General features: G+C 49.6%; 2 long non-coding RNA genes and 2 pseudogenes across 4 annotated transcripts; 2 read left to right on the forward strand and 2 right to left on the reverse strand.

Annotated features, from left to right (window-relative positions):
* Nucleotides 1-40,303: 40,303 nt before the first annotated feature.
* On the forward strand, nt 40,304-96,204 carry LOC308616667. Its single transcript, XR_014015740.1, has 4 exons — nt 40,304-40,422; nt 82,468-82,544; nt 83,082-83,199; nt 96,004-96,204. It is a non-coding gene; the product is annotated as an uncharacterized lncRNA (long non-coding RNA).
* On the reverse strand, nt 78,222-80,436 carry LOC308616453 (putative ATP-dependent RNA helicase DDX28; annotated as a pseudogene). Its single transcript has one exon. The product of its transcript is annotated as a putative ATP-dependent RNA helicase DDX28 (transcript).
* Nucleotides 96,205-96,207: 3 nt separating the features above from the next.
* LOC308616666 lies at nt 96,208-102,913 on the forward strand. The gene is made up of 2 exons (XR_014015739.1): nt 96,208-97,698; nt 102,020-102,913. It is a non-coding gene; the product is annotated as an uncharacterized lncRNA (long non-coding RNA).
* Nucleotides 102,914-106,273: 3,360 nt separating this feature from the next.
* Nucleotides 106,274-107,790, reverse strand: LOC308616454 (phosphoethanolamine/phosphocholine phosphatase-like; annotated as a pseudogene). The gene has a single exon. The product of its transcript is annotated as a phosphoethanolamine/phosphocholine phosphatase-like (transcript).
* Nucleotides 107,791-143,352: the final 35,562 nt, after the last annotated feature.

Consider the following 143,352-nt stretch of genomic DNA (forward strand, 5'->3'; position numbering starts at 1 on the left):
CTAGTGCTGGGGCGGGGGCTGGAGCTGGGGCTGGGACTGGGGCTAGGGCTGGGGCTGGGGCTTGGGCTGGATCTGTGGCTGGGGCTGGGGCTTTGGCTGGTGTTGGAGCTGGGGCTGGGACTAGGGCTAGGGCTGGGGCTAGGGCTGGGGCTGGGGCTAGGGCTAGGGCTGGGGCTGGGGCTGGGTCTGGGGCTGGGGCTGGGGCTGGACCTGTGGCTGGACCTGTGGCTGGGGTTGGGCCTGGGGCTTTGGCTGGGGCTACAGCTGGGGCTGAGGCTAAGGCTAGGGCTGGGTCTGGGGCTAGTGCTGGGGCTGGGGCTGGGGCTGGGGCTGGGGCTACTGCTGGGGCTGGGGCTGGGACTGGGGCTAGGGTTGGGGCTGGGGCTGGTGTTGGAGCTGGGGCTGGGGCTGGGACTAGGGATGGGGATGGGGCTAGGGCTGGGGCTGGGGCTAGGGCTGGGGCTGGGGCTGGGGCTGGACCTGTGGCTGGGGTTGGGGTTGGGGCTTTGGCTGGGGCTGCAGCTGGAGCTGAGGCTAAGGCTAGGGCTGGGTCTGGGGCTAGTGCTGGGGCTGGGGCTGGGGCTGGGGGCTGGGGCTACTGCTGGGGCTGGGGCTGGGGCTGGGGCTGGGGCTGGGACTGCGGCTGCGGCTAGGGCTAGGGCTGGGGCTGGGGCTTCGGCTCGGGCTGGGGCTGGGGCTAGGGCAGGGGCTGGGGCTAGGGCTGGGGCTGGGGCTACTGCTGGGGCTGGGGCTGGGGCTGAGACTGGGGTTAGGGCTGGGGCTGGGGCTGGGACTGGGGATGGGGCTAGGGCTGGAGTTGGGGCTAGGGCTGGAGCTGGGGCTGGGGCTGGACCTGTGGCTGGGGTTGGGGCTGGGGCTTTGGCTGGGGCTGCACCTGGGGCTGAGGCTAAGGCTAGGGCTGGGTCTGGGGCTAGTGCTGGGGCTGGGGCTGGGGCTGGGGCTGGGGCTACTGCTGGGGCTGGGGCTGGGACTGGGGCTAGGGCTGGGGCTGGGGCTGGTGTTGGAGCTGGGGCTGGGGCTGGGGCTGGGACTGGGGCTAGGGCTGGGGCTGGGGCTGGGGCTGGGTCTGGGGCTGGGGCTAGGGCTGGGACTGCGGCTGTGGCTAGGGCTGGGGCTGGGGCTGGGGCAGGGGCTGGGACTAGGGCTGGGGCTGGGGCTAGGGCTGGGGCTGGGGCTGGGGCTGGACCTGTGGCTGGTGTAGGGGCTGGGGCTTTGGCTGGAGCTGCAGCTGGTGCTGAGGCTAAGGCTAGGGCTGGGTCTGGGGCTAGTGGTGGGGCTGGGGCTGGGGCTGGGGCTGGGGCTACTGCTGGGGCTGGGGCTGGGGTTGGGACTGGGGCTGGGGCTGGGGTTGGGACTGGGGCTGGGGCTGGGGCTAGTGCTGGGGCTGGAGCTGGGGCTGAGGCTAAGGCTAGGGCTGGGGCTGGGGCTAGTGCTGGGGCGGGGGCTGGGGCTGGGGCTGAGACTGGGGCTAGGGCTGGGGCTAGGGCTAGGGCTGTGTCTGGGCCTGGGGCTGGACCTGTGGCTGGGGCTGGGGCTGGTGCTTTGGCTGGGGCTGGAGCTGGAGCTGGGGCTGAGGCTAAGGCTAGGGCTGGGTCTGGGGCTAGTGCTGGGGCTGGGGCTGGGACTGGGGCCAGGGCTGGGGCTGGGGCTGGGGCTGGAGCTGGGGCTGAGGTTAAGGCTAGGGCTGGGTCTGGGGCTAGTGCTGGGGCGGGGGCTGGAGCTGGGGCTGGGACTGGGGCTAGGGCTGGGGCTGGGGCTTGGGCTGGATCTGTGGCTGGGGCTGGGGCTTTGGCTGGGGCTGGAGCTGGGGCTGAGGCTAAGGCTAGGGCTGGGTCTGGGGCTAGTGCTGGGGCTGGGGCTGGAGCTGGGGCTGGGACTGGGGCTAGGGCTGGGGCTGGGGATGGGGATGGGACTGGGGCTGGGGCTAGGGCTGGGACTGCGGCTGCGGCTAGGGCTGGGGCTGGGGCTTGGGCTCGGGCTGGTGCTGGGGCTGGGGCAGGGGCTGGGGCTAGGGCTGGGGCGGGGCTGGGGCTGGGGCTACTGCTGGGGCTGGGGCTGGGACTGGGGCTAGTGCTGGGGCTGGGGCTGGTGTGGGAGCTGGGGCTGGGGCTGGGGCTGGGGATGGGGCTGGAGCTGGGGCTGAGGCTACGGCTAGGGCTGGGTCTGGGGCTAGTGCTGGGGCGGGGGCTGGGGCTGGGGCTGGGATTGCGGCTAGGGCTGGGGCTGGGGCTGGGGCTGGTACTGGGGCTGGGGCTAGGGCTGGGACTGCGGCTGCGGCTAGGGCTGGGGCTGGGGCTTGGGTCGGGCTGGGGCTGGGGCTGGGGCTGGGGCAGGGTCTGGGGCTAGGGATGGGGCTGGGGCTGGGGCTGGGGCTACTGCTGGGGCTCGGGCTGGGACTGGGGCTAGGGCTGGGGCTGGGGCTGGTGTTGGAGCTGGGGCTGGGGCTGGGGCTGGGACTAGGGCTAGGGCTGGGGCTAGGGCTGGGGCTGGGCCTGGGGCTAGGGCTGGGGCTGGGGCTGGGGTTGGGACTGGGGCTAGGGCTGGGGCTGAGGCTAAGGCTAAGTCTGGGTCTGGGGCTAGTGCTGGGGCTGGGGCTGGGGCTAGGGCTGGGGCTACTGCTGGGGCTGGGGCTGGGGTTGGGACTGGGGCTAGGGCTGGGGCTGGGGCTGGGGCTGGAGCTGGGGCTGAGGCTAAGGCTAAGTCTGGGTCTGGGGCTAGTGCTGGGGCGGGGGCTGGGGCTGGGGCTGGACCTGTGGCTGAGGCTGGGGCTGGTGCTTTGGCTGGGGCTGGAGCTGGAGCTGGGGCTGAGGCTAAGGCTAGGGCTGGGTCTGGGGCTAGTGCTGGGGCTGGGGCTGGGGCTGGGACTGGGGCTAGGGCTGGGGCTGGGGCTGGGGCTGGTGCTGGGGCTGGAGCTGGGGCTGAGGTTAAGGCTAGGGCTGGGTCTGGGGCTAGTGCTGGGGCGGGGGCTGGGGCTGGGGCTGGGGCTGGGGCTGGAGCTGGGGCTGAGGCTACGGCTAGGGCTGGGTCTGGGGCTAGTGCTGGGGCGGGGGCTGGAGCTGGGGCTGGGATTGCGGCTAGGGCTGGGGCTGGGGCTGGGGCTGGGGCTGGTACTGGGGCTGGGGCTAGGGCTGGGACTGCGGCTGCGGCTAGGGCTGGGGCTGGGGCTTGGGTTCGGGCTGGGGCTGGGGCTGGGGCTGGGGCAGTGTCTGGGGCTAGGGATGGGGCTGGGGCTGGGGCTGGGGCTACTGCTGGGGCTCGGGCTGGGACTGGGGCTAGGGCTGGGGCTAGGGCTGGGGCTGGGGCTGGGGCTAGGGCTGGGCCTGGGGCTGGGGCTGGACCTGTGGCTGGGGTTGTGGTTGGGGCTTTGGCTAGGGCTTCAGCTGGGGCTGAGGCTAAGGCTAGGGCTGGGTCTGGGGCTAGTGCTGGGGGTGGGGCTGGGGCTGGGGCTGGGGCTACTGCTGGGCCTGGGGCTGGGGTTGGGACTGGGGCTAGGGCTGGGGCTGGGGCTGGGGCTGGAGCTGGGGCTGAGGCTAAGGCTAGGGCTGGGTCTGGGGCTAGTGCTGGGGCGGGGGCTGGGGCTGGGGCTGGACCTGTGGCTGGGGCTGGGGCTGGTGCTTTGGCTGGGGCTGGAGCTGGAGCTGGGGCTGAGGCTAAGGCTAGGGCTGGGTCTGGGGCTAGTGCTGGGGCTGGGGCTGGGGCTGGGACTGGGGCTAGGGCTGGGGCTGGGGCTGGGGCTGGGTCTGGGGCTACTGCTGGGGCTGGGGCTGGGGCTGGGGCTGGGGCTGGGGCTGGAGCTGGGGCTGGGGCTGGGGCTGTTGCTTTGGCTGGGGCTGGAGCTGGGGCTGAGGCTAAGGCTAGGGCTGGGGCTGGGGCTAGTGTTGGGGCTGGGGCTGGGGCTGGGACTGGGGCTAGGGATAGGGCTGAGGCTGGGGCTGGGGCTGGGGCTGGGGCTGGGGCTAGGGCTGGGACTGCGGCTGCGGCTAGGGCTAGGGCTGGGGCTGGGGCTTCGGCTCGGCCTGGGGCTGGGGCTACGGCAGGGGCTGGGGCTAGGGCTGGGGCTGGGGCTACTGCTGGGGCTGGGGCTGGGGCTGGGACTGGGGTTAGGGCTGGGGCTGGGGCTGGGACTGGGGATGGGGCTAGTGCTGTGGCTGGGGCTAGGGCTGGGGCTGGGGCTGGGGCTGGACCTGTGGCTGGGGTTGGGGCTGGGGCTTTGGCTGGGGCTGCAGCTGGGGCTGAGGCTAAGACTAGGGCTGGGTCTGGGGCTAGTGCTGGGGCTGGGGCTGGGGCTACTGCTGGGGCTGGGGCTGGGACTGGGGCTAGGGCTGGGGCTGGGGCTGGGACTAGGGCTAGGGCTGGGGATGGGGCTAGGGCTGGGGCTGGGGCTACTGCTGGGGCGGGGGCTGGGGCTGGGGCTGGGGCTACTGCTGGGGCTGGGGCTGGGCTGGGACTGGGGCTAGGGCTGGGGATGGGGATGGGGCTGGAGCTGGGGCTGAGGCTACGACTAGGGCTGGGTCTGGGGCTAGTGCTGGGGCGGGGGCTGGAGCTGGGGCTGGTACTGGGGCTGGGGCTAGGGCTGGGACTGCGGCTGCGGCTAGGGCTGGGGCTGGGGCTTGGGTTCGGGCTGGGGCTGGGGCTGGGGCTGGGGCTGGGGCAGGGTCTGGGGCTAGGGATGGGGCTGGGGCTGGGGCTGGTACTGGGGCTGGGGCTAGGGCTGGGACTGCGGCTGCGTCTAGGGCTGGGGCTGGGGCTTGGGTTCGGGCTGGGGCTGGGGCTGGGGCTGGGGCTGGGGCAGGGTCTGGGGCTAGGGATGGGGCTGGGGCTGGGGCTGGGGCTACTGCTGGGGCTCGGGCTGGGACTGGGGCTAGGGCTGGGGCTGGGGCTGGTGTTGGAGCTGGGGCTGGGGCTGGGGCTAGGGCTGGGGCTGGGGCTGGGGCTAGGGCTGGGGCTGGGGCTGGGGCTGGACCTGTGGCTGGGGTTGTGGTTGGGGCTTTGGCTGGGGCTGCAGCTGGGGCTGAGGCTAAGGCTAGGGCTGGGTCTGGGGCTAGTGCTGGGGCTGGGGCTGGGGCTGGGGCTGGGGCTACTGCTGGGCCTGGGGCTGGGGTTGGGACTGGGGCTAGGGCTGGGGCTGGGGCTGGGGCTGGAGCTGGGGCTGAGGCTAAGGCTAGGTCTGGGTCTGGGGCTAGTGCTGGGGCGGGGGCTGGGGCTGGGGCTGGACCTGTGGCTGGGGCTGGGGCTGGTGCTTTGGCTGGGGCTGGAGCTGGGGCTGAGGCTAAGGCTAGGGCTGGGTCTGGGGCTAGTGCTGGGGCTGGGGCTGGGGCTGGGACTGGGGCTAGGGCTGGGGCTGGGACTGGGGCTAGGGCTTGGGCTGGGGCTGGGGCTGGGGCTGGGGCTGGAGCTGGGGCTGAGGTTAAGGCTAGGGCTGGGTCTGGGGCTAGTGCTGGGGCGGGGGCTGGGACTGGGGCTGGGGCTACTGCTGGGGCTGGGGCTGGGGCTGGGGCTGGGGCTGGGACTGGGGCTAGGGCTGGGGCTGGGGATGGGGCTGGAGCTGGGGCTGAGGCTACGGCTAGGGCTGGGTCTGGGGCTAGTGCTGGGGCGGGGGCTGGAGCTGGGGCTGGGATTGCGGCTAGGGCTGGGGCTGGGGCTGGGGCTGGGGCTGGTACTGGGGCTGGGGCTAGGGCTGGGACTGCGGCTGCGGCTAGGGCTGGGGCTGGGGCTTGGGTTCGGGCTGGGGCTGGGGCTGGGGCTGGGGCAGGGTCTGGGGCTAGGGATGGGGCTGGGGCTGGGGCTGAGGCTACTGCTGGGGCTCGGGCTGGGACTGGGGCTAGGGCTGGGGCTGGGGCTGGTGTTGGAGCTGGGGCTGGGGCTGGGGCTGGGACTAGGTCTAGGGCTGGGGCTAGGGCTGGGGCTGGGGCTGGCGCTAGGGCTGGGGCTGGGGCTTGGGCTCGGGCTGGTGCTGGGGCTGGGGCAGGGGCTGGGGCTAGCGCTGGGGCGGGGCTGGGGCTGGGGCTACTGCTGGGGCTCGGGCTGGGACTGGGGCTAGGGCTGGGGCTGGGGCTGGTGTGGGAGCTGGGGCTGGGGCTGGGGCTGGGACTAGGGCTAGGGCTGGGGCTGGGGCTAGGGCTAGGGCTGGGGCTGGGGCTGGGGCTGGGGCTGGGGCTGGGGCTGGGGCTGTACCTGTGGCTGGGGTTGGGGCTGGGTCTTTGGCTGGGGCTGCAGCTGGGGCTGAGGCTAAGGCTAGGGCTGGGGCTGGGGCTAGTGCTGGGGCTGGGGCTGGGGCTGGGGCTGGGGCTGGGGCTGTGGCTGGGGCTGGGACTGGGGCTGGGGCTAGGGCTGGGACTGCGGCTGCGGATAGGGCTGGGGCTGGGGCTTGGGCTCGGGCTGGGGCTGGGGCTGGGGCTTGGGCTCGGGCTGGGGCTGGGGCTGGGGCAGGGGCTGGGGCTAGGGCTGGGGCTGGGGCTGGGGCTGGGGCTACTGCTGGGGCTGGGGGTGGGACTGGGGCTAGGGCTGGGGCTGGGGCTTGTGTTGGAGCTGGGGCTGGGGCTGGGACTAGGGCTAGGGCTGGGGCTAGGGCTAAGGCTGGGGCTGGGGCTAGGGCTGGGGCTGGGGCTGGGGCTGGACCTGTGGCTGGGGTAAGGGCTGGGGCTTTGGCTGGGGCTGCAGCTGGGGCTGAGGCTAAGGCTAGGGCTGGGTCTGGGGCTAGTGCTGGGGCTGGGGCTGGGGCTGGGGCTGGGGCTGGGGCTACTGCTGGGGCTGGGGCTGGGACGGGGGCTAGGGCTGGGGCTGGGGCTGGGACTGGGGCTGGGGCTAGGGCTGGGACTGCGGCTGCGGATAGGGCTGGGGCTGGGGCTTGGGCTCGGGCTGGGGCTGGGGCTGGGGCTTGGGCTCGGGCTGGGGCTGGGGCTGGGGCAGGGGCTGGGGCTAGCGCTGGGGCGGGGCTGGGGCTGGGGCTACTGCTGGGGCTGGGGCTGGGACTGGGGCTAGGGCTGGGGCTGGGGCTGGTGTGGGAGCTGGGGCTGGGGCTGGGGCTGGGACTAGGGCTAGGGCTGGGGCTGGGGCTAGGGCTAGGGCTGGGGCTGGGGCTGGGGCTGGGGCTGGGGCTGGGGCTGTATCTGTGGCTGGGGTTGGGGCTGGGTCTTTGGCTGGGGCTGCAGCTGGGGCTGAGGCTAAGGCTAGGGCTGGGGCTGGGGCTAGTGCTGGGGCTGGGGCTGGGGCTGGGGCTGGGGCTGGGGCTGGGGCTGGGACTGGGGCTGGGGCTAGGGCTGGGACTGCGGCTGCGGATAGGGCTGGGGCTGGGGCTTGGGCTCGGGCTGGGGCTGGGGCTGGGGCTTGGGCTCGGGCTGGGGCTGGGGCTGGGGCAGGGGCTGGGGCTAGGGCTGGGGCTGGGGCTGGGGCTGGGGCTACTGCTGGGGCTGGGGGTGGGACTGGGGCTAGGGCTGGGGCTGGGGCTTGTGTTGGAGCTGGGGCTGGGGCTGGGACTAGGGCTAGGGCTGGGGCTAGGGCTAGGGCTGGGGCTGGGGCTAGGGCTGGGGCTGGGGCTGGGGCTGGACCTGTGGCTGGGGTAAGGGCTGGGGCTTTGGCTGGGGCTGCAGCTGGGGCTGAGGCTAAGGCTAGGGCTGGGTCTGGGGCTAGTGCTGGGGCTGGGGCTGGGGCTGGGGCTGGGGCTACTGCTGGGGCTGGGGCTGGGACTGGGGCTAGGGCTGGGGCTGGGGCTGGGTCTGGGGCTGGAGCTGGGGCTGAGGCTAAGGGTAGGGCTGGGTCTGGGGCTAGTGCTGGGGCGGGGGCTGGGGCTGGGGCTGAGACTGGGGCCAGGGCTGGGGCTAGGGCTAGGGCTGTGGCTGGGCCTGGGGCTGGACCTGGGGCTGGGGCTGGGGCTGGTGCTTTGGCTGAGGCTGGAGCTGGAGCTGGGGCTGAGGCTAAGGCTAGGGCTGGGTCTGGGGCTAGTGCTGGGGCTGGGGCTGGGGCTGGGACTGGGGCTAGGGTGGGGCTGGGGCTGGGGCTGGGGCTACTGCTGGGACTGGGACTGGGGCTAGGGCTGGGGCTGGGGCTGGGGCTGGAGCTGGGGCTGTGGTTAAGGCTAGGGCTGGGTCTGGGGCTAGTGCTGGGGCGGGGGCTGGGGCTGGGGCTAGGGCTGGGGCTGGGGCTGGGGCTGGGGCTGGGGCTGGGGCTGGGGCTGGGGCTGGACCTGTGGCTGGGGTTGGGGCTGGGTCTTTGGCTGGGGCTGCAGCTGGGCCTGAGGCTAAGGCTAGGGCTGGGTCTGGGGCTAGTGCTGGGGCTGGGGCTGGGGCTGGGGCTGGGGCTACTGCTGGGGCTGGGGCTGGGGCTGGGACTGGGGCTAGGGCTGAGGCTGGGGCTGCGGCTGGACCTGGGGCTGAGGCTAAGGCTAGGGCTGGGTCTGGGGCTAGTGCTGGGGCGGGGGCTGGGGCTGGGGCTGGGACTACGGCTAGGGCTGGGGCTACGGCTAGGGCTGGGGCTGGGGCTGGGGCTAGACCTGTGGCTGGGGTTGGGGCGGGGGCTTTGGCTGGGGCTGCAGCTGGGGCTGAGGCTAAGGCTAGGGCTGGGTCTGGGGCTAGTGCTGGGGCTGGGGCTGGGGCTGGGACTGGGGCTAGGGATAGGGCTGAGGCTGGGGCTGGGGCTGGGGCTAGGGCAGGGGCTGGGGCTAGGGCTGGGGCTGGGGCTACTGCTGGGGCTGGGGCTGGGGCTGGGACTGGGGTTAGGGCTGGGGCTGGGGCTGGGACTGGGGATGGGGCTAGGGCTGGAGTTGGGGCTAGGGCTGGAGCTGGGGCTGGGGCTGGAGCTGGGGCTGGGGCTGGACCTGTGGCTGGGGTTGGGGCTGGGGCTTTGGCTGGGGCTGCACCTGGGGCTGAGGCTAAGGCTAGGGCTGGGTCTGGGGCTAGTGCTGGGGCTGGCGCTGGGGCTGGGGCTGGGGCTACTGCTGGGGCTGGGGCTGGGACTGGGGCTGGGGCTGGGGCTGGGGCTGGGGCTGGGGCTGGGACTGGGGCTAGTGCTGGGGCTAGGGATGGGGCTGGAGCTGGGGCTGAGTTTAAGGCTAGGGCTGGGTCTGGGGCTAGTGCTGGGGCGGGGGCTGGGGCTGGGGCTGGGACTACGGCTAGGGCTGGGGCTACGGCTAGGGCTGGGGCTGCGGCTGGGGCTAGACCTGTGGCTGGGGTTGGGGCTGGGGCTTTGGCTGGGGCTGCAGCTGGGGCTGAGGCTAAGGCTAGGGCTGGGTCTGGGGCCAGTGCTGGGGCTGGGGCTGGGGCTGGGGCTGGGACTGGGGCTAGGGATAGGGCTGAGGCTGGGGCTGGGGCTAGGGCTGGGACTGCGGCTGCGGCTAGGGCTAGGGCTGGGGCTGGGGCTTCGGCTCGGGCTGGGGCTAGGGCTGGGGCTGGGGTTACTGCTGGGGCTGGGGCTGGGGCTGGGACTGGGGCTAGGGCTGGGGCTGGGGCTGGGACTGGGGATGGGGCTAGGGCTGGAGTTGGGGCTAGGGCTGGAGCTGGGGCTGGGGCTGGACCTGTGGCTGGGGTTGGGGCTGGGGCTTTGGCTGGGGCTGCACCTGGGGCTGAGGCTAAGGCTAGGGCTGGGTCTGGGGCTAGTGCTGGGGCTGGGGCTGGGGCTGGGGCTGGGGCTACTGCTGGGGCTGGGGCTGGGACTAGGCCTCGGCCTGGGGCTAGGGCTAGGGCTGGGGCTCGGGTTGGGGTTGGGGCTGGGGCTATGGCAGGGGCTGGGGCTTGGGCTATGGCAGGGGCTGGGGCTGGGCCTGGGGCTGGAACTGGAGCTAGGCCTGGGGCTGGGGCTGGGGCTGGGGCTAGGATTAGGGATAGGTCCTTAGTTACAAATAGTGTCAAGGCCTTAGTTAAGGACAGTGTCAGGGAAAGGCCTATGAGGAGCACAAGGGCCTGTGTAGGATCAGCATTAGGGGCCGGGGCTGGGGCTTTGGCTGGGGCTGGAGCTGGGGATAGGGCTGTGGCTCGGGCTGGGGTTAGGGCTAGGGCTATGGCCTTAGTCAGGAATAGTGTCAAGGCCTTAGTTAGGGTCACTGTCAGGGCCTTAGTTACGGTTAGCATCAGAGCCTTCGTTAGGTATAATGACAGAGCCTGAGTTACAAGTAGTGTCAGGGCCTTAGTGAGGGACAGGGTCGGGGCCTCGGTTAGGACGAGCGTCAGAGCTTTTTTTATGTATAATGGCAGGGCCAGAGTTAGGAGGACATTCAGTCCCTTAGGCAGGGACACTGTCAGGGCCTTAGTTAGGGACAGTATCACGGCCTGAGTTAGGAGTAGTGTCAAGGCCTTAGTTAGGGTCAGTGTCAGGGGCTTAGTTAGGAGTACAGTCAAGGCCTTATTTAGGATTAGTGTCAGAGACTTAGTTAGGATTAGCATCAGAGCCTTCATTAGGTATCGTGTGAGGGCCTGAGCTTGTAGTAGTGTCAGGGACTGAGTTAGGAATAGAATCATTGCCTCTCTTAGGAACAGTGTCAGGGTCTGTGTTCAGTGTAGTGTCAGGGCATAAATTAGGACAGTGTCAGGGCCTTACTTAGGACTAGCATCAGAGCCTTGGTTAGGATTAGCATCAGAGCCTTCATTAGGTATCGTATCAGGACCTGAGCTTGGAGTAGTGTCAGGGCCTTAGTTAGGGACAGTGTCAGGGCCTGAGTTAGGATTAGCATCAGAGCCTTGGTTAGGTATCGTGTCATGGCCTGAGTTAGCCATAGTCTCAGGCCCTACTTTGGGACTGTGTCAGGGCCTTGGTTAGCACTACCATCAGAGCCTTTGTTAGGGACAGTGTCAGGGTCTTGGTTAGGACTGGCGTCCAGGCCTTCTGTTAGGTACACTGTCAGGGCCTCAGTCAGGCATAGGGTTACGGACTTTGTTAGGGACAGTATCAGGCCCTGATGCTATCCCCTATAGTCTCAGCTGTCACTAAATAATGCCCTGATCCTGTCCACAACTAAGGCCCTGAATATGTCCCTAAGTGCATCTCTGACGATGTCCTTAACAGCCTGAACTCTCTTCAAGTTATCTCTGAGGCTCTGACACTGGCCCTTCCTAAGGCCTCACCCCGGGGTTGTCCCAGGCTGCTGGGCAGTTTTCTCTTGTCCGCATCTCCGGCCAGCGGCCTGCCATTGGCCACTCTAAGATTCTGCGATGCAGTGGTCCCACGTGGGATGTGCCTGTGTAGGCTCACCTGTGGGAGGAGAGTCATGGCCACTCCGCCCTCCAGGGGACTGCGGCTCAGGGTAGGAATCTCTCAGCCAGTGTCTGGAGAACGGGTTGTGTGTCCTTGTTTGTTGTAAATCCCTTGGAGTTACCTCTAACATTTTTTAAATGGATATCCCCCTCAGGATAATTTGATAATAATTTGATTATATCAATAATCAAATTACTGATAAATAATATAAATTACTTACCACATAAAAATTCAGGAATGACATTATGAGAATGAGCAGGAAAACACTGGATGCCCCCCACCCCCAATGATCTATTACTTGGAGGAGTTAAAATTCTAATGAGAAAACACTCACTCTCCTCACCCCCTTGGGTGTCAGCACAAGGCGGAAATCAGCTGCATCCTTTATTTATCCCTCTGATTTTCCAGAACCTTTCCTTCAAGGAGAAATCTCTGGGCTCTGCGGGAGCTGTGAGTGGTGACCATCAGGTAAATCTGACACTGAAAAGCAAGAGGAAAAGAGATAGAGGAGGAGATGAGAATCGGTGATGGGGAGAAGCAGGGGCATCCCCGTTCAATCGCAGGCCGAGGGTCTGGGTTAATCTCCAACGAAGCTAAGGACCACCAGGATCTGGCCCCACTGGCCTTGTCACCTGGTGTGGGGACTGGGGACAGCCAAACCACCATGGCCACTCTCAGAGAAATAAAGAAGGTGGGAGGGCACCCCGAGAGCCAGATTGAAAATGGTCATGCTGTGAGATAGAAAGATGCCCTTTTCAGAAAAGTGAAGACTGTTCTCTTGGCTCTCAAAGACTTGCAAATACTCTGTGTCCTTCTGGAGGCATGCTGAAGGCTTCAGCCTTTGAGGGCAGTAATGGGAGCGCATCGGGGCTCAACACCATCCAGCACTCACTCACTCCTTGAGGGTGCCGAGGATGACCAGTGACCACCCCTCGGGTGCCGTGGGGCCTGAAATTCCCTGATCACCGAGGACGGGAGGGGCCGCACAGACACTCCACTGGACCACCGGGGGCTTGGCCGGTGGGCTACATACAGTCCTTTATCAGATACATGGTTTGCAAACATCCTGCGCCATTTTGGATGGTGGATTATCTTATTCCTTGCTCCTTTTACACACAACTCCTTTTCATTTTGAGGAAGTCTAATTCATCTATTTTGTCCCTTGTTGCTTGTGCTCTCGGTAGATCTAAGATATCATGACCAAATCCAAGGTCGTGAAGATTTACTCTCATGTTTTCTTCTACGAGTTTTATAATTTTGGCTCTTGCACCTAGGCCTTTGGTCCATTTTGTGTTGATTTTGTATGTGGGGTGGGGGGAGGTAAGGGTCCAACTTTACTCTTCTGCATGTGGGTATCCAGTTGTTCCACTACCTGTGCTAACTGTTCGGGAGAAAATACCTGCAAATGATGCGACCAACAAGGTCTTAATTCTGAAATATACAAATGGCTCATACAGCTCAAAAAAGAAAAAAAAAATCAAAAAATAAGCAGAAGGTCTAAACAGACGTTTCTCCAAAGACATACAGATAGCCAACAGGCACATGAAAAGATGCTCCACATCGCTAATTATTAGAGAACGCAAATCAAAACTACAGCGAGTTATCACCTCATAGCGGTCAGAATGGCCATCATTAAAATGTCTAGAAAGAAATGCTGGAAGGGGTGTGGAGAAAAGGGAACCCTACTACACTACTGGTGGGAATGTAAATTGATGCAGCCACTATGGAAAACAGTCTGGAGGTTCCTCAAAAACTAAAACTAGAATTACCATATGACCCAGCAATCCCACTCCTGGGCACATATCCAGACAGAACTATAATTCGAAAAGATACACGCACCCCAGCATTCACAGCAGCACTATTCACAATAGCCAAGACGTGGAAGCAACCTGAATGTCCCTCAGCAGATGAATGGATATAGAAGATGTGGTACATATATACAACGGAACATTACTCAGCCATAAAACAGAATGAAATAATGCCATTTGCAGCTACATGGATGGACCTAGAGATTATCATACAAAGTGAAGTCAGTCAGACAGAGAACAACAAATACCATATGATATCACTTATATGTGGATTATAAAATGAGACCCAAATGAACCTATCTACAGAACAAAAACAGACTCACAAATATAGAAAACAGACTTGTGGTTGTCAAGGGGAAGACAGGGGAGAGGGATGGATTGGGAGTTTGGTATTAGTAGATGCAAATTATTAGATATAGGATGGATACGTAAGGTCTTCCTGTACAGCACAGGGAACTGTATTCAATACCCTGTAATGAACCATAATGGAAAAGAATATGAAAAATATGTATATATGTATGTACGTATATATGAATCACTTTGCTGTGCAGCAGAAATTAACACAACATTGTAGGTTAACTATACTTCAGTATCAATTAGTTTGAAGGCACTTTTATAAATTAGGTCTTCGTTCTCTTGTCCTTTCATCCTGGGACAAATGTATCACAGAAACTAACCTGGATTACTCCCGGATGAACTCATATCACACAGAACTTTAACTGTTGAACAAACCGTGAATACCAGTTACACCAGGGGATGTCCTGATCCAATATGAAGTTTGTAAACCTTGTAACAAGCCTGCAGAATCCACTAAATTTGGAAATTCAAACTGAAATGAAGCTACCTATCCCATGACTTCTCCACAACTAGTTATACAACATCAATTGGAAACCATATACAATCAAATGAATGTAGACAGAAACAACTATAGCCTTCCTTTTTTTCCCTTTTAGATGAAGACGGTATTTAAGGTGATGTCTTGGGCCGTTTCAGGGTGTTACTCCATTTCCTGGGTATCTGCCATGCACACAGGAGGTACACATGTTAGTTAACTTGTTTGTGCAACTAAATGAAGGTAGTTAATACCACAAAACTGTATACATAAAGTGAATTAAATGCTAAAGTCGTGTTTTGTATTTTTAATGACAATGAAAAAAAAAAACTGTAGCGCTGATATTTGTTACAAAAATGAACGTTAAAAACATTCTTAGTGAAAAAAGCCATACAGAAAAGGCCCCCTAGATCCCATACTCATCTTGTCTGCTTCAAATCCATCAAGGTTGTCCAAATGAGGGAGAAACTCAGTCATGGTTCCAGAAAAAGAAAACTGGATCAGGATGGAAAAAGACATTTTCATACCGTTCGGACAGTAGGTGAAGGTTGAAGTGGGGCTGAGTATTAAATTATAACGTGGACATCAGGATTTCTTCATTTAGGGGTTATGTGCTAGTGCCTTGGGCAAAACACACTGAGCATTTTGTGTCAAGTGGCAAATGTGAGTACTTTTTGACATTATTGCAACTTTTCTGTACATTTTAAATTGCTGGAAAGTAAATTACTTTTCTAGACAACCATGTCAGGATCATGCCAGAAAATCAGAGAAGACAGACATCAAATTTTTCTTACAGAGGCCAAGACTTACCCAGACCACGTTCAACCAAAGTTGTGATACTTATTTCCCTTGTAGGAGTCCGCATGGGATTAAGAGGCACCGTGGGAAGAGTATATTAGTAGCTACCATGTCGTGGGTCCTGTGGATCACCTGGGGGGCAGTAGAAACGGTGAGATTTTAGTATTGCAATTTTTCACATTACTTCAAAAAATATGTTAAAAAATAAATGCAGTAAAGTTGCAAAATATGCACTCAATATACACACATCAGTTTTGTTTCTATACACTAATAATGAACCACCAGCAAGAAACATTAAGAAAACAATCCCATTTACTATTCCATCCAAAAGGACGAACTATTTAGCAATGAACTTAACCAAGGACACGAAAGACCTATACTCAGAAAACTATAAAGCACTGGTAAAGAAACTGAAGACACAATAGGAAACAATAATCATTGCTCATGCGTCAGAAAAATTACTATTATTAAAATGTTTGGGAGAGGGGGAAGATGGCGGAAGAGTAAGACACGCAGATCACCTTCCTCTCCACAGGTACATCAGAAATACAGCTACACGGGGAACCACCCCTACAGAACACCTACTGAACGCTGGCAGAAGACCTCAGACCTCCCAAAAGGCAAGAAACTCCCCACGGGGCTTCCCTGGTGGCGCAGTGGTTGAGAGTCCGCCTGCCGATGCAGGGGACACGGGTTCGTGCCCCGGGCCGGGAAGGTCCCACATGCCGCGGAGCGGCTAGGCCCGTGAGCCATGGCCACTGAGCCTGCGCGTCCGGAGCCTGTGCTCCGCCACGGGAGAGGCCACAACAGTGAGAGGCCCGCGTACCGAAGGAAAAAAAAAAAAAAAAAAAGAAAGAAAGAAACTCCCCACGTACCTGGGTAGGGCAAAAGAAAACAGAATAAACGGAGACAAAAGGATAGGGCCGGGACCTGCACCAGTGGGAGGGAGCCGTGAAGGAGAAACGGTTTCCACACACTAGGAGCCCCTTCGCGGGCGGAGACTGCGGGTGGCGGAGGGGGAAAGCTTCGGAGCCGCGGAGGAGACCGCAGCCACAGGGGTACGGAGGGCCAAGCAGAGAGATTCCCGCACAGAGGACCGGTGCCGACCGCCACTCACCAGCCCGAGAGGCTTGTCTCCTCACCCGCCGGGGCGGGCGGGGCTGGGAGCTGAGGCTCGGGCTTCAGTCAGGGCGCGCTGGCGGCGTGAACACAGCCTGAAGGGAGTTAGTGCGCCACGGCCGGCCGGGAGGGAGTCCGGGGAAAAGTCTGGAGCTGCCGAAGAGGCAAGAGACTTTTCCTTCCCTCTTTGTTTCCTGGTGCGTGAGGAGAGGGGATTCAGGGCGCCGCTGAAAGGAGGCTCCAGAGACGGGCGCGAGGCGCGCCTGAAAGCGCGGACCCCAGAGACGGGCGTGGGACGCTGGGGCTGCTGCTGCCGCCACCAAGAAGCCCGTGTGCGACCGCAGGTCACTCTCCACACCTCCCCTCCCGGGAGCCTGTGCTGCCCGCCACCGCCACGGTCCCGGGCTCCACAGACAACATCCCCGGGAGAACGCACGGGCGCGCCTCGTGCTGACGCAACCTCACGCCAGCCTCCGCCGACGCACGCTCGCCCCGCCTCCGTGCCCCTCCCTCCCCCGCGGCCTGAGGGAGCCAGAGCGCCCGAATCAGCGGCTCCTTTAACCCCGTCCTGTCTGAGCGAAGAACAGACGTCCTCCGGCGACCTACACGCAGAGGCGGGGCCGAATCCAAAGCTGAGCCCCGGGAGCTGTGCGAACGAAGAAGGCAAAGGGGAATCTCTCCCAGCAGCCTCAGAAGCAGCGGATTAAAGCTCCGCAATCAACTTGATGTACCCTGCGTCTGTGGAATACCTGAATAGACAACGAATCATCCCAAATTGAGGAGGTGGACTTTGAGAGCAAGATTTATGATTTTTTTCCCCTTTTCCTCTTCTTGTGAGTGTGTACGTGTATGCTTCTGTGTGAGATTTTGTCTGTATACCTTTGCTTTCACCATTTGTCCTAGGGTTCTATCCGTCCGTTTTTCGGGGGTTTTTGTTTTTTTTACTTAAAAAATTTTTTTCTTAATAATTCTTTATTTTAATAACTTTATTTTATTTGACCTTACTTTATTTTATTTTATCCTCTTTCTTTCTTCCATTCTTTCTTTCTTTCTCCTTTTTCTCCCTTTTATTCTGAGCCGTGTGGATGAAAGGCTCTTGGTGCTGCAGCCAGGAGTCAGTGCTGTGCCTCTGAGGTGGGAGAGCCAACTTCAGGACACGGGTCCAAAAGAGACCTCCGAGCTCCACGCAATATCCAACGGCGAAAATCTCCCAGAGATCTCCATCTCAACACCAACACCCAGCTTATCTCAATGACCAGCAAGCTACAGTGCTGGACTCCCTATGCCAAACAACTAGCAAGACAGGAACACAACCCCACCCATCAGCAGAGAGGCTGCCTAAAATCATAATAAGTCCAAGACACCCCAAAACACACCACCAGACGTGGACCTGCCCACCAGAAAGACAAGATCCAGCCTCATCCAGCGGAACACAGGCACCCTCCACCAGGAAGCCTACACAACCCACTGAACCAACTTTAGCCACTGGGGACAGACACCAAAAACGACGGGAACTACGAACCTGCAGCCTGCAAAAAGGAGACCCCCCCCCCAAACACAGTAAGAGAAGCAAAATGAGAAGACAGAAAAACACACAGCAGATGAAGGAGCAAGATGAAAACCCACCAGACCTAACAAATGAAGAGGAAATAGGCAGTCTCCCTGAAAAAGAATTCAGAATAATGATAGTAAAGATGATCCAACATCTTGGAAATAGAATAGAGAAAATGCAAGAAACATTTAACAAGGACCTAGAAGAACTAAAGATGAAACAAGCAACGATGAACACCACAATAAATGAAATTAAAAATACTCTAGAAGGGATCAATAGCAGAATAACTGAGGCAGAAGAACGGATAAGTGACCTGGAAGATAAAATAGTGGAAATAACTACTTCAGAGCAGAATAGAGAAAAAAGAATGAAAAGAACTGAGGACAGTCTCAGAGACCTCTGGGACAACATTAAACGCACCAACATTCGAATTATAGGTGTTCCAGAAGAAGAAGAGAAAAAGAAAGGGACTGAGAAAATATTTGAAGAGATTATAGTTGAAAACTTCCCTAATATGGGAAAGGAAATAGTTAATCAAGTCCAGGAAGCACAGAGAGTACCATACAGGATAAAGCCAAGGAGAAACATGCCAAGACACATATTAATCAAACTGTCAAAAATTAAATGCAAAGAAAACATATTAAAAGCAGCAAGGGAAAAACAACAAATAACACACAAGGGGATCCCCATAAGGTTAACAGCTGATCTTTCAGCAGAAACTCTGCAAGCCAGAAGGGACTGGCAGGACATATTTAAAGTGATGAAGGAGAACAACCTACAGCCAAGATTACTCTACCCAGCAAGGATCTCATTCAGATTGGATGGAGAAATTAAAACCTTCACAGACAAGCAAAAGCTGAGAGAGTTCAGCACCACCAAACCAGCTTTACAACAAATGCTAAAGGATCTTCTCTAGGCAAGAAACACAAGAGAAGGAAAAGACCTATAATAACCAACCCACGCACATATGGTCACCTTATCTTTGATAAAGTGGCAGGAATGTACAGTGGAGAAAGGACAGCCTCTTCAATAAGTGGTGCTGGGAAAACTGGACAGGTACATGTAAAAGTAGGAGATTAGATCACTCCCTAACACCATACACAAAAATAAGCTCAAAATGGACTAAAGACCTAAATGTAAGGCCAGACACTATCAAACTCTTAGGGGAAAAACATAGGCAGAACACTCTATGACATAAATCACATCAAGATCCTTTCTGACCCACCGCCTAGAGAAATGGAAATAAAAACAAAAACAAACAAATGGGACCTAATGAAACTTCAAAGCTTTTGCACAGCAAAGGAAACCATAAACAAGATGAAAAGACAACCCTCAGAATGGGAGAAAATATTTGCAAATGAAGCAACTGTCAAAGGATTAATCTCCAAAATTTACAAGCAGCTCATGCAGTTCAATAACAAAAAAACAAACAACCCAATCCAAAAATGGGCAGAAGACCTAGACATTTCACCAAAGAAGATATACAGACCGCCAACAAACACATGAAAGAATGCTCAACATCATTAATCATTAGAGAAATGCAAATCAAAACTAGAATGAGATATCACCTCACGCCAGTCAGAATGGCCATCATCAAAAAATCTAGAAACAATAAATGTTGGAGAGGATGTGGAGAAAAATGAACACTCTCGCACTGCTGGTGGGAATGTGAATTGGTACAGCCACTATGGCGAGCAGTATGGAGGTTCCTTAAATAACTACAAATAGAACTACCATATGACCCAGCAATCCAACTACTGGGCATATACCCTGAGAAAACCATAATTCAAAAAGAGTCATGTACCAAAATGTTCACTGCAGCTCTATTTACAATAGCCCGGAGATGGAAACAACCTAAGTGTCCATCATCGGATGAATGGATAAAGAAGACGTGGCACATATATACAATGGAATATTACTCAGCCACAAAAAGAAACGAAATTGAGCTATTTGTAATGAGGTGGATGGAGCTAGAGTCTGTCATACAGAGTGAAGTCAGTCAGAAAGAGAAAGACAAATACCGTATGCTGACACATATATATGGAATTTAACGGAAAAAATGTCATGAAGAACCTAGGGTTAAGACAGGAATAAAGACACAGACCTACTAGAGAATGGACTTGAGGATGTGGGGAGGGGGAAGGGTAAGCTGTGACAAAGTGAGAGAGTGGCTTGGACATATATACACTACCAAACGTAAAATAGATAGCTAGTGGGAAGCAGCCGCGTAGCACAGGGAGATCAGCTTGGTGCTTTGTGACCACCTAGAGGGGTGGGATAGGGAAGGTGGGAGGGAGGGAAATGCAAGAGGGAAGAGATATGGGAACATATGTATATGTTTTACCGATTCACTTTGTTATAAAGCAGAAACTAACACACCATTGTAAAGCAATTATACTCCAATAAAGTTGTAAAAAAATGTTTATTCTACCTAAAGCCATCAACAACCAGTGCCTGGAAAACTAGACACCGGACTCCAAAGAACGACAGTGGTCATCATCTACACTGCATATAAAGCTAACTAAAAGCACACAGTATTCCACATTAAACTATTTCTCTCCTGAGTCCCCTGAAGATGCACCCACCCAGCCAGCACTCAGTTGCACAGGAAGATTCTCCACACTTGCTCATTTTTTCCTCTTGCGGAGTCTCCTCACCAGTGGCTCCTGAGAAAACCCAGCTCCTGTCAGTGTGGACAATGCCTCATGTTCCAGAAACCTGAGCCCTGACAGGAGACAAAGCTCCCGTCTGCTTGTCACAGAGCAGTCTGTGGGCAGGGTGCACCTGTGCCCCCAGGGTCAGACAGGTTGGTTTGGCGCCCCCTGTGGGACGTGAGAAAAGTGCCGGGAGTGCCGCACTCACAAACCCAGAGGCCTCATCCGGAAGGCAGTTCTGCTGTATATACTAAGTTTGGAAATCCAAACTGAAATGGAGCCAAGTGTCTCACTGTATCTTCTCCAAAATTGGTTAAGGAGCAATTAATTACAAACCATATGTAATGAAATGAATGTAGACACAAACTTTACAACTTAAACCAAAATTCACTCAAAATTGCCCATAGACAAATTTAAATTACCAAACTATAAAAATCCTAGACAAAAAAAAGATAATCTACATGACTTTGGGTCTGGTGACCTTATTCAGAAAACTGGAAGACAAACCACAAACTGCAAGAAACTATTTCCAAAACACATATCTGATAAAGGATTTGTACTCAAATTATGCCAACAACGTCATTAAAATTTAGTAAAGATTGAAACACACACCTAGCCCAGGAAGATAAACAGGCAGTAAATAAGCATACAAGAATATACTTAAGATGCTGGTGGAATGCATGTACAACCAACTTTGGAAGACAGTTTGGCAGTTTTTTCCAAATCTAAAAAGTCTCACCTTAGGATCCAAGAAGTGTACCTCTTGTATTTAGACAACTGCTTTGAAAAACTGTGTTCAAACCAAAACTAGCATCAAGTAATGCACAGCAGCTCTATTCATAATGGCTAAAAACTTAAGATATCAGGATGTCCTTCTGTAGATTAATTCATAAGCAAATTAGGGCACATATATGTCAAGGGGAGCAGAATACACCACCCCAAAATATGCCCATTTGACAAAAGGATTATTTTGGACTGGTTAATTTAAGAAACAGCAGACTCAGGAGAATCTTTCAAAACCAAGTAGATGGCTTCCCTGGTGGCACAGTGGTTGAGAGTCTGCCTGCCGATGCAGGGGACACGGGTTCGTGCCCTAGTGTGGGAAGATCCCACATGCCGCGGAGTGGTTGGGCCCATGAGCCACGGCCACTGAGCCTGCACATCCAGAGCCTGTGCTCCGCAACGGGAGAGACCACAACAGTGAGAGGCCCATGTACCGCAAATAAATAAATAAATAAATAAAGTAGAAAATGCCCTTTTAGGAGGTAAATTTCCATTTATTAAGGATATCTCCATTTGTAAGGGTATGTCCCTCTTTGGACCAGGAATTGAAAGATGACTAAATATCAAGAAAAGTTTGTTGGGACTTCCCTGCTGGTCCAGTGGTTAAGACTCCACACTCCCAATGCAGGGGACCAGGGTTCAATCCCTGGTCAGGGAACTAGATCCCACATGCTGCAATTAAGGGCCTGCATGCCGCCACTAAAGATTACACAGGCTGCAACTAAGACCCAGTGCAGCCAAATAAATAAATGTTTAAAAAAAAAAAACAAAGCTTGTCAATGAAATAGGCCTGGATGTAAATCTGTGTAACAACCATACCCTTGTTTACTGGGCTTTGACTAATAACATCCCTTAAATGGCTTCCTCCATTCCCTAACATCTTTCTTTTGTTCTCAGCAGAAGATAGCATTTAAGGTAATGGCTTGGGCCATTTCAGGGAGTGACTCAGTTTTCCTGGGTATCTTTCAATTATACAGGAGGTACGCATGGTATATATTAAACTTCTGATTGTTTTCTCCAGTTCGTCTCTTTTTCATTACAAGGGAGATCTCAATAAAGAACATAGAAGTGTAGAGGGAAAATTATTTTTCCTCTCATATACATGCAGTGCAATAGTATTCAGAGATATAAAGGAATGGATCATCAACCCATGCAAATATATATAGATAGATATAGATGCAACTAACACGTACATTGCTAAGTGAACGAATCCAGTCTGAAGTGCTACACACTGTATGACCTCATTTATATGACATTCTAGAAAAGGTAAAACTGACACTGGTAAACAGTTTAAGGAATATGTGGTAGAAATAGTCCATATGATACTTTAGTGGTGAATACCTGTCACTATGCATTTGTCTACACCCACAGATTTTTACAACACAACAAGTAATTTACAATCTATTCAAACTTAGCTACTTAGGATATGGGAGTGTCAAAGACTGGAATACAGAATGTAACAAAGAATCGAACTGTTTCAGAAATGTATGGAAAAAGTGACTGTTGGTAGTGGGACAAATGGGCTGACCTAAGTTAACTTTGGAAATGTACAGAATCTGTAGGCCAAAGACAAAATGTGCCATACATACACAGTGGACTCTAAGTTCTTTCCCATGAGGGGTAGTAGCTAACAGTACTGAAACTACTATATCAGTAATCGAATGGAAGAAGCACTGAATTTAATAAATGACAAATGGTGGAAGCCAGGTTTCTTACCACTGGAGTGGGATGTTACAGTCAAACAAAGGGAGAAGGTTACGATATCCATGTCATAACAGATCCGGTTGGAGACATCGGTATAAACTATCTTTAGCCTACACATAGTTCCATATGGATATCTTTATAATTATGTGTATATGCATAGGCTGGGATACATGCATGTATTTCTATGTACTGTCAGCTGAGCATATTTAGCTCCCACATGTAAGTTTTTAATACCATTCTTTAATAAAAGGAACAAGGGCTCTTTGAAGAAAGGGCTGATGCTAGGACTGAGACAGTAAATATATGAAACAGGATAATCTTAAAATATCAGAAAGTAAAGAAGTACCCAAAATTTTAAAAACCCACAAAAGAAAAATTATGTAAAATGAAAACAGGAGCAAATGGAAAAAGCTCTCAACAGCCAAAGCAAGAATGAACTAAGCAGTCTAATAATGTAGTGCTGAATTATAAACAAAAGTTTACAATAATCATTCACGTGTCCAAACTGGTAAAAATAAATTACATAGTTTTCGATGAATGGTGTTAAATAGAAATCTCCTACGCACAAAGCTTCTAAACAATTCATATAGACACTCAGCTGTCCATCAAGGATGTGAAGCTAACCCCTCTCTCCTCAAGTGTGGCTTCTGCATTATGACTTCCTCCTAAATAAGACACACAGGATGGACATGGGAAAAAAATTAACCTGTGGGAAAACTTGACAAACACTACTTCAGCTAGGTGACCAAAGTTAAGAATATAAGTGAGAAGTTTCCTTAAGAGCCTGTCCTCTTGATATATAGTGAAGAGGAAGCACTTCACCTCTGTGATCTGCTTTTTCAAAGCCAAGTCTAACCACGACAAAAACACCAAGCAAATCCCAGTGCCCGGCAGTCTATAAAATACCCGACCAGTCCTCCTCCACACTGTCAAGGTCATGGAAACAAGGAGAGTCTGAGCAACTGTCAAAGCCCAGAAGAGACTAAACAGACATGATGACCCCATGTCTTTTGAGACCCTGGAACAAGGAAAGGTATAACAAAGGGAACGTGAATAGGAACTTCAGTTAATAGTGAAGTATCAGTATTTGTTCATTATTTGTCATGATTCTGTAGAAAATTAGACAGGAAAAAGTAAACGTCAAATAAGAGAAACCTACTGTAACAAACTGGAAACCTAGAGGAAAAGGGGGATTTCTTTGTAAAAACACATTACCAAAATGGTCCCTAAATTAAGGAAAACACAAAAAGGCCAATTAATCACTGAGGAACCTCTTCCTCTACTGGTTATCCTATCACTCTTCCAGGGTTTCCCTCTCCTGGGACAGGGAAGGAGCAGGGACAGAGATGTCTGGCAGCTCCCCTAGTATATGACCCCACCCAGTGTCTTCACCTCCCCCAGCCACGCCTACCCAGTGAGGACACCTGAGGAAGGATCAGGGATTATTGACTCAGATGTATCAACCAGGACTTTTTCTTTTCCCAGCGACTGGACACACTACGGAAGTAAAATAAATTAGTATTTATTGTAAGGGTAGAAATACATTAATACTTGCAAGTGACAAGTTGAAGAATGGGTTTGGACCTGGCAGGTCCAGTGGCTCACACTGTCTCAGTGTGATCTTGCTTCTCTCCAAACCTTTGTCCCGCTCAGTGCCTTTGGGGGACCCCATTCACAGGCACAGGCTCTCTCACTGCCCTTGGGCCAACAGCAGTTCTAGGCTGACAACCACTCACCATCCATTTTCCGAGAAAGAGTTTCTCCTTTTCTTGGATTCCAAAAAGTCATGGTTTTAAATGCCTTTGATCTGGCTTGGGTTGCATTCTCATCATTGACCCAACACCAGAAGATGGAAAATGGGACTGGCTAGATGTGGGTTGTAAACCCTTCTTCGAGCAGGGTGGAACATGGGGTCATCCTTCTGCAACTGTTTGGACTGGAAGCAGGTGAGATGTAATTCCCAAAGGAAAACTGAGGCACTTGGGCCTGAGAACAGATGTTCGCTGGGAGAAAGCAACAGATTCTAAGTCAATGACAGCTCACTGCACAGCACAGAATCTGACACAAAAGGAAGAAAGGGGTTCACTTAGGGTCAGGGGCTGCAGCTATGTATCCAGTGCTCTTACTGTCCCTCCCAAGACTGCAAGAAGTTCTTTCACTTGCTGAAAAGTCAGGATCATTGGTGGTGGTAAACTCAAGTCTCTTTCCTTGGGCATCAGGTTCTCACATCTCATGGCCCAGAACAGCCCATGTGCCCTCAGAAGACCCACAGACCTCATTCCTGCCCCTGAGATGTGGGATCCCGTGAGTTATGCCATCTCCCTGGCCATATTAACTACCCATCCCTGAAAAACAATACTGCTCCTTTTCCAGTTTCTTCTCTCTCCTTTTCTAAGGGAAGAAACCAAATGCTAGGGTGGTAAGGAAACTCTTGTGCAATGAAGTAACGGGAGGCTCAAGAATTATTCCATGCCATGGAACCCATAATTGGCAGGCTTCCAGAGGCCACATGGATGCATATGGCTCTCCAAGACAATGGCAGTGTCAGTGTAAACCTCCCACTGGGAGGTCCAGGTGCTCCCATATCTTTGATTCTTAATGAATATGCATGTCAAAAGTTTCTAACAGGGCTTCCCTGGTGGCGCAGTGGTTGAGAGTCCGCCTGCCAATGCAGGGGACTTGGGTTCGTGCTCCAGTATGGGAGGATCCCACATGCCACGGAGTGGCTGGGCCCGTGAGCCATGGCCACTGAGCCTGCGCGTCTGGAGCCTGTGCTCCGCAACGGGAGAGGCCACAACAGTGAGAGGCCCGCATACCGCAAAAAAAAAAAAAAAAAGTTTCTAACAACTGAAAGGACAAAGGATTGCAGGGCCATGGTCTACTGTATGGGTGTTGTGTCAGGGACACACTCCAATGTTTAGAGGATTATTACTTCTCTTGGCAGCCTATGAGGCTGTGAGCGGGAGGCCTTTTTCTCAGCCACATGCATGTTAGTAGTTGAAACTTCTCAAAAAAATGTCTACACTGCCCAGGTAGCTCTTGAATTGCCCAGCATCATGGTCAGCTCCGTAACTGTACATGAGGGCCTGACAATGCCCAGGCTGGACTGAGCTAGAGGACCACAGATGCCTGCCTGGATAGTCAGAGGTCAAAGGCTGTCCTGCCTGAGACTTGATCATCTATTCATGCCCACTCAGATGGAACAAAGGATGCCTCCAGGGCCAGGAGGGCCCCACCAGCCCTTAAGAAGGTGGCATCTGGGGGCTGGCAGGTCACTGCCCTCAGTCCTGTATAAATCCACACGTGTCCGCTGAGTGCCCTCCTGTCTTGGCTGTGCTGGAACCTGGGGCTGCCCAGGCAGAGTAGGGCCAGCATCACCCTTCCCAGGTAGGAGGGCAGAAGGAAACCATACATGACTTCTGACACCCTCCCCAATCCTTGACAGAGGTTGACTTGGATAAGAAACAGTCCGAGACAAGAACAGACATTTCATTCTTCTCTCAGAGCCCAGGACTGGGGGAAGGGAGGCCAGAAAAACAGTTATTGACCTCAGCTCCCTGACTCCTGTTTGACCCTGGGCAAGTCCTATCCATTCTGGAGGCTTCAGAGAGAAAGAGAGGGGAGGGCAATGAGGGCCAATTGTGCTTAAACCTAACTCTAACCTTTACCCTAATAACCCTAACCTCTAACCGTAACCCCCTAACAACCCTAGCCCCAGACCCCTAGACCCTTGCCCCGACCCCTAAACTCTAACCCCTGACCCTTTAGCCACAGCCCTCTACCAGGACGCTCCAACAATGACCCCTAACCCTAAACCGTGACCCCTGAACCCTCACACTGACTCAAACCTAGGCTTAAAGCCTGGCCTAGTGGGTACCGAGGGATGACTGTATGAACTCTCAAATAAACCAAGGAATTAAATCTTCCTGACCATGAATTTAGCAATGGTTTCTTAGATTTGACAGTAAAGCATAAGAAATGAAAGAAAAAAATAGATAAATTGGATTTCCTCAAAATGACAAACCTTTGTGCATCAAAAGAGGCTATCCAGAAAGGAAGAAGACAGCCCACAGAATGGAAGACAATATTGGCACATTCTATATCTGATAAGACTCTTTACCTAGAATATACCCAGGACTTTTCCAACTCATCAACAAAAAGACAATAACATTTTTGAAACAGACAAATGGCTGCATGGACTGCTCTCCAGGCAAGACATACAAATGGTCAACAAGGACATGGAAAGATGTCAAACGTCAGTAGTCATGATGAAAATGCAAATGAAAGCCACAGTGTGATGCCCCTTCACACACAGTAGAATAAAAATAAACTTTAAAATCAATTTTAAAATATATAAATAAAAATAACAAATGTTGGCAGCAATGCAGAGAAATTGGAACCTTTAAAAGTTACTTGTGGAGATGCACAATGGTGCAGTCTATGCGTACAAACCTTTACCATTTACTTAAAAATATAAAATATAATTACCATGTGGTTCAACAACTCCACTCCTAGATATATACCAAAAAAAAATGGAAAACAGGCATTCAAACAAAAACTTGTACACCAATTATTCATAGCAGCACTGTTCACAAGAGCCCAGGGTAGAAAAGATTTAAATGTCCATCAGCAGGTAAACAGATAAGCAAAATAAGGTAGATTCATAAGCTACATTATTCTGTCATATAAAGGAATAAAGTAAAATTATACAGCCGCTGTGGAAAACTGTATGGTGGCTCCTAAAAAACATGGATGTGATCCCTTGATTCCACTCCAGGGTGTACACCCAGAATATTAGAAAGCAAGGGCTGGAACAGACATTTGTACCCCATATTCATAGCAACATTATTCACAATAGCCAAAAGGTGGAAGCAACACAACACATCCTTCAACAGATGAATGGATAAGTACAGTGTAGTATATACACAATGGAATATGATTCAACCCTTAAAACTAAGGTAATTCTCACACATGTTACAATGTGGATGAACCTTGAAGTCATTATGCTAAGTGAAACCAGCCAGACACAAAAAGGACAAACGTTCTATGATTCCACTAGTATGAGGTATCCAGATAAGTCAAACTCAAAGACAAAGTAGAATAAGGTTGCCAGGGGTTGAGATGAGTTCGTGTTTAATGGTTACGGTTTCACATGGGGAAAATAAAGCTCTGGAGATGGATGGTGAGGATATTTTTACAACAATGTGAATGTAGTTAATGCCACAGACCTGTGTACTTACAAATGGTTTAAATGGTGCTTTCCCCATGGCACAGTGGTTAAGAATCTGCCTGCCAATGCAGGGGACACGAGTTCAAGCGCTGGTCCTGGAAGATCCCACATGCCGCAGAGCAACTAAGCCCGTGAGCCACAGCTACTGAGCCCTCGTGCCACAACTACTGAAACCTGTGAGCCTAGAGCCCGTGCTCCGTAACAAGAGAAGCCACCGCAATGAGAAGCCTGCACACAGCAACGAAGAGTAGCCCCGCTCGCTGCAACTAGAGAAAGCCTGCGTGCAGCAACAAAGACCCGACACAGCCAAAAAATAGAAAATAAAATAAAATAATTTTTTAAAAAGTTTTTAAAAAATGTTTTAAATGGTAAATGTTATGTGTTTTTAATCACAATGGAAAAAAATGAATGAAATAATGATCAATGTTACAATGTGGATAAACACTGAAAACATCCTAAGTGAAAGAAGCCATACAGAAAAACCACCCAGATCATGCTCATCTTGTACACTTTAAACCCAGAAAGGTTTTTTAAGTGAGGAAAAGCCCCAGTGATGGTTCCAAGAAAAGAAAACTGGATTCGAATAGAAAAATACATTTCCACAAAGCTGGGCAGCTGGTGAAAGTTGAAGCAGGTCTGTAGATAGGATTATAATGTGGAAACCATAATTATTCCTCATTTGGGGGTTATGTGCTCGTTCCCTGGGAGAGTGGCCCTCCTACTCTCACAGGGTAAAACAAACTGGAGAATTTTGTGAATGTGGAAAACTTTATACTGCTATTTAAAGTTTTTTATACACTTGAAATTTACTAGAAAATAAAGTACTTATCAAAACAGCCATGTCATACCATGCCAGAAATACAGACAGAGCTATAGGGACTTGCCTGGGGGCGCGGTGGTTAAGAATCCATCTGCCAATGCAGAGGACATGGGTTCGAGCCCTGGTCCAGAAAGATAACACATGCTGCGGAGCAACTAAGCCCGTGCACCACAACTACTGAGCCTGTGCTCTAGAGCCCGTGAGCCACAACTACTGAAGCCCAAAGCCTAGAGCCCATGCTCTGCAAGAAGAGAAGCCACTGAAATGAGAAGCCCATGCACTTCAACGAAGAGTAGCCCCAACTTGCTGCAACTACAGAAAGCCCACGTGCAATAACAAAGACCCAACACAGGCCAAAAAAATTAATTAATTAAAAAAAATAGAGCTACAGAGCATACAGCACTTCCACTCCTGGGTGTATATCTCGGGATAACCATAAATCCATAAGGCACAGGCACTTCAACTATTAGTGCAGCCCTTTTGCAGGAGCCTCGACTTAGAAACAATATAAATGTTCTTGGAAGGAAAAAATGGATAAAGAAGATATGGTACTTATGTACAATGGAATATTACTCAGCCATGAGATCAATGAAATAAGGCCAGTTGCAGCAACTCAGGTGAACTTAGGTACAATCATTCTAAGGACATAAGTCAGACACAAAAAGACACTTAGCATAAGATATCACTTATAGGTGGAATCTAAAAATGGCTACACATGAACTAAATTACAAAAGAGAGTCACACATTTAGAAAACATACTTAAGGCTGCTAAAGGGGAAAGGTGGGGTGGGGTGAGGCATAAACCAGAGGGTTGAAATTAGCACAGATAGGGTTCCAAAGACCAAATAGGTAATTGACAAGACCTACTCTATAGCTCAAAAAACTAGACTGGGCACACTCTAGTCACCATAAAAGAATATATACGACTGGTAAGAATCTGAAAAAGAATTTATGGATGTCTCTCTGTAAGTGAATCAAGTGGATGTGCAGCAGCAAGAAAGACAGCATTGAAAATCAGCTATACCCCATTATAAAAATAAATTACAAAAAAAAAAACCAAGGAGAAACTGTTACAAAATTCGTTCAGGGGCTGTGATGAAACCTGCATTGACCCCATCTAGATCCACAGCTAAACAGGACAAGAGCAGAGGGCTCCATCTCTGTCTTTACGTTTACAGTCTAATGCGAGCTCAAGTCATTTTACCTCTGTTCATACACTGCTGATTATTTTCAACAAATCACAAAGATATTGGTGTTTTATATTTACTATTTGGTGCTTGAGCTGGAGTAGCAGGCAGCGCCTTGAGGATATTAATCCTGGCTGAGCTATGATAACCTGGAGCGCTACTTGGAGATGCCCAAATCTTTAACGTAGTCTTAACAGTCCCTGCACTTGTAATAATTTTCTTTATAGTTGTACCCATTATACTGCAGGGTTCAGAAACTGACTTGGGCCACTAATAACTGGGATACCTGAGGTAGCATTTCCCCAAATAAATCATGTAAACTTTTGACTACTTCCCCCATCATTCTTACTCCTACTCATATCACCAATAGTAGAAGCTGGTTCTGGTACAAGTGGAACTGTATATTCAGCTCTAGCCTGCAATCTGGCCCACGCAGGAGCCTCTGTCGACCTAACCATTTCCTCCTTACCTTTAGCAGGTGTCTCTTCAATTCTTCGTGCTATTTCTTGTATTACTATAGTCTTTAATCCAAAACCAGCAGTCAAATCCCAATACCAAACACCATTATTTGTTTAGTCTTCCCTAACTATAGCCATATTACTATAATTACCACTCTCAGTCCAAGCAGCCAGAGTTGCCACACTGTTAAGAGATAGAAATCTCAACACTACATTCTTTGACCCTGCAGGAGGAAACCGAATCCTATAGCAACACCTAGTTTGATTCTTTGGTCACCCTGATGTGTGTATTCATGGCCTACCAGGGTTTGTTATAATTTCACATATCATTACGTACGATTTAGGACAAAAACTGCCTTTCAGCTATTTGGGAGTATTAAGAGTCATGTCCACTGGCCTTTTAGGATTTCTCTCGTGGGCCCATCTCATATTTACCATAAGGGTAGCTGTCGACTCAGGAGCATACTTTGCATCAGCTACCATAATTACTTCTATCCCTACAGGAGTAAAAGTATCTAGCCGACTAGAAACTCTTTATTTAATTTTTTTATTTTTTTATTTTTGGCTGCGTTGGGTCTTCATTGCTGCGCACCGGCTTTCTCTCGTTGCGGTGAGCGGGAGCTACTCTTCGTCGCCATGCGCAGGCTTCTCATGGCGGTGGCTTCTCTTGTTGCAGAGCACAGGCTCTAGGCATGTGGCCTTCAGTAGTTGTGGCTCACGGGCTCTAGAGGGCAGGCTCAGTAGTTGTGGCGCACCGGCTTTTTGCTCCGCGGCATGTGGAATCTTCCTGGACCGGGGATCAAACCCGTTTCACCTATATTGGCAGGCCAATTCTTTACCACTGCATCACCAGGGAAGTCCCTGATTAGCAACTCTTCACGGAGGTAATATTATATGAGATCCCACTCTATTATGAGTTTTAGGCTTTATTTTCCTTTTTACAGTAGGTGGTTTGACAGGAATCATCTTAGCCAACTCATCCCCAGACATTGTCCTCCAGGATACATACTATGTAGTAGCACACTTCCATGACGTAGTGTCCATGGGAGCAGTCTTCACTATTATAGGAGGCTTCCTACACTGATTCCCACTATTCTCAGGTTACACAGTTAACTCAGCAGTAGCAAAACTCACTTCACAGGTATATTTGTAATAGTAAATATGACTTCCTGCAGCACTTTCTTGGCCTCTCAGGGAGGTTACTACATTCCTCTGAGGCACACACAACATGAAATATTTTGTCTTTAGGCTCATTCGTCTCAGTAGCAGCAGTAATGCTAATAATCTTCATACTGTGAAAACCATTTGTGTCCAAACGAGAAGTCTCAGCAGTGGAAACTGCTGCTCCTAACCTAGAATGGTTGCACGGATGCCCTCCACCATATCCTATATTTGAAGTCCTACCTATGTAAATGTAAAATAAGGTAGGACTCAAGTCCTTTTCAAGCAGTTTGAAGCCAACAGCATAACAATTATGTCTTTCTCAATAAATGAGATAAATGTAAAAAGTGATGTAAAATTTTCAAAGTGAAATTATAGGCTAAAATAGTGTATATCACAAAGGCATATCAATTTCATCTAAGCTCTCAAGATACAACATCACCGATTATGGAAGAACTTTTACATTTTCATCACACACATTAATAGTGATTTTTAAAAGAAGTTCTCTAGTCCTCTATATTATTTCACTAATATTGACAATTAAACTAACTCATATATGTACAATAGATGCACAGGTAGAGAAAATTTGAACATTTTACCAGCCATTATTGTAATCTTAGCTGCTCTATCATCATTGTGAATCCTTTACATGATACATGAAATCAATAACTCTTCCCAAAGCATAAAAACTATGGGTCAGTAATGATACTGATGCTACAAATACACAGATTAAGAAGATTTAAATGTTGACTGCTCTGTAATCCCCACATCAGAGCTAAAACCAGGAGAATAGTGATTAATAGAAGTCAACAACCTAGCACTATAGAGACAGTCATTGAAGATTAGTTTCACCTGAAATTGTTGTATACTCCTGAGCTGTTCCTTCTCAGGCCTAAAAAGAGCTGCTATCCCAGGACGCCTAAATTAAAGACTCCTAATACCGACAGGACCAGGCCTATGTTGTGGACAATGATCAGTAGAGGTCGTTTTCCTGAGGTCAAAGACAGGACAGAGGGATATGGCTGAGATATGGGGTGAATCTGGAGCCCATGGGGATGCACCCTCCAAGCTCCAGGATAGGAATGGGGCCTCTGGGGTCCCAGGCCACCCACCACGCCCTCCCGAGCAGGATCTTGGCAACATTCCCTGTCAGTGATGAGGCAGCCCTAGCACTTGTCACGCCCCAATGCTGTGTCCTATGTGGGTCCCATGCTCTTGGGACCACACCCACACTCTGCAGGTCCACGCTGCAGGGTCCTTCCTGCCTCAGGAGTACAGACCCCACAGCAAGCAGTTTCCTCCCCAACCAGCAGGAGGAGGGGAGGAGAGCAGGGGCACGAGGGGAATCTCACTCAGACAACACCCCAGGGGTGCCAGCGGGAACAGTGATGATGCAGATGAGGCACAGACCAAGAGATGGATCCAGAGGGCCCAACAGGCAGCTGGTCAGGTCCTGGCTCATCTGTACCCCAGACACCTTTGTCCCTCATACAGCCCCTTCCTCATACACCCTCTCCTTAAATGCAGATTCTTCAGATGCAAACAGGCAGAGTTTCAGGCTGAAAGTCAGCTCTTCCAAAGTGACCCCTCAGCAAACACTGCAGGATTCCGCTCCAGTGGGTGCCCTGGAGTCCACAACTCAGGGACTGAAGTGGATATCGGTGCCAGGGGCAGTGGGAGAGAATGGGGAGTGAGACGCTCGTGGTTGTGGAATTTTGGTTTTGCAAGATGAAAAGTTCTAGGAATGGTGGTGATGGCTCCACGAGAAAGTAAATAGATCTGATGCCTCAGAAACGTGCACTTAAAATGATGAAGATGGTAAAGGGTATGTGACGTGTGTTTTATTTCACTTAAAATAAATTCTTAAAATAATGTCTTGTTCACTGTGATTCCATTTCGACTCCCCTTCATCACAGATGTCAGAGGCCCAGACACAGTCCACTACCTTAGGGGCCATCACGGTACCCTCACATGGCACATGGGAGACCATTCTTAGGGGGGGCTAGTCTGTGCTCACCTGACCTCTGCCCAGGGGGACCCAGGCAGTGGTGACCCCCATAGATTAGACATATGATATGATATGTTATTAATATGATACCACCAAGCATTGTCACTCACCAGAACACAGAGCAGCAACCCACTCAAACATGCCTGACCTCACATGAATGTGAGAAGACTAAGAGAAGAAAAGGTACCACAGGTTAATCAGGTCAACACCCTTAACGCAGAGGTTGGAAATCTCAAAGGGGAAAAGACACACTGCAGGCAAAGAGCACATATGGGCTCTCCCCGTACATGTGATCCTGACCCATGCAGATGTGGTGAGAGCCACACAGTCCCCACACCCTTTACCTGGGGTCGCATGTCCACACTCACCACGGTGACCCCACCTCCCTAGACCCTGCACCTAAAGTCACACGTGCTCTCTCAACAGGTGACCCCTCCTACCCAGACCTCTCCACCTGTCCACAGTCCCAGGGTGAGCTGCCCTCCCCAGACTCCCCCAACTGGGGTCACATGTGCACAGTCTCCAGGGTGACCTCACCTCCCCAGACCCTGCACCTGGGGTGACATGTCCCCTTGGTCAGGACACCATGGCTCTGCTGGTGGATCCCCTCATGTGGAAACAAGCTGTGTTCCTGGGGCCTCCTGGGATGGGAAAATGTGGCAAGTGGGTCTCCTCTCCCCACACTTGTACCAGAGAAGTCCTCCTCTTTTCAGTTTGATTCTGTTGATTTTACTTGTTTTTAAAGCTTTCATGCTGAAGTTGAGCACACTACTTGGTTCTGGCAGGCTCAGTCCTTTCTTGTCTCACATGCTTGTTGAGATAACTCACAGGACAGCAGGGCTGAAAGCAGGGGGGCAGATCTGGACGCTTCTGAGAATGGAAGGAGAGCTCAGCAGCAGCCTCAGCTGTTACCCATCGGGCTTTTGCCCGATCTGCGTGCCCTGCAATCAATTCACCAGCTAAACCTGCCTCCCTACGCACCATGCACGTGCTGGTGAATTGGAATTATTGCCAGGTAGCCCTCCTGTGGATTCTCCACGAGCCCCAGGGAAGGTGAACCTTACAGGGATTAAGACTAAGGCCCCGACCACAGCACTGACCCTTGGGAGGACCAAGTAACCACACTCAGAAGAGAGGCTGTTACTTAGAGAAGCCCACCTCAGTTCCAGACCCCAGACATTTAAGCACTCACCTTCAGATGCAGGCACAGAGCTTCCCAGTCCTGAGGCCAGGCTGGGTTTCTACCCAGGTTCCCATAGTCCTAGCGTACACAGAACATGGTCAGGCCTAATCTTCTTCTTATAGACAACACATGGTCAGCTCTGAACATAATCAGTAGAAAGGACATGCAGAGGTCTAAATCTACCATGTAGACAGAACTTGACCATGTTTAAACTAGCTTAGGGCTGATCTCATAGGAGGTACAGACCACACACATGGGTCTCTCATCTTTGGACACCCACATCAGGAAACTGAACAAAATCTTTGTCATTAAACATTTCAACAGGCAAAACCAAATGTTACCAATATCTCTGGCCACCTCATGGTCAGGATCCATGAGTGAGCCACGAACTTCTGAGAGTGCAGCCCCGTCTGCTGCCAGGACAGACAAGAAGTGGCCTGATTCCAGCCTCCCAGGCTTCCAGAAGGAGGCGGCCGCACTGGAAGCCCAGGCAGGACAGTCCTGCATGGTCTGGACCAGGAGATCCTGTCTGTCCGCTCCACTGGCCGATTCCGGGCGGGGCGCTCAGGGCCGCTGAGAGCCCTGCACTCAGGTCCTGCTTCCCTGCAGCGTGTGCATGTGCATGTGTGTGTGCGTGTATGTGTGCGTGTGCGTGTGGGTGTGTGTAGAGGGGGCGGTGGCTGACGGCTCCCATGGCTCCCGTCCCGGGCACCGCACTGTCTTCGAGGGGAGTCACGGGGAGAGGTAGGGGCACAGAAGCTGTTGGAGAGGAGAACCCACCGTGGAGCTCCTTGCACACTGGCTCACCCCACCTGGTGACCCGCCTGCCCATCGTGGGCCGCATGTCACCCCCCAGCCCACACCCCCGAGGGCAGGGTGCCTGCTCTTTCAAAAGGACAAGGTCTCACATGAAGGAGACCCAGTGGGGACTGTCACGCCCCCACTCCTGATGCTGACTTTGGGAGAATGAACCCCCTTGACTGGGCGATGGGACACTGTGAGGAAAGAGGTGGCGGCCCCATCCAAGTCGGGGCCTGGCTGAGAGATGGGAACACAGGAGCCAAGTGCAGGGCCTGGAGGCCAGGCCAACAGGAGGGGCATCCCCAGCCTTGACCGGACTCTCCAACTGTGACATTGTAGCTTTAGGGGACCTGGGGCAGGTGACTGAATGTAATGCGTGTCTAAACTGGACCCTGAATGGGGCTTAAGGAAGGTGTGAAGGATGTTACTGAGACCGTGACAGTCATTGGAAGACAGACTCTGTGTCAGGACATCCTGCTCCATCCATTTAAATCCCTGAGATCTGTGACCTTTACGTGGCTACGCAGGATTGTTAGAGCAGCTGCGTGTGGATATATCTGCAAGTGGTTCCAGCAAACACACAGTTGTGCACACAGGCGGGCACAGCACACACACAAACATATGTAGGTGCACAGCACAAATATATTCACACACTAGCATATGAACACACATGCACGCATATGCCCATGCACACACTAACGTGAGCAAGTGCACACTAACGAACGAGTGCAAGTGCACATACCTATGCACATGCACAGCATAGGTATGCAAACAGGCACAGGCACACGCATGTACATAGCACACACACAGGGAATAAAGTGAATCCATAAAGTGAGTCCGTAAAGCATTAAGTCCTGAACACAAGTGAAGCTGACATGTATTTTTCCCTTTTCTTAGCTTTGATGTTTTTCACAATAAAAAGTTTAAGGAAAAAGTTAATGGCAAATGACTTTTGATTCATAGGACTTTCTGACGTTATTCCACAAATATTATGACAGGAGAAATGAATGTAGATAGTACATGTGTCCACTAATGGATGAATGGAGAAGAAAAACATGGTCCATCAATACAAGGGAATGTTATTCAGCCTAAAAGGGAAGGCAATTCTGACACAGGCTGCAGCAGGGATGATCCTTGAGGGCATTAATGCTCAGTGATGTAAGCTAGACACAAACAAACAAACAGTGCTTGATCCATTCATACAAGGCCCCTAGAGCAGTCGGAAACACAGAGACAGAAAGTAGGATGGTGAGTGCCAGGGGCTGAGGGAGGGACAATGGCGACTGAGTGTTTAATGGGGACTGTTTCAATTTTGCAGGATGAAAAAATTCTGGAGGACGATGGCGGTCAGGTTTGCACAACAGTGCGAATTACTTCTGGACCCTGAAATGTGCACTTAAAAACGGTTAAGATAGTAAAGTTTATGTTTTGTGTATTGGACCACAATTTTTAAAACTTTAAAAAAAAACAACAGGAAGTAGTCCGTGAATAACACAAGATGCACAACTTCACTGACAACCGAGGGATTAAAACCGTAAGAAAACTATTGTGCACACACCTACCAGAATGGCAGACATGAAGACACAGTATCAAATATCAGCAGGATGTGGAGCAATGGAAAGCCCGGTGCGCAGCGGGGGGTGCAACCACTTCTGAAACAATCGGGCCTCAGAGAGCGAAGTCCGTGCACACAGACCCACAGTGTTCCTCCCAGCTGAACACAACCCCCCCAGCCCTGCACCAGGACACACGGACATGGACTCTGCAGCCACAGGAGCCAAACTTGAAAGAACCTGAAGACCATCACAAGCAGATGCAGAAATGAACCATGCACGCTTCTATGAAGGAATATTCCACAGCGATGGAGTACATTTTGTTTAAAGGCAGTAAAACTATAAAAAATTATTTTTTTAAAAAACTATATTCACAAGATGAAAGAATCTATAATTCTGGCACCTAAGGATTGTCGAATGCTCCTAAAAATAGATTGTTGTGGAAACGTTTATTATAAGGAAATTAACATATTCTCTAGGAAGGATGGGGTGAATGGGCCTGCTACATTTTCTACATTGAAGACATATACAGGTTTTGATTCTACTTCTGTTAACTCAAGTGGGGCTTCATTGGATTTCTGCTACCGCGGAGATAATCAAATTCTGGGTAGGGGTCAGGAGAAAACTAGTCATAGGCATTCTCGTGTAATAATTACTGTTGAAAGTGTAAATGATCCATTTATCAGTACGACTGAGAATAGAATAACTGCTACATTACTTCATATGAGATTGTGTCTGCTACTGTCCCTAGGGCTCCAGTGAGTGAGTATTTTGAATGTGAAGCTCATCCAGATCTGAGAATGGAATAAATGGCTAGGTGTGATATGGCTAATATAAATAATATGCCTACATTTATATTAATTAGTGGGTAAGATATGGGAAGAGGAATTCATGTTTTGAGAGCCAGGGTTAAGGTTAGCATTGGGGCAATAATATATAAATTGATGATGTTGATGGACATAGTGGTTCTTTAATAAGTAATTTGTATGCCTCAGCAATGGTTTGTAATCATCCATGGGGGCTGAGGATTGTTGGCCCTTTCTGGATTTGTATATAGCCTAGGATTTTCCATTTAATTAATATGAGGAATGCTATGGTGAATTAAATTGGGTCATTTGTGAAAGAATGTTGATTATAAACATATTCTTAGGAAGAGGACTTGAACCAGTGCAGATAAAGGTTTCAGTTTTACATAATTACCGGGCTCTGCCACCTTAACAAACATGGTTCTACAGTAGGGTATGTATAAATTAATTGAATGTAGATTATATCATCATTTAGTTTCCAGACATTTTGTAAAGTAAGCCGTAATGCCCTTGTCCTTTCCTACTGGCAGAAATCTGCAATAGACAGAAAGCAACCAGGATGACTCCAGTCTGAACTCAGACCACGTGAGACTTTAATCGTTGAACAGACAATTAATAACAGTTATACCATTGAAATGTCGTGATCCAGCATCAAGGTCATAAACCATATTGCCGCTATGAACTCCAGAATACAATTACACTGTTATCCCTAGTAAAACTTGTTCTGTTGATCAGTGTTTTAGAACAGGTGATAAAGCATTTTGACTAGTTGGTCTAAATTTTGATCACTCAGAGGTGGTTGCTTCTCCAAAAAATAAATGGCACACGGGCCCAAGGCGCACCAGCTTCAGTAGTTGTGGCACACAGGCTCAGTAGTTGTAGCCCACTGGCTTAGTTGCTCTGTGGCACGTGGGATCTTCCCAGACCAGGGATCGAACCCGTGTCCCCTGCATTGGCAGGCGAATTCTTAACCACTTCATCACCAGGGAAGTCCCAGGATCACAGTCTCCCTTTTAGTATACCTTAAGCCCAAAGAATCCATGGAGAATTGTTACAGAAAATAAGACAATAAAATATTGTAAGGACTGTAACAGAAGCATATAGTACATTGTTCATATAGACACAACCCAAGCAGTTACAAAGTATATTAAAAGGGAGGCTGAAATTTTATTTTATTTATTATTTTTTTAACATCTTTATTGGAGTATAATTGCTTTACAATGATGTGTTATTTTCTGCTTTATAACAAAGTGAATCAGTTATACATATGCATAAGTTCCCATATTTCTTCCCTCTTGCATCTCCCTCCCTCCCACCCTACCTATATCACCCCTCTAGGGGGTCACAAAGCACCGAGCTGCTCTCCCTGTGCTATGTGGCTGAGGGAGGCTGCAATTTTAAAGAATAAGATAAATTATACCCACAAACTCCCAATCTTTCCTGAAACGTTGCAATCTGGAACCCTATTGTAGGAAGCAGAAGATTCCAGGAGACATTCTACAAATGAAGGACTCTAAACCCTGTGGTTGGATAAGGAATTCTGGAAGGAAGGTATCCTCACCAGAGGAGAGCAGGTTCCTATACTTGTCTAACACCACATACCTGGACAGTTCCCACTGATCTTGGTCCAGGCATTGCCTGTCCTCTTGAGAGAAAACTATGGCCATATCCTGGAATGTCAGCAGTCCCTGAAATTAAAAGTACACATACCGTGTGGCCACGGGAAGAGTTCATAATGTGACCCAAGAAGAAAAGAGCAAGTTAAGAGAACTGGTTTTAATTTAGAAGAGTGTCTTCAATTACCCACTAATATATATATATATATATATATATATATATATATATATATATATATATATATATATATATATATATATATATATTTTTTTTTTTTTTACAAAGTAAGTTTCTCTATCTTATTTCTAACTACAAGAAAAGAGTGTGGCATGTGATCCACAAAACCAGTATAGAGACTATACTTATCTGGAAAAGAAATGATAAAATGATGGTTTCAACACAGGCATATGCATTTTTGAGTGTTTTATTTATATCAAATTGGATAAAATGTGTGTATTTCTCAGACAGAAAAGACGTGTCGAGGTAGAAATGTACCTTTCAACTATTCATGGGTACACAAGTACACTGGGGAGACTGTACAAGTTCAGATTGTGATTCAGTAGGTCCGGTGGGCCTGAGTTCTATTTTTTTAACAAGCTCATTTTTAACTAGTGATGCCACAGTCTCTGATTCATTAACGACAATTGTGAATAGCAGAGACATAATTAGAAAGGTAAAAATTCATATTTAATTTTGAACTTAAAGTGTTTTATGGATTTTACACCTTTAATAGGATAGTAAGCACAGCAGCAACAATCATTTGTGAATATTTACTATAGACCGTGTATCTTTCTAACTTTGTAGTGTAGGACTCCAGGAAAAATGCCTGGGCTGCGGTCACAGTGGGCGGGGCCCTCAGGCCGGGCCGCCCCTCCAGGACCCCCGACGGGGCCCTGCGCTCCTGGCGGCTCCCTCCCCCGGCGCCTCCGTCCCTCCCAGAAGGCCTCGGGGCAGAGCGGTCCCACCCCCTGCGCGCAGAGCGGAGCCCGCGTTTCCGCAGAGCTGGAGCTCCCGGCTCGGCGTCTCTTCCCTCCGCCTTCACGGAACTGCCCCGGAGCCCGCGGCGAGGGCGGCCTCACTGACGCTGCCGGCTCTGGAGGGGCCCCGGAGGCCGAAGCCGTGACAGTCGTGCGGACGGCGGGCCGGGTAAGTGGGCGCCGACCCTCCGCCTGGTACGGTGCCCTGGCGGCAGGGCAAGACCAGCTTCTGAGGGGCAGGGGTTCGCTGCCACCCGCCGCTGCTGTGCAGAAAGGGCGGCCCCCAGCGTCTGGTCCCGGGAACTTCGGTCCCTCCTCTCGCCCCTGCCCTCGGCCTGGCTCGCGGGGCCTGGGGGGCGTGGGGAGGGGGTCGGCCTGAGTGTCCTGAGGGGAAACGGGGCAAGGGAGGCGCAGGGCCCGGCTGCAGCGTCAGCGCGCCTCCCCCCGACTGCGGGGAAAGCGGCTAAAAACTCCTCCCGAGGCTCGCAGGCCCCTTATTCAGCGGAGTCCCTCTGCCCTCCTTCCTCCCTGAGCTAAAGGACCGGGGGGAGGGGACAGGGCAGGGCACTGGCGCAGGTAATGGGGACCATCAGCAGGTGATTGTTAACTAAGGAAAACCGGCTCTCCCAACGTGAGGAATGCAGCGCTTTTCTTTGTTTGCGGAGATGCCAGAGGCTGGGCTCCCTGAATTCCTTCCTTTCATATGCACCTCAGCGCTCTGGGGCCTGCATTCTGTATTTGCATATCCTGAGATCCTCAGGGCTCGCGGCTCACACTGGAGGGCTGCAAAGGCTGATGACTGTGATATCCTTTGTTTACTGAGATGGCAAGAAATATTCCATTTCTCACAGGCTTGAAGGGCACAGAGTGAAAAGGGTAGGAGAATCTCACTCGGCATGTACTTTGGTTTACACATAGATAATATTTACACTTAACTGTGCTACTAGAGGTTCTCAAGTGCGATCAACTTGTACCACTGCCCTCTATGTATTAACTTCATGAATATCATAAGATAAGTGCCTATAGAATTGACTTAATCCATTTAAATAGGATAATGGTTTTTAAAGGAAACATAATAGAAATATGACAACAAATCCCTTACCACTAAAGGCTGGGTCTGGAGCAACCTAAATAAATGTTCCATTGTTAAAATATTGAAAGATGTATTCAATAGAAATATCAACAAAAATGACAAATAATGAGGGCAGCAGAATGTTGAAATGTTCTATCTTTATCCTTAAAGTGCCAGAACATCATGTATTAGTAGGCACTGGGGGCAGAAGATGCCTGATTTTATACCTTTGTCATATTCGTACAGTTGTTTCAACAAGTAACTTAAAGACCAAATGGGAAAAAAGGAGGTTTGTGCCTGAGATCATGTTTATGTGAAACCAGGGATGGCTACCTTGTCCCAGGTGAGTTAAGTTTACCTGGCAGGTAGACCACAGAGCTCCTGAGAAGCAAGGGTTGGAATTTTTCTGCTGGGTGCCCCTTAGGTTCTGTGACTTGACTGATTGTGAGTCATGTTTCGGGAAAGACCTGATCACAGGAAAAGGGTGGGGAAGAGTGATTTGGGGAGCAGCTAACAACATGCATCACGGCTCATGGCTTGAATGAATTTTAAAGAAACAGGAAAACAAATGCTTCTTATGGAATCAGAGAATGTCCAGCCGGACAATCCCAGAAAATGAGGAACACCCATCCCATTTTCCAGATGAGAAAACAGAGGCCCAGCAAGGTGAAATCCCTCACCCAAGTTGCACCCGTCTCTCCTCCCCACTACATGGTTCATGAAAGCACGACTTTTCCTGTCGTGATCACTGCTGAACCCCAAAAAGGACCAGGCATCTAGCCGCTGCTCCAAAAATTTTGGTTGACTGTAGGAACAATGCTATTTCTTTTTTCTCACTCTTATTCAGGATTGTGCCAAGAACTCCCCAGGCTGCAATGTAATTCGATAAATGTAAATATTAATTGAGTTTTGTTGTGATGAGGACTTAGGCTTTGAAGGTAACAGACTTGATTCAGATCTTGGTTCTGCCACTCAATAGCTGTTTGGCTTTGGGAAAATTACTAAACCTCTCTGAGCTTATTTCTTCCTTTGTAAAGTGGGGATAAATGTATCTGAGCCAGCAGAGCACCTGCATGAGAGATGTGCACTAAATATTGGTCTTTCTCACTCTCCCACGCCATCTCTGTTCTTCCCAGAGAAGTTGTACAGAAGGATATAGTACTTTTTTAAATTAATTAATTAATTAATTAATTTTTGGCTGTGTTGGGTCTTCGTTGCTGTGCGCGGGCTTTCTCCAGTTGCGGCGAGCGGGGGCTACTCTTTGTTGTGGTGCGCGGGCTTCTCATTGCAGTGGCTTCTCTTGCTGCGCTTGTTGTGGAACACCGGCTCTAGGCACACGGGCTTCAGTAGTTGTGGCCTGCAGGTTCACTAGTTGTGGCGCATGGGCATAGCTGCTCCGCAGCATGTGAGATTTTCCCTGACCAGGGCTCGAACCCATGTCCCCTGCGTTGGCAGGCATATTCTTAACCACTGCGCCACCAGGGAAGTCTAATATAGTACTTTATAAAGAGGGGTTTTAATTGATTTCAGATAGTGTACATGTTTCTTGTAGAAAAGATTTTTCCACTATAGAAACATTAACATGCAATACCACTACAAATGCAGTATTCTATGGGTTAGATATTGTCAGTAAATTTTATAAGTAATTGGGCAAAGGCCAAGGCAGTAGGTACTGGGGAGTAAGAAGTCTCAAGTCTGGGGTGCCCCCCCACCCCAATTTCAAGAGCAGGGTGTGTTTTTCAAATCCATATTTCATCTGGTCTTTGTTTCTCATCCATCCTCTGTGTCTGCCTTTCACAAAAGGCTCAGATCCTCCACTTTCACACCCTCCCGGCTGGCTGTGCCCCAGCTCCCGTCCTGGAACCTCTGCACGCATGGGTGTGCCTGCTCTCCCTGGGCTTCACCAGCTTTGCCAGGGAGCTGCTGTATCGTGCACTGCTAGCTGTACCCCAGAGTGCCTAGACCCTTCTGGTACATGAAGTACACCCTCATCACCATGAGTGCACACCCATCCCCTTACCTTATATCCTGCCTCTAAGCCAGGCTTGGGGGTGACTAGTGTGCATTCAGCTATGTGAGGTGCTGGGATCAAAGTGAAGTTCCCAACTTTTGAAGTTGCAGGCTTGAGGAGCACACAGTGATTTAAAGTCGGGTCACCTGACTTAAAGGGGGAGCTGATTGCTTTAAAGCCAGGGCAGCTGGCTTAAACCCTGCGTCCCTCCGCTGCAGGACGAGACCAACTTTGGCGGTTCTCGGGTTTGCTCCAAGCCAGCACTGCTGTGCAGGAAGAGCTTCCAGTAGTGCCTTAGTGCGGGGGAACTTGGTCCGTTGTCTTGCCGCTGCCCTCAGAGCGGGACCACCTGCTCTTCTGGAGGAGAATCAGGGAGGGGGAAGTGCAGAGTCCCGGCTGGAGTTGCGGCACCCTTTGTCTGATGGCAGGGAAGGGGGGACGGGGCTGTGTGGTGTCCTGGGGCTGGACTCACCAGGTCAACTCAGCCTCTCAGCCTCCTAACCTCACCCCACACACCCCACAAGAGTCTCCAATGATATGTAATTGTGCCTTAGGTTCTCGGTCTTCAAACTCATACCCAGGCTCCCAGGTCCCTTGATTCATCCAATTCCTCTGTGCTCTTTCTTCTATTAGATACAGTCCCAGAGGGAGGGGCTGGGGGATGGGACTGGAGGGACCCCGGCAGCACTGGCCTAGGCTGACTAAAGAGATCCAGGGCCTGCACTCTCACACACGTGTGAGGACCCTTAAGGCGCAATAGAGGGGGCCAGTTAGAGGCAGTCCTTGTTGCCTCAAGTGAGTATGGATCACCGTCGGGTGGGGAGCATGCTGACCCCTGAGAAGTACTGTTAGAAGGATGTGTTCCTCCCTCGGCTTCAAGGACGTGGGTGGGCTTCAGGGCTCCATTTCCCCTCCAGACCTCCAGGGCTGACTGCACCCCAGCGGCCTTGCAGACCTGGCTTCCTGTCCCAGAACTTGCCAGGCTCCAGGAAGAATCCAGACTGCAGAGATGGTGCTTGAGCGCTCCAGCTTAAGAAGTGCTGTCCCTGGGGACCCAACAGTGGAGGGAGGAAGGGTGAAGGGAGTAGGGGGGTGGGGTTGGGAGGGGTGGCTGCCCTGGGAGACGTTGAGAGAGAAATATCGTCCCCCACACCCCCTGCCCCCTGCAACTGACTGACCCACTGATGCCATAGGATCTCAGGCCCTTTTAGTCAGAGATGCCTCGGTTTCTTTACTCCTGAGTTCAAAACTATGCAAAACCAACTCTTCATCCTCTTGCTGCCTGGCCAGGACTTGTAAAGCACTGTTCTTTTGGAGCACTCGTTCCCTAAACTGCAGTTTGGAGCTGTCCCAGCTATTTAAAGGTGTTCTCCTTAAACTGAGACTAAATCCTACTCTTTTGGAAAAACGCCTTGCACTTCCGAGGAGATCATGTTTTCTGCCCATTCCTTCCTTCTACTTCCCTCTTAAGAAGCCCTGTGCTCAAAGGGCTTGGTGACTTATTTTTTGCTTGATGTCAAAAAGAAACCTTCCCCATGCACCACAAAAATCTTTCCTGGAGCATAGGTGTTTCAAAACCATGACCGTGTTTTGCAGTCAGTATACACTGGGTAGACTGCCTAGCAGTCCCTCCAAGAGCCAGAGGTGAGCGTAATCAACTTATCTGATTGGATGCCCTTCAAGTTTAGGAAGGTCCCATTCTTATGCCCCAGCAGATAAGACAGGGCCCTGGATGGCTGTGGCTGTGATTAGATAACTTCTGATGATTTTATTTCCCTTACTGAGCTGCTGCTTCTAGGTTAAATTCATTTTATTACCTGTCCTTTTTTTTTTTTTTTTTTTTTTTGCTGTACGCGGGCTGCTCACTGTTGTGGCTTCTCTCGTCGTGGAGCACAGGCTCCGGACGCACAGGCTCAGCGGCCATGGCTCACAGGCCTAGCCACTCCGCGGCATGTGGGATCCTCCGTACTGGGGCATGAACCTGTGTCCCCCGCATTGCAGGCGGACTCTCAACCACTGCGCCACCAGAGAAGCCCTACCTGTCCATTTTTAAAGAAAGACTGAAAAAGTCACTGTAATAGGTCAGGAGTCTGAGCTCAGGGTTAGTCAAAGGTACTCACAGGGAGGAAGGTGGATAAACATAGGTGCGTAAAATAGGAGGGTTGGCAAGTACAGCCAGGACGACCGGGTTCACCGTGCGCACTAATAAAGGCCAGAATCTCCTCATTTATCTCTGGTGGGAAGTTCTGATGGTTTCTCAGGATCAAACTCAAATCATATTCAAACTAGGGGGCTTCCCAGAAGGCGCTGAAGCACCGGCAGAGCCCACCTGCGCTCCCACCTTGGCACTCCAGGATCAGAGTTGGGTTTGGAGATGGGGTTGCTGTAACCCCAAGGAGGTGAGCAGAGAGGAGGAGTTGATTACCGGTCTCCTCTGACTCTCTGGCCCAAATTGCCTGGCTTCACGGGGGGTCAGAGTTTTGCTTTGAGCAACTTATGGGGCACTTCCAGACTGGTGGGGTTGCCCAGTGGCCCGACAGTCTGACAGGCTGGCTGCGGTGTGACCGCCCTTTGTTTCTTCAGAATCTGTTCATCAGGAGGTGCATGGTTGCGGAAGCCCATTCACCGCCCTCCACCGAGGGTGATGGCACCTTCCCTGGCTGTACCCTATGACCACCAGGTACTTGAAATGAATGCAAGGTTTTTGACTTCAAAGAAGAGCTCACATAACCCCTTCTGCCTCATAATGTGTGGGATTTACTATAATGGAAGGACATTATAAAGAACAGGTAGAAAACCCACCTGTTGGTCTCCATGTAGGAGTTTATTTTGCGTGAATCTCTCCTACACGAGCAGATAGCAGAGGTTTATTTTTGTTCCCGTGTGTGTAGTTGTGGCAGAGGACGTAGGTATGGTGGTTTGAAGCCCTCAAAGAAATATTCTCAGAATTCTCAAGACTTCTCTTGATTGGAACCGAAAGAGACCTGGAAAAGGAGGAAAAGCAAAGGAGGAGGGAGAACGAATGGCTGTTTCTCAGTAAATTCACCTTCCTGGTTGATTTTTCTGTCTTCTCATTTCTTTTAACTTCTATGTATGTCTAATGGAATGATGTAGAAAGGCTGATTTTTATGCTTTAAAAGATTTTACATCACAAAGAAACTAGAAGTGGCTAACAGAACTTATTCACATCAATGTTACATAGAGACTTTGATATTAAATTTGTATACTAAAATGGGTTAATCCAAATTTTCTCTTTCTTTTTGAGTGAATATTTCTAACATATTTTTGTAGATAATAATTTATCCTAGATATACAAAATTGTGAGAATGGGTACCATTTTTCACCACTTAAATGATTTCTTTTAAATGAATAGATCGTACACTTTAAAGGCCAATGTTGTCTTACATGTTGTTTTTTAATTCCTTGATTTCCAAAACTTGTGTTTATTTAATTGATTTCTATCTAATAATCTGTCTCTCCTTTATTGTTTCTTACTTTATATTTTATTGATCTATAGTTAATTTACATTATTATATTAGTTTCAGAGGTACAACGTAGTGATTCATAAATGTTTAGGTTCTTCTCCATTTATACTTATTATAAAAGAGTGGCTCTATTCCCCATGCTATACAGAACGTCACTGTAGATTATTGATTTTATACATAGTGGATTCTTCCTCAGAATCTCCTACCACTATTTTGCTCCTCCACCCTGTCTCTCCCTGCTGGTAACCACTAGTCTGTTCTTTAATCTGTGAGTCTGTTTCATTGTTGTTGTTGTTGTATTCAATGTTTTAGATGCCACGTGTAAGTGATAACCTACCAGGCTTGTTTTCTCTGCAGCTTATTTTACTAAGCATAATACCCTCCAAGTCCATCCATGTTCTTGCAAATAGCAACATTTCATTTTTTGCTGAAGTCATCATAAATATCATTTTTTTATCCCCTAACCTATTGATGAACACTTAGTTTGACTCTATATCTTGGCTATGGCAAATAACACTGTTATGAACATTGGTGTGCAGTTATTTTTTTTTTTAAATAGTGTTTTTGTTTTCTTCTGATATACCCAAGAGGGAAATTGTTGGATATTATGGTAGTTCTATTTTTAGTTTTTTGTGGAACCTCCATTCTTCTTTCCACAGTAGCTGCACTACTTCACATTCACATCAAGAGTTTACAAGAGTTTCCCTTTCTCCACATCCTCACTAACCTTTGTTATTTGTGACCTTTTTGATGACAGCCATTCTGACAAGATTGAGGTGATATATCTCATAGTTTTGATTTGCATTTTATTGCCGATTAGCTATGTTTAGCATCTTTGTGCATTCTGGCTGTCTATCTGCATTTTTTCCTTGGAAAAATGTCTATTTAAGTCTTCTCATTTTTTAAAAAATTATTTTGGGTGCAGTTCTGATATTGAGTTGTATGTGCTGTTTCTGTAGTTTAGATATGAACCCTTGCTTGGTCATCTTTTTGGTGTTAACCTCTTATCATGTGCAAATATTGTCTCTCCTTCAGCAGGTTGTCTTTTCATTTTGTCTTTGGTTTCCTTTGCTGTGCAAAATCTTTTAAGTTTAGTGAAGTCCCATTTGTTTATTTTTGCTTTTGTTTCATTTGCCTTAGTAGACTGAACGCAAAACTGTTGCTATCATTTATGTTGAAGAATGTTCTGTATTTTCCTCTCGGGGTTTTATGGTCCTACATTTAGGTCTTTATTCAGTTTTGCGTTAATTTTATATACGGTGTGCTAAAATACTCTAATTTTATTCTTTTCCATGTAGCTGACCAGTTTTCCTAGTACCACTTATTGAAGAGACAGTTCTTTCTCCATATTGCCTGCTTTGTCATAAATCAATTAAATATACGTGTGTGGGCTTATTTCTGGGATCTCTATTCTATTCCAGTGATCTTTGTGTCTGTTTTTGCTCCGGTCCGATGCTCTTTGATTACTGTCGCTTTGCAGTATAATCTGAAGTAAAGGTGCCTGATGCCTCCAGCTCTGTTCTTTCTCAAGATTGTTTGGCTATTTGGGGTCTTTGTGTTTCTATACACATTTTAAAATTACTTTTTCAAGTTCTGTGAAAATGCTTTGGTATTCTGATAGGGATTGCATTAAATCTGTAGATTGTCTTTGGCAGTATGGTTATTTTAACAGTATTAATTCTTCCAGTCCATGCACCTGCTATATTTTCTCATCTTTTTCTGTTGCCTTCAACTTCTTTCACCAATGGCTGATACATTTCTGAGTACATGTCTTTTACCTGCTTAGGTGTGTTTGTTCTTAGGTATCTTATTATTTTTAGTGTGATTGCATATGGTATTGTTTTCTTAATTTTTTTCTTTCTGACAGCTTTGAGTTTTGTTTTTTTCTTCTTTTTCTAATTCCTTCAGGTGTAATGTTAGGTTGTTTATTTGATATTTTTCTTGTTTCCTAAGAATAAGCTTGTATCACTATAACTTCCCCCTGTGAACTGCGTTGGCTGTGTCCCATAGATTTTGGATCACTGTGTGTTCATTTTCATTTCTCTTGGGTATTTTTAGAATCCCTCTTTAATTTCTTCACTGTTCCTTTTTTCCCCTTTTATTCATCTGTGATGTGAGGACTATCTTTAATATGATGTTTGGATTTCTTTCAGTTGTGTGTGTGTGTGTGATTATTTAAGTTGCTGAGCTCTTAGTTTCACGTGGACACTAACAACCCTGCATTGTTACTCTGCTCCCCCACAGTTACTGAATTTGACCTTATATTTTACATCTACTTGTTTTGTGTGTCCCTTAACTTCTTATTGTGAATATAGATGATTTTATTACTGTTTTCTTTCATCCTTCCTATTAGCTGTGTACGTGGTTGATTTACTGCCTTTGTTGAATATTTGCCTTATCCAAGGAGGTTTTTCCGTTAGTAAGTTTCCTTTTCTAATTTTTATGTTTCAGTCATGGCCTTTTCTTTTTCACTGAGAAAAGCCCCTTTAAGATTTCTCATAAAGCTGGTTTGGCGATGCTGTGCTCTTTTAGTTTTGCTTCTCTGTAAAACTTTAGATCTCACCATCAAATCTGAAGGAGAGCCTTGCTGGGTAGAGTATTTTTGGTTATAGGCTTTTCCCTTTCATGACTTTAAATATACCATGCCACTCCCTTCTGGCATGCAGAGGTTATCCTGAAAAGTCAGCTGATAACTTAATGCAAGTTGCATGTTTGTAACTTGTTGCTTTTCCTTTGCTCCTTTTAATAGTGTCTTTTTATCTTTATTTTTTTGCCATTTTAATTACAATGAGTCTTGGTGTGGTCCTCTTTGGGTTGATCCTGTTTTGGCCTTACTGTTTTTACTGGACTTGGATGTCTGTTTTCTTTCCCAGGTTATGGAAGTTTTCAGCTCTTATGTCTTCAGGTATGCTCTACACTGCTTTCTCTTTCCTTTTTGCTTCTGGGACCAGTATAATGCAAATATTAGTACACTTGATGTTTCACATGTCTGTTCAACTTTCTTCATTTCATTTTAATCTATTGTTTTACAGTTCATCTTCAGTGATTGCCAGTACTCTGTCCTTCAGTTTTCTGATTCATTCCTCTGTCATTTAGTCTACAGTAGTTTCCTTTTAGTGTATTTTTCATTTCAGTTATTGTATTCCTCATCTCTGTTTTGTTGTTCTTTAATGCTCTAACTCTTTTTAAAAAAATTCTTCCTTCTTGCTCTGGTCGTCCATTCTTCTCCTGAGTTCTTTGATCATCTTTATAGTCATTACCTTGAAGTATTTTTTGAGGAGATTGGCTACCTCCACTTCACTTAGATCTTCTGAGTTCTTATCTTGTTCCTTCATTTGGATCGTGTTTCAGTGTCACCTCATTTTTCTTAACTTGCTGTTTTTATTGCTATGTATGTAGTATGTTCGTTACATTTCCTGACCTTCTAGAAGTGGCCTTTTGTAGGAGAGGTCCTATGTGTCCCAGAAGCCCACTGTCCCCTGGTCACTAGAACTATAGTTCTAGGTGTACCCCCTATGTTGGCTACTTGGGCTCTTCTATTGTGGTGGGCTGACTACTGTGGGTGGTCTGGTAGGCTTGGCTGCCCCCAGACTGCTTGTTTGACAGACTCTGCCTTGTATGGAGGCTGTCTGTGCTGCTTGGTGAGGCTAAATCATAAGGCAGTTGGCTGCACGACTCTGTGGGACACCAAATCTAGTGCTGGTTCACTTATGGGTAGAATTGCAGTCCAGGTGATATCAGGGCTAGTGCCCAGTCACTGGGGTGATGCTGGCTACTGGGAGGAAGACACAGGTCCTGAGTTCTGGCTGCAGGGCCCAGGAGTCTCAGAGTTGGTGTTGGATCACTGTTCCTGACACAGCTATCTGCAGGGTCTGGGGTATCCCTAATCTTGTGCTGTCATTCTGATGGGCAGGGTCAAGACCCAAGTGAGTGCATGGCTGCTTGTGGCCTGCAAGTGAGTGTTCTGGTCACACAGGCTGCTGGGCTGTGGTATTCCTGGAGCTGGTGTGTGCCTGTTGGTGTATGAGGCTGATCCCACTGCTAGAGCAGATTTGCTGTTGGGTAGGTCCAAGCTCCATCCAGTCCCTGTGCAGTAATCACCTGCCGACGGTGAGACTGATTCCAAGGCCAGAGCAGGCTCACTTGTCAGAGGGGCCAAGGACTCTGGGGCTGGTGCCTCTCCACTTAGGTGTGGAGGCTGGTCCTGGGGCTTTTGGTTGCTGGGCCCATGTCCAGCGGCAGCTGTGCATTGAGAGGGTCTGAAAGCAGCCTGTTTGCTGGTGGATGGGGCTATGCCCCTGCTCAGTTAGTTGCTTGGCCTGCAGCATCCTAGTACTTGTGTCTATAGTCTGGTGGAAATGGGTAGGGCTAGACCCTGAGGCTAAAAAGATAGAGGGAGGACTCTGAAATAATGCTTGCTGGTACCAGTGGCCACGAGGTAGAAGGAGCTCCCCCAAGTGGCTGCTGCCAGTGTCTATGTCCCTGAGGCTGTGCTGTAGTTGCCTCTGGACTCTCTGGGAGACTCTCCAAGATCAGGAGGTAGGTGTGACCCAGGATCCGTTCAAATGAGTCATACCTGAGGTTTCTAAGAAGTTATATACACAGTTGCTATTTGGATTGCTTGTTGATGAAGATAAGTGGAAAAACTAGAGTCGTTTCCAAGTGTAGGTAAGATATAATGAGAGGATGGAGGTGGGAAGTAGGGAGGCCCAGAGAAAAGTGGGAAGGTCATACTGGGCCAAGATGGTGGTAATATCCAGCAGAATGGATGGTAGGGCAGACTGTGGTTTCATCTTTATTATTTCGGCTCCCCACCTCATCCTTAATAATTCTTTGGGAATATTTCATTGCTCTGTGATGCAGGTACAGAATTCGAGTGAGGAGACTACACCCTCAGCGTCCAGCTGTCTGAGTCCTCAGTGTGCTTCAAATGATGGAGAACTATTGCTTCTTTATGAGAAGAGTTAGTACCTCGTAGCTAAGCTTTAGCTGGAGCTTATGCAGGATTGATTCCAATTTATATATACTGTTGGCATGGAGGTTCCTCCTCCTCTTTTCTTGACCATTATGAAATGAATCTATATTTCTCAATATTTGTGTATATCAGATAAATACATTAAGTAAAGGAATCTTATATATTGCTCCCTGCATAGTTTGCTCTTTCTTGTTTCTCTTTTACCTTTACTAAATTAGCACAGTGAGAGACCGTGCAATGTTCTGATCAGGAGAGATTAGAACATCATATTTCTAGAGAGGTTGGTGGGACAGAGCAGGGGTCCCAGTGAGAATCAAAGCTTCTGTTTCTACTTGGAAGTGTACCTGTATAGAGTAGAGGGCTCCAGGAAATATCCTAGAATATTGCAATGTCCCTGCGGGAGATCATTAAGAGAGGCAGGATCTGGTCCCAGATCACTGTACTATGACATGTTTGTCAGTCATCTGGTGTGAGATTCTCAGAGCCAATCCCATATGGTAAGGCTGAGTGCAGAGTATGAAGCACCTGTGAAAGCCTTTGATTGAATGTTAAAGATGAAGCTCTGATTTTGGGGAGAATTTTCTTACCTGACTGAATGTCACCCTTCTGTGGGGATGAGATTCTGTGCTTTTCTTCTCTTGATGACCACTGACTGAAAGTCATTAGAGGATCATGTCTAGACAGCATTCTTTATTTAATTTCTTAAAGAAGAAAACATAGAAAACATTTTTATCCACTTTCAAATTGAGGGTCAAGGGGAATGACATCAGTGAAAATGTCAGAGTAGGGAGCTCTAGCTTGTGTCCATCACCAGAAACACTGACATACGTGGTAAAACCTGTCAGAATGATCTTATCAACACATGTAAGTTTTCTTTTCTTTTCACCCTGTAGATTTATCTTTCACTGAAACTTAACTTACTACAAGATGTGGAGAATAAACAGGGAAGTAGAAACTGCATTTCCTGATGAGAGAATCACTAAGTCACATTAGTTGTTCTGAGCTATGTCTTACTTACCGTGACTGTAATTAAAACAAACAAACAAACAAAACACTTTTTTTTGGTAAGTCAGTTCTGACATTTCCTCGTTAAAGACAAGGTAACAGATACAGATTTAGATCTACCAGAATTGAGCAAAATGTTGATTGTACCTGTGCTGCATATATGAGCATGACCTGCTACAAATCTTCATTATACTGATTTCCACAACTGACAAATTCACTTTGGCCACTCCTGATATGTTGCATGTAAGGAATGCATAGGACACTAACCCCAGCTGGTCACAGGTAAACTCTGCCACGTGGATTACCGCATGTTTTCCTGCTGGAAGACCACACATTCTCGAGTATCATGACTGCAGAGTATGTGGGCTCTTCTTTTTTCTGGATAAAGGTTAGATAATCACCTAATTTTATGAGAAATATATAAATTGTATTTGCATATTCTTCAGGTTTTTATTTATCCATTCTCTTTCAAGTCCTAAGTGCAAATATTAAAGTGATTTCCAAGAGGGTGGTAAATAAGACAGCTACGTTTATGCTCCAAAATTAGCAATAAAGCATAATACAATTGTAAATGCATTAATGTGTGATTAATATGTAGATACTATGTAAATGCAATTTTAGTAATGCTTTGTGGAGAGCTTCAGAATCTAGGTATTTAAAAAAAAAAGAAGAAGGAGTTTTTGAAACTCTCAGGGAATTATATAGAAGTTTTTGTGTCTATAATTATCAATCTGGAATAATGCATTTTCTCAGAAATAAACTAGGCATAAAATTGTAGGAAAAAACTTCATGAAATGAAAGAGCATGTGAGATGGGCATACAAGAAAAAGAATATTCTCAGAGAATAATGAACAGTGTGAAGTTCAGCAGAAGTGTAATACAGATTAAAAGAGTAAAACTTTGGAGAGCCTACTTATGAGTTCCCCATATTGCATCTTTGGAGAGACGGTAGTCATTTGAAATATGATGTTATAAGATGACGTTAACATACTTAAATACTTTCGTTTAGAAATGACCACTTAGAACCAGAATAAATGAAAGAGAGCACAAAATTATGTTTTTGTTGATTTTTGAAGATCTCAGGTGAGTGCTAATAATTTAAATATATATGATGTCAGGCTTCCCTGGTGGTGCAGTTGTTGAGAGTCCGCCTGCCGATGCAAGGGACACGGGTTCGTGCCCCGGTCCGGGAAGATCCCACATGCCACAAAGCGGCTAGGCCCGTGAGCCATGGCCGCTGAGCCTGCACGTCCGGAGCCTATGCTCCACAATGGGAGAGCCCACAACACTGATAGGCCTGCGTACTGCAAAAAAAAAAAACAAAAAAAACATGGTGTCTTTCACTGCAAAATAAAGGAGCTTTGGAGGATTCCTGGAATGAATGTCAATATTATGACAATAGTATGAGTGTGTTTCATGTTTGGTAATTACAATCATTGTTGCTTTTGCTGTGGTCATCCATTTACAATGTTTGGTGTCAGTTGATTTTTCTCTTGTAAAAATAAAATGCAGTCTGTGTGTGTGGGAAAAAAACATATGTGATGTCGTGATAAAGTTGTATGTAATTTGAGATCTGGCAAAAAGCATTTCTTTTCTGTAATGCTAGGATGCTAATTGGACATTTTTGCAAGAAAGAGATTTCAGGATGCAAATCTCGTGTCTCTAAGGTAGGAAGCCAGTTCATGATGGAACATTCTATTAAACTTGTGTGAGTGCAGAAATATTTCTTTGGAAGAAAGAGGTCATGAATCCCTTTTTAACAGTTAGTGGTTTATAGTATACCGAATGAGCAAAATGGGTATTTCTGAACTTTAGAAAAAAATAATATAGTTTTTCTGCATTTATATTATGCAGCTGATGTAGAATATCAAAAATTCTTTATTTTGAAAAACAATGTAATCAATTTGACATAATTCATATATATTGAACCTGTGGTACACACACACAATAAAACATACATTCAAAAAATCTTTTTCACTTAAGAAATATTTTCTAGTGTAGTTGATTTACAACGTTGTGGTATTTTAAAATACATGTTTATTAGAGTATAATTGCTTTATAACACTGTATTAGTTTCTGCTTTACAACAAAGTGAATCACCTATATGTATACATATATCCCCATATCCCCCCGTCTTGAGGCTCCCTCCCAGACTCCCTATCCCACCCCTGTGGGGGACATAAAGCACCGAGCTGATCTCCCTGTGCTATGCGGCAGCTTACCACTAGCTCTTTTACATTCGGTAGTGTATATATGTCAGTGCTACTCTCTCACTACGTCCCTGTGTCCCCTTCAGCCCTGTGTCCTGAAGTCCGTTCTCTACATCTGTGTCTTTATTCCTGCCCTGTCACTAGGTTCGTCAGTACCATTTTTCTGAATTCCATATATATGTGTTCACATACAGTATTTGTTTTTCTCTTTCTGACGTACTTCACTCTGAATGACAGACTCTAGGTCCAACCACCTCACTACAAATAACTCAATTTTATTCCTTTTTATGGCTGAGTAATACTCCATTATATATATAGGCCATATCTTCTTTCTATATTCCTCTGTCGATGGACATTTAGGTTGGTTCTATGTCCTGGCTATTGTAAATAGTGCTACAGTGAATATTGTGATACATGTCTCTTTTTGAATTATGGTTTTCTCCGGGTATATGCTCAGTAGTGGGATTGCTGGGTCATATGGTAGTCCTATTTTTAGCTTTTAAGGAACCTCCATATTGTTCTCCATAGTGGCTGTATCAGTTTACATTCCCACCAACAGTGCAGGAGGGTTCCCTTTTCTCCACACCTTCTGCAGCCTTTATACATTATTGTATTAATTTCTGCTGTGCAGCAAAGTGATTCAGTTATATATATATATATATATATATATATTCTTTTCCATTATGGTTTATCAGAGGATACTGAATATAGTTTCCTCTGCTGTACAGTAGGTCTTTGTGGCTTGTCCATCCTATGTAGAATAGTTTGCTTCTGCTATTCCAAAACTCCCAATCTCCATCACTCTCTCCTTGGCAACCACAACTCTGTTTTCTATATCTGTGTGTTTGTTTCTGTTTTGCTGACATGTTCATTTGTGTCCTGTTTTCGATTCCACATGTAAGTGATATTATATGGTATTTGTCTTTCTCTTTATGACTTACCTCAGTATCATTATCTCTATGTCCATCCATGTTGCTGCAAATGGCATTATTTCATTCCTTTTTATGTCTGAGTAATATCTATTGTATACGTATACCACACTTTCTTTATACATTCATTTTTTAATGAACATTTAGGTTGTTTCCATGTCTTGGCTATTATAAATAGTGCTTCTATGAACATAGGGTTTTATATATTTTTTGGAATTATAATTTTGTCTAGATATATGTCCAGAAGTGGGATTGCTAGATCAGATGGCAACTCTCTTTATAGTTTTTTTGCGGAACCTCCATACTGTTTTCCATAGTGGCTGCACCAACTTACATGGCCACCAACAGTGCTGAGGGGTTCCCTTTTCTCCATACCCCATCCAGCATTTGTTAATTGTAGATTTTTTTTAATGATGGCCATTCTGATCAGTGTGAAGTGATACCTCATTGTAATTTGGATTTGCATTTCTCTAATAATTAGTGATGATTAGCATCTTTTCATGTGCCTATTGGCTATCTGTATGTCTTCTTTAGAGAAATGTTTATTTAGGTCTTCTACCCATTTTTCCATTGAGTTATTTGTTATATTGTTATTGAGTTGTAGGAGCTGTTTGTATAGTTTGTAAATTAAGCCATTGTCAGTCTCATCATTTGCTAATATTTTCTCCCAGCCCATAGGTTGTATTTTCATTTTGATTATGGTTTCCTTTGCTGTGCAAAAGCTTATAAGTTTGATTAGTTCCTGTTTCTTTTTTGCTTTTACTGTAAGTCCGCTACGTATGAACAAGTTCTGTTCCAAGAGTGCGTTTGTAAGTCCAATTTGTTTGTAAGTCCAACAAAGTTAGCCGAGGTACCCAGGTTACACAGTCGGCTATATGGTATTGTACCATAATGGGTTTATAATACTTTTCACACAAACAGTATATAAGAAACAAACACAAAAACAAAGAAGACATTTTTAGTCTTACAGTACAGTGACTTGAAAAGTACAGTAATACAGTACAACAGCTGGGATACTGGGGCTGGCATCGAGGGAACAGGCGAGAAGAGTTACTGATTGGAGGAGGGGGAGGAGGTGGGAGATGGTAGAGGTGAAGGGTTATCAGCAGTGGGAGACAGGGGGCAAGCTCCAATTTCACTCATACCTGACATTGATGACACAGGTTCTGGTTCCTTGCTGGATTTAATTCTATCTACCCTCTTGAAAAACTGATCCATTGATGTCTAGGTCGTAGCTCGTTTCTTCTCATCATAGATGATGACACGGTAGCACTGGTTTGCCTTCTGAATGGCTGCTACCACCTTTGGGTACCATTGTAGGTTCGAGCCCTGTGCCTCAGAAACTAACAGTGCCTCCTCAAATTTAGAAGATGCCCTTGGCATTTTCTGTGTCGTGAATCTCTTCAGTTCTTCAGTTACTTCTTCTTCCTCCTGTCCCTCTTCATCCTTTCTCTGCGCCTCCAATTCCATCAGTAAGCTCCTCATGTTGCACAGCAAGGAGTTCAATGAAACCGTCCTCTTGCAGATCTAGCTCCAGCTTCTCGCTGAGGGTCACTACGTTGCTGAAGACCTTTTCAGACTTCTGATCTGCCTTCTCAAGTCCACAAACATCATGAACAAACTGTGGGCAAAGGTTCTTCCAAACCCCATTCATGGTGACCAACATACACTCACACCATGCAAAGTCAATGTTTTTTATGGCCTTGTAGATGTTATAGTCCTTCCAAAATTGTCCCTAGGTTCTTCCTGATTTCTCACTTACCTTTACTGCCTGACAAAAAGTGTGACATAAATAATATTTCTTGAAAGTCGCTATAACTTCCTGGTCCATAGGATGGATGAGCAATGCAGTATTCGGTGACAGATGCACTACTCTGACGTTGGGAAAAGTCATCCATGAAAGGGGGGTGGCCCAGAGCATTGTCAAGCAGCAAAAGAATGTTTTTCTGGGACGTGCTTCTCCGAGCAATATTTCTCTACATCTGGGATAAAGTGTTGGCAAAACCAGTCCTGGAACGTGGCCTGTGTAATCCAGGATTTGGGGTTACACTTCCACACAATAGCAAGAGAGTCATTGGCTATGTTTTTAAGTGTTCTTGGGTTCTCTGAATGATGAACTAAGAGAGCCTTCAGCTTCATATCACTGGAAGAATTGCCACCAAACAACAGTTAGCCTATCTGTTTCTGCTTTACAGCCCGGCATCAACTTTTCCTTCTTACTGATGTAACTTCGGTCTGGCATCCTCTTCCAGTACAGTTGTGTCTCATCCACATTAAACACCTGGTCGGGTAAATGCACACCATTATCAATAATTTCTCAAAGTGTTTCAGGAAGTTCCTGGACAGCTACCCTATCTGCACCTGCTGCCTCTCCACTTACTTTTACCTTGTTGAGGTTGGCTCTACCCTTGAACCGATGAAAACAGCCATGGCTGGCATTAAAAAATATGCCCTCTGATTCTTTCCCGTGTTTCTTCTTCAAGTCTTCATAAAGGCTTTTAGCTTTCTCTTGAATCACCATAAGCTGAGCAGGATTTAGCGCTGATATTGATCCTGCACCTGCACACTGAGAAGTTTCTCCATCTCCTCCATCACTTTTCCGTGCTTCTTTGATATTTTGTCATGAGCATTGAATATTATATTGGCTGTGGGTTTGTCATAAATAGCTTTTATTATGTTGAGATGTTTCCTTTATACCCATTTTAGTAAGCGTTTTTATCATGAATGGATGTTGAAGTTTCTCAAATGCTTTTTCGGCATCTATTGAGATGATCATTTGTTTTGTGTTTTTCCTTTGTTGATGGAGTGTATCATGTTGATTGATTGGCATATGTTGAAACAACTTTGTGACACGGGGGTGAATCAAATTCGATCATGGTGTATGATCCTCTTATGTGCTGTCAGATTGGGTTTTCTAATATTCAGTTGAGAATTTTTGCATCCATATTTATCAGAGATATTGGCCTGCAATTTTCTTTTTTGCTAGTGTCTTTCTCTGTGTTGTTTTTTTTTTTAAGTCTTTATTGAATTTGTTACAGTATTGCTTCTGTTTTATGTTTTGGTTTCTTAATTGTGAGGCATGTGGGATCTTAGCTCCACCACTAGGCATTGAACCCACACCCCCTGCACTGGAAGGAAAAATCTTAACTGCAGGACCACCAGAAAAGTCCCCATCTGTGTTTTTTTATTTTTCAGTAAATTTCTTTATTTACTTATTTTTGGATGCATTGGGTGTTTGTTGCTGTGAACGGGCTCTCTCTAGTTGTGGCGAGTATGGGTTACTCTTTGTTGTGGTGTGCGGGCTGTTCACTGCACTGGCTTCTTTTTTGCAGAGCATGGGCTCTAGGTGCGTGGGCTTCAGTAGTTGTGGCTATCAGGCTCAGTAGTTATGGCTCGTGGGCTGTAGAGCACAGGCTCAGTAGTTGTGGCACATAGGCTTAGTTGCTCCACGGCATGTGAGATCTTCCCGGACCAGGGCTTGAAACTATGTCCCCTGCATTGGCAGATGGATTCTTAACCACTGTGCCACCAGAGAAGTCCCCCCCCCCATCTGGTTTTGATATCAGGGTGATGGTGGCTTCATAGAATGTCATTGGATGTATTCCTTAATCTTCAGTCTTTTCGAAGAGGTTGAGAAGAATCAGTGTAAGTTTTGCTTTGTATATTTGGTAGAATTTGCCTGTGAAACCATCTGATCCTGGATTTTTGTTGGTAGGGAGTTTTTGTAAATTACAGTTTCTATTTTGCTTGTAGTGATCAGTCTGTTCAAGTTATCTATTTCTTCTTGATTCAGTTTTGTTTGGCTGTAAAAAACAAATATTTTAAAGTTATGTTAGCAGCTAAATACTTACCATGTATTAGACCACAAAAGAGCAAAGAAAAAAATATTAAAGTATTTTTTCAAATAGAAAAAGTATTGAAATATTTTTAAGAAATTGGGATAATAGTACTAGTTACAATATTGACAAATTGTTCTGAAATTAAACACTACTTTATCTAAGATGCATATCATATGCTTATCGTTTTACTGTTTTTAAATACATGGAATGTTTTCACCTTTCTAAAGTAATTATTTTATTTTACCTGTATATTGGGAAAAAATTTTAGTTGCACATAATATAAAAAATTACACTTTAATAGGAGACATTAATCCATTTACCTTTGCTGTAGTATTGAAAATACTTAGGTTTAGAGTTACCATGTTATTGAGTACCCTTATTTATTTATTTATTTATTTGTTTGTTTGTTTGTTTGTTTTTTGCGGTACGCGGGTTTCTCAATGTTGTGGCCTCTCCCGTTGCGGAGCACAGGCTCCAGACGTGCAGGCTCAGCAGCCATGGCTCACGGGCCTAGCCGCTCCGTGGCATGTGGGATCTTCCCAGGCCAGGGCACGAACCCGCGTCCCCTGCATCGGCAGGCGGACTCTCAACCACTGCGCCACCAGGGAAGCCCTATTTATTTATTTTTAAAAAAACTTAATTTGGGGGAGGTATAAATTATTTATTTATTTATTTATTTTTAGCATCTTTATTGGACTATAATTGCTTTACAATGGTGAGTTAGTTTCTGCTGTATAACAAAGTGAATCAGCTATACATATAAATATATCCCGATTTCTCCTCCCTCTTGCATCTCCCTCCCACCCTCCGTTTCCCACCCCTCTAAGTGGTCACAAAGCACTGAGCTGATCTCCCCATGCTATGCAGCTGTTTCCTACTAGCTATCTATTTTACATTTGGTAGTATATATAAGTTAATGCCACTCTCTTACTTCGTCCCGGCTTACCCTTCCCCCTCCCCATGTCCTCAAGTCCATTCTCTATGTCTGCGTCTGTATTCCTATCCTGCCCGTAGTTTCTTCCCAACCATTTTTTTTCTTTTTTAAAATTCCATATATATGTGTTAGCATACAGTATTCGTTTTTGTCTTTCTGACTTACTTCACTCTGTATGACAGACTCTAGGTCCATCCGCCTCACTATAAATAACTCAATTTCATTTATTTTTATGGCTGATAATATTCCATTTTATATTGAAGATGTGCAAAATCTTTTTTATCCATTCATCAGTTGATGGACACTTAGGTTGCTTCCATGTCCTGGCTATTGCAAATAGAGTTGCAATGAACATTGTGGAACATGATTCTTTTTGAATTATGGTTTTCTCCAGGTATATGCCCAGTAGTGGGATTGCTGTGTCATATGGTAGCTCTATTTTTAGTTTTTTAAGGAACCTCCATACTGTTCTCCATAGTGTCTGTGTATCAATTTACATTCCCACCAACGGTGCAAGAGGGTTCCCTTTTCTCCACACCTCTGCAGCATTTATTGTTTGTAGATTTTTTGAATGATGGCCCTTCTTACCTGTGTGGGATGATACCTCATTGTAATTTTGATTTGCAATTCTCTAATGATCAGTGATGTTGAGCATTCTTTCATGTGTTTCCTGGCAATGTGTATATCTTCTTTGGAGAAATGTCTAATAGGTCTTCTGCCCATTTTGGATTGGCTTGTTTGTTTCTTTGATATTGAGCTGCAGGGGGTGCTTGTAAAGTTTGGAGATTAATCCTTTGTCAGTTGCTTCATTGGTAAATATTTTCTCCCATTCTGGGGGTTGTCTTTTCATCTTGTTTACATTTTCCTTTGCTGTGCAAAAGCTTTTAAGTCTCATTAGGTCCCATGTTTTTATTTTTATTTTTATTTCCATTTCTCTAGGAGGTGGGTCAAAAAGGATCTTGCTGTGATTGATGTCATAGAGTGTTCTGCCTATGTTTTCCTCTAAGAATTTTATAGTGTCTGGCTTTACATTAAGTCTTTTATCCATTTTGAGTTTATTTTTGTGTATGGTGTAAGGGAGTCTTTTAATTTAATTCTTTTACCTGTAGCTGTCCAGTTTTCCCAGCACCACTTATTGAAGAGGCCGTGATTTCTCCATTCTATATTCTTGCATCCTTTATCAAAAATAAGGTGATCATATGTGTCTGGGTTTATCTCTGGGCTTTCTCTCCTGTTCCATTGATATATATTTCTGTTTTTGTGCCAGTACCATACTGTGTTGATTACTGTAGCTTTGTAGTATAGTCTGAAGTCAGGGATTCTGATTACTCCAGCTCTGTTTTTCTTCTCAAGATTGCTTTGGCTGTTCGGGGTCTTTTGTGTTTCCATACAAATTGGGAAATATTTTGTTGTAGTTTTCTGAAAAATGCCATTGGTATTTTGATAGGGATTGCATTGAATCTGTAGATTGCTTTGTGTAGTATAGTCATTTCACAGTGTTGATTCTTCCAATCCAAGAACATGGTATATCTCTCCACCTGTTTGTGTCATCTTTGATTTATTTCATCAGTGTCTTATAGTTTTCTGAGTAAAAGTCTTTTGTCTCCTTAGGTAGGTTTATTCCTAGGTATTTTATTCCTTTTGTTGCATGGGTAAATGGGAGTGTTTCCTTAATTTCTCTTTCAGACTTTTCATCTTTAGTGTATGGGAATGAAAGGGATATCTGTACATTAATTTTGTATCCTGCAGCCTTACAAACTTCATTGATTAACTCTAGTAGGTTTCTGGTAGCACCTTTAGGATTCTCTATATATAGTATCATGTCATCTAGTGGCAAACAGTGACAGCTTAACTTCTTCTTTTCCGAGTTGGATTCCTTTTATTTCTTTTTCTTATCTGATTGTTGTAGGTAAAAATTCCAAAAGTGTGTTGAATAATAGTGGTGAGAGTGGGCAACGTTGTCTTGTTCCTGATCTTAGTGGAAATGGTTTCACTTTTTCACCATTGAGAACAATGATGACTGTGGGTTTGTCATATATGGCCTTTACTATGTTGAGGAAAGTTCCTTCTGTGCCTACTTTCTAGAGGTTTATCATAAATGGCTGTTTAATATTGTCGAAAGCATTTTCTGCATGTATTGAGATGATCATATGGTTTTTATCCTTCAGGTTTTTTAATATGGTGTATCACATTGATTTGCATGTATTGAAGAATCCTTGCATCACTGGGATAAACCCAGCTTGATTATGGTGTATGATCCTTTTAATGTGCTGTTGGATTCTTTTTGCTAGTATTTTGCTGAGAATTTTTGCATGTATGTTCATCAGTAATATTGGCCTGTAGTTTTCATTATTTGTGACATCTTTGTCTGGTTTTGGTATCAGGGAGATGGTGGTCTCATAGAATAAGTTTGGGAGTGTTCCTCCCTCTGCTATATTTTGGAAGAGTTTGAGAAGGTTAGGTGTTAACTCGTCTCTAAATATTTGATAGACTTTTCCTTTGAAGCCATCTGGTCCTGGGCTTTTGTTTGTTGGAAGATTTTAATGACAGTCTCAATTTCAGTGCTTCGGATTGGTTTGTTTATAGTTTCTATTTCTTCCTGGTTCAGTCTTGGAAGTTTGTGCTTTTCTAAGAATTTGTCCATTTCTTCCAGGTTGTCCATTTTACTGGCATATAGTTGCTTGCAGTAACCTCTCATAATTCTTTGTATTTCTGCAGTGTCAGTTGTTACTTCTCCTTTTTCATTTGTAATTTTATTGATTTGAGTCTTCTCCCTTTTTTTCTTGATGACTCTGGCTAATGGTTTTATCACTTTTGTTTATCTTCTCAAAGAATCAGCTTTTAGTTTTTTTGATCTTTGCTGTTTCCTTCATTTCTTTTTCATTTATTTCTGGTCTGACCGTTATGATTTCTTTCCTCTGCTGACTTTGGGGTTTTTTTTTCTTTCTTTCTCTAATTGCTTTAGGTGTAAGTTTAGTTTGTTTATTTGAGATGTTTCTTGATTCGTGAGGCAGGATTGTATTGCTATAAACTTCCCTCTTAGAACTGCTTTTGCTGCATCCCATAGGTTTGGGGTCGTCATGTTTTCATTGCCATTTGTTTCTAGGTATTTTTTAATTTCCTCTTTGATTTCTTCAGTGATCTCTTGGTAATAAAGTAGTGTACTGTTTAGCGTCCATGTGGTTGTATTGTTTTACAGATTTTTTTCCTGTAATTGATATCTATTCTGATAGCGTTCTCGGAAAAAATACATGATACAATTTCAATTTTCTTAAATTTACCAATGCTTGATTTGTGACCCAAGATATGATCTATCCTGGAGAATGTTCCTCAAACACTTGAGAGTGTATCCTGTTGTTTTTGGATGGAATGTCCTATAAATATCAATTAAGTCCATCTTGTTTAATGTATCATTTAAAGCTTGTGTTTCCTTATTTATTTTCATTTTGGATGATCTGTTCATTGGTGAAAGGGGGGTGTTAAAGTCCCCTACTACGATTGTGTTACCTTCGATTTCCCCTTTTATGGCTGTTAGCCTTTTCCTTATGTATGGAGGTGCTCCTATATTGGGTGCATAAATATGTACAATTGTTAAGTCTTCTTCTTAGGTTGATCCCTTGATGATTATGTAGTGTCTTTCTTTGTCTCCTGTAATAGTCTTTATTTTAAAGTTTCTTTTTTCTGATATGAAAATTGCTACTCTAGCTTTCTTCTGATTTCCATTTGCATGGAATATTTTATTCCATCCCCTCACTTTCAGTCTCTATGTGTCCCTAGGTCTGAAGTGGGTCTCTTGTAGACCACATATATACCGGTCGTATTTTCAGATCCATTCAGCCAGTCTATGTCTTTTGGTTGGAGCATTTAATCCATTTACATTTAAGGTAATTATTGATATGTATGTTCTTATTACCATTTTCTTAATTGTTTTGGGTTTGTTATTGTATGTCTTTTCCTTCTCTTGTGTTTCCTGCCTAGAGAAGTTCCTTTAGCATTTGTTGTAAAGCTGGTTTGGTGGTGCTGCATTCTCTTAGATTTTGCTTGTCTGTAAAGGTTTTAATTTCTCTGTCGAATCTGAATGAGGTCCTTGCTGGGTAGAGTAATCTTGGTTGTAGCTTTTCCCCTTTCTTCACTTTAAATATGTCCTGCCTGTCCCTTCTGGCTTGCAGAGTTTCTGCTGAAAGATCAGCTGTTAACCTTATGGGGATTCCCTTGTATGTTATTTGTTGTTTTTCCCTTGCTGCTTTTAATATTATTTCTTTGCATTTAATTTTTGATAGTTTGATTAATATGTGTTTTGGCATGTTTCTCCTTGGGTGTATCTTGTATGGGACTCTCTGCACTTCCTGGACTTGATTAACGATTTCCTTTCACATATTAGCGAAGTTTTCAACTATAATCTCTTCAAATATTTTCTCTGTCTCTTTCTTTTTCTCTTCTACTTCTGTGACCCCTATATTCTAATGTTGGTGTGTTTAACATTGTCCCAGAAGTGTCTCAGATTGTCCTCAATTCTTATCATTCTTTTTTCTTTATTCTGCTCTGGTAGTTATTTCCACTATTTTATCTTCCAGGTCATTTATCCATTCTTCTGCCTCAGTTATTCTGCTATTGTTTCCTTCTAGAAAATTTTCAATTCCATTTACTGTGTTGTTCATCATTGTTTGTTTGCTCTTTAGTTCTTCTAGGTCCTTGTTAAACATGTCTTGTATATTCTCCATTCCAGTTCCAAGATTTGGGATCATATTTAGTATCATTACTCTGAATTCTTTTTCAGGTAGACTGCCTATTTCCTCTACATTTGTTTGGTCTGGTGGGTTTTTACCTTGTTCCTTCATCTGCTCTGTGTTTCTCTGTCTTCTCATTTGGCTTTGTGGACGGTGTTTGGGGTCTCCTTTACGCAGCCTGAAGATTCGTAGTTCCCGTTGTTTTTGGTGTCTGCCCCCAGTGGCTAAGGTTGGTTCAGTGGGTTGTGTATGCTTTCTGGTGGAGAGGACTGGTGCCTGTGTTCTGGTGGGTTTGTCTGGATCTTGTCTTTCTGTTGGGCAGGTCCGCATCCGGTGTTGTGTTTTGGGGTGTCTGTGACCTATTATGATTTTAGGCAGCCTCTCTGATAATTGGTGGGCCTGCATTCCTGTCTTGCTAGTTGTTTGGCATTGGATGTCCAGCACGGGATCTTACTGGTCTTTGAGTGGAGCTGGGTCTTAGCATTGAGACGGATATCTCTGGGATGCTTTCGCCGTTTTGATATTACAAGGTGCCCAAGGTCTCTGGTAGACCAATATTCTGAACTCTGCTCTCCCAACTCAGAGGCACAGGCCTGACACCCGGCTGGAGCACCAAGACCCTCTCAGCCACACAGCTGGGGGTGAGAGCAAGAGCTAGCTTTGGTACATCTCAAAGAACACTAATGAGATTCACTCACCATTTTCTCTCCATCAGTGAAGAAAACAAAATTCAGTGTTCGGTGAGTCAGCCACCTTGGTAGCCAGCCTCCAAGAAGGCCCTAATCATACCCTAATTATCTCCCAGTCATCATGCACCTGTGTGCCTCCTCACAGTTGAAAAGGGCTGATGTTTTAACTAATAAGACATTGCAGAAATGACAAAGTGCAGCTTCCAAAGGTATAAAAGATATTGGAGCTTCTGCTTTGGTTTCTGCTAGATCACTCATCCTGGGGTAAGCCAGCTGCCATGTCATGAGGACACTCAAGCAGCCCTAAGGAGAGATTCATGTGGCAAGGAGCTGAGGCCTCTTACTTACAGCCACATGAGTGAGTCATCTCACAAGTCACAATACTTAATTTTATTTATTTATGGTTGTGTTGGGTCTTCGATGCTGCACAGGGTTTCTCTAGTTGTGTCGAGCAGGGTCTACTCATCATTGTGGTGCATGGGTTTCTCCTTGCTGTGGTTTCTCTTCTTGTGGAGTATGGGCTCTAGGTGCATGGACTTCAGTAGTTGTGTCACGCAGGCTCAGTAGTTGTTGCTTGCAGGCTCTAGAACGCAGGCCAAGTAGTCGTGGCACATGGGCTTAGTTGCTCTACAGCCTGTGGGATCTTCCCAGACCAGGGATTGAACCCCTGTCCCCTGCATTGGCAGGCAAATTCTTACCTACTGAGCTACCAGGGAAGTCCAGTGTGCTCTTTTTTAAACCTAGTCTGTTTTCATTATTTTCTATTTTAACTGTTCTATATTAAATAAAAAATAATAATACTCTTTTCTACCCCTCCTCTTTGAGGATGATATATGAAGAAGTATGTCTTATTTATTAATCTGAAATTTTCACCTTACTTTTAAGAAGTAATCACAATGTCAAGTATTTAATACCTTTCACTTCCACCTTGAAAAGCATGGATATTAAAGTGCTAATATAATTACCTTCCCTAGTCTATCATTTTTACTTTTTGTTATGTATAAAAAACAACTAAAAATATGCATGGTTTGTAAGGAAATGACAAATTTCAGAAAATTCAGAATCTGCATACACTCTATACATAGCTTCTAGATACAGACACAGAAAATTGCCAGATACTCAGAGCCCCCCTTGTCCAATTCTAGTGACTCCCCTTAAGGTTTAATATTGTTCTGGTATCTAACAAAAAGATCACTTTACCTGTATTTTGTATTTTATATAAATGTAATGGCACAGTAAAATCACTTTTGGATTGGGCTTTTTAATTTTATGTTGTTTATGAATATGCCTATATGGTTGCCTGTTGTTGTTGTCATGCACTGACACTGTTGCATAGGATTCCATAGTGTAAATATTTAACTATTAATTAATTTTTTCCAAAATGTATCACAATATGAGTGATTTTCAGTTTGGGTCTATTGAGAATTGCACTGGTATATACATACTAGAACTTGAGCTTTGGTGGTATGTGTATAAATTATTGTTCAATATACATGTAGTAGTAAAATTTTTGACTCATAGCTTTCATCTGTTTATCTTTTTAGATATTTCTAAATATTTTCAAAACATTTGTATGATTTTTCATCCTCAGCAGCAGTGAATGAGATTCAAGGATTACACACATTCTTGTCAAACTTGATAATACCTGTCATTTTCATTTGAACTTTCTTGTTGGGGAGTGATAATTCCAGGTATGACTTTTTTGCATTTAATTGACTACTAAGAAGCCAAGCATCTTTTGATATGTTTACTTAACGTTCTGTACTCTCTTTCTTGAAATATCTTTTGGTATATTTTTCCCATCTTTGCTATTACATTATCTTCTTATTGAAGACTTTTTTTTTTTTAACATCTGAAGACTTCTTATTTAGGAGTTTTAAATATATACTTGATATAAGTTCTTCTGTCTTTCTGTCTCTCCTCTTTCTTTAGATGAGTGTCAGTTTTTAATGTTAATAACATCTAATTTGTTATTTTCCTCTAGTCTTATTTCTATTTATTTATGTAATCTTCTTATCTGTTGCAGAACACATTATATATTCTAAACCACAAATATGTTTTCGTTTCTTCAATAAATCTAATTGTTAAGCTTTAAATTTAAGTTAACTTTCTGAACTAAATATGTTGTATCATAGTGAGCATTAATTTGTCTATGACAGCTGAAAGGTTACATTTATTCAGAAAATGTTGTATTCAGCTTTCTTTTCATTTGCTCCTATTTCTCATTGATTCACAGAGGTAAACATCACTTCATCCATGGATCTGACTTTTCTTGATTTCTCATGGTCATTCTCATTAATTCTTCTTGCCTCATGAAATCTTTAGGCATTGCATTATTCCACAAAAGCAAAAAGCTTCCTTGGGCCTTTTTCCTCAGAAGATTGATTATTCCCACGTTTTAAATGGGAGATTGCAATAAGTTAGGAGAAAATGCCACAGGGGTCTCTCTCTCTTTTTTTTTTCTTTCACATCTTGTATCAGCCTCTGCTTGCACTCTGTGTTCAAAGATTTTTGTATAACACATTGATAGAAGTGCCTGGTGTTTCTATCCTTGGGGCAAAAGACAGATTAATTACCTGACAAATAAAATGAAGACAGTGTCCTTCTCTGTTCACATGTTGGAAAGGATTGCTTGCATCCTAATTTAAAAGTTTCAGGTGAGTGAAGCTTAAGATTCCAAAGCTTTAATCCATATTTGCACCATGCACAGCATCCAACAGGACTGCTTTACAAAACCCCATGAGACTTTTGTGTGTAAGTGAAATAGATAAAAATATAAAACTATTGCTGTCTTTTTGGGTCATAAAAAAGATTTTTTGTCTCATTTAAAATATATTTTTTTCTAAAATCCAAAAACGTGTCAGGCTAAAATATTGGAATTTCAAACATGGTAAAACCCCTTTTGAACGATGCGAAGTGAGACTTCTTTGTAGTGCTGATTTACATTGCCCACTTGCTTGGTTGGCCAAAAAGGGCCTACGCGTTTTTTCCTTAATATATTCAGGGAAAAAAAACGTACGCCCATTTTGGCCAACTGCATCATTGTCGAAGTTCTGCCGCTTTTCATGTGCTTTAAAGGCAACTCCGATCTACCTCTTGAAAACGGTTTCCTGCAATTCTGCCTTGTTTTCAAATCCTCTTCGTTGCCTTACCTCAATAAGGTACGAAAGTTATCATTTATTATCCTGCAGGTTTGTGAATTTTAGTGCCTCTGAGATCCATTTTTCAACTCGCCTTTTTGGGAGCTGGCCTCCAAACCGCAGGATTGCTTCAGGCCCTATTCTGGTTCCGGGGGGGGGCAGGCAGAGCCTTCGGTTAATTCTTCTTCCTGATTGGAAATTAGAGTGACATGTGTCTGTCCAAACACCTAGAGGTGATCTCTCATTGGTTCCCCCTCTACCCGTTCAACCTCTGGACAAATTGCAAACTGTACGAAACTGGAGGTTAAAGGTGCTGATTCTCCAAGTGGGGAGATTGTTGGTAAAGCAGCTGGAATGGCGAACCCGAGCACCACGAGATGAAAAATGAGGTGCATTTTAGAAACGTTTCCCGATCATATGGTGTACCATCCTCTGGGTTTCCCATGCATTTTTTAGCTGTAGGAAGATTCCCTTGAACCTGGAGATTTCTGACCCATGGAATGGGTAGCACGCAGTATTACTTTAAAGGGTCTGCATTTGCTCACGCAACCTCACCAATCCGGTCGCCCCCAAGAGTGTCCAGCCTTATGTCTCTTCCAGCTGTGGGTCTAGATGTGGTCAATCCAGGTTGCATCACAGCCACTGAACGAATTTTGTAAGAATTTCTCTCTCTTTCACTGTCTTTGCTTTTTTTTGTAATTTGTATTTATAATGGGATTTAGCTGATTTTCAGTGCTGTGTTTGTGCCTCTTTACACCCACTATATTCACTTACCGAGAAATATCAATAAATACTTTTTAAGATTCTTACTACGCAGATATATTCTTCTGTGGTGAATAAGGTGTGTTGAGTCCAGTTCACTGAGCAATGAGTATGTCTTCTCTATTACATATTTGGTTGATGGAATGGTATCTGTGCTGATTTCAAACTGTTGTTTTATGCATCACCCCACCTCACCTTTCCCCTTAAGCAGCCATAAGTGTGTTTTCTAAATGTGTGACTCTGTTCTGTTTTGTAATTTAGTTCATATAGCGATTTTTACATTCCGTCTATAACTGATATCTTATGATAAGTTTCTTTATCTGTGTGACGTATTTCTCTTAGAATCATCGTACCTAAATCCACTCATTATGCTGCTACTAGCCTTAGGACATTGATTTCATGGCTGAGTGATATTCCGTTGTACATAAGTACTACAACTTGTTTATCCATTTTTCTCTTTCATGAGATACTTAAGGTGTACCCGAGTCGAGGATTTTGTGAACACAGCAGCCCTAAAATTTGGGGTGCCTGTGTCCTGTCGATTTTTGGTTTTCTCAAGATATAAGCCCATGAGTGGAAGTGCCCTGTGCTCTGTAGCTCTGTTTTTTAGATGTTTTAGGAAACACCATACAATTTTCGAGAGTGGCCGTTGGCAATTTATATCACGCCCATCAGCGTAAAAAAGCTCCCTTTTCTCCTTGACTTGCCCTGCATTTGTGGTTTTTACACTTTTTCAGCATGGCCCTTTTGACCAATGCCTAGTGAGACTTCTTTGCAGTGTTGATTTGCATTGCCCGCTTGTTTGGTTGGCCAAAAAGGGCGAATGCGTTTTTTCCTGAATATATTCAGGTGCTCACCAGGGCATGTAGCAGGTGTGGGTGAGTGTCACGTAGCGCACACCCAGCGCATAGAAGGTACGCAAGATGGAGAGGCTACTGTCCAGTGAGTGGCCGCCCTCCACACCAGTAAGGCAAGCCAACTTCCGGGTATTGTTGAGAGCTGGGGGCACATAGGTCACATGATCATTTTCAGAGGCAGGGGTAGCTTACTGAAGTCCCTAACACCCACTACCACCAGTCTGTTTACCTTTTTTTTTTGGCCATGCCACGCAGCATAAAGGCTCTTAGTTCCCCCACCGGGAATCAAACCCGCCCCTCCTGCAGTTGAAGCGTGGAGTCTTAACCTCTAGACTACCAGGGAAGTCCCCCGTCTACCTTTAACTGAGGTCACAAGCTCCAGCTCAGAATAGGAGGCACACATGAGGCGGATGAGGTCAATTTGTTCCAGGATGAGGCGCACAGCATCCCGTTCGTGGGTCTGGCATGGGACGTAGGCTGACCAGAACTGAGGGAAGGCCAGGGCTTAGTTTGGGCTTTGGAACTCCTTGGGCTTCTCATAGCCTCCTCAGCTGGCACAGCACTTACTGTGCCCAGAAGTCACATGTAATGCGTTGCTTTTTCTGTGGTACTTGGAAGCCCATCAGGTGGGCTCACTGTGACCCCTGTAGCCCCCAGCGTCCATAGCATGGCACTTTCTAGGTCACTATGGTAACTTCGTTCCAATGTGACTAACCTGTGGTCTCTGTGGCCCCCAAACTGCCCCACATTCCCCAGCAGCCATGGTGGTACCTTGTGTGTCCCTTTGGTACATGGCCACCCACGAGACCATCTTTCAGCCTGTCCAAGCTGGTCTAGCCATGGCTGAAATTGCGCAGATTACCATGCTATATAGCCCATTGTGGACCAGGGGCATGTTGTTGTGGCTGGAGGGAGGTCAAGGCAAATGGGTGGGCTCCTTAGGTCTTGGGATCGGGCAGGACACATTGCCTGGCCTGGGCCAGCCTGGGGGTCCCCCACCTCACACTGTCACACAGACTATACTAGGAGCAGCTGAGGCCTGGGCTGAGGGTTTCCCACCAGGGAGGGGATGACAGAGAAGGGGAAGGGCATCCATAGACGATGGAGAGGACATCCAGGGGTGGTGTGAGGGAGCCTCCCCACTAGCGCTACATGCTCCGGACCTCCTCCCCTGCCCAGGGCCAGGCTAGGCCCCCAGCAGCCCGCACACACTGCAGCCACCCTTCCACAAGCGGGAAGTCCCGCATCAGGGCCCGCGTGCGCTCCCGCGGACTTGGGGTGCTGGAGGTGCCCAGCGTGGTCTGCACGAGGGTTACCGATCACAGCAGCAGACCCAGCAGGAGCAGCAGGCACAGCAGAGGCCGCTGGCTGCGTGCACGGGGACCTTCGAGGCCCCCGGGCCGCAAGCTGCGCAGGGCAAGGCAGGCGGGCAGAGGCGGGTCTGAGAGGGGCGGGCTATGGGGTTCTGCCCGTCGACACAGGCCACCCAGCGGCGTGGCCTCGCGAGGGGGGCGGGGTGAGGGAAGGGATACAGAGTCACAGGACCCTGCGAGCCGTGTGCGGAGAGCCGCGATCCGGATCCGGGAAGCCCGGGAGTCACAGGGGGGCACTGCCCTCCCGCCCCCTGCTCAGAGGCAGCTCCCGCGGGCTAAGCTGGCCTCTGCTGAGAGCCCACTCGCCTCCCATCGCGGGTTCCCTCCGCCCCCGCCCCTCTTCCCACACCCACTGCACCGAGGGGGCGCCCTAGGTTGCTCTCCCCCGCCCCTAACCTTCCTGTCCAAGCTGGGGTGCTTCTCTCAGAGGGCCACCTGCAGCCCGTGGCCTCCCGGGAGCACACCTCGTCCCCATCTGCCTGCAGCCGGCCCCGCCCACCCCGAGGGCTGCGTGCGAGGGTCTCTGTGGCCACAAGTGCTCTGGGCTCCCGGTTTCCCGGTACTGGGCCATGGGGGCTGGTGTGGGGGAAGAGATAGTTTCTGGAAATGGGGGGGGCGGGTAACCAAGTGAGCTCTGGATTCAGGAAGGGGCCCTCTGCCCCCAACCTTCTCTCTCCTCCTACTTGACTCCCCAACCTGCATGACCATTCTCTGGGGACTTGAACCAGCACCTGGGAACTATCAGGAACCTCCCCCACTTCTGTCAGCCAGCCTCAGGAGAGCGCCCTCAGGAGCTGCTACACCTCCCCAGGGCCTGAATAGAGGGACTTTTGGGATGTGAACTGAACAACCTTCTGGGGAGAGTCAACACCCTTTTACTCAACAGAGCAGGAACTCAGTCAGTAGGCTATTCGTGTGGAAGGAAATGAAGTCGCTTCCATGGCAGAAGAGCCCCCGCCGCAGCAACCTTCGTCCCAGAGCTGCTGGCTGACCTTCTGGCCAGGATCCCTCCTACCTCAGCGTGGAAGGCCCGGCCTCGTGGAGAAGTGTAGGTTCTGAAGAAAGACCTGGCACCTGGGCTCTGCTGCTACACTTGCCTTATCTCGTGGCCCTTGTGGCTCTAGCTTTCCCAGAAACCTCAAGGGCTAAGTACCTGTGCTTGCTCAGAGGCCGCACGCCATTCCCCATTTCCAGCCTCAGGCCCTCCCTCTAGCTGCCTCCTCTAGGGACCCCCTCCCCCCAACACACACACACACACACACACACACACGCACACTGGGGATGTGCCTTCTCACAGCAGCTCAACCACTGAGATGATTTAGGGACTGTGCCCAAACTCCTGCATCCCCAGCCTCTCAAGTTTTTGCTCTGATCCCTGGCACCCCCTGGAGCTGTTCCACCTTTGGAATCTTTCCCATGTGGCAGGAGTGCCTAGCACAGGGGTAGTGACCTAAGTCTGAGCACTGGCGACCCTACAAATCTGTTGTTACAGAAAAACATTTTATTGAGCAGTAAGGGACCCCACTGGGGACAGAAAGGGCTGGCAATAAAGGAGCATGTGAACCTCGGGGCGGGGTGCGTGCTGCTTGACTCTCCATCCTGTTCTTGCTTCAGGGAGCAGGGCTTCCTGGGCCTCTCTGTCCTGCCTCCTGAGACCCCAAGCAGGAGGCTCTTTGCGAAGCCACAGATTGCTGCTTTCAGTTTCAAAAAGCCCAGCTCCCCCCTGGTTTGTGGTGGTGGCCGCTGACAATGGCTCAGGGCAGGAGCCCATGTGGTAGACTGCTAAGGCTTCTCTGCACCCTGTCTCTGCTCCTGCATCCTCCTCTGCTCGCAGAGTGCAGACTTCACTTTCTCCAGCTCACAAAGGGGCCCGTGAGGATTGAGCAGAGGAATGCCAGGTTTTCTTCCAGGCCAGCTTCTGCCCTGGGATGTTCAGGGCAGACTCTCATTTCAAACCTCACTTTCTGAGGCTCCTGGCTTATGGCCATTTAGTGTGCAGGGAGACTCCTGGCTGAGGAAGGCTCAGACAGAACGACGCAGGTTCTAATCTGTGGTAGTGGGCAGTGGTGGGGGGGGGCGGGAGGGGTCACTGCAGGAAGAGGCATTCGCTGTCTTAGGCAGTTAAACCATTGCCCTGTCTTCAGAATGGTTCAGCCAGCAAGATTCTGTGGAGTCCGCCTCCTGGCACCATGCTACAATCGCCGGATTTTGGGTCTGGAGCAACCGAGATCTTCGTCCGACTCTTCCGGAGTGTGCTTTCTCTCGGGAGCACATCTGGGGACTGGCTTCTCGGCTTCCTCCTTTGCTGGCATGGCCAAAGGAGCATCCCCGTCGGCCCGGTAGCCACCAACCAGGCAGTATGTCTCCCCATGCCGGCCCAACTGCGTTTCTCCACACCCTCGGTTAAGGACATGGTAGTGACCAGGTTTAGGAGGAGAAATGGGAGCCACAGCTGCTGCAAAGAAAATCAGAACTGATCAGTTACTTCTGCTGTACACAGTCTCCTGCCAGAATTTCCCTCTCTCATGTCTCTCCCAGTTTCTGGCTGAAGACCTTTAATCTACTTGACATCCAAAACACAGACTTGGCCCATCACCTCTATGAGTCCCTAGAGAAGGGACACTGGCTGCAAAAGCAATTCCTAGAGCCTACGGCTGCATCAGGTGAGGCAGTCTCTTCACCGTTGCCAGGGAAAACAGTAGAACCCGAAAGAAATTGCAATCATGATCCTCTCCATCTCTCCCTTCCACAACAGAGAAAACATTTCTTGCAGTGTGTCACTTCTGAGGCTTTAATGGAAACGTCTTTCAAGTTTTGGAAAAAGATAATCTAATATAAATTGGTTAAGGACCCCTCCCACCTTGGCAACCCCTCTTGGGCCCCATTTATAATGCCTGTTACAACCACACTGAACTCTAGCCCTCTGATACTTTTATCTAGATTAGAACAAGGCCAAATACTGAGGCACAGTGATCAGGAGACTCAGAACCGGGTTCTGGGTACCAAGTGTAGGCTCACATCCACCCAGCCTCCTGGGACACCATCTGCTCAGCCCTCCAGTCTCAGTAGCACTTCATCACCCCCCTTGGTCCTTCCGGTCTTCCCATGAATAGGGCACCACCCTCTCCCCTAGTACTCAGCAGCTCAGTATGGGATGTGTCTGAGGGGACCGATATAGATGTGTACATGGCAGCACAGAGGCGCCTGGGTTTGAAGGTGCGGTTCAGGAGTGGCCGTCTTCCTCAAACTGCTCCGTTTACCATCTGCCAACAAAAACGCGCTTGTCTTTTGCTAAGAGGCCAATCAGGAAAGGGTCTGAATGGAAGCATCCTGTAGCCCAAAGCGGAAGGCAACATTTATAAAGATCAGAAGCTTCCTGAACACTAGTTCAGGGATGACCTTTCACTTGTCCTCAGCAGTGAGCACTGTGGGACCCTGAAGGTGTCCCAGGTCACTGGTATTACTTACAGCTGGGAAAGCGCTGAGGTTTACATAGTGGGCAAGCCCCACAGGAACATGTGGCAGCCAGGTGAGGTTGTGTGTACACCATGCCTCTTCTACAGATGCCCGGTCTCGGTGTACCTGCTGCACTGCCCAGCCAGGGAACAGAGCACAGGTTTGAGTAAATATAGACGATCCGGTCAGACATTCTCTCTCAGACAACCAAAGAGATTGGTATCTGGTGGAGAACTGGTAGGGAAGTTTCTCTGAGGGCAGCACGTTTCCATAGTTATGCTGCCATGGAAACTGTGAGAAGGCCTGTGAGGTCATCACTACCCAGTGAGGTCATAATAAGGAACCTGTGACTTGCGGTCAGGCTTCAGGAGGAGGGGCAGTTTTGTGGAGGAGAGCAGGGTGGAGGCAAAGGTACTCTGCCTGGCCCCTCACACCTGGGCCTCCCCACCCATGCCCTAGTCTAGTAGACACCCCACGTGGGGCATGCAGTTGGGCTGGTACAGCCCCAGGGGCCCCAGGAGGGCAAGAGAGACCCACATTCTAAAACTGGCTTGAGAGGCAAGATTAACGTTAAGAGACAGCTAGGTTGTATGGCACTGACCCTGAGAGGCAGAGAATTGTGTGGACTGGAATCAGGGAAGGCTCCTTGGCAGTGGGCCTGAAGGACAAGTGAGATTTGGACCCATGGGGAAGAGAGGGAAGACATTCCAGTTTGGGAGAATACAAGCAAAGACACACTCTTCTCGACCTTGTCCTGCCCCAAATATAAATTCATAGAACCCTCACATTTTTACACCTGAGGGCTTAGAAAAACCAAGATGTTAAGGAGCCTACCCAGTGTTACACAGCTAGTGAAGAGGGGTTCTGCTCAATGGTTACGTTCATGTCGGGGCTCCGGATTTACAGCTGATAGGAATGTGAGGACGAGCTCATGCCGTTTCAAACATTTCCAAGTGATACTGAGAGAGATGTTAAAGGTGCAAAATGAGGGTGCTGAATGACCTCACAAAGTGGGAATGGTGGGCCCATTTTAATATGAAATTCAAAACAAATTCATGACAAAAGGACATAATACAAAATGACAATCATTACACTCCCCTCTCCCCTAGAAGTAAAAATCATTATAATCCTCTCTCTCTCCACCATGAAAGGATGAGATAAAGGCTCAGCAGCAGCCCCCGTGAAAATCATGGTCAAAACTGTGAAGAGGGTTTAGTAAGACAACTTGGTCTGACTCAGAGAAGGAAAGAGACAACTCTGCCCTTAGCCTGATCAGGCCCACAGGAAGGAACCACATTTGGGCAGCTTTTGATAGTGTGGCAATGAGAGAGAACCTTCTTTAGGAGGGGACTCCCTGTTGCCGACCTTGAAAAAGCAAAGATGGGACCTTCGTTTACTGGGGCTGTTGCAGAGGGGATGTGCCCAGGAGGTAGAGACTGCTTGGACTACCCTTTTAGAGGTTGGGCCACCCTGGTTGAGAACCACAGCACCTTCTATCCCTAAACTGCTTGAATCAGTGGGTGCCCGTTAGGACAGACGAAGTCAGGCCTCATTGGAGCAGACTGCCTTTGGGAGTGGTAGAAGGTAAAATGTGAAGGGGAATGCTTGCTCTGGCGGAGGTTTGTCACGGCAGGTGGGCCAGCATGAGACCATTCAGAATCTCCGAGGCTCCGGAGATTACTTGGCTGGGAGCATCCCTCTGATGTGGTGTGGGGACTCCTACCTTAACAGGACCTGGCTGGGCATCTGGGGGAGGCAGAATAAACGGTTTATTAACTTAAGAGCGAGAGAATCACCTGGGGGGTTCCACCAAACCACTTAAAAAGCCTTGTACCTGGATTCTTGAGCCAACCCTCAGAAAACTTATCTAGATCTGGAGTAGGGCTCAGGAAGCTGCACTTTTAATAAGCTTCCTGGGCAGTCCCACCACAGTGGTCCATGGATAGACAGACCAAATTATTGTGTATTCTCGGTTGCTTTTGGGAGTCAAAGTGGGCAATATTAAAAACTGCAGCAGGCATATGTATAAACAGGGAATATTCAAGGCAAGCAGAGGTGTGTAGTTATTCTATGCATGAATCAGATTTGAGAAAAGCTAGCCTGGTGGTTAAAGAACACAACCCTGAGGACAGACAAACCAGATTCTTTCCTACTGACTTGTGTGATTTTGACCAAGTTCTTTTATCCTTCTGACTGTTTCTTCATATGGAAAAGAGCTATGACTGTACATTTAGCACAATATTCTCTTTCGGCAAAGGTTGCTCTGGGTCCATTTGTGTTCTCTGCAACTTAACCCTTTCCAGTGCGCAAGCATTTTTAAGTTGTTTGGTGAAGTATTACATTTGACTTTCAACAGTTCATTACTTTGGGCAAAGCTTATATAATGCTGCAGAGACTAGAACCTATGCAGAAATAGTGAGAGGATGTTATAAGCTTATTCTGCTGGTTTATAAAAAAGTTTAACCTTTTCTTCTCTTCCTCCACCTGCCACCAAGAGACGAGAAAGAAGGCAGAGCCTGGAAATGCACACCAAGCAATATTTCTGTGTCAGTTTGCCTTTTATTCCTCTGCCAGTACTTCCCAGAGAGATTTCACCAAAAGTGCCTAAGCTTGCCATGGCCATTGTTGTGAAGAAAATTTCTCTTTATTGCTAGTCACATCCCCTTTTCCTTCTCCTGGAGGCTTAATGGATGTTTGGGGGCAGGAAACAAAATTTAAACTAAAACATCAATTGAAAGAGCCTTCGTCCTAAGTGTGGTAGTTTGGAGTGTGAATCTTCTCAGGGTCTACTGAATTCTGCCCCAGTGGAAACTGTTATTAAGGGGCACCCATAGAAACATCGCTTATTGTTAGAAACCATGACATAATACAGAGCCAAGATCGACATTATTCTTCACGTGAAAGACTACAGAGAGCCAAGCTCAGTAGTTCACCCTCAAGTGTTGGCCAGCAACTTACCTTTTGAAGCCAGACAGCAGCCCGGGTCTTCGGAAGGTGATTAGGCAGCCCAGAGCACCCTACTGACAAGTGTGCTCACCCATCCAGCACAGAGGGAAAGGTCCCTGTTATGGCATCATATATAAGCCTGCTGCAATAAGGTTTGCCGGTGCAAAGGCTCTCTCACTGAGGACCCCAGTCCTGGAAGGCTTCTCCTCTGGCGAGCTGCCAGTTCAATCTTCTGAGCCAGGCTCACGTCCCAGGGATGGGTCACAAAGCTGATGACAGTGACTGGCACCTCGCCCCCCACCCGGCCCACCCTCCCTGCTCTGTGGATGTAGTCTTGCAGGGTGAGAGGGAAATCATAATTGATGACTAGCTCCACCTGGGTGCTGTCCAGGCCCTGAGAGGCGATGTCTGTGCAGAGAAGAATGTCTCGGGAGCCCTTCTGGAAGGACTGGAAGATGCCTGCTCTCATTGAGGCTGGCATTTGTCCCTGCAGTCTTAAGTGCTGGATTTTGTGGTCATCCAGAATATATACCCCAGCCAGTTCACAGCGCTGTAGCAATTACAGAACAGAAGAATAGTTCCTGCGGGGCCAGTCCTATATGCTCTGTCATGCTGCCTGAGGATCTGCACCAACCCAGTCACCTTCTCTGTTCCCTTCAGCCTCATGAATGTCTGTCTGACATGAGGCATGATGCAGTGGAGCTTGTCACTGGTAACGGGGGTTAGAGAGTCTAAGCTGGCAACTTTACTCAGCAGCTGGCCTATACCTTCGGGAAATGTGGCACCCACCAGCACTAACTGAGCTTTGGGACTGAAGGGGTCTTTTATGTCAGCTGAGCCTTCTGCTATATGGCTCCCCTCCAAGATGTAATCCACCAGTTCCAGGAAGCTTTCATCCAACAGCGTGTCTGCATCATCCAACACCAAGAAGGAGAGCTGCTCCAGGCTGATCAGTTGAGTTTTCAGGGCCTTCCACAGAGCCCCCGGAGTGGCTACCAGAATATCTGCTGGAGGTTGTTTGGACAGTTGCAGCCGGATCCTCCTCATGCCATGGCCTCCCCCTAACTCCCGCACCTGGAGGTCCAAGGAGCTGCCCAAGGCCTGGGCCACGGCACGCACCAGTTTGGCTAATTCTCGAGAAAGCACAAGAACCAGGCCTCGAGGAGCAGGGATACGACAGGGGTCCAGGCTTGGCTGGCCCAACAGCCGTTGAAGGAGAGGTAGCATGTAGCTGAGAGTTTTGCCACTGCCGGTTTCTGCGGCGCAGAGAATGTGGCGGCCGCGAAGAAGTGGGGGAATGGTACTCGACTGCACGTTTGTGGGCCGAACAACTTCGGGAGCAGCCTCCTGTAGCGCGCTCAGAACGGGGAGCTCCAGACACAATTCAGTGCAGCTGCCCTTGGGCGAAAGGTTCCGCAGCGCTGGAGCCTCATGTTGCGCGCACTCGATGGAGAAATGGTCCGCGTGGGTGCACCGATTCCTCCAGCCCCACGAAGAGAGTGGCACGGGTTCCAAGAGCCTAGCGTGAGGTGAGCCGGCTAGTTCAAGTCGGGTCGCCGCACAGACATCAGCGTCAGCCCAGGACGCGGCAGCATCAGCCGCGGGGGGGCTACGCTGGCCGCTATGCCGCTCTTCCTGCTGCCGCTGTAGAGCCCGCGGGATGCGCACCACGGGCAGGGGCTCGTTGGGACCGCGGACCATCAGGTCCCGGCGAGGCGCCAGAAGCAACCGAGCCGCGAGCGACAACAGCCGCAGCCGCCGTGCCAGAGCCATACACCCCTTGTTGCGGGAGAGGCGCACGACAGTGACGTCACCGGCGCGCCAAGGCCTCGCGGACGGTGGCCGGCGCGGCTCAGTAAGGCCCGCGGACTCGGCGAACTGTGTGGAAGGAGCGGGATCTGTAGAGCTCAGCAGCGGCGAGGTGTGTAGGTCCGAACCGGGGATGGTGACTCCAGACCCCCGCCAACCTTGGGGAAGGGTGCGCGACGGAGGCAGGACCGGGGTCCGGCGATACGCGGCGATGGGGCCCTGGCATTACGAACCAGGAGGGCGGAGGGCTTCTGGCGATCCGATGTCCGATCCCTGCCGTGCTCTTTTGTCGCCCTCACAGCTCCTGTCATGGCTTGGCCAGTTCGGGTCTCCCCCTGTGACTTATGATGAGGGTGCGGCGATGTTTTCCCAGATGTGGTCCCCGTGTAAGGTCTTTGAATACAAGTATTTATTGAGAGTCTGAGTGAATGGGTCAGGCCTGGGGGCCGAGACCAGGAGTCCGGAGTCGTAGGTCCAGGCTCACCCTTCCCTTAGAGCTCCCCAGAGAGCTGAGGGCCCCGAGGGCAAGCTGATGGCTTTCAGCGTATCTTCTCTTCAGTCAAGAGAACTCATCTCTTGGTACTTTTCCCCTTTCTTTTCAGCTGAGGTTCATTCTCCCCTCCCTTGTCACCCTTTCCAAATTCTCATCCTGAACTCACTGCTTTCTTGGGTAGTTCACCTCCAACGGTTTTCCAGTCAGATACCTCAATTCCGTAAACAGCAGAGAGGAGGGTCCTGCTACAGGTTTGTGTCTTGTCTCACAAAGCCGCGGTCAGGCAGAATATTTTACTTTAATTCAGTTGTTCAGGTTGCCAAAAAGCCTTAGACAACAGGTACTTCCTGAACGGATACCGAAAATGGGTGTCCGATCATTTCTGTAATTTCCAGTGTCTTGGGTAGGAGATAAGGTAAACGTGGATTAATCACCTGGGAGGTTCTTAACATCTGGCGAAAGAGTTTTACTTTCATCAGATACCGTTACAGAGATAAATACTATCAAATTTCAAATAGCATTTTGATACACGATAGACGTTCTGGAGAGTTGGATGCTAAGCCAGCAGAGGAGAGGGTTTTGAGTCCTCATGGGTGAACAGAGTCATTGGAAAGAGCAGTGGCTCTTGAGTGAGGGTGATTTTGCCATCACCCGTCCTCCAGAACGTTTGACAATGGCTGGAGACATTTTTCTTTGTCACATCCGGGGTGTGGGGGCGGGTGGGGCGGTGCTGCAGACATCGAGTGGGTAGTGGCCAGGATGCTACTACATATCGTACAAGGCATAGGACAGCCCTCCCCACCACCCCAAAAGAATTATCTGGCCCAAAATGTCAATAGCGTGCTATGGAGAAACCTTGGATAGAGGCTGAGGACTGAAGAGAGGCTGAGGTTCTCACATGTACTCTCCCTTCAGGTTGTCAGTCACATTTGCCAGACCCTTGTGTGGCCCTGCCCCTTTCCCAGAATCTGTAGCAGGCACACTGATGCCATTGCTTGTCATGGCCTTGGGATGAGAAAACCTTGGGGGCTCCTCAAAGTCATAAACACAGGAAGGAAGGAGTGATTTAGGAGGGTGACGTGGGAGAAGAGAGCTTTAGGCAGAACAAAATTGTCCTCATGTGTTTGGGAAATGTGCCAGATGGAAAAGAGATGAGGTGTGCCATGGGGTGTACCATTGCAGAAGGCAGACTGGGACTGATGCGTGACAGGGAGTCCGATTCTGAATTTGATATAGACTGCTGTAGCAACTAGAAGTGCCTAGACCTGTCTAGACAGTGCTGGGTTTTCTGTCACTGCAAAGTTCATGTATAGGCTGATGACCAGTGACTGGTGATATGCAAGAGGGGATTTCATATAAAGGATGCTCTAAGATATTGTGATTCTACACTACTTTTACGATTCTTTCCCAGAACTCGGAGCTCCTCGTTCGTTAGCTGAAGAGCTCCTTGGATGTCTGCTCTGACAAGTTTCATCCATTTACATGTGCCACTCATTTTTCAGGTACAAAACGAAGAATCGCTTTGCACAAAGCCAGAAGGGATACGCTGAAAGAACGATCAGAAAAGAATAATACATAGGTAAGCATTTACATTGACTTTCTCCACATAGTTGAGACAGGGTAGCTGGTTAGTGGCTGCTTTCTCGTGCTCGAGCCCTTACAAAGTGAATCTCCTCAGCATGTCATAGAGGTTGGAGCCTGTCTGAGCCTGTGTGTCTCTGCCCGTGGCCCCTAGTTTCTTCGTGTCATTGCTTTAGATACTGTGTAAGGCCCTTCTCTTTTCCTCCGATCACAGCAGACATTGAGTAACCTCTAGTTCTGACTGAGATGCATATTTCACATTATAGTACTTTGAAATGAGAAAGGTTTACCTATTGTGGAAACAAATGTAGGCTCCTGGGAATGTTAGTGTCACATGGTAATGTTTTTCCCAGGGCTGCCATGGTAACTGACGTTGCCTGGTTACTCCCTACGTTTTCCATTCGACGCAGCAGGCCCACCGCTAGGCCTCTCACCTGAGAAGTCCAGAATTGGGAACACACAGGCTGTATCAGTTGCACTGCGGCCTTATTCACAATAGCCAAGATGGTGAAGCAACCAAAATGTCCATCAACAGGTGAATGGATAAAGAAGAAGAGGTCCATGTACACAGTGGAATATTCACCATGGAGAACAATGAAACACTGCTCTTTGAGGCACCACAGATGAGCATAGAGATAATCATGGAACATGAGGTAAGTTGGAAATCAAAAGACCTATATCCTATGATATTACTTATAGGCGTTATCTGATAACTGACACACAGGAAAATATTTCCACAGAGAAAGACACTCACAGATGTAGGAAAAAACTATACTTATCTAAAAGGAAAGGTGGGAGGAATGGATAAATTAAGATCAGTGTTACATATACCAATACATATTATATACATGTGTCACAAAGACCGACCATATAGCAAGGGAGGTCTACGGAACACTGTGTAATATTTTGCATGGGCAGAGGATCTGTATATGAATAGATATATATAATGTACAAATGAGCCAGATTGTGTACAGCTAGGGCAAACAATATTCTAATAATTACCCCGATTACAAAAATTAAGACAACCAACAAGAAGTAATGAGACATAAACGTATGGGGGTTTCTCCTGGCACATTCCATTCTAATTTACAACCTAGGAACACGACTTCCAGAAAGGCTCTGCTGCCCTATTACCCAGATTGGGGAATGGAGAAATGCTGCCTCCTTGTGACCGTTTCAACCAACAGCAGCTTTAAACCCACTGCTAATGGTCACTAACTATTCACCAATCTTGCCAGTTCTGTAATGACACCTGTCCACCAAAATAATCCTGGGGTCGAAAATTGAATAAGAAATTGAAAAGAGGGCAACCTTCCAAGAGGACAATTTGAAAAGGTTTATCGTATGCATACTTTTTTCTCCTTTTTTTAAAAACACAAACAAAAAAAGCTTGGAAAAATGATGAGTTTTAGGAATTTATAAAGACATGCAAACCCAAATTACAAAAACCTATCAGCTCACAGCAGTCAGAATGGCCATTAACAAAATGCTGCAAGCAATAAATGCTGAAGCGATTGTGGAGAAGTGTGTACCCTCCGTTCTAAGGGGGACGTGGTAAGAGCCACTAATGAAAACACAATGGAGGTGCTTTGAAAAGGGAAACATTGCACTACCAGGCAATCAATCATACCCACTGCTGGACCTGTCACCTGAACAAATGAGAATCAAAACCTCACAGACAGGCAATTCTGCACTCCAGCAATACTTACCATAGCCAACACTTGGAAGCAACGAAAATGTCCATCAACAGAGGAGTGCACCAAGAAGCAGTGGTCCATGTACACAATGGAATATTACTCCAATAAAAAGTGTAAATTAAATTTAAAATGAAATATAAGTAAGGAGACAGAAGCAATTGGGAGTTTATGCGGGCACATTTCTCTCTAATTTATAACCGAGGAACACCACTGGCAGGAAGGTCTGTTTCCCTAGTACCAGCATGGGGAACGTAGAAAGGCTGCCACACTCTGGCCGTTACCTGCAAAAGCAGCTTAAAACCTGTGCTAATGGTCACTTCATGTGAACAACTACTGCATGGCTGTAAATGAGACCTGCCCACAAAATGCCTTGAGGGAGGTAATGGCCAAAAAATTGCAAAATGTGACTCATACTTTAAGAAAAGACTTTGAAGAGCTAAGCTGTAATCACAGTTTGAAAAATAAAATGGACATGCCTTAAAGCTTAATTTCAACGGATTATGAGACACACGCAAATTCAGCTACAAAGAGGTTTCAGCTGGTACACCTCAGAATAACCATCAGCAAGAAACCTATAAACAATAAATGCTGAAGTGTTTGTGGAGAAATGCATAACCTCAACTTTCAGTTGGACGTACCCTTGAAAGATCCACTAATGAGAACAGAATGGAGATGCCTTTAAAAGGTACACATTGAGCTACAATATCATTCAGCAGGCCCATTCCTGGACCTGTAACCAAAGAAGACAGAATTGGAAAGGCACAGGAAGGCAAATGTGCACTGCACAGTATTACAATAGCCAAGATATGGAAGTAACCAAAAAGTCCAGCAACAGATGAGTGGACAAAGAAGAACTGGTACAAGTACAGACAAAATATTAGCCAAGGAACAAAAAAGGACACATTGCCCTGTGCAGCACCACAGATGATTCTAGATGTAATCACACAACCTGGAGTAAGAAAGAGAAAGACACATATCCTATGATATCACTTATAGGTGTTACCTAAAAATTGATACCAGTGAAGATATTCCCACAGAGAAGGGCTATCAGAGATTCATTAAACAAATTTATGGTTCACCAATGGAAAGGTGTGAGGATTGGATACATTAGGATATTGGGGTTAACAGACGTATACAAACACAGGTGAAATATATAATCACCAAAGACCTACGGAATACCAAGAGAAGACTACTCAACATTCTGTTATAACGTACATGGGATAAGGATCCCAGGAAGAATAGACATATGTTTATGTGTAAAAGAACCATATCTTGCACACCTACAACAAGCCAAACGTTGTAATCAAACTTGCTGTAATAAAAAATAAAAAATTAAATTAAAAACACGAACAAGAAGTAGTGAGACAAACTTGAGGGGCTTTCTCCTGGCACATTCCGTTCTAAATTCCAATCTAGAACACGACTTCCATTGAGGCTCTGTTGCCCTAGTAACCAGATTTGGTAAGGGAGAACTGCTGCCACCTTGTGGCCGTTTCACACAACTGCAGCTTTAATCCCAGCGCTAATGGTCAGTGGATATTCAAAATCATTGCAGGCCTGTAAATGACACCTGCCCTGAAAACAAATCCTGGGGTCATATATCGACCAAAAAATTCAAAAGACGTCCATATTTCAAAACGACAGTTTCAAGAGGCATAATTTATGCACATTTGGCTTCTGTTTCTTTTCCTGTCTTTTTTTGTTAAAAAAATGGGAATGGAAAAAGGCTGAACATCAGGAATTAATAAAGCCATGCAAGTCCAGTGTACGAAAACGTTCACCTCACAGCCGTCAGAATGATTATCAGCAAAAAAGTCTAAAAGAATAAATGCTGAAGGGGTTTTAGAGAACTGTGTACCCTTTAGCTGCTGGTGGGATGAAACCTGGTAACAGCCAGTAGTGAGACCAGATTGGAGGTGCGTTTAGGGGTAAAAATGGAGTTACCATGTGATCCTGTAGGCCCACTCATGGGGTTATCACCTGATTAGACCAGAATCAAAAAGACACAGGCTGGCAATCCTGCACTGCAGCAACATGTACCATCCCAAGACCTGGAAGAAACCAAAATATCCATCAACAGAAAAATGCACCAAGAAGAAGTCGTCCATGTACACAATGGAATATTAGCCATGAAAAAGCATGGAACAGTGCCGTTGGCACCACTATAGAAGGATCTACAGATAATCACCCAACATGAAGTAAGAAAGAAACCGAAAGACAGACATCCTATGACATCACTTATAGGTGTTACCTAAAAATTGATACCCATGAAATAATTTCCAAGAGAAGGACACACATAGATTCAGAAAACCAAATTATGTTTAACCAAATGGAAAGGTGTAAGGAATGTATGAATTAGGATATGGGGGTTAACAGACATGTACTAATACATATGAAATATATAATCACACAATACCTATGGAATACGAAGAGAGGTCTACTCAACACTCTATAATAACATACACGGGAAAGGATCCAAAGAGGAATAGACAGATACATTGATAGGATGAACCGGAGACTGTACACCTAGGAGAATCTACATTTTTATCAAATTTGCTCTGATAATAAAAATTAAATTTAAAAAACAAACAATAATTTAGGAGATATAAACTCTTGGGGCTTTTCGCTGGCACATTCCACTCTAATTTGCAGCTTACTAACACGATTTCCAGGAAAGCTCTGTTGCCCAAAAACCCAGAGTTGGAAATGTAGAAATGCTGCTGCCTTGTGGCCGTTTCCCACAAGAGCAACTTTAAACCCACAGCTAATGGTCACTTAACATTCACAAGGACTCAGGGCTGTAAAGGACACCTGCCCTAAACAATTGTGCGGAGGTAGGGAGTGGCCAAAAAAATTCAAAACTGGCATATTTTCAAGGAGATAGTATGGAGGGGTAAGTTTTACTCATTTTCAAAAAAGAGGAAAATGGATAAAAGCTCAACATCAGGAATTATTAAGACTCATGCAAGTCTAACCTCCAAAAATTTTCAACTCACACATGTCAACTACCATCAGCAAAAAGTCTACAAGCAATAAATGCTGAAGGGGTTTTAGAGAACACTGTACCCTGTAGCTTCTGGTGAGATGTAAAGTGGTAACAGCAAATAATGAGAAGAGAAAGGAGCTGCGTTTAAACGTAAAAATTGAGCCACCATTCCATTCAGCAGGCCCACTGCTGAGCCTCTCACCTGAGAAGTCCAGAGTCGAGAAGGCACAGGCTTCAACAACCGCACTACAGGAATTTTCACAATAACCAAGACATGGAGGTAACCAAAATGTCCGTCACCAGATGAGTGGAAAAAGAAGGAGTGGTCCATGTACAAAATGGAATATTTGCCATGGAAAACAATGAAACACTGCTCTTTGAGGCACCATAGTTGATCCTGTAGATAATCACAGAACATGAGGTAAGTCGGAAAGCAAAAGACATATCCTATGATACCACTTATAGGCGTTATCTAACAACTGACACAAATGAATATATTTCCACAGAGGAAGACACTCACAGACTTAGAAAATAAACTATGCTTATCTAAAAGGAATGGTGGGGTGAATGGAAAAATTAAGATTAGGGTTACCATACGTGTACCGACCATATAGCAAGGGAGGTCTATGGAACACTCTGCAATAATTTACATGGGAATTGGCTCTGTACGGGAATATATATATATATATATATACATATATACATATATATATATATATATATATATATATATATAAAATGCACAAATGAACCAGATTGTGTACACCTAGGACAAACAATATTCTAATCATTATCCTGATTAAAAAACTAAAACAACGAACAAGAATTAATGTAAGATAAACTTATGGGGGTTTCTCCTGGCACATTCCATTTTAATTTACAACCTAGGCACAGGACTTCCAGAAAGGCTCTGCTGCCCTAGTAACCAGATTTGGGAATGGAAAAATGCTGCCGCCTTGTGGCCGTTTCCCACAACAGCAGCTTTAAACCCAGTGCTAATAATGGTCACTAAATATTCACACTCATTACAGGCCTGTGAATGACACCTGCCCTAAAAAACAATCCTGGGGTCGAAAATTCACCAAAAAATTCAATTTTGACGGCAACCTTACAAGAAGACAATTTCAGGTGGTTAATTGTACTCTCCGGTTTTTTTTTTTCACTTTTTAACAGAAATTTTAAAAGGTGTGGACATATGGTAGTATATATAAGTCCATGCAACTCTCTCACTTTGTCCCAGCTTACCCTTCCCCCTACCCGTGTCCTTAACCATATGTAAAACAGATAGCTAGTGGGAAGCATCCACGTAGCACAGGGAGATCAGCTCGGTGCTTTGTGACCACCTAGAGTGTTGGGATAGGGAGGGTGGGAGGGAGGGAGATGCAAGAGGGAGGAGATATGGGGATATATGTATATGTACAGCTGATTCACTTTGTTATAAAGCAGAAACTAACACACCATTGTAAAGCAATTATACTGCAATAAAGATGTTAAAAAAAAGGTGTGGACAAATGCTGAACATTAGGAATAATTAAAGACATGTAAATCCAAATTACAAAAATCCTATCAGCTCACACCAGTCAGAATGGCCATCAGCAAAAATTCTGCAAACAATAAATGCTGAAGGGGTTGTCGAGAAATGCCTACCCTTGGTTCAACGTGGGACATGGTAAGAGCCAGTAAGGAAAACACAAAGGAGGTGCCTTGAAAAGGTAAATACTGAGCTACCATTCAATCAGGCAAACCCACTGCTGGGCCTATCACCTGAGAGGATGAGAATCAAAAAGACACAGGCTGGGCTTCACTGGAGGCACACTGGTTGACAGTCCACCGGCGATGCAAGGGACACGGGTTCATGCCCTGTTTCAGGAAAATCCCACATGCCGTGGAGTGGCTGGTCCCGTGAGCTATGGCTGCTGGGCCTGTGTGTCCGGAGCCTGTGCTCTGCAATGGGAGGGGCCACGGCAGAGAGATGCCCACGTACCGCAAAAAAAAAAAAAAATAGACACAGGCTGGCAATCTTGCACTCCAACAATATTTACCATAGCCAACACTTGCAAGCTACGAAAATGTCCATCAACAGAGGAATGCAGAAAGAAGAAGTGGTCCATGTACACAATGGAATATGACTCCAATAAAAAAAAATATAAATTCAATTTAGAAAACAAACATAGGTAAGGAGACATCAGCTTTTGGGGGTTTATCCAGGCACATTCCACTCTAATTTATAACCGAGGAACACCACTGCCAGGAAGATCTTTTTCCCTAGTTACCAGATTGGCAAAAGCAGAAATGCTGCCGCCCTCTGGCCTTGACCTGCAACAGCATCTTTAAAACCTGTGCTCAGGGTCACTTCATATGCACCAGTACTGGAGGGCTGTAAATGAAACCTGCCCTCAAAATGTCTTGAGGGAGGTAATGGCCAAAATATTTCTAAATATCACACATACGTCACGAAAACAATTTGAAGAGGTAAGCTGTACTCACAGTTTGAAGAATAAAAGGACATGCCAGAAAGCTCAATTTCAAGGGATTATGAGACACATGCAAATCCAACCACAAACAGGTATCAGAACACACTAGTCAGAATAAACATCAGCAAAAATCTACAAACAATAAATGCTGAAGGTGTTGTGGAGAAGTGCATACCCTCAACTTTAAGTGGGACGTAACCTGGTAAGAGCCACTAATGAGAACAGAATGGAGGTGCCTTTACAAGGTAAACATTTTGCTACCGTATGATTCAGCAGGCCCACCCCTGGGCCTATAACCTAAGAAGACATAATTGGAAAGACACAGGCAGGCATATGTGCATTGCCGCAGCATTACAATAGCCAAGGCATGGAAGCAACCAAAAAGTCCATCAACAGATGAGTGGAAAAAGACTAACTGGTACATGTACAGACGGAATATTAGCCAAGGAAAAAAAGGACACAATGCCATTTGCAGCACCGTAGATGAGTCTAGAGGTAATCACACAACATGTAGTAAATCAGAAAGGGAAATACACATATCGTATGATATCACTTATAGGTGTTACCTATAAATTGATACCAGTGAAGATATCTCCACAGAGAAGGGCAATCACAGATTCATTCAACAAACTTATGTTTCACCAATGGAAATTTGTGTGGATTGGATACATTAGGATATTGGGGTTAACAGACGTATACAAACACAGGTGAAATATATAATCACCAAAGACCTACAGAATACCAAGAGAAGACTACTCAACATTCTGTCGTAACGTACATGGGCAACGATCCCAGGAAGAATACACGTATGTTTATGTGTACAAGAACGACATCTTGCACACCTAGAACAAGCCAAATATTGAAATCAAACTTGCTGTGATAAAAAATAAAAATTATATTAAAAAAACGAACAAGAAGTTGTGAGACAAACTTAAGGAGCTTTCTCCCGGGATATTCCATTCTAAATTACAACCTAGAACACGACTTCCATTGAGGCTCTGTTGCCCTAGTAACCAGATTTGGTATGGGAGAAATGCTGCCACCTTGTGGCCGTTTCACACAACAGCAGCTTTAATCCCAGCGCTAATGGTCAGTTGATATTCAAAATCATTGCAGGCCTGTAAATGACACCTGCCCTGAAAACAAATCCTGGGGTCATATATCGACCAAAAAATTCAAAAGACGTCCATATTTCAAAACGACAGTTTCAAGAGGCATAATTTATGCACATTTGGCTTCTGTTTCTTTTCCTGTCTTTTTTTGTTAAAAAAATGGGAATGGAAAAAGGCTGAACATCAGGAATTAATAAAGCCATGCAAGTCCAGTGTACGAAAACGTTCACCTCACAGCCGTCAGAATGATTATCAGCAAAAAAGTCTAAAAGAATAAATGCTGAAGGGGTTTTAGAGAACTGTGTACCCTTTAGCTGCTGGTGGGATGAAACCTGGTAACAGCCAGTAGTGAGACCAGATTGGAGGTGCGTTTAGGGGTAAAAATGGAGTTACCATGTGATCCTGTAGGCCCACTCATGGGGTTATCACCTGATTAGACCAGAATCAAAAAGACACAGGCTGGCAATCCTGCACTGCAGCAACATGTACCATCCCAAGACCTGGAAGAAACCAAAATATCCATCAACAGAAAAATGCACCAAGAAGAAGTCGTCCATGTACACAATGGAATATTAGCCATGAAAAAGCATGGAACAGTGCCGTTGGCACCACTATAGAAGGATCTACAGATAATCACCCAACATGAAGTAAGAAAGAAACCGAAAGACAGACATCCTATGACATCACTTATAGGTGTTACCTAAAAATTGATACCCATGAAATAATTTCCAAGAGAAGGACACACATAGATTCAGAAAACCAAATTATGTTTAACCAAATGGAAAGGTGTAAGGAATGTATGAATTAGGATATGGGGGTTAACAGACATGTACTAATACATATGAAATATATAATCACACAATACCTATGGAATACGAAGAGAGGTCTACTCAACACTCTATAATAACATACACGGGAAAGGATCCAAAGAGGAATAGACAGATACATTGATAGGATGAACCGGAGACTGTACACCTAGGAGAATCTACATTTTTATCAAATTTGCTCTGATAATAAAAATTAAATTTAAAAAACAAACAATAATTTAGGAGATATAAACTCTTGGGGCTTTTCGCTGGCACATTCCACTCTAATTTGCAGCTTACTAACACGATTTCCAGGAAAGCTCTGTTGCCCAAAAACCCAGAGTTGGAAATGTAGAAATGCTGCTGCCTTGTGGCCGTTTCCCACAAGAGCAACTTTAAACCCACAGCTAATGGTCACTTAACATTCACAAGGACTCAGGGCTGTAAAGGACACCTGCCCTAAACAATTGTGCGGAGGTAGGGAGTGGCCAAAAAAATTCAAAACTGGCATATTTTCAAGGAGATAGTATGGAGGGGTAAGTTTTACTCATTTTCAAAAAAGAGGAAAATGGATAAAAGCTCAACATCAGGAATTATTAAGACTCATGCAAGTCTAACCTCCAAAAATTTTCAACTCACACATGTCAACTACCATCAGCAAAAAGTCTACAAGCAATAAATGCTGAAGGGGTTTTAGAGAACACTGTACCCTGTAGCTTCTGGTGAGATGTAAAGTGGTAACAGCAAATAATGAGAAGAGAAAGGAGCTGCGTTTAAACGTAAAAATTGAGCCACCATTCCATTCAGCAGGCCCACTGCTGAGCCTCTCACCTGAGAAGTCCAGAGTCGAGAAGGCACAGGCTTCAACAACCGCACTACAGGAATTTTCACAATAACCAAGACATGGAGGTAACCAAAATGTCCGTCACCAGATGAGTGGAAAAAGAAGGAGTGGTCCATGTACAAAATGGAATATTTGCCATGGAAAACAATGAAACACTGCTCTTTGAGGCACCATAGTTGATCCTGTAGATAATCACAGAACATGAGGTAAGTCGGAAAGCAAAAGACATATCCTATGATACCACTTATAGGCGTTATCTAACAACTGACACAAATGAATATATTTCCACAGAGGAAGACACTCACAGACTTAGAAAATAAACTATGCTTATCTAAAAGGAATGGTGGGGTGAATGGAAAAATTAAGATTAGGGTTACCATACGTGTACCGACCATATAGCAAGGGAGGTCTATGGAACACTCTGCAATAATTTACATGGGAATTGGCTCTGTACGGGAATATATATATATATATATATACATATATACATATATATATATATATATATATATATATATATAAAATGCACAAATGAACCAGATTGTGTACACCTAGGACAAACAATATTCTAATCATTATCCTGATTAAAAAACTAAAACAACGAACAAGAATTAATGTAAGATAAACTTATGGGGGTTTCTCCTGGCACATTCCATTTTAATTTACAACCTAGGCACAGGACTTCCAGAAAGGCTCTGCTGCCCTAGTAACCAGATTTGGGAATGGAAAAATGCTGCCGCCTTGTGGCCGTTTCCCACAACAGCAGCTTTAAACCCAGTGCTAATAATGGTCACTAAATATTCACACTCATTACAGGCCTGTGAATGACACCTGCCCTAAAAAACAATCCTGGGGTCGAAAATTCACCAAAAAATTCAATTTTGACGGCAACCTTACAAGAAGACAATTTCAGGTGGTTAATTGTACTCTCCGGTTTTTTTTTTCACTTTTTAACAGAAATTTTAAAAGGTGTGGACATATGGTAGTATATATAAGTCCATGCAACTCTCTCACTTTGTCCCAGCTTACCCTTCCCCCTACCCGTGTCCTTAACCATATGTAAAACAGATAGCTAGTGGGAAGCATCCACGTAGCACAGGGAGATCAGCTCGGTGCTTTGTGACCACCTAGAGTGTTGGGATAGGGAGGGTGGGAGGGAGGGAGATGCAAGAGGGAGGAGATATGGGGATATATGTATATGTACAGCTGATTCACTTTGTTATAAAGCAGAAACTAACACACCATTGTAAAGCAATTATACTGCAATAAAGATGTTAAAAAAAAGGTGTGGACAAATGCTGAACATTAGGAATAATTAAAGACATGTAAATCCAAATTACAAAAATCCTATCAGCTCACACCAGTCAGAATGGCCATCAGCAAAAATTCTGCAAACAATAAATGCTGAAGGGGTTGTCGAGAAATGCCTACCCTTGGTTCAACGTGGGACATGGTAAGAGCCAGTAAGGAAAACACAAAGGAGGTGCCTTGAAAAGGTAAATACTGAGCTACCATTCAATCAGGCAAACCCACTGCTGGGCCTATCACCTGAGAGGATGAGAATCAAAAAGACACAGGCTGGGCTTCACTGGAGGCACACTGGTTGACAGTCCACCGGCGATGCAAGGGACACGGGTTCATGCCCTGTTTCAGGAAAATCCCACATGCCGTGGAGTGGCTGGTCCCGTGAGCTATGGCTGCTGGGCCTGTGTGTCCGGAGCCTGTGCTCTGCAATGGGAGGGGCCACGGCAGAGAGATGCCCACGTACCGCAAAAAAAAAAAAAAAATAGACACAGGCTGGCAATCTTGCACTCCAACAATATTTACCATAGCCAACACTTGCAAGCTACGAAAATGTCCATCAACAGAGGAATGCAGAAAGAAGAAGTGGTCCATGTACACAATGGAATATGACTCCAATAAAAAAAAATATAAATTCAATTTAGAAAACAAACATAGGTAAGGAGACATCAGCTTTTGGGGGTTTATCCAGGCACATTCCACTCTAATTTATAACCGAGGAACACCACTGCCAGGAAGATCTTTTTCCCTAGTTACCAGATTGGCAAAAGCAGAAATGCTGCCGCCCTCTGGCCTTGACCTGCAACAGCATCTTTAAAACCTGTGCTCAGGGTCACTTCATATGCACCAGTACTGGAGGGCTGTAAATGAAACCTGCCCTCAAAATGTCTTGAGGGAGGTAATGGCCAAAATATTTCTAAATATCACACATACGTCACGAAAACAATTTGAAGAGGTAAGCTGTACTCACAGTTTGAAGAATAAAAGGACATGCCAGAAAGCTCAATTTCAAGGGATTATGAGACACATGCAAATCCAACCACAAACAGGTATCAGAACACACTAGTCAGAATAAACATCAGCAAAAATCTACAAACAATAAATGCTGAAGGTGTTGTGGAGAAGTGCATACCCTCAACTTTAAGTGGGACGTAACCTGGTAAGAGCCACTAATGAGAACAGAATGGAGGTGCCTTTACAAGGTAAACATTTTGCTACCGTATGATTCAGCAGGCCCACCCCTGGGCCTATAACCTAAGAAGACATAATTGGAAAGACACAGGCAGGCATATGTGCATTGCCGCAGCATTACAATAGCCAAGGCATGGAAGCAACCAAAAAGTCCATCAACAGATGAGTGGAAAAAGACTAACTGGTACATGTACAGACGGAATATTAGCCAAGGAAAAAAAGGACACAATGCCATTTGCAGCACCGTAGATGAGTCTAGAGGTAATCACACAACATGTAGTAAATCAGAAAGGGAAATACACATATCGTATGATATCACTTATAGGTGTTACCTATAAATTGATACCAGTGAAGATATCTCCACAGAGAAGGGCAATCACAGATTCATTCAACAAACTTATGTTTCACCAATGGAAATTTGTGTGGATTGGATACATTAGGATATTGGGGTTAACAGACGTATACAAACACAGGTGAAATATATAATCACCAAAGACCTACAGAATACCAAGAGAAGACTACTCAACATTCTGTCGTAACGTACATGGGCAACGATCCCAGGAAGAATACACGTATGTTTATGTGTACAAGAACGACATCTTGCACACCTAGAACAAGCCAAATATTGAAATCAAACTTGCTGTGATAAAAAATAAAAATTATATTAAAAAAACGAACAAGAAGTTGTGAGACAAACTTAAGGAGCTTTCTCCCGGGATATTCCATTCTAAATTACAACCTAGAACACGACTTCCATTGAGGCTCTGTTGCCCTAGTAACCAGATTTGGTATGGGAGAAATGCTGCCACCTTGTGGCCGTTTCACACAACAGCAGCTTTAATCCCAGCGCTAATGGTCAGTTGATATTCAAAATCATTGCAGGCCTGTAAATGACACCTGCCCTGAAAACAAATCCTGGGGTCATATATAGACCAAAAAATTCAAAAGACGTCCATATTTCAAACCGACAGTTTCAAGAGGCATATTTTACGCACATTTGTGTTCTGTTTCTTTTTCTTTCTTTCTTTTTTTGTTAAAAAAACAGGAATGGAAAAAAGCTGAACATCAGGAATTAATAAAGCCATGCAAATCCAGTGTACGAAAACGTTCACCTCACAGCCGTCAGAATGATTATCAGCAAAAAAAGTCTAAAAGAATAAATGCTGAAGGGGTTTTAGAGAACTCTGTACCCTTTAGCTGCTGGTGGGATGTAACCTGGTAACAGCCAGTAGTGAGAACAGAGTGGAGGTGCGTTTAAGGGTAAAAATGGAGTTACCATGTGATCTGGTAGGCCCACTCATGGGCCTATCACCTGAGTAGACCAGAATCAAAAAGACACAGGCTGGCAATCCTGCACTGCAGCAACATGTACCATCCCAAGACCTGGAAGAAACCAAAATGTCCATCAACAGAAAAATGCACCAAGAAGAAGTCGTCCATGTACACAATGGAATATTAGCCATGAAAAAGCATGGAACAGTGCTGTTGGCACCACTATAGAAGGATCTACAGATAATCACCCAACTTGAAGTAAGAAAGAAACCGAAAGACAGACATCCTATGACATCACTTATAGGTGTTACCTAAAAATTGATACCCATGAAATAATTTCCAAGAGAAGACACACATAGATTCAGAAAACCAAATTATGTTTAACCAAATGGAAAGGTGTAAGGAATGTATGAATTAGGATATGGGGGTTAACAGACATGTACTAATACATATGAAATATATAATCACACAATACCTATGGAATACGAAGAGAGGTCTACTCAACACTCTATAATAACATACACGGGAAAGGATCCAAAGAGGAATAGACAGATACATTGATAGGATGAACCGGAGACTGTACACCTAGGAGAATCTACATTTTTATCAAATTTGCTCTGATAATTAATAAAAATTAAATATAAAAAACAAACAATAATTTAGGAGATATAAACTCTTGGGGCTTTTCGCTGGCACATTCCACTCTAATTTGCAGCTTACTAACACGATTTCCAGGAAAGCTCTGTTGCCCAAAAACCCAGAGTTGGAAATGTAGAAATGCTGCCGCCTTGTGGCCGTTTCCCACAAGAGCAACTTTAAACCCACAGCTAATGGTCACTTAACATTCACAAGGACTCAGGGCTGTAAAGGACACCTGCCCTAAACAACTGTGCGGAGGTAGGGAATGGCCAAAAAAATTCAAAACTGCAAATTTTTCAAGAAAATAATATGAAGAGGTTAATTTGGCTCACTCTTTTAAAAAAAGGAAAATGGATAAAAGCCCAACCTCAGTAATTATTAGACTCGTGCAAATCTAATCTACAAAAAGGTTTCAACTCACACCACTCAACTGGCCATCAGCAAAAAGACTACAAACAATAAATATTGAAGGGGTTTTAGAGAACACTGTACCCTCTAGCTTCTGGTGAAATGTAAAGTGGTAACAGCCAATAATGAGAACAGAAGGGAGCTGCAATTAAAATAAAAATTGAGGTACCATTCAATCCAGCAGTCACACCACTGGGCCTCTCACCTGAGACCTGAATCGAGAAGACCCGGGCTGCAAAATCTGCACTGCAGCCTTATTCACAATAGCCAAGACAGTGAAGCAACCAAAATGTCCATCAACAGATGAACAGATAAAGAAGAAGTGGTCTATTTATACAACAGAATATTAGCCATGGAAAACAATGAAACACTGCTATTTGAAGCACCATAGATGAGCTTGGAGATAATCACAGAACATGAGGTAAGTCAGAAAGCAAAAACCTATATCCTATGATATCACTTATAGGTGTTAACTAATAACTAACACAAATGAACATATTTTCACAGAGAAAGACACTCACAGACTTAGAAGTATGCTTATCTAAAAGGATAGGTGGGGTGAATGGAAAAATTAAGATTAGGGTTACCATACATGTACAAATACCTATTAAATACATATATCAAAAGACCGACCATATAGCAAGTGAGGTCTATGGAACTGTGGAGACGTCCCAATCACCTGACTGCTCTCCGACCTGCCGTGAATTGGAGACTGAGACCAGGCACGCCTCTCTCCTCCTCCATTCACTCAGGGACAGACTGGGGGTCATGGGAACCTCAGAATCGAAACCAGATTCTAAGACACCCCTGGGGTGTCTCCTAGCCAATTTTACAGCCCTCGGTTTCTCCCAAGTTCTCCGTTGCCGACGGCTTATTTTCTATTCCACTGTGGCCAGGCCACAATATTCTCTAGACAGTCAATCCAAATGGCCTCCTGAAGGGACTTTCAATTTTAACATCCTCCGTGATCTAGATAATTACTGCCGCAGGATGGGCAAATGATCCGAGGTCCCCTATGTTCAGGCCTTCTGGTATTTATGCTCCCGCCCCTCCCTCTACGTCGATTGTTCCACTTCCCAGATCTCTCCTGCCAAACAGGCATCTCCTACATCCAAGCCCCTAATTTCCTTTGATGATGACTCCTCTCCACTAGGCGACCCACCCGAATCTCTCACCTCTCCCTCCTCCAGAGCTCCTCTCCAGCCTCCACCCAACCCTGAAGCGGTCCCTCCTCATCCCACAGCCGCTCCGGCCCATCCAACCGCTCCCCCGCCTCCCTCAACGGTTTCTCCTCCCTTGCCTCTTGCTTCGCCAATTAGTGCACATACACGCTCTCCCGACTCCCAAGATCCAAATCTCCTCTGCCCTCTGAGGGAGGTAGAAGGAGCGGAAGGATTAGTTACAGTTCATGTTCCCTTTTCCCTCCAAGTTCTCTCTCAAATAGAAACGCGATTAGGCTCCTTTTCGGCGGACTCTTCCCGCTACATCAAATAATATTGCTACCTCTCTCAAGCTTACGATCTAACCTGTTACGATATCTCTGTGATCCTATCTTCTACTCTGACCCCTGATGAGAGGGAAAGAGAATTCAAACTGCTGCCCGAAATCATGCAGATCAGGTTCACCTTACTGACAACTCCATGCCTGTCGGAGTGACTGCTGTACCTGGTACCAATCCAGGCTGGACTTATCAGGATGGCCAAGATGGCCGTCATAAACACGACCTCATGATCCAGTGCCTCCTGGCTGGCATGCAGGCTGCTGCTCATAAGGTAGTCAATTTTGAAAAACTAAAGAGATAATCCAAGAACCTAACGAAAATCCAGCTATCTTTCTCTATCTTTCTCTATCTCCTTACAGCGGCCTTAACTTTCTACACCCAGCTGGATCCCGACACCCCGGCAGGGGCAGCGGTCCTAGCCACCCATTTTATCACCCAATCAGCCCCAGACATCCGAAAGAAATTAAAACGGGCAGAAGATGGCCCTCAAACCCCTATTCGAGATCTGGTAAAGATGGCCTTTAAAGTCTACACTACCGTGAGGATTTGGCAGGATCCAGCTGACAGGCTCGGATGCACCAGAAGGTGGCCCTCCAAACCCAACCTCTTGTAGCCGCCCTAAGGCCGGCCATCTCCCATGTATCACAGCATCCATGGGGTCTGCAAAAGGCAACCCCGCCGGGGGCCTGCTTCAAATGCGGAAAAGGCCACTGGGCTCGCCAATGTCCCCATCCCCGACCTCCTTCTAAGCCCTGTCCCAGCTGCGGGTTAACGGGCCACTGGAAGAGTGACTGCCTTACGACTGGCCCTCCCTCAGCGTCTCCACGTGGGGGGGCAGGCCGACCCAATGGCATTACCACTCGAACTGCTGGGATTGGCTGACGACTGACAGCACCCGGACTCGAAGACCCCCATCACCCTCACCGAGCCCAGGGTAACGCTACAGGTAGCGGGTAAGCCCATCTCATTTCTGGGGGACACGGGGGCTACCTATTCGGTCCTGCCTACTTATTCCGAGCCAGTTTCTCCTTCCCAGATCTCGGTCATGGGTATTGATGGCAAACCATCCTTCCCACTCCAGACCGGTCCACTCCCATGTCATATCGAAGGACTCCCTTTTACTCATTCCTTCTTAGTCATACCATCCTGCCCAGTTCCCTTGCTAGGCCGAGATGTCCTTTTCCACTTAGGGGCCTCCCTCCAGCTGGATAGATTTGACCCTAAGGTCCCCTCCTCCCAACTCCTGCTTCCTCTTCTCGGCCTGTCTCTAGAACCCTCCCCCTCCTATCCCCCTCTTCCAATCACACGGAACCCAATCAATCCCCATGTCTAGGATGCTTCTAAGCCCATAATAGCAACACACCATTCCCCCGTCCTCATCCGCCTAAAGGACCTCTCCAAATTTCCATCAAGGCCCCAATTTCCCATCTCTGAGACTCACCTTAGGGGCCTACAACCTATTATCACCAGACTCCTAAACCAGGGACTCCTTATCCCCACTGACTCCCTGAAACACCCCCATCCTGCCTGTCCGCAAGGCCTCTGGGGATTATCGCCTAGTCCAGGACCACCTCCTAATCAATGAAGCCATAATCCCTCTCCACCCAGTAGTACCAAACCCATACATCTTGCTCTCCCATATCCCCCCATCCACAACCCACTTTACGGTTCTAGATCTCAAAGATGCCTTTTTCACTATCCCCCTACATCCTGACTCGTATTTCCTCTTCACCTTTACCTGGACGGATCCGGATACTCATACTTCCAGTCAGCTCACCTGGACAGTTCTTCCCCAGGGCTTCCACGAGAGTCCTCACCTCTTCGGTCAGGCGCTGGCACAGGACCTCACTTCCTGCTCCGGTACCCCCAGCACACTCCTTCAATATGTAGATGACCTCCTCCTTTGTAGCCCATCTCAGCCTCTCAAGACAACAAACTGCAGATCTCCTCAATTACCTTGGCTCTCGTGGTTATCGGGTCTCCAGCCAAGGCTCAGTTATCTGTATCTTCTGTAACCTACCTGGGGCTCCACCTTACCCCCACCACCAAAGGTCTAACAGCCGATCGCACCCGGATTATCCGTGAACTCCAGCCTCCGGAAACAGCGGAACAAATTCTTTTTTGGGCCTTATAGGATTTTTCCGACACTGGATCCCTAACTTTGCTCTCCTCGCTAAACCCTTATATCTAGCCGCTAAAGAAACTCCTCAAGGACCCCTCACCTCTCCTTCCGCCGTTCGACAGGCCTTTCTCACCCTCTGTAATGCTCTGATATCTTCTCCCCTTTCTCTGCCCAACCAAAACCAACCTTTTCACCTTTTTGTAGATGAACGGGCTGGAATAGCCACTGGACTCCTTGCCCAGCCTGTTGAGCCTTCCTACCGCCCCGTGGCTTACCTATCCAAACAGCTACACCCAACCATTCGGGGATGGCAACCATGCCTTCGGGCCCTAGCAGCAGCAGCCGAACTGACCAAACAAACACTGCAGATACTCAACCACACAGGAATAGGTAACATCTCCGACTGCTTTCTATGTGCCTCGCTTGGCCGGCCACCCTTGGCTGCTGTCCCACTCGACCAACCCTTCAATTCTACTTCCTACACATCCCCAAACCCACCTTTTTCCCCGTTAAAAGTCCCCATATTCCTTGATTCAAAAAAATCTCACCAGTGGAACTTGTGAAGAAAGGAGGAGGGGGAAATGGATAGGGGGAATAAGGAAGAACTAAAACTCTCAGAAGTCAAGAAACAAAGTTTTATCATTAGAAAGATTATAAAGTCTTCTATTAATAAATTGACTAGTTAGAAATGAAAAAAAAAAAATCTCACCATCTGTTACGGCAGCCACCCAAATCTAGCTGATACCGGGTTTCTTTGCAACACATCCCTCACGGTAAACACATCAATTGAAGCACCACCAGGCATGTTTTTGTGGTGCAATGGTTCCCTCACAAAAGAGATCAATTCTTCCTCCCCCTTCCCATGTATCCCCGTTACTCTCGTCCCACAACTCACACTGTATAGCCAAGCCGAATTTTCCTCGCTAATCACGCCGCCCCTTACCCGACAAAAAAGAGCTATCTTCCTCTGGTCGCAGGCATCTCTCTCGCCTCCTCCCTGGTCGCTGCAGGCCTCGGGGGGCGGGGGGGAGCTCTAACACAGTGTTTCAACATCCCGCGACTTAGAACATAAGCTCCAGCTAGCCATTGAAGGCTCCGCCGCCTCCATCTCCTCTCCAGTGCCAAATCACCTCCATAGCCCGAGTCGCTCTCCAGAATCGATGAGCCCTGGATCTCCTGACGGCCGACAAAGGAGGTACCTGCTTCTTCCTACAGGAGGAATGCTGCTGTAAACGCCCTCCATCGCTTAAGAGAAGAACTCCAACGCAAACACCAACAGTCCGCCTCCCCAATTCCCGATTGGTGGCGATCCACCCTCTATACCTGGCTAACACCAATCTGAGGCCCCTTAATTCTCATCTGTATCTTGCTCATGTTTGCCCCCCGTTTTCTTAGGTTCCTTCGCCGGCGCATGGAGGAAGTCTCTCGGGTGGCCACAAACCAAATGTTCCTCGGTCCTTACACCTTACTTCCTACAGAAACCCCCACTGGTCTCCCCTAAGCCTCGGACCTCTGGTCGCCCGACTCCCCTTTCGACGCCCCCATTCAGCATGAAGTAGCCAGAGATCGGAACGCCGCCCCATTACACCAAAGATGTCGGGATGTAAGGCCAACTGGCCAGAGGCAGGGGGACGCAATCAGATTCACAGGTTGCATCAGACCGAAACTCTCCGGACCACCCAGTTCCAGAAACTGACCTGGAGACATTCCGGACCACCCAGTTCCAGGAACTGACCTGGGGGATTTCCACCCGGCCCAGCCTTCCCGCCTTTCGAGGGACGGGACTAGCGGTCCCAAGACTGATGTAACCGGCACCAGATAGTGCCACGACACCCGAAGAGACCACCAGATAAGGAATTCCCTGCGCCCTCCCAGATTCACCACACCCCTTTCCCTTCTTCCCCTACAAAATCTTGCCCAGCCCTCGCCCGGGGGCGACTTCTCTGGTCCCTTTCTCTCGGACCAGTGAACCTCGCCCGGGAGCGCCCCCTAATAAAGCTCACTTGAAGCTTTCCTCTGTTTCGCGATGCCGTTTGTTAAGATCCGACCTTACACTTACACATCAAGGATGGCTCTGAGCTGAATTTCTGCAAAACAAGACTATCCCGTGCAAAGAACAACCCAGTAGAGCTTTGTATCCCATCAGCTACAGGAAGAGAATGGCTGCCGGCTACTGAAAGCCAGCAGCATTTACAACTTAACTCCCATGGCCTCTGCAGGGGTACGTCTGAGTTTTCTGTTTCTGCCCCTGTACCAAACAGCTCTGGTGTAATTCCTCGTTCCTTCCTCCACCCACCCCCACCAACCCCCGTCCCCTTACCTGCGGTCCGCAGCCCTCCGCTCCGCGCTCGGATGCCGCTGGGGTGCCAGGGACCCACGGGACGGGTCGTTCCCAGCCGCCGAGCGCTGGCTTCCTAGACCCCCGCCAGCTCGCGTGGTGCTGACGGCGAGGAGCCCCGAGGACGCCCCGCGCCAGGTGCGCTCTGGCCGGGACGCCCACTTCCAAGACACTCTCTTCCGGCAGAGGCGCGCAGACCACCGCCGCGCTCAGGTGACCCACAGCCAATGCCGAGCAAGACCCGCCCCGGCGGCGCCGCGTCCGCGCGGCGCAGCACAATCACGGCGCTCCAGGCACAGGCGCCGGAACGCCCACTTGCAGGACATTCTCCTCCGGGAGAGGGGCGCAAACCGCCGCCGCGCTCAGGTGACCCGCACCCAATGCCTAGCAAGACCCGCCCCGCCGGCGCCGCGTCCGCGCGGCGCAGCACGATCTCGGCGCTCCAGGCACGGGCGCCGGGGGGCGGGCGTCTCCTCTCCTGAGAGGCAGCTAGCGATGCCCCCGGGCGCGGGCCCCTGCAGCGCGGAGACGGCTCCAGGCTGGACTCACCGACACCAACGCCGCCAGGAGGAGCGCCTGGCAGGACTCGGCAAACAACCCAATGTTTTAAATGGAAAAAGGGCTTCAAAAGACCCTTCTCCAGATAAGACATACAAATGGTCAGCAAGCACATGAAGAGATGTTAATCGTCATTAGTCGTGATGAAATGCAAGTTAACACCACAACGCCGACCCCTCCACACACTAGAAAGCCTACAATCAAGAAAGCTAAAAATAACAAATGTTGGCAAAAATTTAGAGAAACTGATACAGAATTTTCCATAGGGAAAATAACTTCCGGAGGTGGATGCTGAGAATATTTGTACAACGTGAATGTAATTAATGCCATAGAACTGTATGCTCAAAATGATTTAAATGGCAAATGTTATGTGGGGGGTTTTAACATAATTTAGCCCCTGCTTTATACCAGACCCCAGAGTCGAAGCTTCTCATCCATTTTCTCACTTTTACTTAACCTCCTAGGATCTTCACACTCCAATTTAACAGACGAAGCTGAGCCTGAGAGGTTAAACTAAGTGACTTGCTGAAGGCTCACTCGGCCAAGTCTACACTGTTCAATGTTGCTGTATTTACTGAGCACCTACTAGAGCACCTACTGAGCAATACCTCCAGCACCTGCCAGAGACATTGTGGAAAGACCAGGATGAACGGGGGCTGAAAGCAGATTACAAAACATGGGTACATCCTGGGGCCCTGCTCTCAAACACTGAAGTTTCTTGGAGTGGAGGGGATGGCTTGTGTCACACTTGTGGAGCCTTTTATTCCACGCCACCGCACCCCCACAGAGGAGGGAAGCAGCTGGCCTGATACTGAGTATTAGCTCAGCTGGGGAGGAGTCCTGGGGCTTTGAAGAAGGCATCTCCTGCCCCACTCCCCACATTGCCCCCTGGAGTCCAGTATGTGGGCACAAGCATCCCTGTGGCGGGGCAGGAGGCACGTCTCATGGCACCCCTCGCCTCCCGCCCTGCAGTAATGACACTGTACCCATACACCCGCCAGAAGGACAATGAACTCTCCTTCTCTGAGGGCACCATTATCTGCATCACCCGCCACTACTCCGATGGCTTCTGTGAGGGCATCGGCTCAGAGGGGTCTGGATTCTTCCCCAGGAACTATGCGCAGCCCAGCTGCTGACAACCTGGGATCTCTGGGATGCTGACCCAAGCACCGCCTTGAGTGAGCCTCTTGAGTCCCACACCAAAGCCTGCTCCAGTCAAGACTGGACCAGACCGGCACGCCTCCTGGGCTGTGAGCTGTGTCTCTTCCTTTCCCCCATTGCAGTGGGAAGGCGTCCGGGTAAAGAAGAGGAGGCACCCAGAGGCCTGCTGGAGACAGGAAAGAACTGGAAGCCAAGGAGCTTGGTGACCTTATCCACAGGGGACCCTTACGCCATGCAAGACAGGGTGTCCAGCTGCAAGTGCCAACTTTGAATAAAATTCTGATGACCTCCTGATGATTGCCCTGCAGGGCTAGCGGGCCGAGGGACTGAAAGGCAACCCACCTGTAAGGCTCCTGCTAACTGAGCCTCCTCTGCCTGCCCTAAGCAGCAGTATCTCCCATCTCCTCGGTGCTCACTGAGCCCTCCACACTAGACCCCTGTGCCCCTCTGCGAAGGTGGGCCGCACCCTGCTCTTTTGCCTGTTGCCTACTTTGTTGTGTATTCAGTCTTGGTGCCCCAGGCTGGGCACTCCTCCAAGAGTGGGGACCAGCTCTCTCACTTAAGTGGGGCTCTCTGAGAGCAGAGCTCACCTCGCCCTCATCCCCCAGACGGCAGCGTGAGACACCTCGCTCACCTCTGCCCCTTCACCTCCTTCACAGCTCTGAAACCCCAGAAGAGGGAGGTGGGCCTTGGGTTTCCACTGGCTCTGCTTTAAAGCATCATGGCTTTCTCTTCCATACGGGAGGAGGGGGGCTCAAAAGGGCCCAGTCAGTGGGGCGACCTTGGTTAAGTCCCTGCTTTCTTGCTGCATAGACGAGGCTGTGCTGCAAGGAGACATCTTCGGGCTCTGTGAGGTCCCTGGCTGGCCAGACCCGAGCCCCGGGACAGTGTGCTACCTCTTTCCACCAACAGGAGGTGACTGTTCCCTCTAGCTTTTTATCCTGTGGGGATGCTAACAGGGTGGGGTTGGGGGAGGCAAGGAGTGTTGTATAGAGCCACAGTAGGTAAAGCAAGATCTACGCCTGGGACCGTTGGCAGGGAGCACCACCTCTCTCTGTGGGGAGTCCAGTGCGGGGGAGGTGGGGGGAAACATTTCGGGGCCTGGGTCCTCTGGACAGAAGACTGGAGGAGGGAGGCCACGCAGCCCAAGGCAACAGTTAACCACAATGCGGCGGGACATGTTCCTTCTCTACCCTGACAGGGAACCGCGTCCTCCCAGCTGAGAGGACAAGGTTTGTGGAAACACTGCTGCCTGCTCAGATATGCGCGCCACGCTGCTGCGGCCGGACTCCGGAATTCGCTTGCAGTGGAACTGGGGGAGGCAGCCGAGCTGGGTTAACTGCACAGATGGGGACAGCTCCCAACTCCCTCCTCCAGTCCCCAAATGGACCAACCTGGGATTCCGGGAAATCCTGGAGGGATATACCGAAACGAAAGGGAAAGGGAGTAATAAAACTAGCTTTCTCTTTCCCGACCCCCACCGCCCCACGCCCTCCCCGCCCGGGTGGCCCCTGCAGGCCACGTCCTCAGCACCTGATGCAGGTGTAGGCGCACTTCGGTGGAGGTTTCCCAGGGCACCACCCTGGCGCGGAAGGAGCTGGGCTCGGCCTTCTGCGCCTCCTGCATAAGGCGGTGCATGGGGTAGTGGCGGCGCGGGAAGGCCACGTCGCCGCCTGCCAGCAGCCCCATGGGGCAGAAGTCGTTGGCGCCGTTGCTCACGTAGAAAAGGTGCTTGAAGGGCAGGCCGTCGTCGGCCTGCTCGCGCAGATAGTCGCTGAGCACCTTGTGCTGGCACATGTTGGCGGGGCAGCGAGCGCAGCTGTGCGCATGGAAGGGCTGCAGCGCCAGCAGCCCCCAAGGGTCGGGCCCCGACGGGTTGCTGAAGATGCGGCAGAACAGGCCGTGGTGGCCGGCGGCGCGCAGCGCACTCTCCACGCCAAAGGTGTTGGCGTCTGAGATGAGAATAACCTCAAAGCAGGCACCCTGCTTGGCCACAAACTGCAGCAGCCCGCCCGTGCCGGGCGACAGGGGGATGGCCTCGTAGATGGCGCGCAGGTCCCGCGGCCGCACGCCCTGCTCGCCCAGGTACTGGAAGACGCGCTGCATGTACTCGTTGTAGAAGCCCTCGCGCTAGGTGGCACGCAGGCTCTCAGGCAGCCGCTGGCCCGCCGCGGCACGTGCACGACGGAGTCGTCGCTGTTTTCGTCCACGATACTCTCGTCCAAGTCGAAGGTCAGGAGGAAGCGTGGCGCGCCGGGCACAGCCATCCCACTGTCCTCTACCAGCTTTGTCCTGAGCGACCAAATCCTTTTGTGGTCACCAAAAAGAGTCCCTCAGAGGAAAGGGGGACAGGACCTCTGAGCTTCTCCTGCAGGGTGGGGAGTGGCGGCTGCAGAGGTCTGTCCCGGCTGAGTCTGGAGTGTCAAGAGTGGGGAGAGGGCCTAGCTGAGGTATTTGGGTGCAGGATGGAGCAAGGGGCGCTTACGGGAATTGGAGGGGACGCTGCATCTTATCCATCCCCGGATTTCTGGGCTCCGGCTCTCACGAGTCCTTCCAGTCCAGAGGGTCCGTGAATGGTGTGCATCTGGGCCGTTCCCTCCACTTGCCCCCCATCCCCATGTTATGTATTTTTTTTTTTTTTTTTTGCGGTATGCGGGCCTCTCACTGTTGTGGCCTCTCCCGTTGCGGAGCACAGGCTCCGGACGCGCAGGCCCAGCGGCCATGGCTCACGGGCCCAGCCGCTCCGCGGCATGTGGGATCCTCCCAGACCGGGGCACGAACCCGCGTCCCCTGCATCGGCAGGCGGACTCCCAACCACTGCGCCACCAGGGAAGCCCCATGTTATGTATTTTTAACCACAATAAAAAAATGAATGAAACACTGATAATACATGTTACAACATGGATAAACATTGAAAACATTCTAAGTCAAAGAAGTCATACTGAAAAGGCCACTCATATCACAACCATCTTGTGTGCTTTAAATCAATAGCAGTTTTGAAAATGAGGGGATGGGACTTCCCTGGTGGTCCAGTGGTTAACATTCTGAGCTCCCAATGTAGGGGGCACAGGTTCCATCCTTGGTCAGGGAACTAAAATCCCGCGTGCACAGTATGGCCAAAAAATAAAATAAAATTAACGTCACTGGCCTGGTTTGGATCATAGCATCGTCCTTGAACCCATCAGAGCACCCACAGGATGGAACATGGGATTGGCTAGATGTGGATCATATGCCCATCTTCAAGGTGGGTGGAACGTAGCATCAGCCCTCTGGAACTGTTTGGACTGGAAACAAGTAAGAAGTTCCCAAAGGAAAGCTGAGGTTCTGGACTTTGGCATGAGAACAGATGCTGGATTGGGGAAAGCGGCAGATTCCACACCACTGACGGCCCACTGCACAGCTGTGGGATCTGAAGGCCAAGGAAGGAAGGGGCTGATTTAGGGTCAGGGGCTGCAGCCACCCATCCAGTGCTCTTGCTGTCCGTCCACAACAGCAAGAACCTCTTCCTCTTGCAAAAGGCACAGCCCTCCTTGATGTCTCTGGTGGCGGGAGCCCAGGAGTCACACCTGCCCCCTGGCCACATGACTCACCCATCCCCCAAGAACAATACTGCTCATTTATCCAGTCTCCTCCCTCCTTTACAAACAGCAGAGACTAAATGCTATGGTGGTTAGGAAATTCTTGCTCAATGAAGCAGTGGGAGGCTCAAGGATTATGCCGTATCATGGAATCCATCATTGGCAGCTTTCAGAGACCACATGGGTGCATGTGGATCTCCAAGACCATGCGGCCTCAGTGTGAAACTATCCACTGGGTGACCCAGTTGCTCCCGTATCTTTGACTCTTAATGAGTATGAATATCAAAAGTTTGTTACAGCTGGAATCCCAAAGGATTGCAAGGCCATGGTCTGCTGTATGGTTGTTGTGTCAGGGACACTCGAATGTTTAGACGGTTATTACCTCACTTGGCAGGCTATGGGCCTGTGAGGGGGAGGCCCTTTTCTCAACCACATGCATGTTAGTAACTGAAACATCCTAAAGGGCTGTCTGTGCTGCCCAGGTAGCTGTTCAATTGCCAGCAGCAAGGTCAGCTCAGTAATTGGCCACAGGGGCTTGACAGGGACCAGACTGGCCTGAGCTGGAGGATCATAGGTGACTGCCTGGATGGTCAGAGGTCAAGGGCTGTCCTGAGACTTGATGTCTACTGATGCCCACTCAGATGGGACAAAGGATGCCTGCAGTCCCAGGAGGGCCCCACCAGCCCTCAGGAGGCAGCACCTGGGGGCTGGTAGGTCGCTGCACCAAGTTCTATATAAATTCATAACATGACCATGGAGTGAGCTCAGTCAGGCCTGTGCTGGACCCGGGCTGCCCAGGCCAAGTGGGGCCAGCACTCCTCTTTCCAGTTCAGATGGTAGGAGGGAGCCCTGTGGGCTTCTGAGGCCCTAACAGCCATTGACTGAGGTTGAGTTGGATTTGAAAGTCAGTGACCCGAGCAGACGTTTCGTTCTTCTGCTCTCAGGTTCCAGGACGGGGGTAGATAACCAGCGGCCCAGGTGAACCCCCACTCGTGAGTGACCCCAGGCAAGTCCTGTCCACCCTACAGGACTCAGACGTGTGGGGTTAGGGGGGCCGTGGGTCAGCTGTGCTTAACACTAACCCACTAACCCTAACGCCCAAATCCCTACTGTTCACTCCCTAACCCTAACCTCCTAATCTCTAATCCTAAACCCTAAGGCTCCTAACCCCTAGCCCCTAGATACTCGACCTTGACCTGTAAACTCCCAACCCTTACCCTGACCCTGACTCAGACCGTCTAACCTGATCCTCTAACCCTGACCCTCTAGCCTGCATCCTTTAACTCATCCCTCAAAACCTGGGCTCACCTGAGTGGCTCCATCCAGAGGTGAAGCAAGACCTGTCTTTGGGCCCCCACTGCCTCTGCCCTCTCCTCCCCCCAGGAACCAGAAAGCCCTGGGTTGTTGGACTCTCCTGACCAGATGGGCAGCTGCTCCTGGTCTACCTGTGCCCACACCCCCCTCCTCTGGGGCCCTTGGCCTCTGGACTGTCTGACCTTCAGTCCACCTTCAACAGCCCGGAGACTAATCCAGGTGAGACGCCTGCTTCATTGGCACAGGTGGGACCTGGTCCCCATCCTCACAGCCCGGCCAGAAAACTTTGTGTGCACTGTCTCATGAGGCTGCCTGTCCCCAGCCAGCTGGAGGGGTCGGGAGTCAGATGCAGAACCAAAGTGTCCTTGAGGTTGGAGTGCGGGCAGGAGACGGCAGGAGAGGTGAGAGGTGAGGTGTCATCATTCCCAAACCAGGCAGGGAGTGTGTGCTGTGTTTGCATTTCGGGCAGGGAAGAGTATGTCAGATGGAAGCTCTGAAGTAGCACACCTTGCAGGCCAACCTACTAGGAGAGTTCTTCCCTAAGCCAACAGGTGGCGCAAGACAACGCAAGAAACTGTACATATATACTTACAATGAATCTGGAAACTGGAAAGGAAACGTTACAGGTCATGGCAACCGAGGCACGAGGAGCCTGTCCCGCCCGCCCAGGCTTGCGCAGTCTGGAGGTGGAGCCAGGGTAGGCTGGACAGGCAGCTCCCGGCTAGGGCCTGGGCCGGAGAGCCCCCAGAAGGTGTGGCAACCCGCAGACAATTTCCAGAGCCCACTGCAGCCAGGAGACGTTCCCTACAGAAGAGCCTCTGGCCCTGTGTGTCCACCCTGCACACAGCACGACCGTTGGTCCGTCGACCCCTGGGCCTAGTTCACGGCTGTCTGGCCGCCCCTCCCCTCACTTCCTGAGTCTCTGAGCCCCCAGGGCCCCCTTGGCCGAGCCTTCTCTGCACACCTGGCTCTCCTGACTATCCCTGCCTCTCTGAGCACACCGTGTCCTTCCCCGGGGTCTGCGGGTCTGGCTAAGGGTCCCCCTTGTCCCCGGGTGGGCACCCCAGCCAACGCTGACGCTTGCCTTTCCTGAAAGATGGCCCCCTCAGTCTCACCAACTCCAAACTGTGTTGCGTTTACTTCTGGGAAAGAGGGAATGAAGAGGAAGCCCCATTCTGGCCTCACGCAAGGTGTGTGCTAACCTTGTGGACCCAAGGGACCACCACAAAGAGGCTGGAAGCCTGGCGGAGGCACAGCCCCCACCGTCACCCCTGTTCCTCGGCCCATCTCCTCTCTTCTGCCATCAAACCCCTCAGCCGCCACCAGAGGAAAAATGTGGGCCTAATCCTGTCACTCTGGTTCCAAAACTGTTCTGTCTATAAAACGAAGTCAAAGCTAGCTGTCTGGCCACCCTTGCAGCCCCTCTGCGATGCGTCCTCCCCGCGAGCCAGGCACCCAGCCCCTTCCCCTGCCCCCTGCCCCCACCCTCCTCTAGAGCGAGCTCCGTCCATCCCACTCCTTCAGTTCAGCTCAGCTGCCACCTCCGCTGACCCACCAGCCAGAGGTAACCTCTCCCTCCGCAGACACACCTGGCCTGCAGCTTCTCTGCCCCGCGCCCGGCTGGGCTGAGCACAGCTGAGAGCATGCGCCTGCTTCACTGTGGACCCCAGGCCCCAGCACGTGGCACAGGCTCAGGGGTGTTTACTGGACAGATGGATGACCGTGAGGATGAGCAGGCAGATCACTGACGGTAGCGGGTAGTGGTCCTCCTTCTGAGTCTCTACACTTCACCACAAAGTGCTGAGGCCACAGCAAAAGGGAGGGTGGGGGAAGGCGGCACCAGAAAGCAACAACCCTGTGCCTTCCTCATCCCCCCACAGCACGCATGTGTACACACATATGTGCACGAACATGCCCAAGCATACCGGCATTCACACACATGTACACACACATGAAAAGATGGACTGCAGTCACACACAGGCACACAATCACACGTGCTGCGCATGCAAAAACACGTGCATACACACGTGCCTGCCTGCACATAAACACATTCACATGCACTCGGGTGTACACAGACCTGTGCACAGACAGCACACACATGCACATGCTTGCGCACACTCACGTAATACACACACATACACACAAAAGCTCAGGAAATTTCACAAAGTTTGTTTTTGTTTCACCCTCCCCAAGAACGAGGAGACACCAGATGGTCCCTGGGAAATAAAGATGGTCACAGCCCTGCACCTGTCACTGAGGCTAGCTGAAGGCTCAAGCACGCTCTGCCCTGCCCAGTCGTGGGGTACAGACCCAGCCTGCTCAGCTGCCTCAGCCGAGCCTTCCGCTGCCCCAGCCGCTCGCGGGAGAAGCAAGTCTGAGTGTCACTTGCAGGTCATGTCTGTGCTACTTCCGGACTGGGGGTCTTGTGTTACCTTGCATGGTATCTTGCTGTGGGCTGAGGCTTACATTTTGCTAACTACTCTTCCATAAGCACTTCACCATATTCCTGAATGCCTATGCCCTCCAGAGGCCCCAGTTCTAGAACCCTGGAGTTGGGAAACAGTCAGCCGTCTCTGTGCACAATCACAAAGCTGCAGTCTGACCCAAGTCCACTTCTTCTATGTCTTAATGCTGCTCCACCTGGGGCTGATTGTGGAGGTGCTGGGTCTACAGTCCATGAAGATCTGGGAGACATGATCCCCCTCTCGCAGGCCTGCACGGACTTGCCTTTGCCTCTTAGTCCAAGTCATGCTCTATACAACATCTCTGTTTTTCTCCTCTAGAAAAAAATATTCCCAGAAGCAGCAGCATCTCTTTAGACCACAGTCAGGATGACCCTCCTGGAATGAGCCTCAATCCTACCTCAACTGGACTATCTCCTGCCCTCTGTCTGACAAGGACCAGGCCTTGGGTGTAGTCAGTCTCCCCTCCAGTCTGACTGGGCCTTCCTGACCAGAGAACCCAGGAATACCCCCTGAGCCTGTGGACTCAAGCACATGCTGTGGGAAAATGTGCTGATGCATAAAAAAAATGATAGGACTCTCCAAGACCATGAAAAATCACACACAACACGAACCATAAATAACAGCCAGGCTTGTTCTACACTGTGTGAAAACTGTCAATTTTTCGCTACACTGGAAAACACTCAGAGATGCTCTGGGCCTGGAAGAGCCCCAGGGCCCTGGTGCTGCCCAGACTGGAAAGGGCCTCACATAGCACCTTCTGGATCCTCACTGTGGTGGGATGGGGGAGCCAGGGAGACTGCATAAGAAGTGGGTACAGGAGCCCAGCCAAGCTCCCAGGCTTTTGGGGCCTGGAGGGTCAGAAAGTTCCAGAGTATTCCCCTTGCTGAACTTGGATTCAGAGTCCCAGATGCTCTGTGGGCAGCAGGATCCTCCCATGAGGACACTGACCATCTCCTGCAGGCCTCTACCACACAAAGGGTGACCAAACACAGAGCTGTGCCACAGGGACGCGGGCAGGCCAGGGAGCCTGAGGGAGAGGAGGTGGAAAGCGGCAGCACCCAGTTGCATGGTCTTCTCGTCCCACAAGTCCTAACCAAGGCAATGACACTGTCCCTAAGTAAGGCCTGAGATTACTAATAACTCAGGCCATGACACGATACCTAAAAAAGGCTCTGATGCTATTCCTAACTAAGGCACTGACACTGTCCCTAACTAAGGCCCTGACACTACTCCTAACTCAGGCCCTCAAACGATTCCTAACAAAGGCTCTGATGCTAGTCCTAACTAAGGCCCTGACACTGTTCCTAATAAAGGCACTGATGCCACTCCTAACTCAGGCCCTAACACTGTCCACAATGAAAGGCCTTGTGCGACTCCTAATTCAGGCCCTAACACGATACCTAACAAAGGCTCTGATGCTAATCGTACCTAAGGCTCTGACACTGTCCTTAACTAAGGCCTGGACACTACCACTAACTCAGGCCCTGATACTGTCTCTACCTAAGGCCCTGACACTACACCTACCTCAGGCCATGACAGTGTCCCTAACTAAGGCCCTGACATTATAACTAACAAAGGCTCTGACGCTAGTTCTAACCAAGGCCCTGACACTGTCCGAAACAAAGGCACTGACACTACTCCTAACTCAGGCCCTGACACAGTACCTAACGAAGGCTCTGATGCTAATCCTAACTAAGGCCCTGACACTAACCCTAACTAAGCCCTTGACACTACTCCTAACTAAGGCCCTGATGCTACACATAACTCAGGCCCTGACACTGTCCTTAATGAAGGCCTTGACACTACTCCTAACTCAGGCCCTGACACAGTACCTAACGAAGGCTCTGATGCTAATCCTAACTAAGGCCCTGACACTAACCCTAACTAAGCCCTTGACACTACTCCTAACTAAGGCCCTGATGCTACACATAACTCAGGCCCTGACACTGTCCTTAACGAAGGCCTTGACACTACTAATGACTCAGGCCCTGACACTGTCCCTGAGGCCCTGACACAACTACTAACTCAGGCCCTGACATGATACCTAACGAAGGCACTGATGGTAACCCTAACTAAGGCCTTGACACTATTCCTAACTAAGGCCCTGATGCCACACTTAACTCAGGCCCTGACACTGTCCCTAATAAAGGCCCTGCTGCTGTCAATATTGAAAGTCCTGACACTATCCTAAGCTTATATCCTGTCCCATCTCTTACTAAGTTCCTGAAACTGTCCCTAAGTGAGGCCTTGATGCTGTCCCTAACAGAGGCCCTGAGGCTGTCCCTAACAGAGGTCCTGATAATGTCTTTAACAAAGACCCTGATGCTGATCTTACAGAAGTACTGGTGCTACTCCTAAGCCTTGCGTGGACACTGTCCCTAGATAAGGCCCTGATGCAGGTCCTAAATAAGGTCCTGATGATCTGAATAACTAAGGCCTTCAAACTATCCCTCGCTCATTTCCTGACGTTATGCCTAGCCTGTAACCTGACTCAGTCCGTAGCTAATGTCCTGCCTCTTATCCTACCTGAAGTCCTAATGCTGTCCCTAACTAAGGCCCTGACTACTGCTAAATCAGGCCCTGACACTGGCCCTAACTAAAGCCTTCACACTACTCCTATCTCAGGTCCTGACACTGTCCCTAACTAAGGCCCTGACACTACTCATAACTCAGGCCCTGACACAATACCTAACAAAGGCTCTGATGCTAGTCTTAACTAAGGCCCTGACACTCTCCCTACCTAAGGCCCTGAATGTACTCCTAACTCAGGCCCTGATCATGTCTTTAACTAAGACCCTACTGCTCATCCTACAAAGGCCCCGATGTTGCTCCTAAGTCATGCCCTGAGAGTGTCCGTAGCTAAGGGCCTGATGCTAGGCCTCACTCAGGCCCTGTCGCTCTCCCTATAACAGGCTCCCAGGCGATCCCTACCTGAACCCCTGACACTGGTTCTAAACAAGGACCTGATACTCCCAGTAACTGTGGTATTCACACTATCCCCAGGTCATTTCCTGACACTATACCTATACCTTAACGTAACCCTGTCTTTAGCTAAAGTCGAGCCTCTCATGCCAACTAAAGGCCTGGATGCTGTGCGTAACTCAGGCCCTGACTTAGTCCCAAGGCCTTGACACTGTCCCTAACTAAGGCCTAGATGCTGGTCCAACGTCAGGGCCTGATACTGTCCCTAACAAAGGCCCTAACACTAATCCTAACTCAGGCCCTGACAGTGTACCTAACTTAAGGTCCTGACGTTAGTCCTAACTAAGACCCTGACACTGTCCCTAACAAAGGCTCAGATGCTAGTCCTAATCAAGGCCCTCACACTGTCCCTAACTAAGACCCTGACAGTACTCCTAACTTAGGCCCTGACCCGATACCTAACAAGGCTTACTTATTAAGTAATAATTAGCCTACCTGAAGCCCTAACTCTGTCCCTCACTAAGGACCTGAATAGTCCTAACTAAGGCCCTGACACTGTCCTCACCAAGGACTTCACCGTACTCCTAACTCAGCCCCTGACACTGTACCTAACTAAGGCCCTGACAGTACTCCTAACGTAGGCCCTGACACGATACCTAACTAAGGTTCTGATGCTATTCCTAACTAAGGCGCTGAAACAGGACCTAACTAAAGCCCTTGACTTAGGAGTAGTGTCAAGGCTTTAGTTAGGGACAGTGTTGGGCCTTAGTTCGGACTAGCATCACAGCCTTTGTTAGGTATCATGTCAAGGCCTGAGTTAGGAGTAGTGTCAGGGCCTTAGTTGGGGACGGTGTCAGGACCTTAGTCAGGACTAGCAACAGAGCCTTTGTTAGTAATCGTGTGAGGGCCTGAGTTAGGAGCAATGTCAAGGCCTTAGATAGGGACAGGGTGTGTCAGGGCCTTGGTTAGGACTAGCATCAGAGTCTTTGTTAGGTATCATATCAGGGCCTGAGTTAAGAGTAGTATCAGAGCCTTAGTTAGGAACAATGTCATGGCCTGAGTTAGGAGTAGTATCAGGGCGTTATTTAGGGACACTGTCAGGGCCTGAGTTAGCAGTAGAGTCAAGGACTTTGTTAGGGATTGTGTCAGGGCCTCAGTTAGGAATAGTGTCAGGACCCTAGGTAGGGACAGTATGAGGCCCTGACTTAGGATGAGCATCTAGGCCTTAGTTAGTGACAGTGTCATGGCCTTGGGACTAAAGTCAGGGCCTCAGTTAGGCACAGCATCAGGGCTTTAGTTGGCATAAGAAGTTCAACTTTAGCTAAAGAAACGGTTAGGTTAAGGTCTAGGTATAGTATCAGGAAATAACCTAGGGATAGTGTCAAACTTTAGTTACTGAGAGGATCAGGGCCCTGTTCAGAACGAATATCAGGGCTTCAGGTAGGGACAGCGTCAGAGCCTGACAGAGAGACGGTCAGAGCATGACTGAGGCCTAGCGTCAGGCCCTTAGCTAGGGACACTGTCAGGACATGACTCAGGAGCAGCATCAGGGCCTCTGTAGAATCAGCATTACGGTCTTAAGACATGATCAGAGCCTGAGTTAGGGAGAGCGTCAGGGCCTCAGTTACAGGTAGCTTCAGGGCCTATGTTAGCGGCAACCTCACGGCTTTATTTGGGGACAGCGTCAGGGCTGACTTAGGAATAGTGTCAGGACCTTGGTTAGACATGGGTCTCAGGGCCTCACGTAGGGACAGCGTCAAGGCTCACGTAGGGACAGTTTCAGGACCTTAGTAAGAGATGTGACAGGATATATGCTCAGGAGAGTGTCACAACTTCAGATATTGACGGCAGCAGGGCCTTTGTTAGGGACAGTGTCAGGGCCTGAGTTAGGGACAGTGTCAGGGACTGAGCTAGGGTCAGTGTCAGGGCCTTAGTTAGGATTAGCATCAGAGCCTTCGTTAGGTATCGTGTCTGGGCCTGAGTTAGGAGTAGTGTCAGGGCCTTAGTTCGGACAGTGTCAGGACCTTAGTTAGGACAGTGTCAGGGCCTTAGTTAGGACTAGCATCAGAGCCTTTGTTAGGTATCGTGGCAGGGCCTACATTAGGAGTACAACAAGGGCCTTAGTTGGGGACACATTCATGGGTTGAGCTAGGAGTAATGTCAGGGCGTTATTTAGGGAGAGTGTCAGGGCGTGAGTTAGGAGTAGTCTCAGGGCCTTAGTTAGGAGTAGCACCAGAGCCTTTCTTAGGAATAGTGTGAGGGCCTGAGCTAGGAACAGCATCAGAACCTCTGTTCGGTATCGTGTCACGGCCTGAGTTAGCCATAGTCTCAGGCTCTACTTAGGGACAGCATTGGTTAGAAGCAACAGAGCCTTTGTTACGGACACTGTCAGGGCCTTGGTTGGGACTAGTGTCAGAGCCTTCTGTTAGGTACACTGTCAGGGCTTGAGTTAGGAATAGTATTACAGCCTTAGTTAAGGACAGTATCAGGAGCTGACTTAGAGCATCAAGGCCTTAGTTAGGGACAGTGTCACAGCCTTCGGGATGAATTCAGGGCCTGAGTTAAGAACAGCATCAGGGCTTTAGTTGCCATAAGAGGCCTGACTTTACCTAAAGACAGGGTTAAATTATGATCTAGGTATAGTGTCAGGAAATGACCCAGGTATAGTGTCAACACCTTAGTTACTGAGAATATCAGGGCCTTGTTTAGAACCAGTGTCAGGGCTTCAGATAGGGAAAGCGTCAGAGCCTGACGTAGGGAGAGCAACAGGGCCTGAGTGAGGCCTAGCATCAGGTCCTTAGCTGGGGACACTGTCAGGGCATGACTCAGGAGAAGCATCAGGGCCTCTGTAGGATCAGCATTACGGTCTTAGTTAAAGACATGGGGGCTTCCCTGGTGGTGCAGTGGTTGAGAGTCCGCCTGCCGATGCAGGGGACACAGGTTCGTGCCCCAGTCCGGGAAGATCCCACATGCCGTAGAGCGGCTGGGCCCATGAGCCAAGGCCGCTGAGCCTGCACGTCCGGAGCCTGTGCTCCGCCACGGGAGAGGCCACAACAGTGAGAGGCCGGTGTACCGCAAAAAAAAAAAAAAAAAAAAAGACATGGTCAGGGCCTGAGTTAGGCGGAGCGTCAAGACCTCAGTTAGGGATAGCTTCAGGGCCTGTCTTAGGGACAGCCTCAGGGATTTAGGGCCAGCATCAGGGCTGACTTAGGAATAGTGTCAGGACCTCGGTTAGAGATGGTTCAGTATATTAGCTCAGGATAGTGTCAGGCCTTTAGTTATTGCCAGCAGCAGGGCCTGCATTAGAGACAGCTTCCGGGCCTTACTTACAAACAGTGTCAGGGCCTTACTGATGACTAGTCAGGAACTTAGTTAGGGACAGCATTAGGGCTTCAGGTAGGGTAAGAGGCATGACATTAACTACGGACTGAGTCACGTTACGGGCTAGGGATAAAGTCAGGAACGTAGCGAGGGACAGTTTGAAGGCCTTAGTTACTGAGAGCACCTGGGCCTTCTTTAGGACCAGCGTCACAGCCTTCGGTAGGGACAGTGTCAGGGCAAGGCCTAGGAGGAGTATGAGGACCTCTGTAGGATCAGCATCAGGGTCTTGGTTAAAGACATTCTCAGGGCCTCACTTAAGGACAGGCTCAGGGTCTCACTTAGGGACAGCGTCAAGGCTCACTTACGGACAGTTTCAGGAACTTAGTAAGAGATGGGACAGGATATATGCTAAGGATACTGTCAAAACATTAGATATTGACGGCAGCAGGGCTTTTGTTACGGACACTCTCAGGACCTGAGTTAGGACTAGCATCAGTGCCTCTGTTAGGAACAGTGTCAGGACCTGTTCTAGGTGTAGTATCAGGGACTTATTTAGGGACAGTGTCAGGGCCTGAGTTAAGTGTAGCTGCAGGGCCTAGTTAGGAATACTGTCAAGGTCTTAGGGTCACTGTCACGGCCTTAGTTAGGGTCACTGTCACGGCCTTAGTTAGGGTTAGCATCAGAGCCTTCGTTAGGTATAATGTGGCCCTGAGTTAGAAGGAGTGTCAGGGCCTTAGTGAGGGACAGTGTCGGGGCCTCGATTAGGACGAGCGTCAGAGCCTTTTTTATGTATAATGGCAGGGCCACAGTTAGGAGGAGAGTCAGGCCCTTAGTTAGGGACACTATCAGGGCCGTAGTTACGGACAGTATCACACCCTGAGTTAGTAGTTCTGTCAAGGCCTGAGTTAAGGACAGTGTCAGGGCAAGGCCTAGGAGTAGCATAAGGGACTTTGTAGGATAAGCATCAGAGGCTGGGGCTGGGGTAGGGGCTGGGGCTGGGGCTGGGGCTGGGGCTGGGACTGGAGCTAGGGTTGGGGCTGGGCCTGGGGCTGGGGCTGTGCTTGGGCTGGCGCTGGGGCTGGCGCTGGGGCTGGGGCCTTAGTTAGAAATAGTGTCAAGGCCTTAGATAAGGAAAGGCCTAGGAGGAGCATAAGGGCCTCTGTAGGATCAGCATCAGGGACTGGGGTTGGGCCTGGGGCTGGGGCTAGGACTGGGGCTGTGGCTGTGGCTAGGGCTAGGGCTGGGCCTGGGGCTAGGGCTGGGGCTGGGGCTAGGGCTAGGGCTCGGGCCTCAGTTAGGAATACTGTCAAGGCCTTAGTTAGGCTCACTGTCAGGGCCATAGTTAGGGTTAGCATCAGAGCCTTCGTTAGGTATAATGTGGCCCTGACTTACAAGTAGTGTCATGGCCTTAGTGAGGGACAGTGTCAGGCCCTCGATTAGGACGAGCGTCAGAGCCTTTTTTATGTATAATGGCAGGGCCACAGTTAGGAGCAGAGTCAGGCCCTTAGTTAGGGACACTGTCAGGGCCATAGTTAGGGACAGTATCACGGCCTGAGTTAGTAGTAGTGTCAAAGCCTGAGTTAAGGACAGTGTCAGGGCAACGCCTAGGAGTAGCATAAGGACCTTTGTAGGATAAGCATCAGACGCCGGGGCTGGGGCTAGGGCTGAAGCTGGTACTGGAGCTAGGGCTGGGGCTATGGCTGGGGCTGGGCCTGGGGCTGGGGCTGCGCTGGAGCTGGTGCTGGGGTTGGGGCCTTAGTTAGAAATAGTGTCAAGGACTTAGTTAAGGACAGTGTCAGGGCAAGGCCTAGGAGGAGCATAAGGGCCTCTGTAGGATAAGCATCAGGGGCTGGGGCTCGGGCTGGGGTTGGGGCTGGAACTGGGGCTGGGGCTGGGGCTGGGGCTAGGGCTAGGGATAGGCCCTTAGTTAGGAATAGTGTCAAGGCCTTAGTTAGTGTCACTGTCAGGGCCTTAGTTAGGTTTAGCATCAGAGCTTTCCTTAGGTATAATGACAGGGCCTGAGTTAGTAGTAGTGTCAAGGCCTGAGATAAGGACAGTGTCAGGACAAGGTCTAGGAGGAGCATAAGGGCCTCTGTAGGATCAGCATCAGGGGCTGGGGTTGGGCCTGGGGCTGGGGCTAGGACTGGGGCTGTGGCTGGGGCTAGGGCTAGGGCTTGGCCTGGGGCTAGGGCTGGGGCTGGGGCTAGGGCTAGGGATCGGCCCTCAGTTAGGAATAGTGTCAAGGCCTTAGTTAGGGTAACTGTCAGGGCCATAGTTAGGGTTAGCATCAGAGCCTTCGTTAGGTATAATGTGGCCCTGACTTACAAGTAGTGTCATGGCCTTAGTGAGGGACAGTGTCAGGCCCTCTATTAGGACGAGCGTCAGAGCCTTTTTTATGTATAATGGCAGGGCCACAGTTAGGAGGAGAGTCAGGCCCTTAGTTAGGGACACTATCAGGGCCGTAGTTAGGGACAGTATCACAGCCTGAGTTAGTAGTTCTGTCAAGGCCTGAGTTAAGGACAGTGTCAGGGCAAGGCCTAGGAGTAGCATAAGGGCCTTTGTAGGATAAGCATCAGAGGCTGGGGCTGGGGTTGGGGCTGGGGCTGGGGCTGGGGCTAGGGCTGGTGCTGGGACTGGAGCTAGGGCTGGGGCTGGGACTGGGGCTGGGGCTGGGGCTGCGCTGGGGCTGGCGCTGGGGCTGGGGCCTTAGTTAGAAATAGTGTCAAGGCCTTAGTTAAGGACAGTGTCAAGGAAAGGCCTAGGAGGAGCATAAGGGCCTCTGTAGGATCAGGGGTGGGGGCCGGGGCTGGGGATGCGGCTGCGGCTAGGGCTAGGGCTAGGGCTATGCCCTTAGTTAGAAATAGTGTGGAGGCCTTAGTTAGGGTCATTGTCAGGGCCTTACGTAGGTTTAGCATCAGAGCCTACGTTAGGTATAATGTCAGGGCATGAGTTAGAAATAGTGTCAGGGCCTTAGTGAGGGACAGTGTCGGAGCCTCGGTTAGCAGAGCGTCAGAGCTTTTTTTATGTATAATGGCAAAACCAGAGTTAGGAGAAGATTCAGGCTCTTAGACAGGGACACTGTCAGGGCCTTAGTTAGGGACAGTATCACGGCCTGAGTTAGTATTAGTGTCAAGGTCTGAGTTAAGGACAGTGTCAGGGTAAGGCCTAGGAGGAACATAAGGGCCTCTGTACGATTGGCATCAGGTGCTGGGTTTGGTCCTGGGGCTGGGGCTAGGACTGGGGCTGTGGCTGGGGCAAGGGCTAGGGCTGGGCCTGGGGCTAGGGCTTGGGCTGGGGCTGGGGCTAGGGCTGGGGCTGGGGCTAGGGCTAGGGCTAGGGCTAGGCCCTTAGTTGGGAATAGTGTCAAGGACTTAGGGTCACTGTCAGGGCCTTAGTTACGGTTAGCATCAGAGCATTCGTTAGGTATACGGACAGGGCCTGAGTTAGAAGTAGTGTCAGGGCCTTAGTGAGGGACAGTCTCAGGGCTTCGGTTAGGACGAGCGTCAAGCTTTTTTTATGTATAATGGCAGGGCAAGAGTTAGGAGGACATTCAGTCCCTTAGACAGGGACACTGTCAGGGCCTTAGTGAGGGACAGTATCACGGCCTGAGTTAGTTGTAGTGTCAAGGCCTGAGTTAAGGACAGTGTCAGGGCAAGGCCTAGGAGGAGCATAAGGGCCTCTGTAAGATCAGCATCAGGGGCTGTGGTTGCGCCTGGGGCTGGGTATAGGGCTGTGGCTGTGGCAGGGGCTAGGGCTAGGGCTGGGGCTGGGGCTGTGGCTGGGGTTGGAGCTGGGGCTGAGGCTTAGGCTAGGGCTGGGTCTGGGGCTAGGGCTATGGCTGGGGCTGGGGCTGGGGCTACGGCTGGGGATACGGCTGGGGCTGGGGCTGGGGTTGGGGCTCCGGGTGGGACTGCGACTGCAGCTGGGGCTAGGGCTGGGGCTGGGGCTTGGGCTAGGGCTGGAGCTGGGGCTAGGGGTCGGGCTAGGGCTGGGGCCTTAGTTAGGAATAGGGGCAAGGCCTTAGTTAGTCTCCATGTCAGGGCCTTAGTTAGGTTTAGCATCAGAGCTTTTGTAAGGTATAATGACAGGGCCTGAGTTAATAGTAGTGTCAAGGCCTGAGATAAGGACAGTGTCAGGGCAAGGACTAGGAGGAGCATAAGGGCCTCTGTAGGATAAGCATCAGGGGCTGGGGTTGGGCCTGGGGCTGGGGCTAGGACTGGGGCTGTGGCTGAGGCTAGGTCTACTGCTGGGGCTGGGGATGGGGCTAGGGCTAGGGCTCGGCCTGGGGCTAGGGCTGGGACTGGGGCTAGGGCTAGGGCTCGGCCCTTAGTTAGGAATAGTGTCAAGTCCTTAGTTAGGGTCACTATCAGGGCCATAGTTAGGGTTAGCATCTGAGCCTTCATTAGGTATAATGTCAGGGCATGAGTTAGAAGGAGTGTCAGGGCCTTAGTGAGGGACAGTGTCAGGCCCTCGATTAGGACGAGTGTCAGAGCCTTTTTTATGTATAATGGCAGGGGCACAGTTAGGAGGAGAGTCAGGCCCTTAGTTAGGGACACTATCAGGGCCGTAGTTAGGGACAGTATCACAGCCTGAGTTAGTGGCTCTGTCAAGGCCTGAGTTAAGGACAGGGTCAGGGCAAGGCCTAGGAGTAGCATAAGGGCCTTTGTAGGATAAGCATCAGAGGCTGTGGCTGGGGTTGGGGCTGGGGATAGGGCTGGGGCTGGGAATGGAGCTAGGGCTGGGGCTGGGCCTGGGGATGGGGCTGTGCTGGGGCTGGCGCTGTGGCTGGGGCCTTAGTTAGAAATAGTGTCAAGGCCTGAGTTAAGGACAGTGTCAGGGCAAGGCCTAGGAGGAGCATAATGGCCTCTGTAGGATCAGCATCAGGGGCTGGCGTTGGACCTGGGGCTGGGTCTAGGGCTGTGGCTGTGGCTGTGGCTGTGGCTAGGGCTGTGGCTGTGGCTGTGGCTAGGGCTGGGGCTAGGGCTGTGGCTGGGGTTGGAGCTGGGGCTGAGGCTACGGCTAGGGCTGGGACGGCGGCTGTGGCTGGGGCTAGGGCTGGGGCTGGGGCTTGGGCCAGGGCTGGAGCTGGGGCTAGGGGTCGGGCTAGGGCTGGGGCCTTAGTTAGGAATAGTGTCAAGGACTTAGTTAGTCTCAATGTCAGGGCCTTAGTTAGGTTTAGCATCAGAGCTTTCGTTAGGTATAATGACAGGGACTGAGTTAGTAGTAGTGTCAAGGCCTGAGTTAAGCACAGTGTCAGGGCAACGCCTAGGAGGAGCATAAAGGCCTCTGTAGGATCAGCATCAGTGGCTGGGGTTGGGCCTGGGGCTGGGGCTAGGGCTAGGGCTCGGGGTTTGGCTTCGGCTAGGGCTAGGTCTGTGGCTGGGGCTGGGGATAGGGTTGGGGCTGGGGATGGAGCTACGGCTGGGGTAAGGCTAGGGCTGGGTGTGGGTCTCGGGTTAGGGCTGGGACTGGGGCTAGGGCTGGGGCTCGGGCTGAGGCTAGGTTTAGGGCTAGGCCCTTAGTTAGGAATAGGGTCAAGGCCTTACTTAAGGACAGTGTCAGGGCAAGGCCTAGGAGGAGCACAAAGGTCTCTATACGATCAGCATCAGGGGATGGGGCTGCGGCTGGGGCTGGACCTGGGGCCTTAGTTAGAAATAGTGTCAAGGCCTTAGTTACCACATTGTCAGGGGAAGGCCTAGGAGGAGCAGAAAGGCCTCTATAGGATCAGCATCAGGGGCTGGGGCTGCGGCAGGGGCTAGGGCTGGGGCTGCGGCTGGGGCTAGGGCTGGGGCTGGGGCTTGGGCTGGGCCTGGGGCTAGGACTAGGGCTAGGCCCTTAGTTAGGAATAGTGTCAATGCCTTAGTTAGTGACACTGTCAGGGCCTTAGTTAGGGTTAGCATCAGAGCCTTCGTTAGGTATAATGTGGCCCTGAGTTAGAAGTAGTATCAGGGCCTTAGTGAGGGACAGTGTCAGGCCCTCGATTAGGACGAGCGTCAGAGTCTTCTTTATGTATAATGGCAGGGAGAGAGTTAGGAGGAGAGTCAGACCCTTAGTTAGGGACACTGTCAGGGCCTTAGTTAGGGACAGTACCACGGCCTCAGTTAGTAGTATTGTCAATGCCTTACTTAAGCACACAGTCAGGGCAAGGCCTAGGAGTAGCATAGGGGCCTTTGTAGGATAAGCATCAGAGGCTGGGGCTCGGGCTGGGACTGGGAATGGGGCTGGGGCTGGGGCTGGGGCTAGGCCTGGGGCTAGGGCCTTAGTTAGAAATAGTGTCAAGGCCTTAGTTAAGGACAGTGTCAGGGAAAGGCCTAGGAGGACCATAAGGGCCTCTTTAGGATCAGTGGTGGGGGCTGGGGCTGGGGCTGCGGCTAGGGCTAGGGCTAGGGCTACGCCCTTAGTTAGGAATAGTGTGAAGGCCTTAGTTAGGGTCACCGTCAGGGCCTTAGTTAGGGTTAGCACCAGAGCCTTCGTTAGGTATAATGTGGCCCTGAGTTAGAAGTAGTGTCAGGGCCTTAGTGAGGGACAGTGTCGGGGCCTCGGTTAGGACGAGCGTCAGAGCTTTTTTTATGTATAATGGCAGGGCCAGAGTTAGGAGGACATTCAGTCCCTTAGACAGGGACACTAACAGGGCCTTAGTTAGGGACAGTATCACGGCTTGAGTTACTAGTAGTGTCAAGGCCTGAGTTAAGGACAGTGTCAGGGCAAGGTCTAGGAGTAGCATAAAGGCCTTTGTAGGATAAGCATCAGAGGCTGGGGCTCGGGCTGGGGTTGGGGCTGGGGCTCTGGCTGGGGCTCTGGCTGGGGCTAGGGCTAGGGTTCTTGCTGGGGCTGGGGCTAGGGCTGGGACTGGGGCTGGAGCTAGGGTTGAGGGTAAGCCTAGGGCTGGGTCTGGGTCTGGGGCTGGGGCTGGGATGGGACTGGCAATGGGTCTCGGACTGGGGCTGGGGCTGGGGCTAGGGCTGAGGGTAAGGCTAGGGCTAGGTGTGGGTCTGGGGCTAGGGCTGGGGCTAGGGCTGGGGCTCGGGCTGGGGCTAGGGTTAGGGCTAGGCCCTTAGTTAGGAATAGTGTGAAGGCCTTAGTTAGGGTCACCGTCAGGGCCTTAGTTAGGGTTAGCATCAGAGCCTACGTTAGGTATAATGACAGGGCCTGAGTTAGAAGTAGTGTCAGGGTCTTAGTGAGGGACAGTGTCAAGCCCTCGATTAGGACGAGTGTCAGAGCCTTGTTTATGTATAATGCCAGGGCCAGAGTTAGGAGGAGAGTCAGACCCTTAGTTAGGGACACTGTCTGGGCCTTAGTTAGGGACAGTACCACGGCCTGAGTTAGTAGTATTGTCAAGGCCTTATTTAAGGACAGTGTCAGGGCAAGGCCTTGGAGTAGCATAAGGGCCTTTGTAGGATAAGCATCAGAGGCTGGGGCTCGGGCTGGGGTTGGGGCTGGGACTGGGGCTGGGGCTGGGGCTAGGGCTAGGGCTGTTGCTGGGGCTGGGGCTAGGGCTGGATCTGGGGCTGGAGCTAGGGCTGAGGGTAAGCCTAGGGCTGGGGCTGGGTCTGGGGCTGGGGCTGGGTCTGGGATGGGACTGGGAATGGGTCTAGGGCTGGTGCTGGGCCTGGGGCTAGGTTTAGGGCCAGGCCCTTAGTTAGGAATAGGGTCAAGGCCTTAGTTAGGGTCACTGTCAGGGCCTTAGTTAGGGTTAGCATCAGAGCTTCCGTTAGGTATAATGACAGGGCCTGAGTTAGAAGTAGTGTCAGGGCCTTAGTGAGGGACAGGGTCGGGGCCTCGGTTAGGACGAGCGTCAGAGCTTTTTTTATGTATAATGACAGGGCCAGAGTTAGGAGGACATTCAGTCCCTTAGACAGGGACACTGTCAGGGACTTAGTTAGGGACAGTATCACGGCCTGAGTTACTAGTAGTGTCAAGGCCTGAGTTAAGGACAGTGTCAGGGCAAGGCCTAGGAGTAGCATAAAGGCATTTGTAGGATAAGCATCAGAGGCTGGGCCTCGGGCTGGGCTTGGGGCTGAGGCTCTGGCCGGGGCTAGGGCTAGGGCTGTTGCTGGGGCTGGGGCTAGGGCTGGATCTGGGGCTGGAGCTAGGGCTGAGGGTAAGCGTAGGGCTGCGGCTGGGGCTGGGTCTGGGTCTGGGTCTGGGTCTGGGATGGGACTGGGAATGTGTCTAGGGCTGGTGCTGGGGCTGGGGCTAGTTTTAGGGCCAGGCCCTTAGTTAGGAATAGGGTCAAGTCCTTACTTAAGGACAGTGTCAGGGCAAGGCCTAGGAGTAGCATAAGGGCCTTTCTAGGATAAGCATCAGAGGCTGGGGCTCAGGCTGGTGTTGTGGCTGGGACTGGGACTGGGGCTGGGGCTTGGGCTGGGGCTGGGGCTGGGGCTAGGGCTGGGGCTGGGCCTGGGCCTGGGGCTGTGCTGGGGCTAGGGCCTTAGTTAGAAATAGTGTCAAGGCCTTAGTTAAGGACAGTGTCAGGGAAAGGCCTAGGAGGACCATAAGGGCCTCTGTAGGATCAGGGGTGGGGGCTGGGGCTGGGGCTGCGGCTAGGGCTAGGGATAGGGCTACGCCCTTAGTTAGGAATAGTGTGAAGGCCTTAGTTAGGGTCACCGTCAGGGCCTTAGTTAGGGTTAGCATCAGAGCCTACGTTAGGTATAATGACAGGGCCTGAGTTAGAAGTAGTGTCAGGGTCTTAGTGAGGGACAGTGTCAAGCCCTCGATTAGGACGAGTGTCAGAGCCTTGTTTATGTATAATGGCAGGGCCAGAGTTAGGAGGAGTCAGACCCTTAGTTACGGACAGTTTCAGGGCCTTAGTTAGGGACAGTCCCACGGCCTGAGTTAGTAGTATTGTCAAGGCCTTATTTAAGGACAGTGTCAGGGCAAGGCCTTGGAGTAGCATAAGGGCCTTTGTAGGATACGCATCACAGGCTGGGGCTCGGGCTGGGGTTGGGGCTGGGACTGGGACTGGGACTGGGGCTGGAGCTGGGGCTAGGCCTGGGCTAGGCCCTTAGTTAGGAATAGTGTCAAGGCCTTAGTTAGTGTCACTGTCAGGGCCTTAGTTAGGGTTAGCATCAGAGCCTTCTTTAGGTATAATGTGGCCCTGAGTTAGAAGTAGTGTCAGGGCCTTAGTGAGGGACAGTGTCAGGCCCTCGATTAGGACGAGCGTCAGAGTCTTCTTTATGTATAATGGCAGGGCCAGAGTTAGGAGGAGAGTCAGACCCTTAGTTAGGGACACTGTCAGGGCCTTAGTTAGGGACAGTACCACGGCCTCAGTTAGTAGTATTGTCAATGCCTTACTTAAGCACACAGTCAGGGCAAGGCTTAGGAGTAGCATAAGGGCCTTTGTAGGATAAGCATCAGAGGCTGGGGCTCGGGCTGGGACTGGGACTGGGGCTGGGGCTGGGGCTGGGGCTAGGCCTGGGGCTAGGGCCTTAGTTAGAAATAGTGTCAAGGCCTTAGTTAAGGACAGTGTCAGGGAAAGGCCTAGGAGGACCATAAGGGCCTCTTTAGGATCAGTGGTGGGGGCTGGGGCTGGGGCTGCGGCTAGGGCTAGGGCTAGGGCTACGCCCTTAGTTAGGAATAGTGTCAAGGCCTTAGTTAGGGTCACTGTCAGGGCCTTAGTTAGGGTTAGCATCAGAGATTTCGTTAGGTATAACGACAGGGCCTGAGTTAGAAGTAGTGTCAGGGCCTTAGTGAGGGACAGGGTCGGGGCCTCGGTTAGGACGAGCGTCAAGCTTTTTTTGTGTATAATGGCAGGGCCAGAGTTAAGAGGACATTCAGTCCCTTAGGCAGGGACACTGTCAGGGCCTTAGTTAGGGACAGTATCACGGCCTGAGTTACTAGTAGTGCCAAGGCCTGAGTTAAGGACAGTGTCAGGGCAAGGCCTAGGAGCAGCATAAGGGCCTCTGTAGGATCAGCATCAGTGGCTGGGGTTGGGCCTGGGGCTAGGGCTAGGGCTGGGGCTCTGGCAGGGGCTAGGGCTAGGGCTGGGGCTGGGGCTGTGGATAGGGCTGAGGCTGGGGCTGGAGCTAGGGCTGAGTGTAAGGCTAGGGCTGGGTGTGGGTCTGGGGCTAGGGCTGGGGCTCGGGCTTGGGATAGGTTTAGGGCTAGGCCCTTAGTTAGGAATAGGGTCAAGGCCTTACTTAAGGACAGTGTCAGGGCAAGGCCTAGGAGGAGCATAAAGGCCTCTATAGGATCAGCATCAGGGGCTGGGGCTGCGGCTGGGGTTGAACCTGGGGCCTTAGTTAGAAATAGTGTCAAGGCCTTAGTTACCACATTGTCAGGGGAAGGCCTAGGAGGATCATAAGGGCCTCTATAGAATCAGCATCAGGGGCGAGGGCTGGGACTGGGGCTGGGGCTGGGGTTGGGGCTAGGGCTGGGACTACGGCTACAGTGCGTCTAGGGCTAGGGCTGCGGCTGGGGCTGGGGCTTGGGCTTGGGCTAGGGCTGGGGCTGGGGCCTGGGCTTGGGCTGGTGTTGGGGCTAGGGCTTGGGCTAGGGCTAGGGCTCGGCCCTTACTTAGGAATAGTGTCAAGGCCTTAGTTAAGGTCACTGTCAGGGCCATAGTTAGGGTTAGCATCAGAGCCTTCTTTAGGTATAATGTGGCCCTGAGTTAGAAGTAGTGTCAGGGCCTTAGTGAGGGACAGTGTCAGGCCCTCGATTAGGACGAGCGTCAGAGTCTTCTTTATGTATAATGGCAGGGCCAGAGTTAGGAGGAGAGTCAGACCGTTAGTTATGCACACGGTCAGGGCCTTAGTTAGGGACAGTACCACGGCCTGAGTTAGTAGTATTGTCAAGGCCTTACTTAAGGACAGTGTCAGGGCAAGGTCTAGGAGTAGCATAAGGGCCTTTCTAGGATAAGCATCAGAGGCTGGGGCTCGGGCTGGGGTTGGGGCTGGGACTGAGGCTGTGGCTGGGGCTGGGGCTGGGGCTGGGGCTAGGCCTGGGGCCAGGGCTGGGGCTGGGCCTGGGCCTGGGGCTGCGCTGGGGCTGGGGCCTTAGTTAGAAATAGTGTCAAGGCCTTAGTTAAGGACAGTGTCAGGGAAAGGCCTAGGAGGACCATAAGGGCCTTTGTAGGATCAGGGGTGGGGGCTGGGGCTGGGGCTGGGGCTGCGGCTAGGGCTAGGGCTAGGGTTAGGGCTATGCCCTTAGTTAGGAACAGTGTGAAGACCTTAGTTAGGGTCACCGTCAGGGCCTTAGTTAGGGTTAGCATCAGAGCCTACGTTAGGTATAATGACAGGGCCAGAGTTAGAAATAGTGTCAGGGTCTTAGTGAGGGACAGTGTCAAGCCCTCGATTAGGACGAGTGGCAGAGCCTTGTTTATGTATAATGGCAGGGCCAGAGTTAGGAGGAGAGTCAGACCCTTAGTTAGGGACACTGTCAGGGCCTTAGTTAGAGACAGTACCACGGCCTGAGTTAGTAGTATTGTCAAGGCCTTATTTAAGGACAGTGTCAAGGCAAGGCCTTGGAGTAGCATAAGGGCCTTTGTAGGATAAGCATCAGAGGCTGGGCCTCGGGCTGGGCTTGGGGCTGGGGCTCTGGCTGAGGCTAGTGCTAGGGCTGTTGCTGGGGCTGGGGCTAGGGCTGGACCTAGGGCTGAAGCTAGGGCTGAGGGTAAGCCTAGGGCTGGGTCTGGGTCTGGGTCTGGGGCTGGGGCTGGGATGGGACTGGGAATGGGTCTAGGGCTGGTGCTGGGGCTGGGGCTAGGTTTAGGGCCAGGCCCTTAGTTAGGAATAGGGTCAAGGCCTTACTTAAGGACAGTGTCAGGGCAAGGCCTTGGAGTAGCATAAGGGCCTTTGTAGGATAAGCATCAGAGGCTGGGGCTCGGGCTGGGGTTGGGGCTGGGACTGGGGCTGGGGCTAGGCCCTTAGTTAGGAATAGTGTCAAGGCCTTAGTTAGGGTCACCGTCAGGGCCTTAGTTAGGGTTAGCATCAGAGCTTTCGTTAGGTATAATGACAGAGCCTGAGTTAGAAGTAGTGTCAGGGCCTTAGTGAGGGACAGGGTCGGGGCCTCGGTTAGGACGAGCGTCAGAGCTTTTTTTATGTATAATGACAGGGCCAGAGTTAGGAGGACATTCAGTCCCTTAGACAGGGACACTGTCAGGGCCTTAGTTAGGGACAGAATCACGGCCTGAGTTACTAGTAGTGTCAAGGCCTGAGTTAAGGACAGTGTCAGGGCAAGGCCTAGGAGGAGCATAAGGGCCTCTGTAGGATCAGGGGTGGGGGCTGGGGCTGGGGCTGCGGCTAGGGCTAGGGCTAGGGCTACGCCCTTAGTTAGGAATAGTGTGAAGGCCTTAGTTAGGGTCACCGTCAGGGCCTTAGTTAGGGTTAGCACCAGAGCCTTCGTTCGGTATAATGTGGCCCTGAGTTAGAAGTAGTGTCAGGGCCTTAGTGAGGGACAGTGTCGGGGCCTCGGTTAGGACGAGCATTAGAGCTTTTTTTATGTATAATGACAGGGCCAGAGTTAGGAGGACATTCAGTCCCTTAGACAGGGACACTGTCAGGGCCTTAGTTAGGGACAGAATCACGGCCTGAGTTACTAGTAGTGTCAAGGCCTGAGTTAAGGACAGTGTCAGGGCAAGGCCTAGGAGGACCATAAGGGCCTCTGTAGGATCAGGGGTGGGGGCTGGGGCTGGGGCTGGGACTGGGACTGGGGCTGGGGCTGGGGCTAGAGCTAGGCCCTTAGTTAGGAATAGTGTCAAGGCCTTAGTTAGGGTCACTGTCAGGGCCTTACTTAGGGTTAGCATCAGAGCTTCGTTAGGTATAATGACAGCGCCTGAGTTAGAAGTAGTGTCAGGGCCTTAGTGAGGGACAGTGTCGGGGCCTCGGTTAGGACGAGCATCAGAGCTTTTTTTATGTATAATGGCAGGGCCAGAGTTAGGAGGACATTCAGTCCCTTAGACAGGGACACTGTCAGGGCCTTAGTTAGGGACAGTATCACGGCCTGAGTTACTAGTAGTGTCAAGGCCTGAGTTAAGGACAGTGTCAGGGCAAGGCCTAGGAGTAGCATAAAGGCCTTTGTAGGGTAAGCATCAGAGGCTGGGGCTCGGGCTGGGGTTGGGGCTGGGGCTCTGGCTGGGGCTGGGGCTCTGGCTGGGGCTAGGGCTAGGGCTGTTGCTGGGGCTGGGGCTAGGGCTGGGACTGGGGCTGGAGCTAGGGCTGAGGGTAAGCCTAGGGCTGGGGCTGGGGCTGGGGCTGGGGCTGGGATGGGACTGGGAATGGGTCTAGGCCTGGGGCTGGGGCTGGGGCTAGATTTAGGGCTAGGCCGTTAGTTAGGAATAGGGTCAAGGCCTTACTTAAGGACAGTGTCAGGGCAACGCCTAGGAGGAGTAGAAAGGCCTCTATAGGTTCAGCATCAGGGGCTGGGGCTGCAGCTGGGGCTGGACCTGGTGCCTTAGTTAGAAATAGTGTCAACGCCTTAGTTACCATATTGTCCAGGGAAGGCCTAGGAGGATCATAAGGGCCTCTATAAGATCAGCATCAGGGGCTAGGGCTGGGACTGAGGCTGGGGCTGGGGTTAGGGCTAGGGCTAGGACTGCGGCTGCTGCTGGGGCTAGGGCTGGGGCTGCGGCTGGGGCTAGGGCTGGGGCTTGGGCTTGGGCTGGGCCTGGGGCTAGGACTAGGGCTCGGCCCTTAGTTAGGAATAGTGTCAAGGCCTTAGTTAGGGTCACCGTCAGGGCCTTAGTTAGGATTAGCATCAGAGCTTTCGTTAGGTATAATGACAGGGCCTGAGTTAGAAGTAGTGTCAGGGCCTTAGTGAGGGACAGGGTCGGGGCCTCGGTTAGGACGAGCGTCAAGCTTTTTTTATGTATAATGGCAGGGCCAGAGTTAGGAGGACATTCAGTCCCTTAGGCAGGGACACTGTCAGGGCCTTAGTTAGGGACAGTATCACGGCCTGAGTTACTAGTAGTGTCAAGGCCTGAGTTAAGGACAGTGTCAGGGCAAGGCCTAGGAGCAGCATAAGGGCCTCTGTAGGATCAGCATCAGTGGCTGGGGTTGGGCCTGGGGCTGGGGCAAGGGCTGGGGCTCTGGCTGGGGCTAGGGCTAGGGCTGGGGCTGGGGCTGGAGCTAGGGCTGAGGGTAAGGCTAGGGCTGGGTGTGGGTCTGGGGCTAGGGCTGGGGCTCGGGCTGCGGCTAGGTTTAGGGCTAGGCCCTTAGTTAGGAATAGGGTCAAGGCCTTACTTAAGGACAGTGTCAGGGCAAGGCCTAGGAGGAGCATAAAGGCCTCTATAGGATCAGCATCAGGGGCTGGGGCTGCGGCTGGGGCTGGACCTGGGGCCTTAGTTAGAAATAGTGTCAAGGCCTTAGTTACCACAGTGTCAGCGGAAGGCCTTGGAGGATCATAAGGGCCTCTATAGGATCAGCATCAGGGGCGAGGGCTGGGACTGGGGCTGGGGCTGGGGTTGGGGCTAGGGTTGGGACTGCGGCTACGGTGCGACTAGGGCTGGGGCTGCGGCTGGGGCTGGGGCTTGGGCTTGCGCTAGGGCTGGGGCTGGGGCCTGGGCTTGAGCTGGGGCCTGGGCTTTGGCTGGGGCTGGGGCTGGGGCTTGGGCTAGGGCTAAGGCTCGGCCCTTTGTTAGGAATAGTGTCAAGGCCTTAGTTAAGGTCACTGTCAGGGCCATAGTTAGGGTTAGCATCAGAGCCTTCGTTAGGTATAATGTGGCCCTGAGTTAGAAGTAGTGTCAGGGCCTTAGTGAGGGACAGTGTCAGGCCCTCGATTAGGACGAGTGTCAGAGTCTTCTTTATGTATAATGGCAGGGCCAGAGTTAGGAGGAGAGTCAGACCCTTAGTTAGGCACACTGTCAGGGCCTTAGTTAGGGACAGTACCACGGCCTGAGTTAGTAGTATTGTCAAGGCCTTACTTAAGGACAGTGTCAGGGCAAGGCCTAGGAGTAGCATAAGGGCCTTTGTAGGATAAGCATCAGAGGCTGGGGCTCGGGCTGGGGCTGGGGTCGGGGCTGGGGCTGGGGCTGGGGCTAGGCCTGGGGCTAGGTTTAGGTCTAGGCCCTTAGTTAGGAATAGGGTCATGGCCTTACTTAAGGACAGTTTCAGGGCAAGGCCTAGGAGGAGCATAAAGGCCTCTATAGGATCAGCATCAGGGGCTGGGGCTGCGTCTGGGGCTGGACCTGGGGCCTTAGTTAGAAATAGTGTCAAGGCCTTAGTTACCACATTGTCAGGGGAAGGCCTAGGAAGATCATAAGGGCCTCTATAGGATCAGCATCAGGGGCGAGGGCTGGGACTGGGGCTGGGGCTGGGTTTGGGGCTAGGGCTGGGACTGCGGCTACGGTGCGGCTAGGACTGGAGCTGCGGCTGGGGCTGGGGCTTGGGCTTGCGCTAGGGCTGGGGCTGGGGCCTGAGCTTGGGCTGGGGCTGGGGCTGGGGCTTGGGCTAGGGCTAGGGCTCGGCCCTTACTTAGGAATAGTGTCAAGGCCTTAGTTAACGTCACTGTCAGGGCCATAGTTAGGGTTAGCATCAGAGCCTTCGTTAGGTTTAATGTGGCCCTGAGTTAGAAGTAGTGTCAGGGCCTTAGTGAGGGACAGTGTCAGGCCCTCGATTAGGACGAGCGTCAGAGTCTTCTTTATGTATAATGGCAGGGCCAGAGTTAGGAGGAGAGTCAGACCCTTAGTTAGGCACACTGTCAGGGCCTTAGTTAGGGACAGTATCACGGCCTGAGTTAGTAGTATTGTCAAGGCCTGAGTTAAGGACAGTGTCAGGGCAAGGCCTAGGAGTAGCATAAGGGCACTGTAGGATAAGCATCAGAGGCTGGGCCTGGGGCTGGGGCTGGGGCTGGGGCTGGGGCTGGGGCTGGGGCTAGGCCTGGGGCTAGGGCTGGGGCCGGGGCTGGGCCTGGGCCTGGGGCTGTGCTGGGGCTGGGGCCTTAGTTAGAAATAGTGTCAAGGCCTTAGTTAAGGACAGTGTTAGGAAAAGGCCTAGGAGGACCATAAGAGCCTCTGTAGGATCAGGGGTGGGGGCTGGGGCTGGGGCTGGGGCTGCGGCTAGGGCTAGGGCTAGGGCTAGGGCTACGCCCTTAGTTAGGAATAGTGTGAAGGCCTTAGTTAGGGTTACCGTCAGGGCCTTAGTTAGGGTTAGCATCAGAGCCTACGTTAGGTATAATGACAGGGCTGAGTTAGAAGTAGTGTCAGGGTCTTAGTGAGGGACAGTGTCAAGCCCTCGATTAGGACGTGTGTCAGAGCCTTGTTTATGTATAATGGCAGGGCCAGAGTTAGGAGGAGAGTCAGACCCTTAGTTAGGGACACTGTCAGGGCCTTAGTTAGGGACAGTACTACGGCCTGAGTTAGTAGTATTGTCAAGGCCTTATTTAAGGACAGTGTCAGGGAAAGGCCTTGGAGTAGCATAAGGGCCTTTGTAGGATAAGCATCAGAGGCTGGGGCTCGGGCTGGGGCTAGGCCCTTAGTTAGGAATAGTGTCAAGGCCTTAGTTAGGGTCACTGTCAGGGCCTTAGTTAGGTTTAGCATCAGAGCTTTCGTTGGGTATAATGACAGAGCCTGAGTTAGAAGTAGTGTCAGGGCCTTAGTGAGGGACAGGGTCGGGGCCTCGGTTAGGACGAGCATCAGAGCTTTTTTTTATGTATAATGGCACGGCCTGAGTTAGGAGGACATTCAGTCCCTTAGACAGAGACACTGTCAGGGCCTTAGTTAGGGACAGAATCACGGCCTGAGTTACTAGTAGTGTCAAGGCCTGAGTTAAGGACAGTGTCAGGGCAAGGCCTAGGAGGACCATAAGGGCCTCTGTAGGATCAGGGGTGGGGGCTGGGGCTGGGGCTGCGGCTAGGGCTAGGGCTAGGGCTACGCCCTTAGTTAGGAATAGTGTGAAGGCCTTAGTTAGGGTCACCGTCAGGGCCTTAGTTAGGGTTAGCACCAGAGCCTTCGTTCGGTATAATGTGGAGCTGAGTTAGAAGTAGTGTCAGGGCCTTAGTGAGGGACAGTGTCGGGGCCTCGGTTAGGACGAGCATCAGAGCTTTTTTTATGTATAATGGCAGGGCCAGAGGTAGGAGGACATTCAGTCCCTTAGACAGGGACACTGTCAGGGCCTTAGTTAGGGACAGTATCACGGCCTGAGTTACTAGTAGTGTCAAGGCCTGAGTTAAGGACAGTGTCAGGGCAAGGCCTAGGAGTAGCATAAAGGCCTTTGTAGGGTAAGCATCAGAGGCTGGGGCTCGGGCTGGGGTTGGGGCTGGGGCTCTGGCTGGGGCTCTGGCTGGGGCTGGGGCTAGGGCTGGGACTGGGGCTGGAGCAGGGGTTGAGGGTAAGCCTAGGGCTGGGTCTGGGGCTGGGTCTGGGGCTGGGATGGGACTGGGAATGAGTCTAGGCCTGGGGCTGGGGCTGGGGCTAGATTTAGGGCTAGGCCGTTAGTTAGGAATAGGGTCAAGGCCTTACTTAAGGACAGTGTCAGGGCAAGGCCTAGGAGGAGCAGAAAGGCCTCTATAGGATCAGCATCAGGGGCTGGGGCTGCGGCTGGGGCTGGACCTGGTGCCTTAGTTAGAAATAGTGTCAACGCCTTAGTTACCATATTGTCCAGGGAAGGCCTAGGAGGATCATAAGGGCCTCTATAAGATCAGCATCAGGGGCTAGGGCTGGGACTGAGGCTGGGGCTGGGGTTAGGGCTAGGGCTGGGACTGCGGCTGCTGCTGGGGCTAGGGCTGGGGCTGCGGCTGCTGCTGGGGCTAGGGCTGGGGCTTGGGCTTGGGCTGGGCCTGGGGCTAGGACTAGGGCTCGGCCCTTAGTTAGGAATAGTGTCAAGGCCTTAGTTAGGGTCACCGTCAGGGCCTTAGTTAGGATTAGCATCAGAGCTTTCGTTAGGTATAATGACAGGGCCTGAGTTAGAAGTAGTGTCAGGGCCTTAGTGAGGGACAGGGTCGGGGCCTCGGTTAGGACGAGCGTAAAGCTTTTTTTATGTATAATGGCAGGGCCAGAGTTAGGAGGACATTCAGTCCCTTAGGCAGGGACACTGTCAGGGCCTTAGTTAGGGACAGTATCACGGCCTGAGTTACTAGTAGTGTCAAGGCCTGAGTTAAGGACAGTGTCAGGGCAAGGCCTAGGAGCAGCATAAGGGCCTCTGTAGGATCAGCATCAGTGGCTGGGGTTGGGCCTGGGGCTGGGGCTAGGGCTGGGGCTCTGGCTGGGGCTAGGGCTAGGGCTGGGGCTGGGGCTGGAGCTAGGGCTGAGGGTAAGGCTAGGGCTGGGTGTGGGTCTGGGGCTAGGGCTGGGGCTTGGGCTGCGGCTAGGTTTAGGGCTAGGCCCTTAGTTAGGAATAGGGTCAAGGCCTTACTTAAGGACAGTGTCAGGGCAAGGCCTAGGAGGAGCATAAAGGCCTCTATAGGATCAGCATCAGGGGCTGGGGCTGCGGCTGAGGCTGGACCTGGGGCCTTAGTTAGAAATAGTGTCAAGGCCTTAGTTACCACATTGTCAGGGGAAGGCCTAGGAGGATCATAAGGGCCTCTATAGGATCAGCATCAGGGGCGAGGGCTGGGACTGGGGCTGGGGCTGGGGTTGGGGCTAGGGCTGGTTCTGCGGCTGCGGTGCGGCTAGGGCTGGGGCTGCGGCTGGGGCTGGGGCTTTGGCTTGGGCTAGGGCTGGGCCTGGGGCCTGGGCTTGGGCTAGGGCTGGGCCTGGGGCTTGGGCTAGGGCTAGGGCTCGGCCCTTAGTTAGGAATAGTGTGAAGGCCTTAGTTAGGGTCACCGTCAGGGCCTTAGTTAGGGTTAGCATCAGAGCCTACGTTAGGTATAATGACAGGGCCTGAGTTAGAAGTAGTGTCAGGGTCTTAGTGAGGGTCAGTGTCAAGCCCTCGATTAGGACGAGTGTCAGAGCCTTGTTTATGTATAATGCCAGGGCCAGAGTTAGGAGGAGAGTCAGACCCTTAGTTAGGGACACTGTCAGGGCCTTAGTTAGGGACAGTACCACGGCCTGAGTTAGTAGTATTGTCAAGGCCTTATTTAAGGACAGTGTCAGGGCAAGGCCTTGGAGTAGCATAAGGGCCTTTGTAGGATAAGCATCAGAGGCTGGGGCTCGGGCTGGGGTTGGGGCTGGGACTGGGACTGGGGCTGGGGCTAGGGCTAGGCCCTTAGTTAGGAATAGTGTCAAGGCCTTAGTTAGGTTCACTGTCAGGGCCTTAGTTAGGGTTAGCATCAGAGATTTCGTTAGGTATAATGACAGGGCCTGAGTTAGAAGTAGTGTCAGGGCCTTAGTGAGGGACAGGGACGGGGCCTCGGTTAGGACGAGCGTCAAGCTTTTTTTATGTATAATGGCAGGGCCAGAGTTAGGAGGACATTCAGTCCCTTAGGCAGGGACACTGTCAGGGCCTTAGTTAGGGACAGTATCACGGCCTGAGTTACTAGTAGTGTCAAGGCCTGAGTTAAGGACAGTGTCAGGGCAAGGCCTAGGAGCAGCATAAGGGCCTCTGTAGGATCAGCATCAGTGGCTGGGGTTGGGCCTGGGGCTGGGGCTAGGGCTGGGGCTCTGGCAGGGGCTAGGGCTAGGGATGGGGCTGGGGCTGGGGATAGGGCTGAGGCTGGGGCTGGAGCTAGGGCTGAGGGTAAGGCTAGGGCTGGGTGTGGGTCTGGGGCCTGGGCTAGGGCTAGGGCTACGCCCTTAGTTAGGAATAGTGTAAAGGCCTTAGTTAGGGTCACCGTCAGGGCCTTACTTAGGGTTAGCATCAGAGCCTTCGTTAGGTATAACGACAGGGCCTGAGTTAGAAGTAGTGTCAGGGCCTTAGTGAGGGACAGGGTCGGGGCCTCGGTTAGGACGAGCGTCAAGCTTTTTTTATGTATAATGGCAGGGCCAGAGTTAGGAGGACATTCAGTCCCTTAGGCAGGGACACTGTCAGGGCCTTAGTTAGGGACAGTATCACGGCCTGAGTTACTAGTAGTGTCAAGGCCTGAGTTAAGGACAGTGTCAGGGCAAGGCCTAGGAGCAGCATAAGGGCCTCTGTAGGATCAGCATCAGTGGCTGGGGTTGGGCCTGGGGCTGGGGCTAGGGCTGGGGCTCTGGCTGGGGCTAGGGCTAGGGCGGGGGCTGGGGCTGGAGCTAGGGCTGAGGGTAAGGCTAGGGCTGGGTGTGGGTCTGGGGCTAGGGCTGGGGCTTGGGCTGGGGCTAGGTTTAGGGCTAGGCCCTTAGTTAGGAATAGGGTCAAGGCCTTACTTAAGGACAGTGTCAGGGCAAGGACTTGGAGTAGCATAAGGGCCTTTGTAGGATAAGCATCAGAGGCTGGGGCTGGGTCTGGGGCTGGGGCTAGGCCTGGGGCTAGGGCTGGGGCTGGGCCTGCGCCTGGGCCTGGGGCTGCGCTGGGGCTGGGGCCTTAGTTAGAAATAGTGTCAAGGCCTTAGTTAAGGACAGTGTCAGGGAAAGGCCTAGGAGGACCATAAGGGCCTCTGTAGGATCAGGGGTGGGGGCTGGGGCTGGGGCTGGGGCTGCGGCTAGGGCTAGGGCTAGGGCTAGGGCTCGGCCCTTAGTTAGGAATAGTGTGAAGGCCTTAGTTAGGGTCACCGTCAGGGCCTTAGTTAGGGTTAGCATCAGAGCCTACGTTAGGTATAATGACAGGGCCTGAGTTAGAAGTAGTGTCAGGGTCTTAGTGAGGGTCAGTGTCAAGCCCTCGATTAGGACGAGTGTCAGAGCCTTGTTTATGTATAATGCCAGGGCCAGAGTTAGGAGGAGAGTCAGACCCTTAGTTAGGGACACTGTCAGGGCCTTAGTTAGGGACAGTACCACGGCCTGAGTTAGTAGTATTGTCAAGGCCTTATTTAAGGACAGTGTCAGGGCAAGGCCTTGGAGTAGCATAAGGGCCTTTGTAGGATAAGCATCAGAGGCTGGGGCTCGGGCTGGGGCTAGGCCCTTAGTTAGGAATAGTGTCAAGGCCTTAGTTAGGGTCACTGTCAGGGCCTTAGTTAGGGTTAGCATCAGAGATTTCGTTAGGTATAATGACAGGGCCTGAGTTAGAAGTAGTGTCAGGGCCTTAGTGAGGGACAGGGTCGGGGCCTCGGTTAGGACGAGCGTCAGAGCTTTTTTTACGTATAATGGCAGGGCCAGAGTTAGGAGGACATTCAGTCCCTTAGACAGGGACACTGTCAGGGCCTTAGTTAGGGACAGTATCACGGCCTGAGTTACTAGTAGTGTCAAGGCCTGAGTTAAGGACAGTGTCAGGGCAAGGCCAAGGAGTAGCATAAAGGCCTTTGTAGGATAAGCATCAGAGGCTGGGCCTCGGGCTGGGGTTGTGGCTGGGGCTCTGGCTGGGGCTAGGGCTAGGGCTGTTGCTGGGGCTGGGGCTAGGGCTGGATCTGGGGCTGGAGCTAGGGCTGAGGGTAAGCCTAGGGCTGGGTCTGGGTCTGGGGCTGGGGCTGGGGCTGGGATGGGACGGGGAATGGGTCTAGGGCTGGTGCTGGTGCTGGGGCTAGGTTTAGGGCCAGGCCCTTACTTAGGAATAGGGTCAAGGCCTTACTTAAGGACAGTGTCAGGGCAAGGCTTAGAAGGAGCATAAAGGCCTCTATAGGATCAGCATCAGGGGCTGGGGCTGCGGCTAGGGCTGGACCTGTGGCCTTAGTTAGAAATAGTGTCAAGGCCTTAGTTACCACATTGTCAGGGGAAGGCCTAGGAGGATCATAAGGGCCTCTATAGGATCAGCATCAGGGGCGAGGGCTGGGACTGGGGCTGGGGCTGGGGTTGGGGCTGGGGCTGGGGTTGGGGCTAGGGCTGGGACTGCGGCTACGGTGCGGCTAGGGCTGGGGCTGCAGATGGGGCTGGGGCTTGGGCTTGCGCTAGGGCTGGGGCTGGGGCCTGGGCTTGGGCTGGGGCTGGGGCTGGGGCTTGGGCTAGGGCTAGGGCTCGGCCCTTAGTTAGGAATAGTGTCAAGGCCTTAGTTAAGGTCAAGTCAGGGCCATAGTTAGGGTTAGCATCAGAGCCTTCGTTAGGTATAATGTGGCCCTGAGTTAGAAGTAGTGTCAGGGCCTTAGTGAGGGACAGTGTCAGGCCCTCGATTAGGACGAGCGTTAGAGTCTTCTTTATGTATAATGGCAGGGCCAGAGTTAGGAGGAGAGTCAGACCCTTAGTTAGGCACACTGTCAGGGCCTTAGTTAGGGACAGTACCACGGCCTGAGTTAGTAGTATTGTCAAGGCCTTACTTAAGGACAGTGTCAGGGCAAGGCCTAGGAGTAGCATAAGGGCCTTTCTAGGATAAGCATCAGAGGCTGGGGCTCAGGCTGGGGTTGGGGCTGGGACTGGGGCTGGGGCTGGGGCTGGGGCTGGGGCTGTGGCTGGGTCTAGGCCTGGGGCTGTGGCTAGGGCTACACCCTTAGTTAGGAATAGTGTGAAGGCCTTAGTTAGGGTCACCGTCAAGGCCTTAGTTAGGGTTAGCATCAGAGCCTTCGTTAGGTATAATGTGGCCCTGAGTTAGAAGTAGTGTCAGGGCCTTAGTGAGGGACAGGGTCAGGCCCTCGATTAGGACGAGCGTCAGAGTCTTCTTTATGTATAATGGCAGAGCCAGAGTTAGGAGGAGAGTCAGACCCTTAGTTAGGGACACTGTCAGGGCCTTAGTTAGGGACAGTACCACGTCCTGAGTTAGTAGTATTGTCAAGGCCTTACTTAAGGACAGTGTCAGGGCAAGGCCTAGGAGTAGCATAAGGGCCTTTGTAGGATAAGCATCAGAGGCTGGGGCTTGGGCTGGGGCTGGGGTTGGGGCTGGGGCTGTGGCTGGGGCTAGGCCTGGGGCTAGGTTTAGGGCTAGGCGCTTAGTTAGGAATAGGGTCAAGGCCTTACTTAAGGACAGTTTCAGGGCAAGGCCTAGGAGGAGCATAAAGGCCTCTATACGATCAGCATCAGGGGCTGGGGCTGCGGCTGGGGCTGGACCTGGGGCCTTAGTTAGAAATAGTGTCAAGGCCTTAGTTAAGGACAGTGTCAGGGAAAGGCCTAGGAGGACCATAAGGGCCTCTGTAGGATCAGGGGTGGGGGCTGGGGCTGGGGCGGCGGCTAGGGCTAGGGCTAGGGCTCGGCCCTTAGTTAGCAATAGTGTCAAGGCCTTAGTTAAGGTCACTGTCAGGGCCATAGTTAGGGTTAGCATCAGAGCCTTCGTTAGGTATAATGTGGCCCTGAGTTAGAAGTAGTGTCAGGGCCTTAGTGAGGGACAGTGTCAGGCCCTCGATGAGGACGAGCGTCAAGAGTCTTCTTTATGTATAATGGCAAGGCCAGAGTTAGGAGGAGAGTCAGACCCTTAGTTAGGGACACTGTCAGGGCCTTAGTTAGGGACAGTACCACGGCCTGAGTTAGTAGTATTGTCAAGGCCTTATTTAAGGACAGTGTCAGGGCAAGGCCTTGGAGTAGCATAAGGGCCTTTGTAGGATAAGCATCAGAGGCTGGGGCTCGGGCTGGGGTTGGGGCTGGGACTGGGGCTGGGGCTGGGGCTAGGGCTAGGCCCTTAGTTAGGAATAGTGTCAAGGCCTTAGTTAGGGTCACTGTCAGGGCCTTTGTTAGGGTTAACATCAGAGCTTTCGTTAGGTATAATGACAGGGCCTGAGTTAGAAGTAGTGTCAGGGCCTTAGTGACGGACAGGGTCGGGGACTCGGTTAGGACGAGCGTCAAGCTTTTTTTATGTATAATGGCAGGGCCAGAGTTAGGAGGACATTCAGTCCCTTAGGCAGGGACACTGTCAGGGCCTTAGTTAGGGACAGTATCACGGCCTGAGTTACTAGTAGTGTCAAGGCCTGAGTTAAGGACAGTGTCAGGGCAAGGCCTAGGAGCAGCATAAGGGCCTCTGTAGGATCAGCATCAGTGGCTGGGGTTGGGCCTGGGGCTGGGGCTAGGGCTGGGGCTCTGGCAGGGGCTAGGGCTAGGGATGGGGCTGGGGCTGGGGATAGGGCTGAGGCTGGGGCTGGAGCTAGGGCTGAGGGTAAGGCTAGGCTGGGTGTGGGTCTGGGGCTAGGGCTAGGGCTAGGGCTACGCCCTTAGTTAGGAATAGTGTAAAGGCCTTAGTTAGGGTCACCGTCAGGGCCTTACTTAGGGTTAGCATCAGAGCCTTCGTTAGGTATAACGACAGGGCCTCAGTTAGAAGTAGTGTCAGGGCCTTAGTGAGGGACAGGGTCGGGGCCTCAGTTAGGACGAGCGTCAAGCTTTTTTTATGTATAATGGCAGGGCCAGAGTTAGGAGGACATTCAGTCCCTTAGGCAGGGACACTGTCAGGGCCTTAGTTAGGGACAGTATCACGGCCTGAGTTACTAGTAGTGTCAAGGCCTGAGTTAAGGACAGTGTCAGGGCAAGGCCTAGGAGCAGCATAAGGGCCTCTGTAGGATCAGCATCAGTGGCTGGGGTTGGGCCTGGGGCTGGGGCTAGGGCTGGGGCTCTGGCTGGGGCTAGGGCTAGGGCGGGGGCTGGGGCTGGAGCTGGGGCTTGGGCTAGCGCTAGGGCTCGGCCCTTAGTTAGGAATAGTGTCAAGGCCTTAGTTAAGGTCACTGTCAGGGCCATAGTTAGGGTTAGCATCAGAGCCTTCGTTAGGTATAATGTGGCCCTGAGTTAGAAGTAGTGTCAGGGCCTTAGTGAGGGTCAGTGTCAAGCCCTCGATTAGGACGAGTGTCAGAGCCTTGTTTATGTATAATGCCAGGGCCAGAGTTAGGAGGAGAGTCAGACCCTTAGTTAGGGACACTGTCAGGGCCTTAGTTAGGGACAGTACCACGGCCTGAGTTAGTAGTATTGTCAAGGCCTTATTTAAGAACAGTGTCAGGGCAAGGCCTTGGAGTAGCATAAGGGCCTTTGTAGGATAAGCATCAGAGGCTGGGGCTCGGGCTGGGGTTGGGGCTGGGACT

The sequence above is a fragment of the Mesoplodon bidens genome, assembly GCF_964165515.1.
Source record: "Mesoplodon bidens genome assembly, chromosome: 4".
NCBI lineage: Eukaryota > Metazoa > Chordata > Mammalia > Artiodactyla > Ziphiidae > Mesoplodon > Mesoplodon bidens.